Source organism: Thamnophis elegans, chromosome 1, assembly GCF_009769535.1.
Source record: "Thamnophis elegans isolate rThaEle1 chromosome 1, rThaEle1.pri, whole genome shotgun sequence".
Taxonomy (NCBI): Eukaryota; Metazoa; Chordata; class Lepidosauria; order Squamata; family Colubridae; genus Thamnophis; species Thamnophis elegans.
The window spans coordinates 115,140,026-115,284,204 of NC_045541.1; the positions used below are offsets into that span (position 1 = coordinate 115,140,026).

General features: G+C 41.6%; 6 protein-coding genes across 6 annotated transcripts; 5 read left to right on the top strand and 1 right to left on the bottom strand.

Annotated features, from left to right (window-relative positions):
* Positions 1-202: 202 nt before the first annotated feature.
* Positions 203-50,245, bottom strand: HEATR4 (HEAT repeat containing 4). Its single transcript, XM_032228631.1, has 17 exons — positions 50,151-50,245; positions 38,038-38,225; positions 37,106-37,243; positions 34,259-34,459; positions 27,525-27,671; positions 22,713-22,901; positions 20,690-20,850; positions 18,361-18,465; positions 17,834-17,952; positions 16,853-17,033; positions 16,191-16,260; positions 12,808-12,997; positions 11,253-11,331; positions 9,551-9,722; positions 8,893-8,954; positions 3,547-3,749; positions 203-437 (listed from the first exon to the last, which is right to left on the bottom strand). The coding sequence occupies exons 2-16, from the start codon at positions 38,147-38,149 to the stop codon at positions 3,570-3,572; spliced, it is 2,106 nt and encodes a 701-aa protein (XP_032084522.1). The 5' UTR covers positions 38,150-38,225; positions 50,151-50,245; the 3' UTR covers positions 203-437; positions 3,547-3,569.
* On the top strand, positions 6,981-8,912 carry RIOX1 (ribosomal oxygenase 1). Its single transcript, XM_032228643.1, has one exon. The coding sequence runs from the start codon at positions 7,031-7,033 to the stop codon at positions 8,867-8,869; it is 1,839 nt and encodes a 612-aa protein (XP_032084534.1). The 5' UTR covers positions 6,981-7,030; the 3' UTR covers positions 8,870-8,912.
* On the top strand, positions 50,231-54,363 carry LOC116516225 (acyl-coenzyme A thioesterase 1-like). Its single transcript, XM_032228656.1, has 3 exons — positions 50,231-50,716; positions 51,615-51,817; positions 53,709-54,363. The coding sequence occupies exons 1-3, from the start codon at positions 50,254-50,256 to the stop codon at positions 54,300-54,302; spliced, it is 1,260 nt and encodes a 419-aa protein (XP_032084547.1). The 5' UTR covers positions 50,231-50,253; the 3' UTR covers positions 54,303-54,363.
* A 15,247-nt stretch (positions 54,364-69,610) lies between these two features.
* Positions 69,611-73,451, top strand: LOC116513549 (acyl-coenzyme A thioesterase 1-like). The gene is made up of 3 exons (XM_032224693.1): positions 69,611-70,245; positions 71,180-71,382; positions 72,858-73,451. Exons 1-3 carry the CDS (start codon positions 69,681-69,683, stop codon positions 73,449-73,451), a joined length of 1,362 nt encoding a protein of 453 aa, XP_032080584.1. The 5' UTR covers positions 69,611-69,680.
* Positions 73,452-100,843: 27,392 nt separating this feature from the next.
* Positions 100,844-104,688, top strand: LOC116512410 (acyl-coenzyme A thioesterase 1-like). The gene is made up of 3 exons (XM_032222882.1): positions 100,844-101,501; positions 102,409-102,611; positions 104,063-104,688. Exons 1-3 carry the CDS (start codon positions 100,937-100,939, stop codon positions 104,654-104,656), a joined length of 1,362 nt encoding a protein of 453 aa, XP_032078773.1. The 5' UTR covers positions 100,844-100,936; the 3' UTR covers positions 104,657-104,688.
* Positions 104,689-135,602: 30,914 nt separating this feature from the next.
* On the top strand, positions 135,603-142,376 carry LOC116516321 (acyl-coenzyme A thioesterase 1-like). The gene is made up of 3 exons (XM_032228753.1): positions 135,603-136,255; positions 137,152-137,354; positions 141,783-142,376. The coding sequence occupies exons 1-3, from the start codon at positions 135,793-135,795 to the stop codon at positions 142,374-142,376; spliced, it is 1,260 nt and encodes a 419-aa protein (XP_032084644.1). The 5' UTR covers positions 135,603-135,792.
* Positions 142,377-144,179: the final 1,803 nt, after the last annotated feature.

Here is a 144,179-nt window from a genome sequence, read left to right on the forward strand (position 1 = left end):
CTTAACCACTAGACCAAATTGGCATATGAAATATAAGTTATGTAAAAAGTTGATTTAAAAAAGAAATCACTTAACTGAACTACTCTGTACACCTTAGGAAAATGGTCTCATGTTAAATATTTTAATAGAAAGTGAAGGAATTGCATAATTGCACCAAGATACACAAGGATAGAAATGCAAGATTCTTTGTTATGTTTTTAATCTTTTCCTCTTGGTTTTATTGAAATTGTACAGGAAGATAACTTTAGTGAATGAGTACAAATATAAAATTAAGAACAAATCTGCATTTACAAATACAGAACACAACTGCTCTAAACCCATCTAACATTCTCCAGCACTTATAACACTTTTGCAAACTGTAAGAAACTGAGCTTACAGAATTCCATCAGATTGAATTTTTCAGCATAGCGAAGTCCCATCACTGTATTCTGCTGCATCTGCAAGCAAAATAAAAACAGTGACAATTTTATCACACCGTGAACAAAGTTGTAAACATTTTCAGGAGTCCTTTAATACTTGGACCAAAGATGCTTAATGGCACTAAATAATTGCAAACCAATAGCCTCCTAATCAAGGCAGCAGTGACAGCTGTACTTCTTAAGCAATGCCAACAGCAGATCACTCCTGATGCTCTCTTATATTCAGTTTACTATTAGTTAGAAATTGATTTGAAAATGTCAGTATTAGTTCCATGCTAAACGTTTTCAGGCATGTTTATTTCATTGGGCAATCTTTGCAAACCAAACCACAAATAATCAAACAAAAAAGTTTATTGCAAGGAAAGATAGTTCTGCAGATTCTAGCCACATTAGCTTTTCAGATTTCTTTGCCATCTTTCTGAACTATATTCATGGTTCAACAAGTAGTCCTTAACTTACAACAGTTCATTTAGGGACCATTCAAAGTTACAATGGCACTGAAAAAAGTGAGTTATGACTCTTTTTTACACTTAAGATGGTTGCAGCATCCAAATTTGGCAACTGTCTTATATTTATGATGGTTGCCATATCCCAGGGTCACGTGATCTCCTTTTGCAACCTTCCAACAAGCAAAATCAATGGGGAAGCCAGATTCACTTAAAAACCATGTTACTAACTTAACTACTCAGTGATTCACGTAACTGTGACAAGAAAAGTTGTGAAATAGGGCAAAACTCACTTAACATATGTCTCACTTAGCAACATAAATTTTGGGCTCAGTTGTTGTCGTATGCCTATGTTTTAGAAATGAGATGATACAAATGAAACATTATTCGGATTGCAAGTCCAGTCATTCCATTTTTCATAGTTTTTCAAGCTAAAATAATTTATCAGGTGCAGTAGTGATATAAAATCTACTTTAGAAAATATTGTTCTGATGGCTTCACTGAAACATTTTGAAACTGCGAGTCTAGGAAGATTAGTTAGAAGATTGTATTAGTGGGCAGGCATACAGAAAGAAAGAAATATAAACATATTTTATGCATATATAAGCATTCCACTACAAAATGGTGAAATTAAAACTAATAGCATGTATGTAATTATGCAAAGGGAGAAGAAAAAGAAACTAATCATGGTCATGTAGGATTTCTCTGAGTCTAGCAGCAAATCAATACAAACAGAAAATATGCAATAGTTACTGATCATATTTGAAAGAAGAGAAAGAAAACATAGAAAGCCTAATGTAGAATAGTGTCATCTGTGAACCAAGTTGTTATGTCCAGGTCATGCCACAATGAATCACTGTCTATAGAAACAAAATATTCATTTAGCATATTGTGAACCCATGAACTTTCCCATGTCTGGGTGACCATATTTGTTTTAAAACATCAAACTGAAAGGATATTTAATGATGATTAATTGCTATAGGACTTTATACAGAGATAGCATTTTATAAGGCTGAGCACCAAAGAATTGAGGCCTTTGAACTATGGTGCTGGAGAAGACTCCTGCGAGTCCCTAGGACTGCAAGGCGATCAAACTGGTCTGTCCTAGAGCATATCAACCCTGACTGCTCTTTAGAAGGCCAGATCCTGAAGATGAAACTCAAATACTTCGGCCACCTAATGAGAAGGAAGGACTCACTAGAGAAGAGCCTAATGCTGGGAACGATTGAAGACAAAAGAAGAACGGGACGACAGAGAATGATTGAAGCAGTTGGTGTGAGCTTAAATGGTCTCCAGGGGATGGTAGAGAACAGGAAGGCCTGGAGGAACGTTGTCCATGGGGTCACGATGGGTCATACACAACTTCGCAACTAACAACAACAACAAATCTATGTTTATAATGGAAGCCTCAGTGAAATTTTTTTCTTAGCATTTGTAATTAAATCTGTATTCATGTGCTGTATTACTCCATAATGTGGACTGTTTGGTATTTGCTAAATCCATGGTATGTAAACGTATCTATGGCTTAACTGGGGTTTATTGAACAAAAAAAGTAAGGGCTAAATAGAAAGCGATTTGGGAGGAAGCCAATTTGGTAATTTGAAGGTTAGAGGATTTTTGGAGAATTTAAAGGAAAATTAGCAAGGAGAGATAGGGAGACACAGCTAATCGAAGGATCGACTGAGTCTATTTCTGGGGAGGAGCTTCGTGGGTGTGGCTTTAATACTTGTAGACCCAGTCCGATCCTGACGGAGTCATACCCATGCCTGGATGATGTCTCCACCTACTGGAGAATCCATTGTGAAGAAATTATGACTAAGCATGACATATGAATCAAGTCATAGGCTCAATAACTCTGATTCAGCAGGAAGCTTTGCTTGTATGGAACCATGAATTACTTCCAACAAAATGAAATAAAACATTGTTTCTGACCTCTATCCAGTAATATAATATGCGTAAATGTGGCATACTTGCAGAAGTGTCCCTAGCAATTTTGCAATAGTTGTTGTACTGTAATATTCTGCACATAATTTGAAAGATATTGGATATAGTTCTAAATGCAGGTTACCTGAGAAAGTGTCTCACTGTCAAGAGTGGGATTGGCCTACTCTACCCGCACCAGCAGAAGGGGCGTGCTGCAAACCCTGTTTGTCAAGGAATTCAGGCTGGCAGTGTCCAGGAGAAGAGCCTTTTTTGCTGTGACTCCTGTCCTGTGGAACATCGTGCCCCCATCAGGCGTGAATCACACCCACCTTTTGACCTTCCTGAAAGGGCCTAAACATCTGATTCTCACAACTGACCTAGGGCTCCCAAGGGGTGTATGTCATTCTGGAGATGGTTAATGAATTAAGAGAAGATCCTACCTCCTCCTCATGTGCATCTTGCTTCCTTCCTTCCAATCTTTGCCAATTTTAAACCAATTTTAGTCTTATTATTTATTGTTTTAATGTTTCATGTCAAAATTGCCTCTGTGTAAGATGGGCAACATATAGGACAAACAAACATGTTCCCAGGATATATTTTGAAACTCAGTAATTCAAATTCCAATGCAATCTAATGGTGGATTCAAAAATTAGCTACTGTAAGGGCAATGAATAATTGCATTTAGTTAACATTCTTTCTTCAAACTGAGAGGCTATAATCTCTACATAACCACAGAAGCCCAGCCAGAATATTTGTACCTTTTGCAGAAAGGGTCAACCTGTTATGTCTCAAAATGGACAGATGGTTTTCCTTTGCCCTTTTTGATATCCTTGGATTTTTTAGGCTTTTCTGTAGTTGTTTTTAGTTTCTTGAAATGTTTTTCCCTTTCTTTCTTGTGTCTTTTTAGTGCCTCATAAAAGGCTCTTCGTGTCCAGGGATTTGGAGGGATTCCTAACCAAGGCTAAAATACAAGTAGTAAAGCAAAATATCAACAGACAAGAAGTGAAAACACATAGACCCATATACAGTATCCTCCCATATAGATATTTGTTTAACATTAACATTGCAACCTACAAATCATTTAAGCTGGCATGCTGTTTGTGAATATGTCTCTTAACTATTATCTACTATAATCAAACTGCATATTACTTCACAGACATCATCCAGATTCTTCAACTGAAATCATATGGAAAGCCTTCCCTAAAGTAAATTCTTCTGCATGGAGCCTTTTCAGATGACTTGCACTACAATGGCCATCAGTTTCAAAAGGCATATTGGCTAGCTAATAGCTAGGTGTTATAGTCAGAAGATCAAAAATGGAGATCACGGGACTGTGGGGCACTGAACCATTGTGATTGCAAGATGGCTGCCACGTCCCTGAATCATAACATGAAATGGCTGCAACTATAAAGATTAGTCATATGTCTCCTTGTTAAGGACTATTGTGACTTTGAACAGTTGCCAAACAAGCATCATCTGTAGTGATCTTGCTGCAACCTGTCTGATATGCCTTTATAGAAAAACAAATGCCTTGACTTCCAGGTCCTTTTAGAATAGAAGTATGGGTCTTCTACTTTCTCCATGGCAATGTTGGTGCTGCTGCTCCAATGCTACATCAGGCCAATTGCATCAGCCAAATGACCTTGGAGGGAAGTTGCCAATAACTGAAGAGAACAGATTGCACCCAAGATTGTGGTTGCCAAAGACAAAACACATATATGGGAAGACTAGTATCAGGAAAAATTAGAAAATGCTATTTCCATATCAGATCAGGAAAGAATGGAGTTAATTAACTTGGTTATAAGCTAGGAATGTGAGGAGGACTATGTTGTGTGAAAATGAGTTTGGATTTGCTCTATTTGCAAATTCTTGGGTTCAATTGACAGATTGGGAAAATCATATAAAAAGTACCAGTCTGAAATCTGTCAGAATTAACTATGTGAGATATTAGCTTTAATACCTTGAAATGGGAGGAAAGAAGAAAGCATTTGATTATCCACCCCCTTTGCTTTTAATTTTTGTATCAATGAACAAGGTAGAAAAACTCACAAAACCAGAAAATCAAATGACTGATAGGCCTGTGGCATAACTGCATAACTTTTAAATGCAGATGATAAAGCCATTATTTCAGTTTAAACCTTAATAACAAAAGCATTAATATAAGCTGTGTCCTATTGTATGGATGATTATTTGGTTGTTAATTACAAAATGAAATAAAATAGCATAAAATTATGATCTTTTCCGAAGGACCATATACTGTACATATACGTGTATACACACACACACACTGAGTAAAATGGTAGGAATATTATTTATTTATTTATTTATTTAGTCATCCAATTTAGAAGAGGATTCTAGGTGACTTGGAATTTGATGAAACATGAAAAGCAAGTCAATATAAAGATATGATTGGTGCAATAGTGGAACATAAAAAAACAAGACTAACAGAAATAGCAGTTTGTGGAGTAGTATTATATGATGCGCATTGAGTACAGAATGTCCTGGAGTTAGGACCAATTGTTTAGCAACACTTCTGTATATTTTTTTAATCTGTTCTGTCATTTTCTTTTTTCTATTTCCTTTTTTCTTTTTCACATTTACTATTTTTTTTGTATTTCTTGTTATATGTGCAAAATATTTTAATAAAACTACTTTTGAAAAAGAGGCATCCTACAGGTTATAGTCTATATTCGGATTATTAGGAAATTTCTAATTACTAGGAAAAAACTTAACAGCAAGAATAGTTGACAGTGGTGAGGATTACTTAGTGATTTGGTTTCACTTTCACCCCATGGTTTCAAGTGAATGTTAGACAGTCATCTTTAGGCAATCCTTTAATTAGGAGTTTTGCATTAAACGTAATTCACAAGCATTAATATTAAACTTTAAGTTGGCAAGATGACATGCAGTCTTTCCAATTTAATGTTCTAAGATATCATTTGTCTTACACCCCTTTCCCCCCTCCAACAATCTACCATTGAGAGTGTCCTGTGGACACAATCAGAGTCTCCATGGATGTACAGAAAGCAAATGTTTTGCTCATTTTGTTAGAAGTAAACTTCAGGGAATGCAGTATCCATTCTACTCTACTAAATTATTTAGGCTACAAGAGAGCCACAAGAATCATAGAACCATAGGGTTGGAAGGACCCTTGGAGGTCTTCAGCACAACCTTTTGCCCAAGGCAAAAGACTTTATCCAGGTAGTCTTCAACTTACCACCATAAATTGAACCCAAAATTTCTGTTCCTGAGACATTTGCTAAGTGAGTTTTGCCCCATTTTACAACTTTTCTTGCCTCAGTTCTTAGGTGAATCACTGCAGCTGTTAAGTTAATCACATGATTGTTAAGTGAATCCAGTTTCCTTGATGATTTTGTTGGTCAGAAGGTCACAAATGGTATTTGCATGATCCTAGGACACTTCAACAGTCCTAAATATGAGTCAGTTGCCAAGCTTCCGAATTTTGCTCATGGTGACCGTGAGGATGCTGCAACGGTCGTTAAGTGCGAAAAACAGTCCTGAGTCACCAATGCTGTTGTAACTTTGGACCATCACTAAATTAACTGTTGTGGAGGGGATGTTTTGGAGGGGATAAGGATACAATTGGAATATATTGTACATCTTTTACTTGTTATAGAGGAAGAAATATAAGGGGGGGAAAGATCTCGGGTGTGTGCATGTGTGACGGTGCACTGTAATATTTATTTATTTCTCCTTTGTTTCTTTTGTCTTTCTTTTTTTGTATTTACTATGTTTGCATTATTTATATTTTAAAAAATTATTTAAAAAAAACCTAAATTAACTGTTGTAAATTGAGGACTACCCTCCCAGACAAATGATTGTCCAACCTTTTAAATGTCGTAAGATTGCAGACTCGGCACCGCGGCAGGTTTCTATCGTAGTTAGGCGGGAAGGGCAGGAACGGAATTTTATATTATACTAGAGGTCTTCAAACTTGGCAATTTTAAGACTTGTGGACTTCAACTCCCAGAATTCTCCAGCCTGCTGGGAGTTGAAGTCCAACAAGTCTTAAAATTGCCAAGTTTGGGGACGCCTGTAAACTAGGCTTAAGGTCTCCAGGAATAACGAAGAGAAGCTCGCATTGGCGGCACTCCACGCTCGACCCCCTCTCTTTTTATTTGACGTCAGAGTGGAAGGGCGGAGCTAAGGCCTGAACAGGAAGAGCAGAAACCGGAAACCCTTCGTCGCGTTATTCCCCGAGGCGGCCTGTCCTTGTCCGGCATGGCGCTGCTGAGCCCACGTGTATCTGCCCGGGCCGCCTATCATTCTTTCTTCCCGCTCAGCGAACGGGACCAGGCGAAACAAAACCCCGGCCCACCTCGTGGCGTTTCGCTCTCCCTGAAGCGCCGAGGGGTAAAGAAGCGGAAGCAGCTGAAAGGCTCGGCAGGCAGGGATTGCTCTGTCGCATCCGAAGCGGCCGGCGAGGAGCAGCCTAGAGATGCGTTCCGGCTTTCGGGCGTCCAGGAGAAGCGAAAACCGAAACGGAACAATAGGTCGACTTGCAAATACGTGGCTGCCTTGCAGAGCCGGCAGAAAGCGTTGCGGAGGAAGGCGGAGCGCCGACGGGGAGACCAAAAGGCTCCAGAACCACCCGCAGCATCTGCTTCCCTGCCCCAGGGAGAAGGGGGACCCTTTTACTCCCGGGAATTGTCTTCAAGCTGCTCTCTTCTGTCTCTCCTCCAAGACCTGGAAAAGGTACGGGATAGCCGGGAGCGAGCTGCCCAACTGTTCCAGTGGCTCATCGCTCCTGTTTCCTCGCAGGAATTCTTTCATCGGTACTGGGAGAAGTCACCGCTTCTGATCCACAGGCACAATCCAAGTTATTATCAGGATCTCTTCTCCACTGCTGAGTTTGATAACATCCTGCGCAACCACAGTGTCCAGTTTGGTGTCAACTTGGATGTGACCAGTTATGAGGATGGGAAGAGGGAGACCCATAATCCCGTGGGCAGGGCAGTGCCAGCCGTGGTCTGGGATTTCTACAGGAACGGCTGCTCCCTCAGGATGCTGAACCCTCAGGCCTTTTCGGTTACCGTCTGGCACGTCCTGTCTATCCTACAGGAGCAGTTCAGCACTATGGTTGGTGCCAACACTTACCTGACTCCTGCTGGAGCTCAGGGCTTTGCCCCACATTATGACGACATTGAGGCGTTTGTGATCCAGCTGGAAGGAAAGAAACACTGGCGGGTTTACGCCCCCAGGCAGCCAGATGAGATGTTGCCTCGCTTTTCAAGTAGCAATTTTAGCCAGATGGAGATTGGTGAACCGATTCTGGAGACTGTCTTAGAAGCTGGAGACCTGCTCTACTTCCCTCGTGGGTTTATACATCAAGGGGATTGCCTCCCAGAGGCTCATTCTCTCCACATAACAGTTTCCTCCTATCAGCAAAACTCCTGGGGAGACTTGGTGGAAAAACTTCTCCCTGCAGCATTGCAGATGGCCATTGAAGAGGACATTGAATATCGTCAAGGCCTTCCTGCAGACTATCTGGAATACATGGGTGTCATAAACACCGATGCTGAAGATCCACGCCGAACCGTTTTTCTGCAGAAGATCAGGACTTTAGTCACAAAACTAATGGATTATGCACCAGTTGATGCTGCAGTGGATCAGAAAGCCAAGTCTTTTTTTCATGACTGTCTTCCTCCAGTGCTGACTGAGACTGAAAAAGCATTGAGTGTTCTCAGGCATCCAGCAAGGTGGGAGAATGGAAATGTGCAAAATGTTGACATCCAGCTGGAGAAAACTACACAAATACGTCTACTTCGATATGGCATTGTCAGGTTGTGCAATGAAGGAGATGCTACTTTGCTGTATTATACCACAGAAAATTCAAGAGTGTACCACAAGGAGGAGCCTAAGTATTGTGAAATAGAGTCTGAATACATAGATGGAATTGAATTTTTGGTCTCCTCTTACCCAAATTACATCTGTGTGAGTGCCCTTCCTTGTGGTTCTTTGAATGATAAGATTGCCTTGGCAACTTTTTTGTTTGAGAAGGGGTTGCTGATTACTAAAAAACCTCTTTCATCTTGCAACATAAAAATAAATGAATTGTAAGAAGTTATTTTTCTTGTACTTACTAATATATTTAAGATAGTAATCCAAAGTTTTGATAACTCCCTGCTTGGAGTTTCTGTTTGATCTGCAGAAATAAAGAAATACATATATATAGCAAAATAAAGGATGTAATTTGAGATACATTTTAAAATGTTTATAACATAGTATTTATTCTTAACTTTGAAAATCAGTTTTTATTTTTTGAATTGTGGGTAGATTAAACAAAAATTATTCCAGTAAAAGATTGCAATAAACTTAAATGGTAGACTTAAAGCTTTTTCACTAGAAAAAATGTAAGTATTGTTTGTTTAAGTCCACTGGGTTATGTGATTAGAAATAAAAACAAGCACCAGATCTATATGTAATATAGTTCATTAGCCGCAGAGCAGAGAAAGCCAATCCAGCACTATTTCAGGTATGTAGTGGATCTGTTATTACCTTGAGCAACTCTTTACATTGATCCTATAGACTTTACAAACCAAGCAAAACATATTTGGCAGGATTCCTTTATGCTCACAAATAAAAACACTATTTCAGAGGCTCTTTCTATTTCAGAGGTTCTTTGTGCATTATGTGAAAGAGTAATAGCTTTCAAGCTATCTAGAAAGAATGCTAGGGAGAAAAAAATGTGTAAAAAATAACTAGTGCCCCATCAAACCTTTTCACTACATTCTACATTACCAGTGAAAGCAGTTTTGACAACATCAAGGAAGATGTCACGAATATCTCTATATGCAAAGATGTCTCCTTTTTCCCGATAAATGCAGTGGGCTTCATGCCACATCTTCTCTATTACTTCTTGAAGTTTTATTACTTTTTCTATCACTAGGGGTTTGTGGCTTAATCTGGAAATCTGAAACACAAATTGTTCATTTTTTGCACCATTTACCAATGTAATTTTACTCCATTCACAATTCTTGCATCATAATACTAAAGAGTTTTGCTCTTAGAATATGGAAGTAGAATAGGGGAAATATGGTTAAAAAGTGAGCTGCTAAACTAAAACAGTTAATAGCTTTTAATTTATATGAAAAAGTAAGTGTAAGATTGTGCTGCTAGTTTTTTTCAGATACTTGTTAAGCTACTTAAAGCTTTGCCCATTTGTCATGTTAATGTAATTAGGTGAAAAATCAGGGGTTATATGAGTTGAAATAGCATGGACAATTTAAGTTATGATTTTTTTTAACCACTGTAGAGCTTTGCACACAGCAAATGTTAGTTTTTCACTAAGATTCCTGTTTTTTTAGTTCTCCAAGTGTAGTGTGACGTAAAGGATACTGGCAACTAGTAGGTCTTATTCCATAACTACAGATCTGAGTTTTGGATACTGAGTAGTCTATACCTCATACCTTGTGACATATTTTGTCACTTTCCAAATGCATATATATCTTTTTTTAGTAAACTTTTATGAACACAAAATACATCTTGTTTGAAATGATAGTCAATTCCCTGATTATTAGCTTCTTACATCTGGAGGCATATTGACGAGGTGATGAATGCAGCAGGGATTATCCTCATTGTGGTATAGTATCTTTTGGAGAATCTGCACACTTAAACTTCTATATCCGCGATGGCGAACCGGTGGCACGTGGAGCCATTTCTTAGGGCACGCAAGGCATTGCCCTGTCAGCTCCAGCGCGCATGTGCGCCCATGGCCAGCTGGCTTTGGCCTTCATTTTCGGCCATTTTTTGCCCTTCAGAGGCTTCCCTGAAGCTTCTGGAGGGTGAAGAACGGCCTACGGGCAACCTGGAAGTTCAGAAATTGACTTCCGGGTTGTCCATAGGGCCATTTTTCACCCTCCGGAAGGCCTCAGGGGGAGAGGTCATTTCACCCTCCCCATGCTCCTAGAAAGCCTCTGGAGCCTGGGGAGGGCAAAAAACGGGTCCATCGTGTGCAAAAAGGGGAGGGAGGGAGGGAGGCGGTCATGCGCATGCACTGTGGGTGTCACACGCATAGAATTATAGGTGTGGGCACTCCCACACACGACCCCCCTGTGCTCCCCTCACTTTTGGCACGTGATGGCAAAAAGGTTAGCCATCACTGTTCTATATGAATGCAATTAAGATATGCAGAAGTCTCTTGTGGTCTCTTATAGTCTATCTCTGCATATAAGCCAACAGTTGCTTCAAAACTTTGGAATATGGCCATGTGAAATTCATGCTGACTATCTGATTGCTTCTGTATGATTCCAAAGCCCAATATATAGCAATTAGCACACTTTTATGTATTACAATTTCATATTGCTTCAAATTTTCAGAAGTTACCAGTCTTTAGAAATGTGAATGGGGAAAGGAGAAGTTTCTTGAAGTGTGGAAAGAGCTATGTAATGTTGGCTTCTAAAAAAAGTAAAGCACCAGAACTTTTTAGATTGTCATTTTTTACCTCATTCTTGATTTTTTGGATCATTTCTTGCTCTTCCTCTTGTTCAAAATTGAAATTTGTCACAGCACGACTCACTTCTCTGTTCAAAGAAACAGTCATCTACATTTTCATTTTATTTATTTAGAACATATCATGTCATCCCTCCTCTCTTAGGAGCATTTATTTTTATCTTTGCTGAACACAGCATCTGATACACTTTTTCTGTAAATCTGAGGCTAGTGCAATATTACAGAAACGTCTTGCTACATTTGCAATTAAATGTTCAATCCTTCCCCAAATTTAGAAAAAGATTAATCCCAGAGAAAGCTATTCCATTATTAGGCCCACACACCTTTTCAGTGTGTGGAAACACACACACTGAAAACCCTTGGACATCAGAAAAATCCCAATTATTTTTTTTTTAGATATCTCTGTAAACCTAGATGAGATAATTCTTGCTAGTCACATCTTCTAGAGATCTTCTGGAATCGCCACATAGCTTAGCTAAGTGCTACAATCCTGTGCACAAGTTAGTTGGCAATACATTTCATTGGCTCCAATAACAGAGGACATTGACAGGACTGCACAGTGCATATATTGGAAGTATTTTAATTAATAATGCCTATCATGACTTGACTAAAGTCTATGAATGATATTCACTGAAGATCTATTACTGTTGAAAAGGAGCCTGTATGATAGTCCTTGACTTAACAACCTTAATGGAGCCTGGTCCATCATGGTCATAAGTTGTAACAACTGTAAAATGAGTCACCCACACAACCAATATGATGTTATGACTTTTTTTGTGGTGATTGTTAAGTGAATGCTGCATTCATAAAATGACCAGTATGGTGGTTAAGCAAATACCAAGGTTGTTAATCCCACCAGTGTTTTGCTATGATCTAGTTTTGTAGTAACCAGAAGTAAATGCATGATCCTGTGACTACAGGAAGCTGCAAGTGGCCATACATGCGAGCAACCAACATGCACTCCTCGGGGTGAGTGAGCAACTGTGGGAAATTCGGAACTAATTCGGAACTGAGTCCCCTTCGGGGGAAAAGGGCGACATATAAATATAATAAATAATAATAAATAATAATAATAAGTTCCAGGGAGGTCCATCATAACTTCAAACAATCCCTAGGCAACCAATCATAAATAGAAGACTAACTATAATTGACTAAACTGCTCTCAAATAATTAATAAAATGTCACGGGCAGGATTCAAACATTTCATCAAGTCTTGTCTTGCTTTATAAACTATAATTACTGGATTTGTGAGTCACAAACCATGGTTTACAAATCACAGTTAGCAATACAGGGCATTATTGTCCCATCTTCACTTCCCATTACTATAGGAATAAATCAGTGCAGTGGCAAGGAACACTTACATTTGAAGAATAGGGGAATATTTTTTTCAAAGGTGTAATAAAACATGCTGGTCGAGGAACGCTAGAAGTTGAAAATGCCACGTATCTTACAATTGCCAAGATGAAGAAACACAGCCCCTAGAATGTTCTCGGAGAAGGAACTTCTAAACACATGAATCGTCTATTTTTTTAAAACAAGTAACTTACTCTTTTACTTTCTCATTTGGTTCCAGTATCATTCTCATCAGTAAAGTAGCCCGAACAGTTTCATCCTGCATTTTGAGAGTGATGATACTCCGGCAGGCTTCCCTCCGTACTCCAGGATCTTCTTCAAAATTAAGGGCCCAGAGAAGAAGGTCTTTTAGGTAGGGACTTGCCTCACCTATCTGACCCAAAGCTGTCAGAAAAGAAAATGATATAGTTGCTTTGACATTTTATGTCAAGAAGATGAGCTTTTGGTCTCTGATCCAGTATTTGCCAGTTATCTGAATAGACCTATATACAGGTAGTCCTCAACTTATGACCACAATTGAGCCCAAAATTTATGCTGCTAAGTGAGAAATTTGTTGAGTAAATTTTGCCCTGTTTTATGGTTTTTCTTTCCATGGTTAAGTCAGCCACTGCAGTTGTTAAGTTAGTAACATGGTTGTTAAGTAAATCTGGCTTCCCCATTGACTTTGCTTGTCAGAAAGTTGCAAAAGGGGATCACATGACCCCAGGAAACTGCAACCATCATAAATATGAACCAGCTTTCAAGCATCTGAATGTAAAATCACATGATCATGAGAATGCTGCAATGATTAAGTGTGAAAAATGGTCATAAATCACTTTTTGCAGTGCCGTTGTAACTTCAAATAGTCACTAAACGAACTGTTGTAAGTTGAGGATTACATGTATTCTGAAATGAAACACTACTCTTAACAGAAGCCAAAGAATGTTACTGAAGGGAACCTTCACTGGAAATAAAGAAGTGATAATATATTGTGTTGATCAGAGGTGGGTTGCTCCCCTGGCCAGCCTGGATCGCTGCCGGTTCTGTGGCCCAGGCCAAAATACCACTACCAGTTCAGCTGAACTGGGCCGAACCGGGAGCAACCCACCTCTGATTCCACTGAAATCAAATGTTTTGTAAACTACCTTCTAAGCCAGCCATTTCAAATAATATAGTTCATACCTACATGCAGGTGGTCCATTTTAATTACCTCATGAGAATTCAATTTACTGCCCAGTATGGATCACTTGCTGTATCTCTATATCCTTGTGATCACAAGTTGGGAGCTATTAAGGATACAGTTGTTTGATTAGACTTGGTAATTACAACACATTTAAATCCCATTATTCCAAGTGAGCCTAGGCCAAGCATGGTTACCCTGAGTCCATGCCACTCACTCGTGTACATACAGTTGCAAGAAAAAGTATGTGAACCCCTTGGGTTCCACCACAAATGCGCGTACGACAAAAGCGTGTGTGACTAAAGCACGGTGACAAAACTGCACCGTCAAAACCACGGAGACGAATGAGCGCTGAAGCGCGCTGACAACAGCGCGCCGACAGAAGCGCGCTGTAACATAACCCTAAAAATAACCCTAACCCTAACCCTAAACCTAACCCTAAATCTAACCCTAACCCTAAACCTAACCCTAACCCTAAACCTTACCTTAACTTAAATCGTGCTTCTGTCGGCGCGCTGTTGTCGGTGCGCTTTTGACATCGCAGTTTTAGCGCCGCGGTTTTGTTGGCGCACTTTTGACATTCGTGGTTATGTCGTGCCACGAACCCCTTGGGATTACGTGGAGTTTTGCATGAATTGGTCATAAAATGTGCTCTGAACTTCATCTAAGTCACAACAATAGAAAAACACAGTCTGCTGAAAATAATACTACACAAACATTAGATGTTGACATGGTTTAATTGCACATAACATGTAAACATTTACAGTGCAGGGAGGAAAAAGTATGTGAACCCTTGGACTTAATAACTGGTTGACCCTCCTTTGGCAGCAATAACCTCAACCAAACATTTCTTGTAGTTGCAGATCAGACCTGCACAACGATCTAGAGTAATTTTGGACCACTCCTCTTCACAAAACTGTTTCAGTGTAGCAATATTCTTGGGATGTCTGGTGTGAATCGCTCTCTTAAGGTCATGCCACAGCATTTCAATTGGGTTGAGGTCAGGACTCTGACTGGGCCACTCCAGAGGGTGTATTCTGTGCTGTTGAAGCCATTTTTGTGTTGACTTACTTGTATGCTTTGGGTCATTGTCCTGTTGCATCACCCATCCTCTGTGGAGCTTCAGTTGGCGGACAGATGGTCGTACGTTTTCCTGCAAAATGTCTTGATAAACTCTGGAATTCATTTTCCCATCAATGACAACAATCCGTCTAGTCCCTAAGGTAGCAAAGCAGCTCCAAACCATGATGCTCCCTCCGCCATGTTTTACAGTGGGGATGAGGTTTTGATGTTGGTGTGCTGTGTCTTTTTTTCTCCACACATAGTGTTGTGAGTTTTTCCCAAACAACTCAATTTTGGTTTCATCTGTCCACAGTATATTTTGCCAGTAGTGCTGTGGAACATCCAGGTGCTGTTTTGCAAACTTCAAACGTGCTGCAATATTTTTTTGGACAGCAATGGCTTCCTCCGTGGTATCCTCCCATGTACTCCATTCTTGTTTAATGTTTTCCTTATTGTAGATGTGTCAACAAAAATGTTAGCATGTGCCAGAGATTTTTGTAGATCTTTAGCTGACACTCTAGGATTCTTCTTTACCTCATGAAGCATTCTGCGCTGTGCTCTTGAAGACATTTTTACAGGACAACCACACCTAGGGAGAGTAGCAAGAGTGCTAAACTTTCTCCATTTGTAGACAGTCTGTCTCACTGTGGACACATGAACATCAAGGCTTTTGGAGATACTTTTGTAACCCTTTCCAGCTTCATGCAAGTCAACAATTCTTGATCGTAGGTCTTCTGAGAGCTCTTTTCTGTGAGGCATGGTTCACATCAGACAGTGCTTCTTGAAACCAGTAAACCCACAACAAGTGTATGTATTTTAAAGGGCAGAACAGCTGTCAGCAACACATCCAATATCATCACACTGATTGGAGTCAAGCTTGGCTCACTCCTGGCTCCAATTAGCTCTTGGAGACATCATTAGGCTAGGGGCTCACATACTTTTTCCTCCCTGCACTGTAAATGTTTACATGTTATGTGCAATTAAACCATGTCAACATCTAATGTTTGTGTAGTATTATTTTCAGCAGACTGTATTTGTCTATTGTTGTGACTTAGATGAAGTTCAGAGCACATTTTATGACCAATTCATGCAAAACTCCACGTAATCCCAAGGGGTTCACATACTTTTTCTTGCAACTGTACACACACATGCACATTCCATGGATTCAATGCAATACATACTTCCTAAAAGTTAAGTCTTATACAGGATATAAGAAGATCAGCTTCCTGTTCTTTTACTGACAGCCTAGATAAGATTCTGACAAATAAGATAACGTCCAAAATTACAGTTGCAAAAACAATTTACAGATAGGTTCAACCCGTAATAAGAATTCTCAACAGTTTAATAGTACAATACCTCTGATAGCAAGAGCTTTGATTTTCCATAAAGGATCCGTTTGCATGATCTTAAAAAGGCATCTTAGTACCTGTTCAACAACAACAACAAAATCTGTTGACTGATACAGAGTCTTATTCATAGATCTTTTTAAAAAAAAAAAAAAGATAGGGTTATTAATATTAAATAACATACATAATTTATCCCAAATTAAAAGCAGGAGCTAGAGAACCAAGACTACAATATAAATTACAGGCATACACAATAAAAGCCTATGAAGGTAAACACAAATAAACAATTATGTATTATGACTTGCTAGATACTGATAAATCCCTGACTTGCCTCCAGACGTTGTAAATGCTATAATATTGGAAGTTTTTAAAAAGAGATTGGACAAGCATTTGTCTGAAATGGTATAGGGTTTCCTGCCTAGGCAGGGGTTTGGACTAGAAGACCTCCAAGGTTCCTTCCAACTCTGTTATTCTATTCTATAATATGCAGAAGACTGGTTCTGCTCGCATATTTTCTTCACTAAACTAGAATATTTCTTCATTCACAAGCAAGTTTGATTGTTCTATTCTTAGACCAGAGTAATGTAACTCTGAGAATCTTGCATTCAAGAATGGAATGTATTTATACCTTTGCATACAAATCCTTTATCAATCATTTTAGTGAACACTCACTGTCTCTTCTTTAATCTGAAGTGCTCCGGCTGCCCAGCACGCTTCTTTTCGGACAGCTACAAAGTCATCAGAGAAACATTGAAGAAAGCCAGGGAGCAACCTGGCTGTCATGAATTTCAGCCAGCCAATCAAGGAAAGAGCTTCGACTTTCTTCCGGCAGTCTCCCCTTTTCAGATTCTCTCTAAGAGGATAAGGATGCTATTATGATAAGCTTACTTGATTTATGCATCCAGGACAAAATAAAAGAAAATACATTACTTAGCTTTGAAAGCTAAGTAATAATACACAACAACTTCAATGCAAGTTGAATCAGTAAACGTATTTGTCTTCATGCTATTAGTTGCTAAATTTTAGGGATCCTAAAATGTTTTAGAAATCCTTTTAAAGAACATTGGAAGACATATATGCAAGGGGGGCTTCCATATCTGACATATATGACAATTATTTTTTGTTGTCACATTTTCTTTCTGCCATCTATTGTTCTCTTCTAGAGTATTTCTCAATTTTGGGGAAACATTTTCATGAGGTACAAGGCTACAGGAATGCAAGAAAGCTATCTTTCCTTGCAGGTAACAGAAATTCAGGCCTTTGTGCATGAAAAACCTTTGCACAAAACATGAATATCTTTTTATTTTTATTATCACAAAGAATAGGCCGTATCCAGTGGTGGGATTCAAATAATTTAACAACCGGCTCTCTACCCTAATGATTTCTTCCAACAACCAGTTCACCAACTGCTCAGAAAGTTAACAACTGGTTCTCCCAAAGTGGTGCGAACTGGCTGAATCTCACCACTGGCCATATCATGATATCAATGGTAGTTCGCATAAAAATACAGTATATCAATGTAAGATATCATTTCTCGTGTTAGGATATTATGGACTCCATAATATGGAAGCAGTTTGTATCCAATGTGATACCATACCACATTTATTTTGCTAGGTAAAAGTACAGATACCACAGGTGATGTTTGATGCTTACCTCAGCTGGTCATGGACTTGTTTTCCAAGTTTCAAATGTCCCAAAACCTTGGCAGCTGCCTGGCGGACCTCAATTTTCCAATCTGTCCACATCAGTTGGACAATTTTGTTCTTAAGGTCCTATTTAGAAGACTTTATATAAGTCATAAAGTGACTTCATATAACACACATAACAGTTTTTTAAACCCACCTTTTTAAAAAAGAATAATGTGTCATTTCTGATTTTAGTAGCTCTCTGGGAAACACTTTCAGAGATAACCATATATAAAGGCAGAGTGCTTCACTCAAACAGAAAATGTAAGAAGTCTTTTTGTCTTTATATAGGAAATAAGAGAAGGAAATGTTTTTGATAAGCCTCTTGCCAATATCTACCAACAATAATAGTTCAGTTTATAAGGCTTGTGTGAATTATTTTTTTTATGAGAGGTATTTTCCTTTTGTTCAGGTAAAATGGAATCTGCAATAAGCTATCAGAAAAATAGCATCGGCAATATTTTTTGCATTTCTAGTTCAAAAAATGAAACATACCTGGGTGACGCTCCCTGGAATACGAGACAATGTTTTACATGCCAAAACCCGATGTATCCATTGATAGCTGTTCAGTTCTGATGCCAGTAAACAATGAACCAAACCCTGAAAGCATTCAATTAATAAGAAACCTAAAAATACTCCATAATGTGTTTATATGACATTCTATACCAGTGATGGCGAAACGTTTTGGCACCGAGTGCCCAAACCAGAATGTGTGTGCATGCATCGGTGCATGCCAGAGTGCCAGAAACCCCAAAACCGACATTCATGCACCGGCCAGCTGGTCTTCCGGTTTCTGGCACATGCATGCGCGCTGGCCAGCTGGTCTTTGCGCATACCAGAGGACCAGAAACCTGAAGATCAGCTGGCCAGTGCGGCATGCCAGGTTTTTTTGGCCGTTTTCTGGGCCATTTTTGGGCTGTTTTCAGGCCCTTTTTTGGGCTGTTTTCAGGCGATTTTGGGGCCATTTTTCACCCATTTTGGGGAGCAAAAAAATATTTAAAAAACAGCCTGAAAATAGCCCCCAAATGGCTTGGAAAACAGCCTCAAAAGCAGCCTGGAAAACGGCGCCCTGGAAGACCAGCTGGCTGGCATTCATATGCATGCTGGAAACCAGAAGAGAAGCTGGTGACAGTGCGTGATCCGACAAAACCGTGGCGATAAAACCACGACATCGATAGCGTGCCCACAAAGGCGCGCCGACAAAAGAGCGCCGACAGAAGCGCAATTACAGTTAAGGTAAGGGTCGGTGAACCGGTTGAGTTATGGGTAAGGGTAAGGGTAAGGGTTAAGGTTAGGGTTAGGTTCAGGGTTAGGTTTAGGGTTAGGATAAGGGTTAGGTTCAGGGTTAGGTTTAGGGTTAGGTTTAGGGTTAGGTTCAGGGTTAGGTTTAGGGTTAGGTTCAGGGTTAGGTTTAGGTTTAGAGTTAGGGTTAGGGTTAGGGTTAGGGTTAGGTTCAGGGTTAGGGTTAGGGTAAGGGTTAGGTTTAGAGTTACCTTTAGGGTTAGGTTTAGAGCGCCCTTCTGTTGGTGCGCTGCTGTTGGCACACTTCTGTGTTCATTCTTCGGCGCGATTTCGAACTTGTGCTCTTGTCCCCGCGGTTTTGTTGGCACGCTTTTGTCAGCACGCTTTTGTCGAGCACGCATTTGTCGGTGAACCGTGATGGTGCACGTGCCCACAGAGAGGCCTCTGAGTGCCACCTCTGGTACGTGTGCCATAGGTTTGCCATCACGGTTCTATACATAGACAGGAAGAAGGGGGGGATTTATAATTCATTGCTCAAAAGGGTATAAAGGGTATTTTTAAATTAACATATCTTTTAAAAAAGCACTTTTATGATTTTTACAGTATATTGGTATCAAACAGTATATTTATAACATTTATGTACATTTAATGTGCAAGTTTAGTTTTGCTGTTGAAGATTAACTTGCTAATAATGTGCATTAATACCACAGTTATTTATGCTGACTCTTCACATTAGTTGAGCAATGAAAAAAGGAAAAGAAAAATAGCAAAGCATTTAGTGTGTGTGTGTGTGTGTGTGTGTGTGTGTGTGTATTCTTATGTAAACTCAAAATTACTTTTTTTTCTTACACATAAGGAAAATTCACGATTTCCCCAAATGACAGGTTTATTGTAAAATAATAATACAACAACTGTATGATGACATTCCACAATTTTTTGGAGCTTCCTGATTGGTGAGGTCCCAAAGGTAGGCTTTCTAGATGACAACCAGGGGTGGGCTGTTGGGGTTTCGCAGGGGTTCGGGAAAACCTCTAGCTAAGATTCTGTGCAGTTCGGAGAACCCCCAAATCCCACTCCTAGTCCCCACCTGGTCTGTTTTGGAAGCAGGTAAGTGCAGGGCACGCATGGAGGCTTGGGGAGGGCAAAAAACAGGCCTACCGGAAGTTCGGGCTTTTTTACGGCCTCCAAAGGCCCTAAGGAGCCTGGGGCGGCTGTTTTCACCCTCCATGGCCACGCCCACCCAGCAACTGGGCAGAGGACTATTTTTGAAGCCCACCCCTGATGACAACCATTTTTTAACCTTTTGAAGAAATTGGCCATAGTGATCTTTCTGCAACAAGCATGTGCCAAGAGCCTAAACATTGGTAAAATCTTGAAGCTGATATTCCCTGGTGGCCTCCCACACAGGCCAATTCTATTTTGCTTGTGAGCTCAACAAGAAAGATGAGGTATTGCCCCGGCTGAGACACTAGTGCACAATATGTGCATCCAATAATGATGGGCAAATTGATTCAGAAATCCTCAGTGGCCATACCGATCCTGTGCTTCCACCACATTCTTCTTCCTGAGTGTTGATACTAACCGTGTGTTTGCTGAGCCGAGCTAACAAAAGGCATGCCTGTTCTTCTGAAGTATCATCGGTTTGATCAAAAATCTGAGACAGAATCCTTTTCACTACCTCGAAACTGGTAATGCCTTCCAGTGCTAGAGCTTGAGCTGCTGCCCAGCTGTCTGCAGAATTACCTAACAAGGAAATAGATAATAGATAATAGATAGATAGATAGATAGATAGATAGATAGATAGATAGATAGATAGATAGATAGATAGATAGATGATAGACAGACAGACAGGATAAAAATACAGTAGTCACCACCACAATAGAGCACAAAATTTCTGTTGCTAAGCAAGACAGTTGTTAAGTGAATTTTGCCCCCTTTTATGACCTTAACCGTTGTCAATTGAATTTTAAATTAGCAACACTAATTATTAAGTGAATCTGCCTTCCCCATTAACTTTGCTTGTCAGAAAGTCGCAAAAGGTGGTCACATGACCCCGGGACACTGCAACTATCATAAATGAGTGTCAAATTGCCAAGTATCTGAAATTTGATCATGTGACCTTGGGGACACTGCAATGTGAAAAACTGTCATAAGTCACTTTTTTCAGTGCCATTGTACTTTCAAACGGTCACTAAATGTACTGTTGTAAGTCGAGGACTACCTGTACATCATTTGATCTACTTCTAAAGAAAGCAATGTAATTAACCAATCCTGTTGCTTTTGAATGGAGCTTAATGATGTACAGGAAAGGCACAGGGTGTTTTGAGGTGATTCATGCCCCCCATTTCTGCTTTAGCTGGATGAGGGCCCTAGTCTATAGAGCAGTCATGACTAACCTTTTTCCCATCACGTGCCAAAAGCGGGAGGAGTGCATGATCCCCCCACACATGTGTACGTGACCCTCACTCTCCCCTAGCTTTTGGCACATGATGGATGCTTTTTTGGCCCTCCCCAGGCTCCAGAGGCTTTCTAGGAGCCTGGGGAGGGTGAAAATGGCCTCCCTCCCACCCCCGGAGGCCCTCCAGAGGCTAAACGGCCCAACACGCAAACCAGAAGTCCTTTCCTGAACTTCTGTTTTGCACATTGGGTTGTTTTTCGCCCTCCAGAGGCTTCAGGAAAGCCTCTGAAGGGTGAAAAATGGCAGAAAATGAAAACCAAAGTCAGCTGGCCAGCGCGCATATGCACACTGGAGCTAACAGGGCAACGCCTTGCATGCTCTAACAAATGGCTTCGTGTGCCACCTGTGGCACACATGCCATAGGTTCGCCATCATGGCTATAGAGCGTAAAGCAGATGCTTTTATTAGACGGATGCAGGAACCATTAGTTAAGCAAAAGGGACCAAGGTTTTTTTAAAATCCAGAACAGTGAGATAACATTCAGAAGCAGCTTGGGCAGACTCTTCTCCGATTCATTGGTGTATAAGAAGGGGAAGAAAGTACACTCAAAGTCAAAATTGTAAGATTCAGGTATCATAGCTAATCTCAGTAAAAATTGTGTTAGCTTTCCCATGGAATTTATTTCCTGGTCTGGTCTGCCCAGTAGGCCGGACATCAATCTTGCAAATTAGATTGAGCAGTACCTCCTTCTCTTTCTTATAGGTCAATAAGGCATATACATGAGTTGCATCTAACTGTAATCTCTTTGTTTTGGACGTAAGAAATAGGTAATGGTTCCTGCCTATCTCTGTTGGGATCACTTTCTTGATACTCTTCCTAGCTTAGCATACTGCATATCCAAATATTGTTTGCTGGGGAAACAAATTAGCATGGCCAATAAAGGAGAATATTTGTAGTTCAGGCTTGACATGAGGGGTCCTTGGTCTCTCTGAGCTTGGTTATTTTTTTGCAGATGTTTCATTACCCAAACTAGGTAACATCATCAGTTCTAGTCCCGAACTTCATCAGACTAATGATATTATCAAGTTTGGTTAATGAAACATCTGCAAGAAAACAACCAAGTTCAGAGAGCACCAAGGACTCCCCCAATTATCATGGCTTTATGGATTAGTGACATTCATACAGGGGGGAAAAGATGTATACTAACCATGTATCAGAGCTTTCTTCATGATAGACTGCGCCTCTGGATTTGGTTTCCACATGGCATAGAAGCATACTGCAGCTGCCATTCGTACATGTGCATCCGTATCAAACAGAGTTTTTCGCAGTAAGGGCTTTATTTTTTTTGGTATATCCTTAATTTCTATGTCCTTTGTGAAAGCATCTAGTCCTTTTGCTGTGGAAATCAGCACAAATGCATGATGAAACAATGCCGGATTCTAAAAATATATTTATGGTATGTTAAAAATTAATAATTAGCATTATAAATATATTGCTGCAAACGTTTTGTAGCTTTTAAAAGATTTTTGCCTCCTAAAGGTTTCAGAAAGGTTTTGAAATGTGCATTACAAAGGGCATGATTCTCTTCAGAGATAATGGAGAGAATTAAAAAATAAAATGAAGTTAGTCATTGTGCGTTAAAAATCATTAGAGTATTTCTTAGCTAAGTTTTGGAATATGTATCCCAAATTAAAGTAGAGTAGAGTAGAGTAGAGTAGAGTAGAGTAGAGTAGAGTATTGGAGGATTCACAACTTCTGGAGGCTCCTACTTTGGAGAATAGCTTGATCCTCTCTTCTTTGTGCCAACCCCTGAGATATTAAAATACAGCTATCATGTCACCCCGAGTCCTTCTTTTCATTAGATCTACCCATTCCAGCAACTGTTCTTTATATGTTTTAGCCTCCAGTCTCCTAATCATCTTTGTTGCTCTTCTCTGCTCTCTTTCTAGAGTCTCAACATCTTTTTTATATTGTAGAGACCAAAACTCGATGCAGTATTCCAACTGTGGCCTTACCAAGGCATTATTGTGCATTAATTGCAGTGGGGCAAGAGGATAGCATCATTATTTATTTATTTATCAAATGTAAGTAGGGCCCACATCACTATCTAAGAGATACTGAGTAGTCTACAAATAAAACCCATAAAATCCATTCAAAGACAAAGTTAAAAAGACAAGTTAAAAAGGTGGATGGAGCGCCCCCTAGCAACCAACTACTTCAATTGTTGCATACCACTATTGAATCCCCATGCTAATTGACAGAGCCAGGTCATCATTATTATTATTTATTAAATTCTCTGATGCCCATTTTCTCTAGAAGCTGACTCCCGTAGTTCAAGAATAAAATAAATATTTAAAATGTTAGAAATACAAAATCAGTTGCTAGCCTATTTATTTTAAATCCCAAATTTTATATACTGGAACTTCTGGAGCCAGACAATCCATTGATGTGACTTAACGATTGTACTTGCATATAACAATAATTCAAGATTTTTAAACTACAATCAGCAAGGTATAACAGGCTGTTTCACATTCACAAAAACAATTAAGTACATTATAGCTCAATATAAAATTAATTGTTCTTTATATTTTGGAAATATAAGTTCCTATGATATTACATCATTTTGGAAGACTATAAATCTCTCCTAACATTTCATAAAATCTAAAGCAAAAAAATATTTTTATAAGAACTCACATAACATTTTGGCATTCTTACATAACAATTTGTAAAATGTTGTTGTTTTTATTCAAAATCTCATAATATCATTTGGGAGATATTTCTTACAGGAACTTGCTGAAATTTTGCAAAGTTTTGTAGTTTTGCAAGATTTTAAAACAGGTTAATTTTGATTTAATTTACTGATTCATCTCAAGGTTAAGATTAAATATGAACTGGGGCGATAAAAGGCATTTCCTTTCATTGTCCTGATGTAAAAGTACAGTTAGTCCTTGACTTATGGCCACAATTGAGCCCAACATTTCTGCTGTTAAGCAAAACAGTTGTTAAGTGAGTTGTGCCTCATTTTTCAACCTTTCTTGCCACAGCTGTTAAGTGAATCACTGCAATTGTTAGGTTAGCAACATAGCTGTTAAGTGAATCTGACTTCTCCATTGCCAGAAGGTTGCAAAAGGGAATCATGTGAACCCGGGACACTGCAACCGTCGTAAATATGAGTTGCTAAGTGTCTGGATTTTGATCATCTGACTATGGGGATGCTACAATGGTTGTAAGTGTGAAAAAAATTTTACAGTCACTTTTTTGCCATTCAGTGCCATTGTAACTTTCAATCGTCACTAAACAAATTGTTATAAGGTGAGGACTACCTGTAGTATCAAAGCCCCTCTCCCAACTGGCCCTTCCTCCCTCTGAAGGCGAGGGACTCGGCTGCCCTGCTGCCTCTGGCTTCCCTCTGAGAGTCTCTGCTCTCCGGAGCTATAATTGTGCAGGCTGTGCGCGCACCCCTATGTTTTCCATGGGGGGGTCGTGGAAGGACTCCGGAGTCACTCCACGCCTTGAAAAACATAGGCACGTGCACACAGCCTGCACAATTACAGTCCTGGAGAGCGAAGACTCTCAGATGGAAACCAGAGGCAGCGGGGCAGCCGGTCCCTCGCAGAGGAGGCTGGAGCGGAAGGTTAAATAAACAAATTTGGCTTCACTTCCTTGCACGGTAAGAGAGAAAGTTGCCTGAGACACCCTGGGAGAATGTTCCCTTCGGGTTGCCGGAACAGCAAGTTTCAAGGCAAAACGCAGCTGCATCTCAGGCAACTTTCTCTCTTGCCATGCAAAGAAGCTGCATTTTGCCTTGAAACTTGCTGTTCCGGCAACCCGAAGGGGACATTTGAAGCCAAATTTGCTTATTTAACCTTCTGCTCCAGCCTCCCCTGCCCTACTACATTAAGATCACCGTGCTTCCCATTCCCACTGGAAGCAAGCAGGCCATACGAGCAAGCAGGCGCACGAGGCCCCCTGATCATCTGAGGAGAAGGCGCCAAACTGTACCCAGCTGTCCTCATCCCCTCTGGGCTAAGGGTGGGAGCGCCTGAGACACTGCTGGGAGAATATCCCCTTCGGGTTGCCGGGATAGCAAATTTCAAGGCAAAATGCAGCTGCTGGAATCTGTGCACGTGCAACTTAATGCTCTTCGAGAAGCCTGCATTACCAGGAGCAGCAGAAACAGCAGCAGTGGACACCACTGCCACCCTCGGTGTCCAGCATCCTCCTCGGGAGCCTTGAGTGGTGGCCGTTTGCACATCTCTCCCGAGCTTCTCTCAGGAGGCGAAATGGGAGGCACCCCACCAGCAGAGCCTCCGGGTGGAAGGCGAGTGAAGGGCGCAGTGATGGGAGAGGTTCTCGAGGAAAGAGGCAGAGATGAGGCCCGGGGCTCGCTTCCCTACTGGGCTATGGGGGGGCTTTCTCACACACCTTTGGAGAAAGAAAGAAGGCTTGTGAGAAAGTCCCACACAAACACACACTGCCTCTCAGAGGCGGGGCGATTGGTGAGCCAGCCAATTAGTGAGCAGCAGGTGGGGAAATCATGGTGCGGACGAGTGGGGTGAGAGAGCGAGTGAGCAGTGACCGGACGGGTGGGGGGGAGCAAGAGGGGGGGCAGGCAAGAGGTTACTGTTCATCCAATACTGTGCCACCAGATGAACGGTTTCCAAAAGGTATGCTAAATTTCACAAATGTGTTCTAGCGTACCAGTGCAAACCGGCTGAAACCCACCCCTGCAATAGATTCAGTTAACACTTCTCTTATGTATAAATGGATGGAACCAGGGACATGCAGTCACTAGAGGCAAGGGAGGCGGAGCCTCACCAGTTTCCTCAGGAAAAAGAAAGAAATTTAAATATTTTTTTTTAAATAATTAAAGCCAAGATAGTTGTTACCAGATTCCAGGTCACAGTGGCTTGGTGTCTGCTTAGTGTTAACCAAAGCAGGAGGCGAGAGAACTCGGGGCCTCCTTTCCATAAGGAATTTTTCGCCCTCTAAAAGTTAAGAAAGAGTTAAAAGGCAAAAAAGTTCAGATGCAAAAGAGGCACTAATTCTTCCACCTCCTGATCTGGAAGCAGCGAATCATGTCTTCTTGAGCACACTTACGTTGGGCGGGGCGTGCTTCAGAGGAGAGAGGAGTGGAGAGGAGGAGGAGGCTGGCTCTTTGCTGCAGACCTGGGCGCTTGGCGGCTCCCACGATACAAAGTGCCCCACCGTCCCCGATGCTGCCGCCCGCCCGCTGCCCCGGCCTGCTTCTCCAGGCTCCGCCGTGGAAGTCCTGGATCGCCTCTGGGGGAAGGCTGGGTGAGAAGCGGAGCGAAGCTTCTCTGCGGCCTCCTGGCGCTGCCCAGAGGCTCTCGCAGGAGCGCATGTCTGCGGCTGGCGGCCTGGAGCGGCCCCGGGTGCGAGACAAGGGAGCGCTTAAAGCAGCCGCTGCCACCACCACCGCCCCTCCTTCGCCCGGCGGGGCAGTGGCAGCGGCAGTGGCAGTGGCTGCTTTAAGCACTGCTTTGTCTCGCAGCTGAGGCCGCTCTGGGCCACCGGCTGCTGGCACGCGCTCCTGTGAGAGCCTCTGCGTAGTGCCGGGAGGCCGCGGAGAAGCTTCGCTCCATTTCTCACTCAGCCTTCCCCCAGAGGTGATCTGGGACTTCCAGCGGCGGAGCTTGGAGAAGCAGCGGACGCAGGCTGGGGCAGCGGGGGGGTGGCGGGGCACTTTGCATTGCGGGAGCCGCCAAGCGCCTTTGCTGCAGACCCGGACGCTTGGTTGCTCCCGCGATGCAAATTCCCCCCCCCCCCGCCGAGGCCGACCGCTGCCCTGCTGAGCTGCTTCACAAAAGGATGCCCAGCTGAGCCTCACCAGGTATAAACCTCACCGCACGTCACTGGATGGAACTGCAAGCTAACTCACCTAGGAAGACATCAGACTCCTTGAATCAGGTACTGTTTATATCCCAGCAGCTGTAGCATCTACTAATTCTCAAGAAATATAAGTGAAATGATAGAAATTTGAGCCCGGCCCATGTACCTGATGCCTGATTTGCAGTTTGGACTTTATCGGGGCGCTCAAGCACAGCAGAGGCACAGACAAGTAGACCATTGATCCGATTTTGAACATGCACATCAGTAAGGTCTACAAGTATCCCTTCTATTGTTGCTGTCTGCCAATGAGGATCTGAAAGTTGTACAAAAATACCATAAGAAGAACATTGGAGAGAATTATTATATACTTTATTCATTAAACATGAAACCCAGTCAACTGAACATTTAAAAATGTATCACAAATATCACTGACTGGCACTGATGGTTGATATGGGTTGCTGCCAGCTTCCTAAGTATCACACAAGTATCTTGTTAAAATGTATGTTGTTCCGAATAGCACAGTGATGATGCTGATTACCATATTTTTGGGAGTATAAGATGCACCAAAGTATAAGACGCTCCAAGGTTTTGAAGAGGCAAATTTTTTTTTTAAAGTTTTTGCACTCTGCAGACCTCCCCAAAAAGCCTGTTTTTTCTCGAAAACGGGCCTGTTTTTTTAAAAGCATGAATAGCCTTTTGGAGCCTTGTAGAGTGTTCAGGGGGGCAAAAATGAGCAAAAACCAGCCCATTTTTCACTCATTTCTGCCCTCCCCAGCCCCCAGGAGCTCTCTGAAAGCCTCCTACAGGTTTTGCATGGCCATTCTGGTGAAGGGGGCAGGGTTTCAGGAGGCAAAAAATGCTGTATTCAGTGTATAAGATGCACCCAGATTTTCAGCCTCTTTTTTGAGGGAAAAAGGTTCGTCTTATAATCCAAAAAATACGGTATATACTTTATTCATTAAACATGAAACTCAGTTGACTGAATATTTAAAAATGTGTCACAAATGCCATTGACTGGTGTTGATGGTTGATATGGGTTCCTGCAAGCGTCCTAGATATCAACCAATTATCTTCTTAAAATATATGATGTTCCGAGAAGCACAGTTTTTTGTAGTTCTGTTGGTGTTATTGCAGGAAGCTGCAATTTCTTTATGTGTTTTGTAAAATTCTTGGACATGGTGCCAAGTGCCCGATGACAATGGGTATCACTGTTACATGTTTCATCCATAGCCGTGTAATTCCGATGGCCAGGTCGCAATATTTCATGATTTTTTTCTAGTTCTTTTTCTTCGACTCTGCCATCTCCTCCTTGCAATATCAATAAACTGTATGCTTCGGCCCTCTACAACTGTGATATCTGGTGTGTTATGTTCCAAATGATGATCCGTCTGTATTCGAAAGTCCCACAAAATCTTCACCTTCTCATTTTCAGTAACTTTTTCCACTTTGTACTCCCATGATTTTTTGGATACAGGTAAGTCATGCTGTTTACATAATGAGCAGTGGATTAATTTAGCAACTCGGTTCTCTCTAGTTTTTTAATTAGTTTGTGCAATTATGCTGCATTTATATATTAAATGTGAAACACTTTTGACTTTGTTGTTGCAAAGTTAGCAGTTTCGATTGTCAGTGGATTTTTGTATCTTCACTTTCATGGCATGAGTTTGTAGTGCTTCTTCTTGAGCAGCCAGTATTAAACCTTCCGTTTGTTTCTTGATGGTTCTCCAGCCATTTCCATGTCAAGTTGTCTTCACATTTTCCTTCAATGTTTTGCAAGTGTTGTCCATGCAAAGCTTTGGTTTTCCATCTATTTAATCTGTCATCCAGCTGTTTTTCCTTATATTCTGCCTTTGTTTCTGTTTCTGTTTTTTATTATTATTATACAATTGTATCACAGCGGCCAGTTGTTTTGCCGGATTTGGCATTGGTTACTAGTCGGGCCCCACCCAGGGGCCTAGGACGTCGTAACGTATTTTCGTAATATGCGTGCAGATCCAAGCAGTGCGGCTTTTTGCATTTGATTGATGGTGATTTTGTCAATTTTTAACTGTTTTAAATGTAATTCCAGTGTTTTTGGAATAGCACCCACTGGAATTACCACTGCTAGTTTGTGCCATAGTCGTTGGATTTCAATTTTTAAGTCCTGGTATTTTGCAATTTTTTCATGTTCCTTCTCAGCGACCCTGCTATCACCTGGTATTGCGATGTCTATGATTGTGACCTTATTTTTCTCAACCAGTGTGATGTCTGGTGTATTATGCGCCAGTATTTTGTCTGTTTGTATGCGAAAATCCCACAAGATCTTGACCATCGGTAACTTTTTCAGGCTGATGTTCCCACCAGTTTGTTGCTGTTTTAATATTATAGTTTTTGCACAAATTCCAATGGATCATTTGTGCTACTGAATTGTGCCGCAATTTATAATCAGTCTGTGCGATTTTTTTACAGCAGCTGAGTATGTAATCAACAGTTTCATCAGCTTCTTTGCAAAGTCTGCATTTGGCATCATCAGAAGATTTTTCGATTTTGGCCTTAATAGCATTTGTGCGAATACTTGTTCTTGCGCAGCCAGGATTAGTGACTCTGTTTCTTTCTTTAATGTACCTGTTGTTAACCATAACCAAGTTTGTTCACTGTCCACTTTATCTTTTATTTTTTCCAGAAATTGGCCATGCAGTGCTTTGTTCTGCCAACTCTCCATTCTTGATTTTATCACATGTTTTCTGTATTCTTGTTTCGTCTGTTGGGCCTTCAGTAGTTTTTTGTTCTTTACTTCAATTAATAGATGTTTTTGACTTTCTTTTAAATAATCAGCCAGTGCATGTTTTTCTTCTTCAACTGTTTGCTTCACTTGTAATAATCCTCTGCCACCTGATTTTCGGGGCAGGTATAGTCTATCAGTATAACCACGTGGATGTAAACTACTTATTATTATTATTATTATACAATTGTATCACAGCGGCCAGTTGTTTCTCCGGATTTGGCATTGGTTACTAGTTGGGCCCTACCCAGGGGCCTAGGACGTTGTAACGTATTTTCGTAATATGCGTGCAGATCCAAGCAGTGCGGCTTTTTGCATTTGACTGATGGTGATTTTGTCAATTTTTAACTGTTTTAAATGTAATTCCAGTGCTTTTGGAATAGCACCCAGTGTGCCAATTACCACTGGAATTACCACTGCTGGTTTGTGCCATAGTCGTTGAATTTCAATTTTTAAGTCCTGATATTTTGCAATTTTTTCATGTTCCTTCTCAGCGACCCTGCTATCACCTGGTATTGCGATGTCTATGATTGTGACCTTATTTTTCTCAACCAGTGTGATGTCTGGTATATTATGCGCCAGTATTTTGTCTGTTTGTATACGGAAATCCCACAAGATCTTGACCATCTGATTTTCGGTGACTTTTTCAGGCTGATGTTCCCACCAGTTTGTTGCTGTTTTAATATTATAGTTTTTGCACAAATTCCAATGGATCATTTGTGCTACTGAATTGTGCCGCAATTTATAATCAGTCTGCGTGATTTTTTTACAGCAGCTGAGTATGTGATCAACAGTTTCATCAGCTTCTTTGCAAAGTCTGCATTTGGCATCATCAGAAGATTTTTCGATTTTGGCCTTAATGGCATTTGTGCGGATAGCTTGTTCATTATTATTATTATTATTATTATTATTATTATTATTATTATTATTATTATTATTACATCATTAATCTTTGGTGAGATTCACAGCCTTTGGGGCTGTTTGATAGCTCAACAGCTCGAGTCCTAACCAAGGACCTAGGAGCTGTTAAGGTAACGTTGAAGGATATAAGCTGCTCCAAGAAGGGTGGTTTTTTGTAGAATCAGAATGTTCAAGTCTGATAAATTTAAATTTTCCAAATAGCAAGGTAGCCCTTTGGGTATTGCTCCAAGGGCTCCAATTACAATCGGGACAACACACGATTTCTTTTTCCACAGTCATTCAACTTCAATTTGCAAGTCCTGGTACTTTGTGATTTTTTCTTGCTGTTTATCTTCAATTCGTGCATCTCCATTGCCATTGCAGTGTCAATGAACCATACTTTTTTCTTTTCAACTATTGTTATATCAGGTGTGTTTTGGGCCAAGTGCCTGTCAGTCTGGATTCTGAAGTCCCACAAGATATTCACTTTCTCATTCTCTAAAACCTTCTCAACCTGATGGTTCCAGTGGTTTTTGCTGTACTCAAATCCAAACTTTTGGCACAATTTCCAGTGAATGATCTTAGCAATGTGATCATGGCATTGTAGATAGCCAGTTTGTGAAATTTTGCTGCACCCACTGATCAAATGGTCAACTGTCTCGTCTTTCTCATTACAGAGGCGGCATTTGCTGTTGGTGGTAACATGTTGAATTTTTGCCTTCATGTAGTTTGTGGCTAAGGCTTGTTCTTGAGCTGCCAAAATAAAGCCTTCTGTTTCTTTTTTCAGTGCTCCCGATCTTAACCAGTTCCAAGATAGCTTTTGGTCAGCTTTGCCTTCAATACTTTTCAAGTATTGGTTATACATAGCTTTGTTTTTCCAATTTTCAGCTCGCTTCTCAATTACTTCTTTCTTATATTCAGCTTTTGACTTGGTTGTCTTTAAAAGGCCTCCTTTATTTACTTCTTTAATCATTGGTTCTTCACTTTTCTGGATGTATTCATTCAAGCTGTGTTTTTCTTCTTCCACAGTCTGTTTTACTTGTAGGAGTCCTCCACCACCCTCTGCTCTTGGTAGATATAATCGGTCAACATCACTTTTAGGGTGCAAAGTATGATTCATTGTCATAAGCTTCCTTTCTTATAGTTTATCCAAGCCATGAACAGGTTGGTTCATCTTTTCTTTGAATTCTTTAGGATTCGCTTGTCAATCAGCAGTTGGTCTTTTGTTCCTCTTGAATTTTTGCAGCATCCTTTCCGTTCTACAGGAAGCAATTTATTTCTTTCCAAGTATCCATAAATTTGGTTTGTAATGATGCCAGTAAGGAGCTTGTATGTTGTTGGCGAACAGGTGATTGGCCTATAGTTTCCAGGATCCTTTCCTTTTTCTTTATCTTTTTGGATCAAAAATGTCCTTCCAGTTGTCATCCATTCATCATTTTCAGGTGTTTTTAAGATCTGGTTCATTTGGGCTGCCAATCTTTTGTGCCCACTTGTAAGTGCATTTAACGGAAGCCATGTAACTCATCTGGTCCAGTGCACTCCAGTTCTTCACTTTTCTTGACTGTCTGCACCATTTCTTTTGTTGTTTTCACATCTTCCATTTTATGCACTTTAATAGAATCCTCAATCTGTTACATGCATTTTGCATTTCTGTTGTGCTTCTTGTTGTTTTCCCACAAATTCTTCCAGAATTTCAGAGCTTTCTCTTTATCAGGCTTTTCATTTGTTGTTACTCCATCTCCACTTTTTAAACTCTTATAAAACTGGTGCTGATTGGCTCTGAACTGTGAGTTTTCCTTGAATTGAGTTACTTGGTTTTCATATCTTTTAATCTTTTCAGCAACGGCAACAACCCTCTGCTTCAGCTCTTCAATTACTATCGCAATCTCTTTATTCTCCAAATCGTATTTTGCTTCCAGGCTGCTTTTGACCTGCTTGTTCTTTAGCTGACCTTGCCTTAGGTTCTGCTAGTCGCTCAAATCTCCACAAAAATTTTTGATCTTCAATTCCAACTGAATTTTCCATTTAGGCTTCCTCTTCTTGCCTCTTTGGTTCTTTTGTATTTTCAAACCCAATTCTTTGATGGTTATGAAGGCTGCTGCATACATCAGCTCATTTGTTTCAGCTAATGTAGTGGTTTGAATGGTTTGCACAGCCTCATTGACCTTTTTTAGTACCTTTCTCAATTCTTTCCGGTTCACTTGGTTCAGCTTTGGCAAACGTGTTCTTTCAGCATCTTCCATTTGATGCTTTATTTTCTCAGCTAATTGAGAAATATCTGTTGGTGTTTGTTCTTCAGTGCTTCCTTGTTCTTTATCTTCATCCATTTCAGCAGCCTTTTCCTCCCTTTCTTCCTCAGTTTGCTTTGGAGTCTGCAAATCATTCTTGATGTTACTCTTCTTTGTTGGTATACTCAGACCATTAGTTGCTTTCTCTTCAATTCCTATTAATTCTGCTGTAGTGAAAAAATTGTGGCTTAGAATTACACGTCGTTCGTCCATTAGCCTTTATTCACTGATATCACAGTCCAGGTATTTATGGCTTTTATGATGTTTCCTCCACTCAGTTTGGACTTTAATATCTTGTGAATTCATCGAATGTACTTGGCTTGAAAAAAAATGGAACTTTGTTATTATTTATGTTGATGGCAGTGAGAATTGCTCTATGTGCAAAAATTGAAAGATAAATTAATTTCCATATTGGAAGAATGTCTGGATAAACTGGTAGAACTAGCAGAAATGACCAAATCAACTACTTTATTGAAGCAGTTTAATCTTTTGTTAAGAAAAAAAGAATACATCCAATTTATTTTCTACTTGGAAATAGACAGACAAAAATGTAACTTTGACTTTGGGATTTGCTGGTTAGATGAGTTTATTATTATAGAAATGACTAGTATGTATTAAATATGCAAAAGTAAAATGTTGAGGCTGTATTATTATTATTAGTGGTTAATCTTTGGTGAATTTCACAGTCTTTGAGGCTGGTTGCTAGCGCAACAGCTCGAGTCCTAACCAAGGACCTAGGAACTGTTAAGGTGGTTGTTATTGTTGTTGTTGTTGTTGTTGTTGTTGTTATTATTATTATTATTATTATTATTATTTCAAGTGACCTGCCCATAACAGGTGAGAGAGGATTTGACAATTATTAATGGTAGCAGTCAAAACAGAAAAATAGCCTTTAACTTAAATGGGCTATAACAAATTAAAGCCAGAACTAGAAGAAGAGTATGTATTTACCAAATTTCCAGGCAGCTTTCCATTGTTCCAACATTGTCTTACGGATACGAACATTTTCAGATACGCTTTCTTTCTGTTTAGTGCACAGATCTTTTTCTTTTCCAGTTGGGTCAGGTGACTGTATTTCTTCCACTTGGGAAAAATCTTCAATGAGAGTGGGAAGTGATTTCCAGTGGATCATCCCCTTCTGTACTTTTTTACCTGATCCAGAAGAATTTTAATGAAAGCTAGTTAGTAATTCATTCATATTAGTTCTTATTTGCAAAAGTGATGAACAAAAACAAAGGTTAATGTCTAAATAGCAAATTTAACTATCCCTGGCTCGCTTTATATAGTGAATGATTACGGCAAAATTTTAAATTATAACAATGGCTTTTGTATTATTCAGAACAAATAGGTAATATCTGGATAGAAATGTTATTTACACATTGGAATGCTGTGAATATAGGTAGTCAAGTCATATGGAACACAAAGCAATCTGTTTTAGCTTTGAATGCTGGAGCAGACTCATTAAAGAGAGAAGGAAAAATGGAGAGTTACTTTAAAAATGTGTCAGTGTTCAAATGATGAAACTGAATTACATAATAATAAATAATAAAACTAATACATCAAATCAGGCAAACAGATGGAGTAACACAGAAAAATCATTTTGAAAATCCAGGAGAGAGTTTACATAATTAAATTATTATTTAATTTATTATTAATTCAATTATTTACATAATGAAATAGCAGTTTTTCTTCTTTCCCATCCTGACTTATGGAATGGGCAAAAAAAACCCATTCAGTTTTTGTGAGAAACTAGCTTTTCCACATGCAAAACAAATCCCTGTTGGTGACAGGGCAGGCTACGTCGCAATTTGTGGGCTGAAGATTTTTATCCATTAGCATGATCCAGAACGTGAGGCAAGCAGCATTGCACCTAGAGGAAATCCTGTGATCAGAGCCCCACCCTGTCTGTAAGACCACATGGCACCAGTAAAAAAAGGGGTAGGGCTTCAATGGAATAGTTGCGCCATCTTGGCTTTTTTGATCCCGCTTTCTCCTATGGGGAACAGTTAATCTGTATCAGGATATTTTCTTTGATTAAAGGAGAACAGCTATACCTACATCTTTCCCTGGATATAGATAGACTTACGACTGTATCTGAGCCCATGCTTTCAGTCGTAAGTCATGACAGTTGTAAAGAGGGTCATCCCAGGATTACACCTGATTTAATAGAAGATTAGATGGGCTTCTGTTTTAGGACTCCTTTGTGCCAGTCATTAAGAAAACACCATAGTTGTTAAGTGAATGCCACAGTCATTAGAATATAGAAAAACAGGATTGGAAGAGACCTTGGTAGTCTTCTAGTCCAATCACTGCTTGAGCAGGAGACCTTATTGTCAGACCTGGAAGCCATCTTTTACCTTTTGGATTTCAGGCCTGACCCATTTTCTACTGTGGGAAAATGAGACGGGGGATTATACAGAGAATAGGTGATATGTAGCCATAATAACATTCCTTCTCAGAAAGTCAAGGTCTCCTTGCCCCTGCACCTGAACAGATGTGGAGGAATCTTCCTTCATGGCAATGACTGATTGGACCATGTGATTTGGGTTTTCCCAGATGTGCCAATATGACATCTCTAAAAAAATGGAACTTTGAGGAAACTCAACCACAGAGTGTTCGTTGGGGGGTGTTACTTAGAACCCTGACACTTATACAGTTAAAGGAACCCATTATTCAGGACTATTTGTTTGCCCATTTGTTTTTTGGGAGAAAAAACCTCATAGTTTGTAGCTATTTGACCATGGGGTGCTGTAAACAACCATAAATGCAGACCAATTACCAAGTGCCCTGAGAGAAATGAGAATTATTCCTATAAAACTAAGCAAGCAAAACTAAGCAAGGGGACAGCCATATTTTTGAACTCTGTATGAGATATTAGATGGTTTAACCTAAGACAAGATGGTTTAACCTAAGGGAGTTTATGGTAATAACAAAGCTATACATTGATTAACATTCCAGGTCAGGTCAGGCTAACATTGGCAGGGAAGCAGCTGTCATGCTAAAATTGAGTATTGTTATGATAAAGATGGTGCAAATGTCCAGGAAAACAACTGCTATATAAACCATTCTATAAAACTTATATAATGTGACCAATTACCAGTGACCAATGAAAATAAGGGGCGTGGCAGGAGAATTATCTTCTTTGGAATTGTATTTAAATTTGATATTCATAGGTATTCTTTTTTCTCCTCTGTGGCTCAACATGAGCACAGGAGGGAAGCCCTTTTGCAAAAGTTCAGTAAAGTTTTTTTTATTGTTCATTGTCTCCTGATGATTCAACTGAGATGTTTTAAATCTCAAATGCCCCATGGGAGCATAGACATCAGAACTTTGAATCCAGGTCATTAACCGAATATTACTTATTATTTCAAGAAGCTATGTTAAAATATGATTAGGAAATTGTGTGAAAGAGAAATAATAGAACTTAGACTGATGCAACAATCCTAAAAAACCAAATTTAAGTAAAAATGTTTTAAATTTAAGGACACAAGTGATTAAAAACATTACAAACCCACATAGTTCCAGTTAAGGGATCTTTTTCATGTAGGATTTACAGTGAAGTAGGTATTTCTTCACTTTCCTGATTTCTATGAGAAATCATATTAGAAACAAGAGTAGTCCTCCTCACAAAAAATGTGAAAGTATGAAAATCTATCCTCTTAATTTCATTTTTTTGAAGTGATAATAATTTCCATCAAATTATTATATATTAAGATAATTTTGAAAGCAATTTTTCTCCCTCAAATGAGAATGGTGAATAAAATATGGGGGGAAATCAGCATAGTGCTCCACTCTTACTTGTCCCTTTTGGTGATTTGAAGCTCCAGATTTCTGGAGGTCTTGGGTAGCATTGTTCTAGATGTTTGTTATATTCATCATGATTATTCAGAATGATACGATCCTTCTTGGTTTTTTGATGGATAATCTTGGCAGACCCTAAAAGTATACAGAGGAAGAAAACCATTGGAACTTAGCAACATTATTTCTATATGCTGAACGCTTTTTTGTGTCCCATAAGCATGGTACAGTAGCTTGTAGTGTTTGGACAAGATCCTTTCTGCAAATCAAAGCTTAGGCACTAATTTTATTGGTTGAACATCTCTAAGTCTATAACATTTCTGGAGTCCTTTGAGGGAAATGAGAATCTGGCAATCTGACAAATGAATGAGGCCAAAGGTTAATCTGGTCTAGCATTTTATATCATTCAATGGCCAACCAGATGCATTGGAGAAACTCACAAATATGGGTTAGGAAAATAGCAATAGCGCTTAGATTTATATACCACTCCATGGTGCTTTACAGCACTCTCTGTATGGTTTTAAATGTTAGCATCTTGCTCCCAAAAATCTGCTCCTCATTTTACCGACCTCAGAAAGATAGAAGGCTAAATCAACATTGAGCCCTGCTAGGATTGAACTCCTGGCTGTGGGCAGAGTTAGCCTGCAATACTGTATTCTAACCACTGCACCACCAGGGCTCCTCAGTCTTCTGTCACCACTGCTACCTGCAATATTAAAAAGTTCCAGATAGGACAGACTGTTACACAATTCTCAAAATAAAAATATCATTGTTTTAACATCTATTCTTCTAGTAATATTTGTCATGTCTTTCGGTACACAAGATTTGATTTGACAGAATAGAATTTTCTGCAAGCTTATAGTGGAACCAATTTTGGAAGCAGACTTTCATTCCATAAAGTTAAAGCTCTTTAGTCATTCCCTGATTCTTACCAAAATAAAGCTCTTGTTCAAAGGCATTCTGAGTCACGTATGTATGTTTCCCAGTCCTGGGGTGCAGCCGTTCACGACGTTTAACAGGAGTTGCTGGTTTGAGATGTTTCATTGATATTTTTTCTGCTGTTTCATTTTGAAAGAGTTGATCATCCTCACCTATCACTGTTGTATGAAAAGATGGTAACCTGGAAGTTTTCAGTGAACATGATTTTTATGGGAAGAAAGTTAACATGATTTATATGGGAATAAATCAATAAGCATAAACAGTTGGCCAAGCTGGTTAGCTGGATAGAAATTGCCATGTTGGAGAAAATAATGCAATTTGTGTTTTATCCAAACAAATAGAACCCATCAATCCTAAATGGAGTTTATTTACTATAGTAGGGTTTTATGCTCATGGAATACTCTAATTTTATTATGCTTTCAATCCTCTTCATACAGTGCCTTGAATCACTCATGATTAAGCAGATTTATTAATAAAATAAAGTAATAAATCAAAACATTTGAATAGTTCTTATAGTTCAGATTAGAACTGGAACGGAAGCCAGAAAAAACTTCGTCTGTGCAAGAATTTATATTAAAACTTCTACAATAGCTAGACTAGATTAGAATCTCAGTTCATTCAGTGGTTTCTGTCTTCAGATCTACACACCTGCAGAGATGTTCTGACAGATGCTATCATAACAACAGGTGAGGTGGTGGGAAGACCAGCAGTGAAAAGAACTGAACGAGGAAAAACAGCTACTAAGAAAAAAAATTGGAAAACGCAGTGTCAGAAGGAAAGAGAGAGGCAGCAACCGTTTAAACAGTCATTAATTTAGTGGTAGCCAAATTCATACAAAAAAAATCCTACTTAAGAAGAACCATAGATTACAGGTAGAACTGGATATTTTTGGTGGTTTTTCCATGGTTTGTAGGTACATGTAGCTCTGTTTTCCTGTTTGTTTCATTGTGTTAATTGATCTGATAAATTGGTTAAAATTTAATTGTATCATAGAACATGAAGATATAGACCTAGATAAAGATAGTTATTTTTGCTCTGTACATGGGAGATATTTACTTTTGAGAGATTTCCCCCTTGTTTTTCCTTCCCATGTTCTCCTCCACTGTCACCAAGACAACTTTTACCTATAGTCCCTTGCTCCATTGCAAAAGGATTTTTTCCTATCTCTGCAACACAAGCTGGGGCACACAAGTAACAATTATTTCTGGGGTAAGCATAAAGGTAGGGGCCTGTCCTGCGGTGATTCTGTTGGCTATCTAAAACCATTGTTTGTACATTCTCCCCATAAATCCCCAGCTGCTGGTTTTCAAGGCCACTTGTCTATTAGCAGTGGAAGACTCAAGCTTTCCATTGCCAAAAATCTTTCCCACTTTCCTTGCCAACCCATAAGTGGTAAAAGACGCAGGGTGGGAGAAGAGGATGGGGGGAAGTGAGCTTTTACTGTGTCCGTTCTCTAGGCATTTCCCAGAGATAGGAGAAGGAGCCTCCTCCTGTCAATTCTCCAGTCTGATGTGGGTGGAAGGAGTAGTGGGGCAGATAAAAGGATCAGTTCAGTCATGGGGAGGGGTGTGTGATTGGGGAGGTGATATTTGATTGTTTGATAAAGTTTAATAAAAGTTCCCGGACTTGTTCTTTTCAAAATCTTTGGACCTGGTTTATGTTTTGCTACAGATTCACCATCTTACTAGTGTTGTCCCTTCATTTTTCAAATCTAAAGAATGGGCCAGAGAAACAACCCATTTAATCATAAAAGCAGTGTAGGCAATCCTCGATTTACAACAGGTCATTTAGTGACCATTCAACGTTATAACAGCACTGAAAAAAGTGACATTACCATTTTTCACACTTATGACTGTTGTGTTGCAGTGCCCCCATGTTCACGTGATCAAAAAAAGGTTCTGGGTAAGTGGTTCATATTTATGATGTTTTTTTTATTTATGACACTGTTGTCCCAGTGTCCTGGGATTATGTGATCAGCTTTGCGATCCTCTGACTAGCAAAGTGAAGGGAGAATCCAGATTCATTTAACAACCATGTTACTAACATAATGAATGGAATGACTCACTTAACAACTGTGGCAAGAAAATTTGTAAAATGGGGCAAACTCACTTAACAATTTTTTCACTTGGCAACATAAATTTTGGGCTCACCCAAGGATTACCAGTATAGTATATTCCATGCATCCTTAATTGGAAGTAAATTATATAGAACTTGCTGAGATTCACACCTTATTGAAAGATTTATATCGGGAGGAAATGTAATAATATCCATGGAGTCTTTGGTGCCCTCTGAGCTTGGTTGTTTGTTGGCAGATGTTTCATTACCCAACTAGGTAACATCATCAGTGCTAGTGAGTGTCGGATTTGCTCCCCGTTTATATACCACAGCTTGGCCAAACTGAGTTGGTACATGCCGGAGTTGGTGAAGGTATGGTTTATCTCCTTGGAAGTTCCTTGGTTAAGTTTTTCTTTTCTTTTTTATTGTTTGTTTGGTATCATGCTTATCTGGGTATTGATTATCTGGGACTTAACTTTTTATTGTCTCTTTTGAATGGTGTGTCAATGTGGTTTATCTCCATGTGTCTATTGATGACTGATCGAAGAACCGCCAAGGAGAAAACCACACCCCACCAAGACAGGCAAGGCAAACAACTGCATATTAACAGGGAGCAAACTCCACATTCACTAACACTGATGATGGTATATAGTTGGTTAATGAAGCATTTGTAAGCAAACAACCAAACTTAGAGAGCACCAAGCACTCCAAAACTCAATCCCAAGTTACATATTTTCTTCTATTGTAATAATAACTATTGTGTCCTACCTATAGTAAGCAGAGAGAGGGGTCTCTGGCTTCTTTTGTTCATCTCTGTGAATAGGACCTCCTTCCCCTGTTTCCTCAGTTAGAATTCCATCCAGTAATTCCACATCATTTTCACAAGGGAGTACATATCTGATGCTGTTCCAGTCGTACTTTTGTTTCTTGAAATGCTTTAGCTTACCCTGAACCCAACCTCCCCAAGAGGTTTGATTGTTCACAATCCATTGAGCTGTTGTTTTGCTTATCTTGGTTAACAGCCTTTCTTCCCACCCCAGATTTTCTTGTTCGGGTTCATCCTCGATTGTGAATTTGGGCTGTCTTTTCTTACTTGAGTCTTCTACCTTCTCAAGGGGTTTGGTTAGGAATGACTGGATATTTGGAAGGTCAGAAGGAGGAGGAGAAGGAGGAGGAGGAATGGGTACCAGCAAGGTGGTCTCCGCTTGAGTACTCTCTACTTTGGCTTCCCAGATAAAATCTTCTAAGAACAGAGGGAGATTACCAGTGGTTTCTTTGACATGAGCCATTTCTGCTTCCTTCAAATGAGGTAATCTTCTCAAGTAATTCATTTTTCTTGGTTTCCTTAGCTTTTTAGGCATAACATTTTCATCTCTACATTGACCAATAATAGTGGAAAAATCATATAGCCCTTTAGGGTCATAATCTTTATAAGCTAAAGCTGATGGCTTAATGGTTTCTTTGGAAAAATGAATGCTCTTGGATACATTCTTAAGACATTGTTTCTGATATTGCGCATAATGCCCCTCATCATGGCTAAAATGTTGCTGATACATAAAAGGCATTTTGGCCTTCATCGCAGACAACATAGCTTGGTATGACGGCAAGTTCTTACTGTCAACTTTGACTTTTAAAGTGGACTCAGAAGGAAAGACATTTTGGCTGTTGAAAAGATTAGATGCCTCCATTTTATCAAGACTGGTAAGATTTTTGACTAGTGTCAAGGTAGTTTTTTTAAAGCAAACATTTCAAAAAAAAAAAAAAAAATTGCCCCATTCCACTCTTCTGCTGAGACAGTTCAGATTTCCCTGTGCCACAAAAGGAAGATAAATATGCCTTAATGTTAACAATAACACATTTCAGATAACACATTTCACATTTCAGAGCCGAGGTGGCGCAGTGGTTAGGGTGCAGTATTGCAGGCCACTTCAGCTGACTGTTATCTGCAGTTCAGCGGTCGGTTCCAATCTCACCCGCTCAAGGTTGATTCAGCCTTCCATCCTTCCGAGGTGGGTGAAATGAGGACCCAGACTGTGGGGGCGATATGCTGACTCTGTAAACCGCTTCGAGAGGGCTGAAAGCCCTATGAAGCGGTATATAAGTCTAACTGCTATTGCTATAACAAACAAGGTAAGCAAAACCCAGATAAATTTGAGGTCAGTCCAACTTCCTGTTGCCATCACAAAATATTTATGTTATCTGGTAATAAAAACCTGTTTCAGGTGGAATGGAGAGTTGGAATCCACATGGTGATCTATTCATCTATAGCCAATCTATATGGAATAGGACATGGCCAAATAAAATGTCAGCATTTACAGTGGGACATAAAAGTATTTAGTCAGCCACCAATTGTGCAAGTTCTCCCACTTAAAAAGATCAGAGAGGCCTGTAATTAACATCATAGGTGGACCTCAACTATGAGAGACAAAATGAGAAAACAAATCCAGACAATCACATTGTCTGATTTGGAAAGAATTTTTTTGCAAATTATGGTGCAAAATAAGTATTTGGTCACCTACAAACAAGCAAGATTTCTGGCTCTCACAGACCTGTAATTTCTTCTTTAAGACGCTCCTCTGTCCTCCACTCATTACCTGTATTAATGGCACCTGTTTGAACTTGTTAGCAGTATAAAAGACACCTGTCCACAACCTCAAACAGTCACACTCCAAACTCCACTGTGGTGAAGACAAAAGAGCTGTCGAAGGACACCAGAAACAAAATTGTATACCTGCACCAGGCTGGGAAGACTGAATCTGCAATAGGCAAGCAGCTTGGTGTGAAGAAATCAACTGTGGGAGCAATAATGAGAAAATGGAAGACATACAAGACCACTGATAATCTCCCTCGATTTGGGGCTCCACGCAAGATCTCACCCCATGGGGTCAAAATAATCACAAGAACGGTGAGCAAAAATCCCAGAACCACACGGGGGGACCTAGTGAATGACCTGCAGAGAGCTGGGACCAACGTAACAAAGGCTACCATCAGTAACACACTACACCGCCAGGGACTCAGATCCTGAAGTGCCAGACGTGTCCCCCTGCTTAAGCCAGTACATGTCCGGGCCCGTCTGACATTTGCTAGAGAGCATTTGGATGACCCAGAAGAGGATTGGGAGAATGTCATATGGTCAGATGAAACCAAAGTAGAACTGTTTGGTAGAAACACAACTCGTTGTGTTTGGAGGAGAGAGAATGCTGAGTTGCATCCAAAGAACACCATACCTACTGTGAAGCACGGGGGGTGGCAACATCATGCTTTGGGGCTGTTTCTCTGCAAAGGGACCAGGACGACTGATCCGTGCACAGGAAAGAATGAATGGGGCCATGTATCGTGAGATTTTGAGTGCAAACCTCCTTCCATCACTCCTTGGAAGGGCGGCATATAAATCGAATAAACCTCAACCTCAAACCATCAGCAAGGGCTTTGAAGATGAAAAGTAGCTGCGTCTTTCAGCATGACAATGATCCCAAACACATTGCCTGGGCAATGAAGGAGTGGCTTCGTAAGAAGCATTTCAAGGTCCTGGAGTGGCCTAGCCAGTCTCCAGATCTCAACCCCATAGAAAACTTTTGGAGGGAGTTGAAAGTCCGTGTTGTCCAGCGACAGCCCCAAAACATCACTGCTCTAGAGGAGATCTGCAGGGAGGAATGGACCAACATACCAACAACAGTGTGTGCCAACCTTGGGAAAACGTTTGACCTCTGTCATCGCCAACAACGCATATATAACAAAGTATTGAGATGAACTTTTGATATTGACCAAACACTTATTTTCCACCATAACTTGCAAAAAAATTCTTTCCAAATCAAACAATGTGATTGTCTGGATTTGTTTTCTCATTTTGTCTCTCATAGTTGAGGTCTACCTATGATGTCAATTAAAGATTCTCATCTTTTTAAGTGGGAGAACTTGCACAACTGGTGGCTGACTAAATACTTTCTGGGTGGTGCTTAACTATTGTATTTTGCCGTGGCACGACAAAACTGCGCTCGTCAAAATAGAGGTGATAAAATCACATCGCTAAAGCCGCGACGTCATCACCGCGCGTCATCACCGCCGCGACAACAGCGCAGCAACAGAAGGGCGCTTTAAAATGGCGCCGCGGCAGAAAGCCGATTTCAATTAAGGTAAGGGTTAGGATTAGGTTTAGGGTTAGGTTTAGGGTTAGGTTTAGGGTTAGGTTTAGGGTTAGGTTTAGGGTACTGAGTGCTTGGGAATGCGCTGATTTGCCCTCCGCGATTATGTCATTGCGGTAGGGTTGCGTTTTTCCTTAGCGCTTCAAACGCCGCGAATTAGTCTTCGTGCTTATGTCTCCGCGGATAAGGGCTTCGCGGATTTGTGGTGGAACCGTATTTTGCCTCTGGATATTCATCACAAAAAAAAACAGCACTGAGAAACCATAATTGATGAGAGCGTCCAGTTTCTTTGCCATTGCTTTGTTACACAATGTTTCTCTGTTGTAAAAGTTACTTAGCCTGAGTTAGGAACATTAATCTTCTGAATTTGCAATTCTACCACATGCTTAGAAGGTTGAGGGTGGAAGAAAGATGGTTGTAATCAGGGGTGGGCTTCAAAAATTTCAGCAGTGGGTTCTCTGCCCCGTTGCTGGATGGGTGTGGCCATGGTAGGCGTGGCCTAGTCAGCCTCTTGCACCAAGGCCGGGGGGCATTTTCACCTTCTGCAGGCTCTGGAGGCTTTCCTCGAGACTCCAGGAGGATGAAAACTGCCTCCCCCAGGTTCCAGAGGCCCTCTGGAGGCTGGAAATGAGCCCATCTCTAGGCTTCCGGAACTTATGGAAGGCCTGTTTTTCCCCCTTCTTGAGCCTCCATTTGGGCCCTGCAGTTACCTCGCATCCAAAATGGGGCACATGGAGACTCCTGGGAGGGGAGGGGTGGTGGAGGGTGGAGGAGCCAGCTAGGGGTGGGATTTGGAGGTTCTCCGAACCAGCCATAATATTAGCTACGGGTTCTCCTGAACCCGGGCTAACCCATAGCAGCCCACCCCTGGTTGTAATCCTTATAATTAACTCCTCCTAAAAGCCTTTTTTATTCTATCTGCATTTTAGTTTACTATTTATTTTCAGATCCTTTTCCCCCTTAGCCCCATCTTGTACTCTAAGTGTCTTTTTATTATTGCAATTATTAGGTCAATTGTTTTTGTAGAAAGAACAAAATGTGGAGAAAGAAGAAGAAACAGCAGGTAGCAATAGCACTTACTGCTTCGCAGTGCTTTATAGCCCTCTCTAAGCGGTTTACAGCCTATTGCCCCCAACAATTCATCCTCATTTTACCAAACTTGGAAGGATGGAAGGCTGAGTCAACCTTGAGCCCGTGAGATTCAAACTGCCAAATTACTGGCAACTGGAAGTCAGCAGAAGTAGCCTGCAATCCTGCATTTTAACCACTGCCCCATCACAGCTCAGATAAACAGACTTCATCAATACCTCTGAAACAACAAAAAGTTATAGGTACCACAGAAGCAAACAAGCCTCTTCTCTAAGTAACATTATCTCACTTCATTTATCCAATAAGTATGAACCTCTTGAGATGGACTTATGGGCTGAAACCAATAAATAGATTAAATTTTATAGTTAGGCATAGTCTACTGAAGCACAAACCATTCTTTCAATCCTTGACTTGGAAACCACAATTAAAAACAAAGCAAATTCTCTAAAAGAATATTTTGCAAAATTTACTGAGAGTTAATCAAACAAAACTGTTCAGCTTCCCAAAGAAACTGATCTGCATCTCTATATTGTTCCACACAAATAGCTGGCAGCTGGAAGAAGTCCCCGGACCCAGCGGTGTAACGCAGCTCCATCAGCAGCAATGCTTGGGATTGGGCCTGCTGCGGAGCCCTCGGATGAAATACCCACCACCCCGTCCCTACCAGCGTGTGTGCTGGCTAGCTTTTGCGCAGCAGCACGAAGAGCGCTGGACCTTGATGGGCCAAGTTCCCATTGACAAATGTCATATAGTCTTATATTTTCACATTTTACTTAAATTTTAGGTACCACCACACTTTTGTAATTTTAGAGGTTATCACATTTTATATAATGTTATAGACTGTGTTATAACCTAGCTATAGGTTGCCCCTTTTGATTCTCACTCACAAATTCTATTCCAGTTATTTCAAAAATCCATTTTAACTTTCTCTTAAATTTTATTAGGATTCCCTCAGTTGCACTTAATATGATCTTTGTGGTATCAACAACACAGTATATTCTTCATTTACACTATTTTTTCCTTCTCGTTTCCTGTTTAGAATGTACACAATGATATTTTAAATAGGATACTCTTTTCATTACCACAATGGATATTTGCTAGTCCCTATATTAAATTAATACAGGTCACTCTGCTTATGTTTCTGATGAGAATCAGAAAAGAAACTGTTTCTAGGTGCTACACCCAAATTCAATAAATTCAGAATATCCACTCTATTAAAATAGTCATTTAGATAATTCCACCTAATTACTGTATAGGTAGCAAAGCTTTGTATTTACCTTCAAATTAATTATTTCAAAACTCCAATTTGCAGAGCCATCACAAGTTTTCAAAAGACTTTGGATCTGACTGTTTACAGTGGTTGCCTAGCTACAAAGATGCATTTGCATACTGACCATTTTGATTTGTTGATTTTAAATATAGCTCTCTCCAGTTCTGGCCATTTGGTATCAAATATTTCATTAGACAATTTCTCTTAAAAGTTAAAAATACTCAGCAAAACCCTGACTGGCTTTCTTGGCTAGCAAGGAAAGACACTGGAGAATATATTTCCAGGGATACAAAATTTCAGCTAAGGAGTTTTATTATGATCATTAGAAAAGAATTCCAGTCACTGCTGTGTATCAAAGGTAAACTGCACTTAAAATAAATAGTTTTCATATGTCTTGAGTCTCTTTCTTTCATACACTTACAGAAAGATTTTGCTCTCCTGGGGATTAAAGTTCCTTTGCAATATTTTGTAAAAGTCTTGGTATAATACCAGGTTGTTTAAAGGTAAAGGTTCCCCTCACACATATGTGGTCGTTCCTGACTCTAGGGGGCAGTGCTCATCTCCGTTTCAAAGTCAGCTTAGGACAGAAAACTTTATTGTACAACAAACGTTTGATATAATTTGCAGTTGTTTATTAATGTTATATTCAGCTTTGCATGAGAAAAATCTAAATAATATTAATTATTATTAGCATTTCAAACAATAGCTAACAATGACATAATGCCTCTAACCATTACAGTGTTAAGCACCTCTAGTCAATACTGCAGAAATACAACCCTATAGCACTGAGGTGGCGCAGTGGTTAGGGTGCAGTACTACAGGCCACTTCAGCTGACTTTTATCTGCAGTTCAGTGGTTCTAATCTCACCGACTCAAGGTTGACTCAGCCTTCCATCCTTCCGAGGTGGGTGAAATGAGGACCCGGATTGTTGTTGGGGGCAATATGCTGACTCTGTAAACCGCTTAGAGAGGGCTGAAAGCCCTATGAAGCAGTATATAAGTCTAACTGCTATTGCTATTGCTATATAAGCTATGACTTATAATAATAAAACCCTTTTGTTAGATCGGGTGAACAGATGAGACAGATTCAGGCTTCAGTGACAAACAACAGCTTTTATCAGACAACTGTTTACAAATCCAGCACCCGAATGTCTGACAGCTAGCCCTTCTAGAGGGAGCTGTCATATGTCTCGACCAATCGGCTTTGAGTATTTTCCCGCGGGATTGAAGGACCTTGGTGGAGCCTGTCAGTATGTAATACCTTTTTGGGGGGAAAAAACAGACCTTAAATATGTATCAGGTACAGTATGTGAATGTATATTAATATAGAATAAAAATCTTGGTCATCATTCATTGTTAATTTCTGGGAAATTTCTACCATTCAGAACCTGCTTCGAACATTATAATTTTCTGTCCAAAGGGCCACTTATCTTTGGAGCTCCTGAGGAATGAAAAGGAACAAGAAAGGAAACCTCCCAAAGAAACACCAGATCTGGAAGAAGTCCACAATGGAATATTGCCTTTCACCTGTATTATTCTGGTTTTCAGTTTGCACCAATGAAGGCATTAAGAAATTGGGAGAATGCTTTATGTCAGTGTTTCTCAATCTAAACAACTTAAAGATGTGTGGTCTTCAATTCTCAGAATTTCCCAGCCAGTCAAACTGGCTGAGGATTTGTAGGAGTTGAAATCCACACATTTATAAATTGCCTAGGTTGAGAAACACTGCTTTAAGCTTTCTCTTTTAGGCGGTAGCCCCAATTTTAATCAATCATCTACATTCTTATGTGGCAGTAACAACAGGAGTCAACAGGAAAGGAGTCAAAAACAAGTCAAGCTAGCAGCCACAATCATGCAGCCAAATAGTCCTTTTTAACAAGTGATGAAAGAAATGTCCTTCTGGGTTGAGCTCCAAGTGGGGAAAAAGACACTGGAGACATGGAGGCTGCTTGGAAAGATGGTTTATTGTTGGACAGGGCCACATGGCTTGAGCCCTGAACAGAAAAGGTGATCACATGCTTCAATGTTGGTGGAGAAGAAGAGAAGGGCTGAAGGAGGGGCTTGCTAGGCTTTTTATACCCTGTTTAGTCCCACCCCCTTGTTTCCTGTTCGTGTGTAAGAAATGTATTCTGATTGGTTATCAGACTCCCATGGGGCCATGCAGGGGCTACTTTCTAGGCTGTTTTGAATCCAGGTATAGATGAGTTCTCAGATGCCATGTGATCAGTTGAGTAAAGTTCCAACATTCCTTCCCCCTGCAGCTGCAGTGGAGAAGTCTTTATTATGTAAAAGGGACTAGCTGGCCTTCTCAATGGCCCAGTGGGGATGGGCAGAAAGCTACAGGCAACTATTCTGTCTTTTAAAACTGTTTCTTTTCACATCCAGGGAAATATTCTGCCTTTTCAATATTTCCTAGGATATTTCATTTTTCCAGGAGAGGATGATATCTTGGGGGGGGGGGGGAATGAAACTTCAATCATGCAGCTGGGGCTGCCATCTTGACCTTTCCCTCTTTAGAAATTTCTACTGTCTGCGAATTATAAAACATATTTTGGTTTGAGAATTCAGGACAGTCTGAATCTTTGTCTTTCCAGCCTTACAGAGCCCTTAAGCTTGGTTACATAAGTACCGTACTTTTCGGAGTATAAGATGCACCTTTTTACCCCCCAAAAGAGGCTGAAAATCTGGGTGTGTCATATACTCTGAATGTAACTCCACCCATCCGCTCCGCGCATCCCATTTTCGGGGGGTTCCATGCGGCGGGGATCCTCACCTTCACATGGCGCCTGATTCCTGAAGCTGCCTGGGGAACTGCGATGAAAGCCTTTTCAATGGAAGCATTCTGGGGCTGCAGGCTCCCTTCCCCGATTCCAAAAAGGGCGCGTGCAGAGGCCAAACAAGTGCATCGTGTTTCAGGTGGCAGGCAGTTCCAGCACGCGTTGCCACCTGAAAATGCTTTCCTTCCCAGTTCCCCAGTGCACATCGCAAAGCCACGCGCCCTCCTCTTGCACAGGGGCAAATGACACACGCGCCCTTCCACGGGTCAAACAGACGCTCAATAATAGCCCAGTTGACAAGTTAAAAAATATGAAGGGTGGCACAGGGTCAAATGGAAATGACTAAAATCAAGTAGAGATGGCAGCAGTGGCATCGAGCAACCAAGAAGTCCAGGTGACCGGCAGATCCAGAAACAGCTATGGGTTGTCATGGGAAGCAGAAATGGGTTAGAGCAGATGTTCAGTACTGCGAACAGAACTGAGTATCTGAGAACAATACTATTGCATGTCTATATAGCAGCGAAGTCCAGGAAGTTCAGTGGAATTTAGCTGCAAATAAATTTAAATAACGCGACACCCATTTGTTCATTCTCTCTAAATTATCAACCCGAAAAACATAATAGGAGGAGTCACTCCCACGCGGAACAACGAAGACCAGGCTCGTCGCAAAAAGAGGATTGCGAAAACTAAATCGGCAGTTGCACCAATGCGACCTGCCTTGCGAATTAATTTAGCGTGGGAGTCGCGGTGCCGACAGGCGTGGCGTCGCTTACGAGCAAAATGTTACGGGTCTGCTTGAGTCACTGCTGACGTAGACTTGTGAGCTTCGGTAGTTGGCGGAACCGGCGGGCGCGCTTTTCCGCCTCTGCTCGTGTCATGGAGCCTCGCCTCAGCTTTTCTCCCGCCGACCACAGCCTCTTCGATCAGCCGCTGGCCATCTCGGTGGAAGGGCTCCGGCCCGAGCAGGAGATCGGGCTCCGTGCGTCGCTGGAAGATGAGAAAGGGGAGCGCTTCGAGTCGCACGCCTTCTACCGAGCAGACGGCGAAGGGCGGCTGGATCTGCAGCGCTCGCCGGCGCTTGAAGGCGGGACCTTCTCGGGTTTGGAGCCGATGGGGCTGCTGTGGTCGCTGCAGCCGCTAAAACCCCTCAGGCGCCTGGTGAAGCGCGACGTCGAGCGCCCCTTTCTCCTGGAGCTGGAGGTGTTAGAAAGGCTGGGAGCGACTTTGCCTGGTCGCGTCCTGGCCAAGGGCTCCCACGAGCGGAGATTCCTGGCCGACGGGGTGAAGAGACTCCCGGTGCGGGAAGGGAGCATCCGGGCCACTCTTTTCCAGCCTCCCGGTAAACAGCGGGGGACCTTCCTACAGAAATTACTCTATTAATAATACACTCACGTCCCGGAGGATCAGCCGCTAAGAGCGATTTATTTAATCCACTTTTTGGATTCTCACGGTCACGCTGAATTGAGCTACGGTACTATAACTAACCAGACAGGTTGAGGCTGTTTGGATTCAGTGCGTTGTTAGAACTCAGTTTGGTTAGTTAACGTTTACATATTTTTACGCAACGTTTACCCAGCATTACAGGTTGAATGAACCTGTAATGTGACCATATTTTAGCCTAGTATGTTATATGAACTCAGGGAATAAGATTGAATAAGGCGTAATTCCTTTTTCGTGTGCTTTCAAACCAGTCTTGGCTCCAAGTGACTGCCTGGACTAATCCCTTCAGCTTTTTGGACACAGTTTCTGGAAATTTGGCTTCCTGGGTTTAAGAGAGAGTGACTGGCCCAAAGTCACCCAGTTGGCTGTGTACCCAAGAGAGGCTTAGAAAATAAGAGTCCCTCAGTACTCTGGTGCCTTCAGCTTCCTACACCAGATTGGCTTTATAATTTCTGATATTAAAATCAATGGAATACAATACACCTTTACACTAGCTCTGGGATCTGCAATTTAGAATAGCCAACGCATTGTGCATTGTATTAATGGGTAGTTTAATAGAGTAGTGGTTTTTGTAACAGGCTAAATCATAAATTCTGATTTTCAAACCACAGTGGCTACTTTTATGTGACAGAACAAGCTAAACAATGAAACCATGCTATCGCTTGGCCAGTTGTTTGAATCAAGCCATGTGCCCTTTTGTGCTTTATATTTGATGCAGGACTTTGTTGAAAGTATGCTAAGTTCTTAAGAAATCTGTGGTAACTAAAAACAATTGCTCTACTTTATATTTCTTGCAGGTAAAGGCCCTTTTCCAGGTATCATTTGGATACCTGGAACTGGAGTAGGGATTCCAGAAAGTTCAGCATGTCTGTTGGCCAATCATGGCTTTGCCGTATTGGCTTTGCCCTATTATGGATATGAAGATCTTCCTAAGGACATAAGGGAATTGCATCTGGAGTACTTTGAAGAAGCTGTCAATTATATGCTAAAACATCCAGTGGTAGGTTGCTCTATTCCTGACCTTTTTAAGAGGTTTAGCTGAGATCTCGGGTTTTTTAGCCACAGAAATGTATTCAGTTAGTTGGGGTCAGACTCAGCTCAGTTTTCCAGACAAGATGATTGTCAAAGGGGAAATTGGGTAATGTGTATACTACTATGTTATCCTAGATCAGGGGTGGGCAATTAATTTTCTCAAGGGGCCACAATGAGAAATTGGGAGTGTTGTGGAAGACCACCACACGCACATCCCCACCCTCCCTCCACCTGCCATCCTGCCTCTCCCTCCACTATCGCCAATTAGGACAGTAAAAGGATGGCCCCTGGGCTGTAAAAAGACCAGTAATTCAACCAGTAAATAAAGGCATTTATAAGAAGTCCTTGTTTAGAGACTGATACCTTTAGCAACCATTTGCAATTACTATAATGGAAAAGTAATTAATTCCTGGCATTTATGACCTTTGCAGTTCTATAAAGCAAAGGAAAACTGAAGTAAGATTATAAGACTACTGTGGTTTCATTTAGCAATCATTTTGCATCAAAACTATCCGTAATCAGTTGAAACGAAAAATCATGATTAGCAGCAAAATCTATCCCTACATTAGCTCAGCATGCTGCTTAACATGTAAGTTGCTTCAACTAGTGTTATCAGTTAAAGGTTTCCTATATTTTGTAAACCTAGAACTATAGTTATTCTGGGAAATTAACTAAATTCAAATGTTGCTGTATTGTTTGAGCTTGCTGAACATTTTGTGCTTTTTCAGGAACATTTGTTTCAGGAACATTTTATTCCTGAAATAGATCATGGAAAATTTAAGGATCTTAACAACTCATTTCTTTCCATTTGGGGCAGCCAAAGGTATGCAAGAGTAACTGAAGCATGAAAGCTTTAGGCCAGGGTTGTCAAACTCGATTTCATTGAGATTCGCATAAGGGTTGTGTTTTACCTCAGGAGGCTGAGGTGGGTGTGGCCAGTTTGACATCACTTGTGTCAGAATGCGTGTGTGGTGGCCCAATCACTCTGCCAGTGAAAATGGACTCCTGACCTCCATTTTCAGCTGGGACGGCTTTCTGCAACCCTCTGCCAGCTGGCAGAGGCACTGCAAGCTGGTCCTTCAGTGTTTCCAGGGCAGTCCCGTGGGCCAGATCTAAGCACCCTGTGGCCAGATTCGGTCCGCAGGTCTTGAGTTTGACACCCCTGCTTTAGGCAATTACTGTAATAGAAAGTGAAATAGCATGGATAATTTTCTTCCGGTTCCACCACAAAATCACAGAGGACAAAATCGCGCTCGACGAAAGCGCGCATTTGACGTCATCACAGCGCGACGAAAACATCGCGCTGTGATCGAAAAATGTAAAAATAAAGCTAAAACCTTACCCTAACCCCCCCAAACCTAACCCTAAACCTAACCCTTAACCTAACCCTAAATCTAACCCTAAACCTAACCGTTAACGTAACGCTAAACCTAACGCTAACCCTTAACCTAACGCTAAACCTAACGCTAACGCTCTAAACCTAACCCTAACCCTTAACCTAACCCTAACCCTAACCCTTACCTTTATGTGAATCGGCTTGCTTTAATTTTAATTTTATTTCAATTTTTAATTTTTTCGTCGCGCTGTGATGACGTCACATGCGCGCTTTCGTCGAGCGCGATTTTGTCCTCCGCGCTTTTGACGGGTCACGCTCCTTACAGGCTGTGTCTGCATAACACATCCTCTGGTTTGCTTAAGGGATGGCTGACCAATTAAACCATAATATGCAGTGTTTAACAAGATTCATCTGGTTATTCATTTAGGGTTGCTGTATGAACATAGCCGTAGGATCCCATGCAGTAGAAACATTGTTAGCAGTATGAATCTGATTTTCCTTTTCTTTCTTTCCGTCTGTTTAGGTTAAAGGTCCAGGAATTGGCGTGTTGGGACACTCCAAAGGGGGTGACATCTGTATCTCCATGGCCTCATTTTTAAAAGGCATCACAGCAATAGTCACCGTTAATGGTTGTATAGCCAATACAGGTGTAGCAGTACACTACAAGGATATCACCATTCCACCTGTCGGCCTTAATATAAATCGAGCCAAAATTGTTCAGAATGGGATCTATGACATGATTGATGTCCTGAACAACCCATTTGAGGGCGCTGACCGCCAAAGTTTAATTCCATTGGAGAAAGCTGAGGGACGCTTTCTTTTTATTGTGGGCATGGATGATCATAATTGGAAGAGTGAATTTTTTGCCAATGAAGCTGCCAAACATTTACAAGCTCATGGAAAAGACAAACCTGGAATAATTTGCTATCCTGAAGCAGGTCATTACATTGAACCTCCTTATACACCACTGTGCCCTGCTTCAATCCACCTTTTTGTGGGCAAAACAGTGGTCTGGGGTGGGCAACCCAGAGCACATGCAGCAGCGCAGGTGGATGCTTGGAAGCAGATTCAAAACTTCTTTCATCAAATCCTCAATGGCAGCAAAAACAAATTGTGAATGAATTAGTTATGAGCTGGGTTTCAGCATGTATGTTTGCTAAGCTAAATACTGGAGATGTGAGAATAATGCTGGGAATGGATATGAAATGGCAAGAAGGAAACACATATGTGATAAATCCCATTTGAATACTCTTTATCTAGTTTTCAAATATTTCTGATTCTATATTAAAATCCTGAAGACTAAGATCTGCATCCAGGCGAGAGCACCAGATGGTGGCCCTACAGTGTGATCTTATTTATTGGTTTATTTAAATCTATAGGTTCAAAGTCCCAGCCTTAATTTTCCATAAAGGATCACTTTGCATGATCTTAAAAAGGCATCTTAGTACCTGTTCAGCAACAACAACAACAACAAAATCTGTTGACTGATACAGAGTCTTATTCATAGATCTTTTTTAAAAAAATAATAGGGTTATTAATATTAAATAACATACATAATTTATACCAAATTAAAAGCAGGAACTAGAGAACCAAGACTACAATATCAACTACAGGCATACACAATAAAAGCTTATGAAGGTAAACACAAATAAATAATTATGCATTATGACTTGCTAGATACTGATAAATCCCTGACTCATCCTTCTTGCTAAAAGAAAATTGTTTTTATACAAAGAGAATGGATTCACTTAATGACCATCACATGCATTTAATGACCCCTGCAAAAAAAGATAATCAAATTAGCTTCAGTCATATGACCACCTTAACGACTGGCATGACTTATGATTGTAATTCCAGGATCAATTAGGGTCATAAATTGAGTACTATCTTTTTTTTTTACAAATTGTTTTTTTAAACATAAAAATAAAATAAAAAAAGAAAAAACTATTAAAAAATGATCTCATCCATTACATACAGCATGTCGTTTGGTTACAAGTGTTTTTGCATCCATATTCTCAATTACATTTACAATCACAGATTTTTCATCTAACATAACTAAATATCTCACTTTCATTGTACAATGTATATTCAATTACAATTAATATTATTATTTTTTTCCAATAAACCTAATTCCCTTACATTCTTAATTGTCTGTTTAATAACAATATACCTTTATATTATCACAGATCCCAATGTGAAAAAGATTTACCAACCATTTATATTTGTATATCACTGTTTTCAATTATGTATAATTCCACCAATCAACCATCGAGTATACTTATGTTCATTATTATCCTTGTATACCATACATTCAAACAAAGATGTTATTCCTTCATTTTTCAACAAGGTATTCTAAATAGTCACTTCATATATATACCAATTTTTAATTACTTCCTTATTAAAATTATTTATCAATAACAAAATATCTTTATAATATATTCTTAGTGTTATACATTATATCACCAATCCTCTATCAAGTATACATAAATTCATTGTTATCCTTATCCATTTTAAAACAAAAAGTTCTAAAGTATTCAATTCATATATGTATCAGTCTTTCATTGTATCATTATTAATCTATTTCACAGCATAATTGTATTATCACTTAGCTCCTTCAGTTAAAACATAAGTAAGACATTTTTCATTTCCAGGTTTTTTCCCCCAGCCACTGATAAAACAAATCCCTTCTCTTATAAAATTGCTCGTCTTCTTGTTCTCTGATTTCAAATGTCAATTTACTCATTTCAACACACTCCATTATTTTTCAAATAACTTCTTCCTGTTTTGGTATTGTTTCATTTTTCCAGTTTTTAGCAAATACGATTCTGGCTGCAGTTAGCACGTTTACAATCAAATATTTTAAGTCTTTGTTATAGATTTCATTTTCACATTCATTTTCTCCAACCACATGTGAATTTTAGTCCAGTATCTTTTAGCGTCAATGTAAGTCCACCACATGTGGTAACATGAGCCCGGTATCTGATGGCATTTCCAACACTTTTCTGATTTATTCTTGGACATTCTTGAAATTCTCGTTGGGGATAGATGCCACCTGTAAAACATCTTATACAAATTTTCTCTATATGCAGTAGACATTATCATTTTATAATTTTGAGACCACAATTTCTGCCATTTGTCTAAATCAATCCCATGCCTAAAGTTTCCCCCCCAAGCTATCATAGTTTCTTTAACTTGTTCCTCTTGTAATTAAACCTCCAATAAATATCTATATAGTTTTTAAATTATTTTTTCATCAGTACCTGTTAGGATTTTATCTAACTCAGTCATTTTATTGTAAAAATCTTTTGATTTTCTATCTTCATTATATCTAGATTGTATCTGTACATATGAGTACCAATTCATTTCTATCCCTTCTTGTTTCTTTTTTTTTTTTTTACGGGAAAACCATGACATTTTATTTGTAAGCATCTTTCGTTTTTTTGCTTCCCTGAAAATTTTGGGTGGAGAGTTGAAGGTTATCCATGGATAAAGTTGGGGGTGGGAAGTCTTTTTTTTTCATTTTTTTTTAATTAAAAAGTTTTATTTCATTTTCATTTTATACAATCACATATATACTGTGTATGATTAAGGCCATATAACATTAAGCAATAAACACAACTCTTCTTATATTCCGAAATACAAAACCAACATAGCGCTTCAACCCTCCATACACCCTTTCTTTCTCCCCCCTCCAACTTTCTTTTCTCCCCTTCAACATTCCCCTCTTCTACTTCCCCTCCCCCTCTAACGTTCCTTTCTCCCCCTCCCTTCCATCTCACCCTCTTTCCATTCCCCTCTCATTCCCTCTCTACCCCTCTCTCTTCTTTCCCTCTACTCCTCACTTCGGTGTATTTCTACTATCCATCGATGTATTCGGCTTCTTATTTTATACTAAAATTAGAAAAAGGAAAAGAAAAAGGCAACAGTATACAAGTGCATTCTTGTTGTTCTAAAGATTAACATACACTATATTACCCCCCTCCCCCCTATAATCCCCCCTCCCTTTCCCCCTTCCGACTTCCCAGATCCCGTACCCGGTATAGCTTTTTATCAAACACAGTCTCAAGTATATTAAAACCAAGTAAGTTAAAAGTGAAAAGAAAAAGGAAAAGAATAGAAGAAAAAAGTACTAAAAAAAAGAAAGAAAATCAATAAACTCTCTACATTGAGCTCAGCTTCTTATCATTAAAAAAAAAAAACTTAAGCGGTTTACATCATTCCTAATCTTAATTAATTAATTTCCTGCAGGATTTCAGCATATATTAAAACCAAGTAAGTTAACCAAGTAGAATTCTTCTCTAGCTAGGGGCCTTATCCCTTTATCTAAATATCTATTTCCAAACCCTTAATTTGTCCCTTTTATGCTTCCTTCCTCTCTGACACAATTTAAACACATCTCAAGTTCTTCTCTCGGTTTCCTCGTCCAGCTCTTCTCATCCCTGCCTCTATCTGTATCCATATACATCCATATACACATATATATATATACACGCCCATATACATACACATACATATATTTTATATTCATCCGTACTCCTCTCATATATGCTCCGCCTTCCTGCAAACTCCCTGGATGTATCCTTCCAAGCAGTATATTCAGATAGCAATTTTTACAGTTCCATCTCAAAGTAAGCTCTCATTCAACCTCCACTACCCTCCCGTCTACACCACACCTCCCAACTCCATCCAAATTGGGCCGCGATCCAAGAGAACCACCACGATCTCCGCCCTCCACCCTGGAAAATAAGTCATCAGTAATTTATATAAAAAAAAATAATTCAAAATTATCCATTAAGTCTTTTTAGATCCCATACAATATATCTTCCAAAAAAGAAATCAACATCAGTTCGTTCAACCTTAATGTCTCTTCCTCGGTATACAACTATATCATTTTATGCAAAACAAAAGTCACAGAATGTTAACCAAGTTCAAAATTAAGCCAATATTTTGGATCAGTTTGGATAATTTTCTTACAGAGGAATTATATCTTTTTTAAGCTGTTTGATATAGTAAAATATTTACTTTCTCTTTTGTAATGAGTTCATACATGTCTCCTTAATCAATAGTTGATGATCATAGATGTTGCTGCAATCCACCTTATTTTCCCATTCGTCTGGGGGCACGACTGGGTCCTTGTTCTCTGGTCTCCTGCTCTTCCGGAAGGGGAAAACGATACTTCCTGTTTTGTAATTGTGTATTACGTTGTTTCTCTTGTCCTTCTCTTTGTCTTTCTCCAAGTCCAGGTGATTCAGGATGTTCCGCCTTTAAGATCTTATGGTAAAAATCTCGGGTTTCCCATACAGAGTTAAGACGATATTTTTGCTCACCGAATGTAATTATAATACCAAATGGCACATCCCATCTATACTGTATCTGACGATTTCTGAGTTCTTTAACTAGAAAAGCATAGTCTCTCCTGGCTCTTAACATTTGAGGTGGTATTTCCTTGAAAACAATCAAGTCCTGTCCATCAATTTGCAGCCTGGTATTATAAAACTCTTGTAGCATCGCGTTTCTGGATTCTCTTGTAGCAAAATATATAATTACATCTCTCGGAAGCTGTCTCTGTTTTGCCACCCACGAATTATGACGGTAAATTTTCTGGATCTGCCAATCAAATTTGAATCCCGGACTTCCCACCAAACGACTGAAAGCCTCTGAAAAAATCTGTTTCAAGTTCTCCTGGTCGTTTTCACGCAATCCCCTAACTCTTAATGCAAGCTCTGTCTTTTTATAATTTGTCATAACAAGTTGTTTTTCTGCGTTTTCAACTTTCTGTTGCAGCACTTCAATTTTGGATGTCAGGTTGGCGTTGGCTTCCTCCAGAAGCTCCAGCTGATCTTCCATTCCACCAACATAGTCTGTCAATACTGTTACAAATCCAATCATATCATCCTTTGTTTGAGCAATCCTGGCATCAAGCTTATCACATAAATCTGAAATAAGTTGTTTCATCTCCTCTCTGAATTCTTTAAGAGTCTCAAAAAGAAATTCTTTCATTAACAAATCTCCAGTAGAAGGTAAGGACTGCGGCTTTGTAACACATGCTTGAGATATATTGCTAAAAGAACGTCTCCCCGACTTTGATTTCGGTGCCATTATAGAAAGAAAGCAAACAAAGTTTTCAAGTCTGGTCTCTGCTCGCGTTGATTTCAGATAAAATAATTTCAGTAAACTTTTAGAAGTTGATAAGAAAAGATCTTTGAGGGAGTGAAGCTAATTAATTTATATGAGGTTATTCCTTTGATTCTGTGCCAGGAAGTTGGAGATATAATTCTGTGCCAAGAAGTTGGAGATATATCATTATAACAAATGCGGAAGCTATAAAATCGCCATTTTGAAGACCATTAAACAAAGGAGTTTTTTATAACATTGTAGCTGGTATTTTTGATAAGGAAAACAAATAAAGTTCTCAGGTTAGGTCTCTGCTCGTGTTAATTTTCAATAGCCTAGTTTCAAAAGATTGTCCTGAGGGGGGGGGTCACTTGCCTTGAGCTGTGAAATGCAGCTGAGAAGTTCGGGTCGGAGTTAAATGACTCAGTCTTGGCTGATCCTCCCCCTCCATTCACAGCCCAAAAAAAAAAAAAAGCTGCAAACTTCAAAGAAGGTTCTTGCCGACTGAGACCCTCTCTGCTTTTTTCTAGCCTGAAAAAAGAGATATCTATAGTTATTAAATAGATAACGAACCAGAACTCTGGAAGCAGCTCAGTTAAGCTGCCGGCGACGACAACCCCTCCCCGGAAGCCTATCCCTTCTTGTTTCAACTCTTGAATAGATTTGAGTTCACCCTCTGCATACATTTGCACTACTCTCATGTGGAAAAAGAAGAAGAAACAGCAGGTAGCAATAGCACTTACTGCTTCACAGTGCTTTACAGCCCTCTCTAAGCGGTTTACAGAGTCAGCCTATTGCCCCCAACAATTCATCCTCATTTTACCAAACTTGGAAGGATGGAAGGCTGAGTCAACCTTGAGCCCGTGAGATTCAAACTGCCAAATTACTGGCAACTGGCAGTCAGCAGAGGTAGCCTGCAATACTGCATTTTAACCACTGCCCCATCACAGCTCAGATAAACAGACTTCATCAATACCTCTGAAACAACAAAAAGTTATAGGTACCACAGAAGCAAACAAGCCTCTCCTCTAAGTAACATTATCTCACTTCATTTATCCAATAAGTACGAACCTCTTGAGATGAACTTATGGGCTGAAACCAGTAAATAGATTAAATTTTATAGCTAGGCATAGTCTACTGAAGCACAAACCATTCTTTCAATCCTTGACTTGGCAACCACAATTAAAAACAAAGCAAATTCTGTAAAAGAATATTTTGCAAAATTTACTGAGAGTCAATCAAACAAAACTGTCCAGCTTGCCAAAGAAACTGATCTGCATCTCTATATTGTTCCACACAAATAGCTGGCAGCTGGAAGAAGTCCCCGGACCCAGCGGTGCAACGCAGTTCCATCAGCAGCAGTGCTTGGGATTGGGCCTGCTGCGGGAGCTGACTCCGTTACGTGCCGCTAAGGATTCGAACTGCCAAACTGCTGACCTTTTGATCGACAAGCTCAGCGTCTTAGCCACCGAGCCACCGCATCCCTACCAGATTGTTTACTTCTGTACAAATGAGAACTAGCTCTCACATCACTTTACTACAGATAATCAAGCCTCCAAAATTCAAATTAAATGATATTTCCCTGAAATTTAAACCTGAGTACATCAAGCATATGTATTAGATGTTATGTATTAAATATGCACACATCATGGCAAATATGGTATAAACATTTACAGTTTGGGCTTCCGAGGGGGCCTAAACCTTTATAAACATCATAAATTAGCAGAAGCATAGAAAGACGTTAGAAACCAAACATTTTTCTTTTCCTTTTTTCTCTTTTGTTGTTGCCTATTTTCCTTTATCTGTTGTCTCTTTTTATCAACAAACACAAATAATAATAAGTAACAATAGAGTGGAGGCACTATTAAATGTTCAGCTTGGGACAGAAAACTTTATTGTACAACAAATGTTTGATATAATTTGCAGTTGTTTATTAATGTTATATTCAGTTTTGCATGAGAAAAATCTAAATAATATTTATTAATTTCAGCATTTCAAACAATAGCTAACAATGACACAATGCCTCTAACCATTACAGTGTTAAGAACCTCTAGTCAATACTGCAGAAATACAACCCTATAGCAATAATAGAAGCTATGACTTATAATAACAAAACCCTTTTGTTAGATCAGGTGAATGGATGAGACAGACTCAGGCTTCAGTGACAAACAACAGCTTTTATCAGACAACTAGAGCGGCTTCAGACCAGCTGTAGAGCGGCTCTCTGAGTGGAATTGGGAGGACGGAGGGATGGAGCCCCTGGAAATTCAGAGGAAGAAGTTCCCCCCTTGGAGGTGACTGAGCTGGCTGTCCAGGGGTGTGTGTTTTTTTACTGGAGGGGTGTGTGTAAATGCTCCCCAGGCACCGAATCTTTCCATCTTATGCTGGCTTATAACAAAGACGGCGTTGAAGATCAGCGATAGACCAGCTTTAGACCAGCTGCAGGGCGGCTTTTTGCACTCGGCAACGGCGGCAGACTCCTGACTGTTAATCTTCGGAGGGAAGAGTGAGGGATTGGGGGAGCGCTGTAAGGGGGACTGCTTCAGCGGCCCCTGGACATTTTGAACGCTCCAGAGATCTCCCCACCCCTCAGGCCAGCTATGAAAATGGCGGTGGCGCTTTGAATGTGGCGCGTTTCTAAACTAATCTCTGGTGGCAGCGACGACGTTGGGACAGTGAGATTCCAGCTTCTGGCTTTGAGGGGGAGGAACCCCCCCCTGTGACTAGCTGCGGCTGTCGCGCTTTGGTCTCAGCGGACCGAAAGTCTGTCCTGGGGGGGGCCTGATCCGGCTATTACTGCCCTGACTGCTACAACTGTTACCGTGCTGTTGCTGGAGGGGGCTAGGGTCAGGGTGAGGGTGAGGGTTAAGGCTAGAGTTAGGGTTAGGTTAGGCTTAGGCTTAGGGTTAGGATCTGGGTTAGGGTTAGTGGTAGAGCTAGGGTTAGGGCTAGGGTTAGGACTTGGCTAGGGTTAGGGATAGGGTTAGGGATAGGGGTAGGGTTGGGGTTGCTAGCCTGATGGACTGCTGGCTCGCTGATGCCACCTTGTGAACACTGCGGCTTGGCTGCCTGGAGGGGTGTCCTTCCCCCTCTTCTTCCCCCCTTCCATCAGGGGCACAGCCTTTTTCAGCTGGATCCAGATTGCTGGGGGAGCTGTGCTTTGGCTGCTACAACCCCTGGCCCTTCAATCATGACCAGCCTTTCGGTTTTCGCTGCTGTACCTAAGACTAACCATGGCCTTTCTGCCTCCCGGTCATCCCCGCCCTCACTTTTGTTCTCTGGACCATCACCTTGGAGCAAGCTGGGTCTTTTGAATCCATCCCCGACCTCACTGAGACTCCCACTTGAGCAGTGGATGAAGAGAACGTGGGCAGGGAGCTTGCTCCGCACCATCCCCAAACTGACATTAGCTTCCCTATCGCTCCAGATTTTTTGGACTCTGCCCTCTCTATGGGACTTTGCAGAGGAGAAGCCCAGGAATACTAGGACTCCCTCTTCCATTTAGCATAAGCCTATATGAACTCCTTGCCCCGCTGTGCAATTTTTTAACTTATATGGGGAGTGCATGTGATATGGGTGTTATTGTATGATTGCATGAATGAGCCCACTTTTTATTAATCCATTATTGTTGTATTTTTGTGTTTTTAACTGCTACGTGGGGATTGCTTGGCTGTATGGATGTGTTGTATGTCTGAATAGGCTGGGACCACAACCGGGTACCCTCTGCACTGAGTGCACTGCAGAAATGTCAGAGGGGCCAAGGATCAATCCCAGCCTAGGATGTTTGATTCGAAGGGCCTGCCGAAGAATGCGGTTGCCAGATGGAACGACGGGGGGACCATGGACCCGGGAGTGGGCCGGAACATTACAGTCATAACAGGGAGAGGCAGATATGGCGGGAACTTTAGGGCTAGCCATTACCGGGGAAGGAGGGTTCGCTACGTCTCAGAGATCCCTCCTTCCGGCCCTACTAGTTCCACTCCAAGGCCAGATGGCATGGGTAATCAGGGCCCTGGTCTCAGGCTGCTGTTGCTAAATGCCGTGTCTGTGGTTCACAAGGCTCCCCTCGTCCGGGACCTAATTTTAGACGAGGGGGCAGACCTGGCATGTATTACTGAAACCTGGCTGGGCCCGGAGGGAGGTGTCCCCCTCACTGAGATGTGCCCAGAGGGTTTTCAGGTGCTTCATCAGCCGCGACCCCAAAGAAGGGGTGGGGGAGTGGCCATTGTTATGCAAAGGTCTCTAGTTCCTCGCAGGATCCCTGCTCCGGAGCTTGTCGGGTGTGAGTCCTTACTGGTGAAGTTGGACCTTGAGGGTCAAGTGGGCTTGTTGTTAACGTACCTGCCTCCCAACAGCATTGTAGCAGCCCTCCCCTCGCTCCGCGAGTCAGTAGCCGAGCTGGCAGTTGTGTTCCCCAGGCTTATGGTGCTGGGGGACTTCAATTTGCCTTCGCTCGGCGAACACTCTGATGGAGCGCAGGAGTTCATGGCTTCCATGACAGCCATGGGCTTGACCCAAGTAATTCGGGGCTCGACTCACTCAGCGGGTCACACGCTCGACCTCGTATTTCTCTCGGAGCAGTGGAGTTGGGATCTTGGTTTGAGGGGTATTGAGATCTTGCCCCTGTCATGGTCAGACCACTTCCTGCTGAGGCTTGACTTTTGGAGACCAATCCCCCACTGTAGGGAGGAGGAACCATTTAGGTGGTTCCACCCCAGGCGCCTTATGGACCCTCTGGGTTTTCAGACGGCGCTTGGTGTTATACCTGATACTCTCGTCCACAGTCAAGGCCTTGGTCGCTGCTTGGAACTCAGCGGCGTCAGAGGCTATCAACCGGATTGCGCCTTTACGGCCTCTCCGAGGTAGCGGATCCAGGAGGGCTCCTTGGTTTACTGAGGAACTCTGGGAGATGAAACGCCAAAAGAGACACCTAGAGCGCCGCTGGAGGGCCAGTAAGTCCGAGTCAGACCGAGCACTGTTAAAAGTCTGCATCAGAGCCTACCTTCTGGCAATTCGGACAACAAAAAATACATACTTTGCCGCTCTGATTGCTTCCGCTGAGTCGCGCCCAGCCGCCTTGTTCAAAATAACCCACTCCCTCTTGAAAGGGAGGGATGCGGGCAACCTTTACACGGTAGAGCTGAGGAATTTGTTCAATTTCTCGTGGATAAAGTTGCTCAGCTTTGGGCAGACCTGGACTCCAATTGCTCAGAGCCAGCCAAGGTACCGGGGGAGGGTCTTGAGCGGAATTTATGGATTGACTTTCAACTTGTCACACCTGAGGAAGTGGACAAGGCCATGGGAGCTGTGAGCGCCTCCATTTGCGTGCTAGACCCGTGCCCCTCTTGGCTGGTTGCTAACAGCAGAGAGGTGACACGGGGCTGCATCCAGATGATAGTCACCGCCTCTCTTCAGGAGGTGACCCTCCCGTCGCTCTTAAAGGCGGCGGTGGTGAGACCCCTCTTTGGATCCAGCCATTCTAAGTAACTACCATCCAGTCTCCAACCTCCCCTTTGTTGGGAAGATTGTTGAGAAAGTGATGGCCTCTCAGCTCCGCCGATCCTTGGATGAAACCGATTATCTAGACCCCTTTCAGTCTGGATTCAGGCCTGGCTACAGCACGGAAACTGCTTTGGTCGCACTGATCAATGATATTTGGAGAGCCAGGGACAGTGGTTATGCCTCTGTCCTAGTGCTCCTTGACCTCTCAGCAGCCTTCAATACCATCAACCATGGTATCCTTCTGCGGCGGTTGCAGGAGGTGGGAGTGGGAGGCACCGTCCTTTGGTGGTTCTCCTCCTACCTCTCGGACAGGTCGCAGTCGGTGTTGATTGGAGGGCAGAGATCAACCCCTAGACCCCTTAAGTATGGGGTGCCGCAGGGTTCGGTCCTGTCCCCCCTCCTGTTTAACATCTACATGAAGCCACTGGGTGAGATCATTCGGCGGCACGGGATAAAATACCACCAAAATGCGGACGATACATAGTTGTATCTGTCTGCCCCGTGCCAACTCAGTGAAGTGGTTGACGTGATGTGTCAGTGCCTGGAGGCTGTTAGAGTCTGGATGGGTGTGAACAAGCTTGCACTCAATCCCGACAAGACCGAGTGGCTGCTGTTTTTCCCTCCCAATAATTGGCCTTGTATTCCAACTCTCAGGCTGGGGGGTGAAATTATACACCCCTCAGACAGGGTTCGCAATTTGGGAATCCTCCTGGACCCACAGCTGACTCTAGAGCATCATTTGTCAGCTGTGACCAGGGGGACATTTGCCCAGGTTCGCCTGTTGCACCAATTGCAACCCTACCTGAACTGGGAGGCACTCAGAACAGTCACTCATGCCCTTGTGACCTCAAGATTGGACTATTGTAATGCGCTCTATATGGGGCAGCCCTTGAAGAGCATTCGGAGACTGCAGCTTGTCCAGAATGCAGCCACGCGAGCGATTATGGGTGCACCTCGGTACACCCACGTCACACCTATCCTCCGCGAGCTGTACTGGCTGCCTATTGGACTCCAGATGCGCTTCAAGGTGCTAGTCATTACTTTTAAAGCTCTACATGGTATCGGACCTGGGTACTTGAGAGACCGCCTTCTGCCAATTACCTCCTCACGACCGATTAGATCCCACAGATTAGGCCTCCTCTGGATTCCATCAACTAGCCAGTGTGTCGACCCCCTGGGGGAGGGCCTTCTCTGTAGCTGCTCCGGCCCTCTGGAACGATCTCCCCGTGGAGATCCGTACTCTCGCCACCCTTCAGGCTTTCCGCAAAGCCGTTAAAACCTGGCTGTTCCAGCAGGCCTGGGGCTGATGAGTTCCCAGCCCCACTCGAATGGTTGCGGCTGTTGATGAGTTTTTAATCTGTTTGTATTTGTCTGTCTTTTCATTTTTTGTATTTCCCCTTTCCCCTATTTAGTTTGTTAGCCGCCCTGAGTCCCCTTGGGGAATTGGGCGGCATACAAGTTCAATAAAACTACAACTAAAACAACTAAAACTGTTTACAAATCCAGCACCCGAATGTCTGACAGCTAGCCCTTTTATAGGGAGCTGTCAGATGGCTCGACCAATCGGCTTGGAGTATTTTCCCGTGGGATTGAAGGACCTTGGTGGAGCCTACCATTTGGCTGTCAGTATGTAACACCTTTTTGGGGGAAAAAAAACAGACCTTAAATATGTATCCGGTACAGTATGTGAATGTATATTAATATAGTATAAAAATCTTTGTCATCATTCATTTTTAATTTCTGGGAAATTTCTAGCCATTCAGAATCTGCTTCGAACATTATAATTTTCTGTCCAAAGGGCCACTTATCTTTGGAGCTCCTGAGGAATGAAAACGAACAAGAAAGGAAACCTCCCAAAAAAACACCAGATCTGGAAGAAGTCCACGATGGAATATTGCCTTTCACCTGTATCATTCCAGTTTCCAGTTTGCACCAATGAAGGCATTAAGAAATTGGGAGAATGCTTTATGCCAGTGTTTCTCAATCTAAACAACTTAAAGATGTGTGGTCTTCAATTCTCAGAATTTCCCAGCCAGTCAAACTGGCTGAGGATTTGTAGGAGTTGAAATCCACACATCTATAAATTGCCCAGGTTGAGAAACACTGCTTTAAGCTTTCTCTTTTAGGCGGTAGCCCCAATTTTAATCAATCATCTACATTCTTATGTGGCAGTAACAACAGGAGTCAGCAGGAAAGGAGTCAAAAACAAGTCAAGCTAGCAGCCGCAATCATGCAGCCAAATAGTCCTTTTTAACAAGTGATGAAAGAAATGTCCTTCTGGGTTGAGCTCCAAGTGGGGAAAAAGACACTGGAGACATGGAGGCTGCTTGGAAAGATGGTTTATTGTTGGACAGGGCCACATGGCTTGAGCCCTGAACAGAAAAGGTGATCACATGCTTCAATATTGGTGGAGAAGAAGAGAAGGGCTGAAGGAGGGGCTTGCTGGGCTTTTTATACCCTGTTTAGTTCCACCTCTCTGTTTCCTGTTCCTGTGTAAGAAATGTATTCTGATTGGTTGTCAGACTCCCATGGGGCCATGCAGGGGCTACTCTCTAGGCTGTTTTGAATCCAGGTATAGATGAGTTTTCAGATGCCGTGTGATCAGTTGAGTAAAGTTCCAACATTCCTTCCCCCTGCAGCTGCAGTGGAGAAGTCTTTATTATGTAAAAGGGACTAGCAGGCCTTCTCAATGGCCCAGTGGGGATGGGCAGGAAGCTACAGGCAACTATTCTGTCTTTTAAAACTGTTTCTTTCTTTTCACATCCAGGGAAATATTCTGCCTTTTCAATATTTCCTAGAATATTTCATTTTTCTGGGAAAAGATGATATCTGCGGGGGGGGGGGGGGAGAATGAAGCTTCAATCATGCAGCTGGGGCTGCCATCTTGACCTTTTCCTCTTTAGAAATCTCTGCTGTCTGCGAATTATAAAACATATTTTGGCTTGAGAATTCAGGAGAGTCTGAATCTTTGTCTTTCCAGCCTTGCAGAGCCCTTAAGCTTTGTTACATAAGTACCGTATTTTTCGGACTATAAGATGCACCTTTTTACCCCCCAAAAGAGGGTGAAAATCTGGGTGTGTCTTATACTCTGAATGTAACTCCACCCATCCACTCCGCGCATCGCCTTTTCGGGGGGTTCCATGCGGCGGGGATCCTCACTTTCACATGGCGCCTGATTCCTGAAGCTGCCTGGGGAACTGCGATGAAAGCCTTTTCAATGGAAGCATTTTGGGGCTGCAGGCTCCCTTCCCCGATTCCAAAAAGGGCGCGTGCAGAGGCCAAACAAGTGCATCGTGTTTCAGGTGGCAGGCAGTTCCAGCATGCGCTGCCACCTGCAAATGCTTTCCTTCCCAGTTCCCCAGTGCACATCGCAAAGCCACGCGCCCTCCTCTTCCTCTACAGACTCACCGCCTGTTTTCTCCTGGCCAGCACTCTCAGCTGGGGGAGGCAGGGAGAAAAGCGAGAGGGCAGCACAGTGAGGCAGAGGGGCAGGAGCCGGGCGTGGACACAGGGCAGGAAGATTAGAGGCAGCCGGCCGATGGTGGCTTGGTTGCTTGATTGCTTGGCTGCTGGCCGCCTGGGTTTCGCAGGCAGCAAAGAAAACCCACGTCGTGGATCTATTACAGTGTTTTTCAACCTTTTTTGTGCAAAGGCACACTTTTTTCATGAAAAAAATCACAAGGCACACCACCATTAGAAAATGTTAAAAAAAATTAACTCTGTGCCTATATTCAATATAGATGGGTGTTTTTCCCACGGCACATCTTACACTATGTCACGGCACACTAGTGTGCCGCGGCACAGTGGTTGAAAAACACTGATCTATTAAGAGGCACATTTCCAGTGGAGTACAATTTAGGGTGGCAGGTGGGGCAGAGAATGGGGTGCCCTGGCAGCCACTTCTTAGAACCCACGACGTTAAGTGTCGCTGCCAGCGACCATGGTTTCACACCCAATCTCCCGGATAACAATCGACAGGAGAGGAGAGGCAGCGTGCCGGGCAGTTTCACCGCCACCCGCCCCAACGAGCAAGGGGAGGGAAGAGTCCAGCAGCGCCCAGGGCACTTCTTCGCCACTGGCAGGGATGCTGGGCACCCCATTCGTGGTGGGGCACAATTTTGGGGTGGCAGGTGGGGCAGGGGATGCGGCGCCCGGTCTTATCAGAAGTCCTTGGATTTTTGTGCGCCTATTTAATTATTTCCAGGCCAACTCAGATTTAACAAATAAGGATTATTTATTTCTTTATTATTTAAGGATTATTATTTCTTTGTATTTTTAGCCTGCTAGGTTTGCTTAAGGGGTGGCTGACTGATTAAACCATAATATGCCGTGCTTAACAAGATTCATCTGGTTATCCATTTAGGGTTGCTGTATTTTAGAACAACGGTCAAGTGCTCTTTCAAAAAGGAGTCGAACAGACGCTCAATAATAGCCCAGTTGACAAGTTAAAAATATGGAGGGTGGCACAGGGTCAAATGGGAGCAGACCCAGAAACAGCTATGGGTTGTCATTGGAAGCGGCAATGGCTTAGAGCAGATGTTCAGTACTGCGAACAGTACTGAGTATCTGAGAACAATACTATTGCATGTCTATATAGCAGCGAAGTCCAGGAAGTTCAGTGGAATTAGCTGCAAATAAATTTAAATAACGAGACACCCATTTGTTCATTCTGACTAAATTATCAACCCGAAAAACATAATAGGAGGAGTCACTCCCACGCGGAACAACGAAGACCAGGCTCGTCGCAAAAAGAGGATTGCGAACACTAAATCGGCAGTTCCACCAGTGCGACCTGCCTTGCTCCAAGAAGTGCCAAGACGCGAATTAATTTAGCGTGGGAGTCGCGGTCCCAAGAGGCGTGGCGTTGTTTACGAACAAAATGTTACGGGGCTGCTTGAGTCACTGCTGGCGAAGGACTTCCATTGTGAGCTTCGGTGGTTTGCGGAACCGGCGGGCGCGCTTTTCCGTCTCTCCTCGTATCATGGAGCCTCGCCTCAACTTTTCTCCCGCCGACCACAGCCTCTTCGATCAGCCGCTGGCCATCTCGGTGGAAGGGCTCCGGCCCGAGCAGGAGATCGGGCTCCGTGCGTCGCTGGAAGATGAGAAAGGGGAGCGCTTCGAGTCGCACGCCTTCTACCGAGCAGACGGCGAAGGGCGGCTGGATCTGCAGCGCTCGCCGGCGCTTGAAGGCGGGACCTTCTCGGGTTTGGAGCCGATGGGGCTGCTGTGGTCGCTGCAGCCGCTAAAACCCCTCAGGCGCCTGGTGAAGCGCGACGTCGAGCGCCCCTTTCTCCTGGAGCTGGAGGTGTTAGAAAGGCTGGGAGCGACTTTGCCTGGTCGCGTCCTGGCCAAGGGCTCCCACGAGCGGAGATTCCTGGCCGACGGGGTGAAGAGACTCCCGGTGCGGGAAGGGAGCATCCGGGCCACTCTTTTCCAGCCTCCGGGTAAACAGCGGGGGACCTTCCTACAGAAATTACTCTATTAATAATACACTCACGTCCCGGAGGATCAGCCGCTAAGAGCGATTTAATTAATCCACTTTTTGGATTCTCACGGTCACGCTGAATTGAGCTACGGTACTATAACTAATCAGACAGGTTGAGGCTGTTTCGATTCAGTGCGTTGTTAGAACTCAGTTTGGTTAGTTGACGTTTAGATATTTTTACCCAACGTTTACCCAGCATTACAGGTTGAATCAACCTGTAATGCGACCATATATTAGCCTAGTATGTTATATGAACTCGGGAATAAGATTGAATAAGGCGTAATTCCTTTTATTTATTTTTTTGTGCTTTCAAACCAGTCTTGGCTCCAAGTGACTGCCTGGACTAATCCCTTCAGCTTTTTGGACACAGTTTCTGGAAATTTGGCTTCCTGGGGTTAAGAGAGAGTGACTGGCCCAAAGTCACCCAGTTGGCTGTGTACCCAAGAGAGGCTTAGAAAATAAGAGTCCCCCAATACTCTGGTGCCTTCAGCCCCTACACCAAATTGGCTTTATAATTTCTGATATTAAAATCAATGGAATACAATACACCTTTACACTAGCTCTGGGATCTGCAATTTAGAATAGCCAACACATTGTGCATAGCCACATATTGTTCAATATGTTCACATATTGTATTAATGGGTGGTTTAATAGAGTAGTGGTTTTTGTAATACTCTAAACCATAAATTCTGATTTTCAAACCACAGTGGCTACCTTTATGTGACAGAACAAGCTAAACAATGAAACCATGCTATCGCTTGGCCAGTTGTTTGAATCAAGCCATGTACCCTTTTGTCCTTTATCTTTGATGCAGGACTTTGTTGAAAGTATGCTAAGTTCTTAAGAAATCTGTGGTAACTAAAAACAATTGCTCTACTTCATATTTCTTGCAGGTAAAGGCCCTTTTCCAGGTATCATTCGGATACCTGGAACTGGAGTAGGGATTCCAGAAAGTTCAGCATGTCTGTTGGCCAATCATGGCTTTGCCGTATTGGCTTTGCCCTATTATGGATATGAAGATCTTCCTAAGGACATGACGGAATTGCATCTGGAGTACTTTGAAGAAGCTGTCAATTATATGCTAAAACATCCAGTGGTAGGTTGCTCTATTCCTGGCCTTTTTAAGAGGTTTAACTGAGATCTTGGGTTTTTTAGCCACAAAAATGTATTCAGTCAGTTGGGGTCAGACTCAGCTCAGTTTTCCAGACAAGATGATTGTCAAAGGGGAAATTGGAGGGGGCAGTAATGTGTATACTACTATGTTATCCTAGTTCAGGGGTGGGCAATTAATTTTCTCAAGGGGCCACAATGAGAAATTGGGAGTGTTGTGGAAGACCACCACACGCACATCCCCCCTCCCCCCCACCTACCATCCTGCCCCTCCCCCCACCATCGCCAATTAGGATAGTGAAAGGATGGCCCCTGGGCTGTAAAAAGACCAGTAATTCAACCAGTAAATAAAGGCATTTACAAGACGTCCTTGTTTAGAGAATGATACATTTAGCGACCATTTGCAATTACTATAATGGAAAAGTAATTAATTCCTGGCATTTATGACCTTTGCAGTTCTATAAAGCAAAGGAAAACTGAAGTAAGATCATAAGACAACTGTGGTTTCACTTAGCAATCATTTTGCATCAAAACTATCCGTAATCAGTTGAAAAGAAAAATCATGATTAGCAGCAAAATCTATCCCTACATTACCTCAGCATGCTGCTTAACATGTAAGTTGCTTCAACTAGTGTTATCAAAGGTTTCCTATATTTTGTAAACCTAGAACTATAGTTATTCTGGGAAATTAATTAAATTCAAATGTTGCTGTATTGTTTGAGCTTGCTGAACATTTTGTGCTTTTTCAGGAACATTTGTTTCAGGAACATTTTATTCCTGAAATAGATCATGGAAAATTTAAGGATCTTAACAACTCATTCCTTTCCATTTGGGGCAGCCAAAGGTATGCAAGAGTAACTGAAGCGTGAAAGCTTTAGGCCAGGGTTGTCAAGCTCGATTTCATTGAGATTCGCATAAGGGTTGTGTTTTACCTCAGGAGGCTGAGGTGGGTGTGGCTAGCTTGACATCACTTGTGTGAGGGTCCCTATATGGTGTCCCAATCACTCTGCCAGTGAAAATGGACTCCTGTTCTCCATTATCAAATGGGACAGCCTTCTGCAACCCTCTGCCAGGGGGGAAAAAACCTCTGTTTTCGCTGGCAGAGGCACTGCAGGCTGGTCCTTCAGTGTTTCCAGGGCAGTCCCGTGGGCCAGATCTAAGCACCCTGCGGCCAGATTCGGCCCGCAGGCCTTGAGTTTGACACCCCTGCTTTAGGCAATTACTGTAACAGAAAGTGAAATAGCATGGATAATTTTCTTACAAGCTGTGTGTGCATAACACATCCTCTGGTTTGCTTAAGGGGTGGCTGACCGATTAAACCATAATATGCCGTGCTTAACAAGATTCATCTGGTTATTCATTTAGGGTTGCTGTATGAACATAGCCGTAGGATCCCATGCAGTAGAAACATTGTTAGCAGTGTGAATCTGATTTTCCTTTTCTTTCTTTCCGTCTGTTTAGGTTAAAGGTCCAGGAATTGGCGTGTTGGGACACTCCAAAGGGGGTGACATCTGTCTCTCCATGGCCTCATTTTTAAAAGGCATCACGGCAATAGTCACCGTTAATGGTTGTATAGCCAATACAGGTGTAGCAGTACACTACAAGGATATCACCATTCCACCTGTCGGCTTTAATATAAATCGAGCCAAAATTGTTCAGAATGGGATCTATGACATGATTGATGTTCTGAACAACCCATTAGAGCGTGTTGACCGCCAAAGCTTAATTCCATTGGAGAAAGCTGAGGGACGCTTTCTTTTTATTGTGGGCATGGATGATCATAATTGGAAGAGTGAATTTTTTGCCAATGAAGCTGCCAAACATTTACAAGCTCATGGAAAAGACAAACCTGGAATAATTTGCTATCCTGAAGCAGGTCATTACATTGAACCTCCTTATACACCACTGTGCCCTGCTTCAGTCCACCTTTTTGTGGGCAAAAGAGTGGTCTGGGGAGGGCAACCCAGAGCACATGCAGCAGCGCAGGTGGATGCTTGGAAGCAGATTCAAAACTTCTTTCATCAAATCCTCAATGGCAACAAAAACAAATTGTGAATGAATTAGTTATGAGCTGGGTTTCAGCATGTATGTTTGCTAAGCTAAATACTGGGGATGTGAGAATAATGCTGGGAATGGATATGAAATGGCAAGAAGGAAACTCATATGTGATGAATCCCATTTGAACACTCTTTATCTAGTTTTCAAATATTTCTGCATTCCATATTAAAATCCTGAAGACTAAGATCTGCATCCAGGCGGTGGCCCTACAGTGTGATCTTATTTATTAGTTTATTTAAATCTATAGGTTCAAAGTCCCAGCCACCTTCTTATTCCAAATGACAACTAAGTTCTTAAGCAAATTGCACCAGATCTTCAGGAATAACCGGGAATAAACTCCCTTTGGAGTCCAACTGGGCTTGAATGAGGAATAGCATCAAGGACTGAGCCCTCATTCTCTGAGAGTGACCTGCCCTTGGACTCCGTGCCTGCCTGCACTTGTCAATGCATTACAGGTAGTCCTCAACCTATGACCACAATTGAGACCAAAATTCCTGTTGCAAGACCGTTGTTAAGTGAGTAAGCCCCATGTTATAACTTTACATGCCACAATTAAGTAAATTACTGCAGTGAATAACATGCTTGATAAGTAAATCTGGCTTCTCCATTGACTTTGCTTGTCAGAAAGTTGCAAAAGGGGATCACATGACCCCAGGAAACTGCAACCATCATAAATATGAACCAGTTTTCAAGCATCTGAATGTAAATCACATGATCATGAGAATGCTGCAACGATGAAGTGTGAAAAATGGTCATAAATCACTTTTGCAGTGCCATTGTAACTTCAAATAGTCACTAAACGAACTGTTGTAAGTTGAGGATTACATGTATTCTGAAATGAAACACTACTCTTAACAGAAGCCAAAGAATGTTACTGAAGGGAACCTTCACTGGAAATAAAGAAGTGATAATATATTGTGTTGATCAGAGGTGGGTTGCTCCCCTGGCCAGCTGGATCCCTGCCGGTTCTGTGGCCCAGGCCAAAATATCACTACCAGTTCAGCTGAACTGGACCGAACCGGGAGCAACCCACCTCTGACTCCACTGAAATCAAATGTTTTGTAAACTACCTTCCAAGTCAGCCATTTGAAATAATATAGTTCATACCTACATACAGGTGGTCCATTTTAATTACCTCATGATAATTCAATTTACTGCCCAGTATGGATCACTTGTTGTATCTATAGATCACAAGTTGGGAGCTATAAGGATACAGTTGTTTGATTAGACTTGGTAATCACAACACATTTAATATCCCATTATTCCAAGTGGGCCTAGGCCAAGCATGGTTATCCTGAGTCCATGCCACTCACTCGTGTACACACACACACACATTCCATGGATTCAATGCAATACATACTTCCTAAAAGTTAAGTCTTATACAGGATATAAGAAGATCAGCTTCCTGTTCTGTTACTGAAAGACTAGATAAGATTTTGACAAATAAGATAACGTCCAAAATTACAGTTGCAAAAACAATTTACAGATAGATTCAATCCGTAATAAGAATTCTCAACAGTTTAATAGTACAATACCTCTGATAGCAAGAGCTTTGATTTTCCATAAAGGATCCGTTTGCATGATCTTAAAAAGGCATCTTAGTACCTGTTCAGCAACAACAACAACAACAACAACAAAATATGTTAACGGATACAGAGTCTTATTCATAGATCTTTTTTTTAAAAAATAGGGTTATTAATATTAAACAACATACATAATTTATACCAAATTAAAAGCAGGAACTAGAGAACCAAGACTACAATATCAACTACAGGCATACACAATAAAAGCTTATGAAGGTAAACACAAATAAATAATTATGCATTATGACTTGCTAGATACTGATAAATCCCTGACTCATCCTTCTTGCTAAAAGAAAATTGCTTTTATACAAAGAGAATGGATTCACTTAATGACCATCACATGCATTTAATGACCCCTGCAAAAAAAGATAATCAAATTAGCTTCAGTCATATGACCACCTTAACGACTGGCATGACTTATGATTGTAATTCCAGGATCAATTATGATCATAAATTGAGTACTATCTTTTTTTTTTACAAATTGTTTTTTTAAACATAAAAATAAAATAAAAAAATGTATTAAAAAATGATCTCATCCATTACATACAGCATGTCGTTTGGTTACAAGTGTTTTTGCATCCATATTCTCAATTACATTTACAATCACAGATTTTTCATCTAACATAACTAAATATCTCACTTTCATTGTACAATGTATATTCAATTACAATTAATATTATTATTATTTTTTCCAATAAACCTAATTCCCTTACATTCTTAATTTTCTGTTTAATAACAATATACCTTTATATTATCACAGATCCCAATGTGAAAGAGATTTACCAACCATTTATATTTGTATATCACTGTTTTCAATTATGTATAATTCCACCAATCAGCCATCGAGTATACTTATGTTCATTATTATCCTTGTATACCATACATTCAAACAAAGATATTATTCCTTCATTTTTCAACAAGGTATTCTAAATAGTCACTTCATATATATACCAATTTTTAATTACGTCCTTATTAAAATTATTTATCAATAACAAGATATCTTTATAATATATTCTTAGGGTTATACATTATATCACCAATCCTCTATCAAGTATACATAAATTCATTGTTATCCTTATCTATTTTAAAACAAAAAGTTCTAAAGTATTCAATTCATATATGTATCAGTCTTTCATTGTATCATTATTAATCTATTTCACAGCATAATTGTATTATCACTTAGCTCCTTCAGTTAAAACATAAGTAAGACATTTTTCATTTCCAGGTTTTTTCCCCCAGCCACTGATAAAACAAATCCCTTCTCTTATAAAATTGCTCGCCTTCTTGTTCTCTGATTTCAAATGTCAATGTACTCATTTCAACACACTCCATTATTTTTCAAATAACTTCTTTCTGTTTTGGTATTGTTTCATTTTTCCAGTTTTTAGCAAATACGATTCTGGCTGCAGTTAGCACGTTTACAATCAAATATTTTAAGTCTTTGTTATAGATTTCTGGTATAATTCCCAATAAAAAGACCTCTGGTTTAAGATCTATATGTTTGTGTATCATTTTCTCCAACCACATGTGAATTTTAGTCCAGTATCTTTTAGCTTCAATGCAAGTCCACCACATGTGGTAATATGAGCCCGGTATCTGATGGCATTTCATACACTTTTCTGATTTATTCTTGGACATTCTTGCAATTCTCGTTGGGGATAGATGCCACCTGTAAAACATCTTATACAAATTTTCTCTATATGCAGTAGACATTATCATTTTATAATTTTGAGACCACAATTTCTGCCATTTCTCTAAATCAATCCCATGCCTAAAGTTTTCACCCCAAGCTATCATAGTTTCTTTAACTTGTTCCTCTTGTAATTTAACCTCCAATAAATATCCATATAGTTTTTAAATTACTTTTTCATCAGTACCTGTTAGGATTTTATCTAACTCAGTCATTTTATTGTAAAAACCTTTTGATTTTCTATCTTCATTATATCTAGATTGTATCTGTACATATGAGTACCAATTCATTTCTATCCCTTCTTGTTTCAACTCTTGAATAGATTTGAGTTCACCCTCTGCATTCAATATTTCAACATATCTGTTTGTTCCTTTTTATATATTATTGGATATGAAAATGCTTCAATCGTTGATATCCAGACTGGAATTTTTAAGTAGTGTAATCTTTTAACCTTTTCCCAGTTTAATAACAAGGCCTCCCTTATATAATGTCTTCTAAAATAGCCACGTGCTTTAGTTCTTTTATACCATAAAAAAGCATGCCATCCCAACAGTAAATCATGACCTTCTACATTCAATAGTCTAGAGTTTTTTAGTGTTATCCATTCCTTAATCCACATCAAATTTGTTGCTTGGTAATATAACTCCCAATCAGGTAAGCCCAGTCCTCCTCTAGTTCTAGCATCTTGTAGCAATTTGAGTTTAATTCTTGCTTTTTTCCCTTGCCAGATAAACTTCAAAACTATTTTATTTAGATCTTGAAAAAAATCCTTACCCAGTCTGATTGGGATTGTCTGGAACGGGTATAAAATTCTAGGTAAGATATTCATTTTGATTGTAGAAATTCTTCCCATCATTGATAGTTGTAGATTTTCCCATTTCATCAAGTCAGTTGCAATTTGTTGTTTTAGTCTAGTATAGTTGTCCTCCTTAAGAGTACTAATTTTAGGTGATAAATATATCCCCAAATATTTAACCTTGCTTGTGATTTGAATCTGCAAAGCTTCTGACAACTCTTCCTTTTGTCTTGCTGGTATGTTCTTTGTCATAATCTTTGTTTTGTCTTTGTTTATTTTCAAACCTGCTACTTTTCCATATTCCTCTATTCTTTCTAACAATTTAGGTGCTGTTTCTAGTGGATCTTCAAGAATAAAAACCAAATCATCTGCAAACGCTTGTAGCTTATATTTCGGAAGCAGTTTTCTATTTAGCTTTGTTGTTTTGTGTGTTTTGAAATCCATGTTCTGGTTCACAATGCCATTGAAATCTCCCATCATACAAATATCAACATAGTCCAACTCCAAGATTCTTTTATGCAATTTTTTATAAAATTGATCTTGTTTTTCACTAGGAGCATAGATTCCAATTAAAAGTGTTTTTTGATATCCATAATTTCCACCATCAAAATTCTTCCCTCTTCATCTGCATAGATTAATTTTGCTGGAATATTATCTTTAATATAGAAGATCACTCCTCTTTTCTTACAATTTGCCAGTGTTGTAAACATTTTCCCAAGCTTTGATTGTGTTAGTAGCTGTTCATGTCTCTTTTGAATATGTACTTCTTTTTTTATATATATATATAAAAATTTTATTAACCATTTCCATAACATATAATCACATATAAATTATTACATAGACAATATCATGTTATAAGAGAGGACAATATACATGTGCAATCATATTGCTTTAAAATCAAGCCTAATATACTTCCCCCCACCCTCCCCCCGAGCCCCCACAACCTACCCCCCCGACTTCCCAGAACCCGTACACGGCATAGATATTTAACAAACACAGTCTAAGATATATTGATAAAAAATAAAAGTAAGAAGTTAATAACATCTTTGCGTTGAACTTAGCTCCTCCTTGCTAAACTAACTTTAGACAATTTAACTCATTCCTAATCTTAAGCATAGGCTATCTGGAATTTCTTAGTCCCATATTTATTTTGAATATAATCGATCCATTTTTTCCAGTCTCGTTTATATCTCTCATTTGAATGGTGTTTAACATATGCAGATATTTTAGCCATCTCAGCTAAATTTGTGACTTTCAATGTCCATTCTTGGGTTGTAGGCAAATCTTCCTTCTTCCACTATTGCGCCACCAACAGTCTTGCTGCCGTTATTAAATGCAAAATCAGGTTAACCTCTACCGCTGTACAGACAGTAATTATACCTAACAAGAATAACTGAGGAGTAAGCTTTATCCTTTTTTAAAGAATATTTTGTATAATCCACCATATTTTTATCCAAAATGCCTTAACCTTTTGGCAAGTCCGCCATATATGGAAGTATGTAGCATCAAGAGAACCACATCTCCAACATTTGGGTTGTAAATTCGAATACATAGAAGCCAATTTTTTAGGATCTAAATGCCATCTATAGAACATCTTGTAAAATTTTTCTCTCAGGTTTGGGCTTGTGTAAATTTCACATTTCTTACCCAAATTCTTTCCCACGTATCCAGCATTATTGGTTCTTCAATATTTTGAGCCCACTTTATCATGCAATCTTTAACTAGTTCTGTTTCGGAATCCATCTGTACTAATACATTGTATATCCTCTTTATATGCATTAAGCTTTCGTCTCTTATTTGTTTAAATAGATTATCCTCAACTTGGATAAAACCAATTTTTTGATCTATTTTCCACCTGGCCTGTAATTGCCCATACTGGAACCATGTTTGAATTACCTTCTCCTCTTTTAGTACCTCTAAGGATTTTAGTTGTAATACCCCCCTTTCCAGGGTAAGAAGCTGTCTGTAAGTAATTCTATCCTGTTTTTGTGCTATATTCATATTTTCTATTGCATGTCTAGGAATTGCCCACATGGGTATCTTGTCATTTAATTTGTGTTGATATTTTTTCCAAACCCACAATAAAGCATTCCTTAAAATATGACTTTTAAAATTTTTGTCCACTTTTTTTGTTAAATAACAGGTAAGCATGCCAGCCATATACCAAGTCATGTCCCTCAATATTCAGTATCCTATCATTGGTTAAATTGATTCAATCACTGATTAAGGATAATACTACTGCGTCATAATTTTAGATTGGGTAATTTTACAGCTTACACCCTCCACCACACCTTCTTCTTTCTCAATTCCACCTACAACTCCTGCTTTTTCAATCTCGGTTGTAGGTTCCTCCAGTAGTTGTGCCACTAAATCATCTTTTCCAGTTTTCTCAGCCGTTTCTCTGAAATATTCTGCATAGAAAGCTTCTGCCTTATCAATTGTATCTATTCTGTATCTTTGTCCTTGCCATGTAAATAGTAGACCTTCCAGTATGAGCCATCTGTAATTAACACCTTTTTAAATCAGAATTTTAGTCAAGAATTGATATTCTCTTCTCCTCTCTCTCACCTCTCTCGGAATTTGTTTGAGAACTACAATCTCCTTGCCTTTATATTCTAATTTTCTATCTCTCATTTTCTGTAGAATTTGTAGTTTAATTGTTTTCTTGGTAAATCTTACATGGACTTCCCTTGGAAGAGCATTTCTCATTGCATATCTTGTATGTACTCGGAACGCTTCATCTATGCCATCCATCATCTTCTCTAGGAATATGTCTAATACGTTTGTCAATATCTCAGCTATTATCTGTGCTAAGATAAAATTCTTTGCAAGGTCATTCTTAGCTTCCCATAGTGCTTTTATTTAGTCTAAAGTAGGTTTCCAGATACTGAAAGACTCCAGCTGAGTAAACAAGCCTGCTCTTTCAGTCTTTTTTTTTTTAAAAAATAGTTTTTATTAAACATTATTACCTTTAAAAACAGAAAGAAAAATACAACAACATAAGAAAAGACAAAACATACATAACAATATAAAGTAAACATACAGCCTTTTGTATCGGCATTCATTAGTTATACACTTTTTAAGCGTAAAACATACAGATACAAATACAATTTTAAATATACAACGCCCCTCCCCTCCCCCCCCCCGCGGTGACAGTCATTCACAGCCCAACTTTTTTCTTTCCTTCCTCATTGTTAGGTCTCTAAGCCACATCTTCTCATTACAAAGTTCAGGGATCTATTACAATACCCATGTTCACTTTTAACTTTCCCCAATTTTAAGTCCCTGCTGTTCTCCTTGTCGCCCACATATACCATAAGTTCCAGCTAAGATAATGTTCTGTTTCTCCTTTGTCCCTCAGCCAACCCGTCATTCTGTCCATTTCTGCACATTCATAGATCTTTTTAATTATAGCATCTTCCAACGGTATGGTAGTGGATTTCCAAAATTGTGCATAAGTTATTCTTGCGGCTACGATTATATGTAGGCTCAAATGCCATATTGAACTGCTTATGTTTTTTGGTTTAATGCTTAGTAGAAGGTTCTCAGGTCTCCATTCCATGTTTACCCCGGTAACCTCTTTTAGCCATTTTTTAATCCTTTTCCAATATTTCGTGGCCTCAGTACAGGACCACCAAATATGGTAGAATGTGCCATCCTTTCTTCCACATTTCCAACACAATGGAGATAACCCAGGGAACATCTTGGCTAACCTCATTGGGGGGAAGTGCCACCTATAAACCATCTTGTATATGTTTTCTTTGAATGCTGTAGATATTGTAAGTTTAATGGTCTTACTCCATAGATCCCACCATTTGCCCATTTCAATTTCATATCCAAAGTTTCTCTCCCATGCTATTAGAAGGCTTTTGTCTATCTCTTCATTAGCATCTTGGCAGGTCAAAAATTGGTAAATCTTCGATAACATTTTCTTGTCTCCACCAAACAAAATCTTATCTAGCCCCTGAGGGTTTGGGTAGATCCCAAAACGTACCTTATCACTTTTAAACCTGTTTCTAACCTGTAAATATTCCCACCATTCCAGATTCCTGCCCTGCTGCTCTAATTCCATCTTTGTTTTCATGTTGCCATCTTCTGTCATGATGTCTTTATATGTTATGTTTCTTGTTCAATTAAATACACTGGGATGCGTTAAGGCCTCTAATGGTGCCAACCAGCACGGAACCCTAAGATAGTATTTTTTCCTCATCTTTTCCCAGACCCCCATCAAAATCTTCCGAATATAATGTCCCATGAAGTACCTATGGGGGGTGTCTCTTTCTTGCCAGAGGGAGGCATGCCGTCCCTGAGGGAGGTCATGTCCCTCTATAGCCAATAGGCGCCTTCTACTCAACATCACCCAATCTTTCACCCATGTCATAATTGCTGCATTATAGTATGCTTCCCAGTTGGGTACTCTGAAGCCTCCCAGTTCTCTACGTTTTTACAATATTTGGGCTTTAATTCGTGCTTTCTTGCCTTGCCATATAAATCGAGTCACTATTGTCTCCAAAGATTTTAAAAAAAATTTGTCCAATTTAGTTGGTGCCGTTTGAAACAGAAACAAAAATTTTGGTAATACATATGTCTTGACTGTCGCAATCCTGCCCATCAGAGACAGTTGTTTGCCACTCCAATTAGTCATATCTTTAGATACCTGCTGTAGCAATTTCATATAGTTATCTACCTTGATAGAGGAACATCTCTCCGTGAGCCAAATTCCCAAGTATTGTATTTTGTGGGCCATGTTAATCCCTAACAGGCTTTGTACTTCCCTTTTTTGGTTCAGAGTCATATTCTTAATTAACAGTTTTGTCTTCTCTTTGTTTATACGTAGCCACGCTATCCTACCGTACTCCTCTATTTTACGTAAAAGTTGTATCCCAGAAGCCATAGGATCCTCCAGGATAAAAGCAAGGTCATCGGTGAAAGCCTGGACCTTAAATTCCTGAGCTTTAGCTCGTAACCCTTTAATTTGTGTGTCACTTCTCACTATTCTAAGAAGGGGTTCTAATGTGAGGATAAACAATAGGGGGGATAACGGGCATCCTTGTCTTGTGCCTTTACCAATCTCAATATCACCCGCCTCTTCTCCGTTTACCAATAATGTCGCGCTTTGTCGTACATAAATTGCCCGAATTGCATTTAAGAAGTTTTCTCCAAACTTCATATTTTCTAGTTGTGACAACATAAAGTTCCAATTTACCCGATCAAAAGCCTTTTGTGCGTCAAGAAACATAAAGGCCACTTGTTTATCCGGCCGAGCTTCATAATATTCTAAGGCATCCAAAATAATTCTAACATTATCTTTCAAATGCCTTGACGGCAGGAAGCCGTTCTGATCAGGGTGTATAAATTTGTTAAGGAAGAATTTAAGTCTATCTGCCAGTGTAACTGCAAAGATTTTATAATCCACATTCAAAAGTGAAATGGGCCTATAGTTTTTAATTTGGGTGCGGTCAGCTCCAGCTTTAGGCAAAAGGGTTATATAAGCCTCAGCCCATGATTTTGGTGCGATAGAATCCATCAAGACAGCATTAAATATTACTATCATCTCTTGTCCTAAGATTTCCAAAAAAGATTTATAGATTTCAACTGGCAAACCATCCATGCCAGGAGTTTTGTTGTTTTCCATTTTTTTGACTGCCTTTTCTAATTCATCTATTGTTATCTTTTGGTTCAGTACCCCTTTTGCTTCATTTGAGATCTTGGGTAGATTTGCATTGTCTAAAATTTCCTTAATTTGGTCCTCAGAAACTTCTTCCCTACTATGTAGTTGCTGAAAAAAACCTTGGATAATTTCCTGTTTCTCCCCCTTGGTTTCTACTAATTCCCCTTTACTATTCTGCAGTTGAGCTATACGTCTGCTCTCTCTTTCTTTTCGAAGTCTATAAGAGAGCCAACGACCTGGTTTGTTAGCATGCTCAAAAAAGTTTTGCTTAATCCCCCTAAGTTTCCGAGTGACATCCTCCTGGTCTAGAAGAGAGATCCCGTGCTTAATTCTAGCCATTTCTTCTTTTTTCCTATCATCTAGTGGGTTCTGTTGCAAGGCTTTTTCTACCACCTCCAGTTTAGCTACCCATTTTGCCCTCTCTTCTAATTTTTTCCTGTGTGTGCCTGCTGTATGTTTAATAGCTAGGCCTCTCATATAAGCCTTGGCCGTATCCCAAAGTATTTGTGGGGTTACTCCTTTCCTATTTTCTTCAAAAAAAAAAAACCTCATTTCCCTTTTAAACATTTGCTGAAATTCTTGTTCTTTCACTATCTCTGTATTCATCATCCACCTTCTCTTCCTCCCCTGCCTTACTCCTTTCCACACCAATAAGAGTGGATTATGATCGGCCCAGGTATTAACCTCAATTGCTGCTTCCTTAATCAAGTCCCCAATTTCTGGTGTCAACCAGGCCATGTCGATCCTAGAACAGGATTGATGTCTATGTGAAAAGAAAGTAAATTGTTGTTTCTGTGGGTGGAGTTCACGCCATACATCCTTTAATTCATATTCCTCCCTCATGTCTTCAAAGGTTTTGGGGAGAACTCTCCTCCTTTTTGTACTATGCTTTGATTTTGTTGTTCTATTGTCTCCATTCTTTTTTCTATACTCTCAGACTTCTTTACAATGGTGTCTACTCAGTATTTCCCCAGCAAGATAATATAAGAGTAGTATAAAAACTGCCACCAAGCTAGAACAAATAAATGCAATTTTTTTCCCCTAAGATAAAAGTCTTTCCAAGGTCATTCTTAGCTTCCCATAGTGCTTTTATTTAGTCTAAAGTAGGTTTCCAGATACTGAAAGACTCCAGCTGGATAAACAAGCCTGCTCTTTCAGTCTTAACCAAATAAAGGGAAGCTTCTGGTAACAATGTTTGGCAGTGTTAGCTTGTATCAACTCTCGATACTTAAATCTTCCGTTTAAACTTTTTCTTAGAAAATAGCAAAAATTACATAACTGAAGTTACCGAAGAGAGGGCTAACAAAAAAGAATAAATCTTCAAAGCATTTCAGGTTTAAATTCAATGTCCCCACAAGATCCAAAAGGTCCAAAATTAAGAGTATCAGAAAGAGAAAAAAAACACAGAAAGCCAAGCCACATTACAATAAAAGTCTATCCCGGCTTCCAGAAATAAAAAGGGAAAGGGAAAAAAGCTTCAATTGGCAAACTTATATCCGCCGCTTTTCTCTCTAGTCAGCCTTATTTTAAATTAGATTTCCAAATTTAGAGTGTTCTCTTTCCAATAGAATAAAGGTTTAAAAACTCTCACCAACACGACATGCTTCTCTCCAGTGCTTGTATTCAGGGGCTGTCAGCAGCTTCAGCAGCCTTTGGCTGATTCGGGATTGCTGGCAAAGGGGGTTTTCCTGGGTCACCAGAGACTTTGCAGATGTCTCTGGAACCACTGGATCTCCCCCTACCTTTCACTGTCTCTTCGGGACAGCTTAGGTCCAAAAAGAACCGTCCAGATAATCCAGATTAGATGGACATTCAGGAACAGCCTGAAAGTCCATCTTCAAGCTGCAATGTCCCCCTGCAGTACTATCTTTAATGCATTTAGGCCATCAGCAAATAAATGATATGGTTTAAAAGATAAGGTGCCCCCACTTAGTAATTTGCCCTTTCTTGTATGTGTAAATAAAGTCGCATCTACTAGATAATACCAGCTTTATTCAGACATTGGCAGAGCACAATGTACATAATTAGTGCTGACTAGATGGTGATACATCAAAAGGCACATTCATTCTAAATAAATATCCAGTGTAGATATAGAATTGCATATCCTGTTATATAATCCGACAAGTAATATATCAGGGACTATCCACAAAGAAGAGGTAGTTAAGCTATTCTCCAAAGCACCTGAGTGCAGGGCAAGAAGCTAATGGATAGAAACTAATCAAGGAGAGAGGCAATCTAGATCTAAGGATAAATTTCCTGACAGAACAATTAATCAGTGGAATAACTTGCCTCCAGAAGTTGCAAATGCTACAATATTGGAAGTTTTTAAGAAGAGATTGGACAAGCATTTGTCTGAAATGGTATAGGGTTTCCTGCCTAGGCAGGCGTTTGGACTAGAAGACCTCCAAGGTACCTTCCAACTCTGTTATTCTATTCTATTATATGCAGAAGACTGGTTCTGCTCGCATATTTCTTTACTAAACTAGAATATTTCTTCATTCACAAGCAAGTTTGATTATTCTATTCTTAGACCAGAGTAATGTAACTCTGAGAATCTTGCATTCAAGAATGGAATGTATTTATACCTTTGCATACAAATCCTTTATCAATCATTTTAGTGAACACTCACTGTCTCTTTTTTAATCTGAAGTGCTCCGGCTGCCCAGCACGCTTCTTTTCGGACAGCTACAAAGTCATCAGAGAAACATTGAAGAAAGCCAGGGAGCAGCCTGGCTGTCATGAATTTCAGCCAGCCAATCAACGAAAGAGCTTTCACTTTCTTCCGGCAGTCTCCCCTTTTTAGATTCTCTCTCAGAGGATAAGGATGCTATTATAATAAGTTCACTTGATTTATGCATCCAGGACAAAATAAAAGAAAATATATTACTTAGCTTTGAAAGCTAAGTAATAATACAAAACAACTTCAATGCAAGTTGAATCAGTAAACGTATTTGTCCTCATGCTATTAGTTGCTAAATTTTAGGGATCCTAAAATGTTTTAGGAATCATTTTAAAGAACATTGGAAGACATATATACAAGCAAAGGGTAGGGGCCTTCCATATCTGACATATATGACAATTATTTTTTGTGGTCACATTTTCTTTCTGCCATCTATAGTTCTCTTCTATGTATTTCTCAATTTTGGAGAAACATTTTCATGAGGTACAAAGCTATAGGAATGCAAAAAAGCTATCTTTCCTTGCAGGTAACAGAAATTCAGGCCTTTGTGCATGAAAAACCTTTGCACAAAACATGAATATCTTTTTCTTCAAATAATTTAACAACCGGTTCTCTTCCCTAACGATTTCTTCCAACAACCAGTTCACCAACTGCTTAGAAAGTTAACAACCGGTTCTCCCGAAGTGGTGCGAACTGGCTGAATCTCACCACTGGCCATATCATGATATTGATGGCAGTTTGCATAAAAATACAGTACATCAATGTAAGATATCATTTCTCGTGTTAGGATATTATGGACTCCATAATATGGAAGCGGTTTGTATCCAATGTGATACCATACCACATCTATTTTGCTAGGTAAAAGTACAGATACCACAGGTGATGTTTGATGCTTACCTCAGGTGGTCGTGGACTTGTTTTCCAAGTTTCAAATGTCCCAAAACCTTGGCAGCTGCCTGGTGGACCTCAATTTTCCAATCTGTCCACATCAGTTGGACAATTTTGTTCTTAAGGTCCTATTTAGAAGACTTTATATAAGTCATAAAATGATTTCATATAACACACATAACAGTTTTTTAAACTCACCTTGTTTTAGAAGAATAATGTATCATTTCTGATTTTAGTAGCTCTGTAGGAAACACTTTCAGAGATAACCATATATAAAGGCGGAGTGCTTCCCTCAAACAGAAAATGTAAGAAGTCTTTTTGTCTTTATATAGGAAATAAGAGAAGGAAATGTTTTTGATAAGCCTCTTGCCAATATCTACCAACAATAATAGTTCAGTTTATAAGCCTTGTGTGAATTATTTTTTTTATGAGAGGTATTTTCCTTTTGTTCAGGTAAAATGGAATCTGCAATAAGCTATCAGAAAAATAGCATCGGCAATATTTTTTACATTTCGAGTTCACGGAATGAAACATACCTGGGTGACGCTCCCTGGAATACGAGACAATGTTTTATATGCCAAAGCCACAGAGTCTTTGTCCATTGGGGGGTGTTACTTGGAACCTTGACACTTATACAATTATAGGAACGCATTATTCAGGACCATTTTTTTGCCCAAATCAGAAGTAAACACTGGTTTCTGGGACAAAAAAACCCTCATATTTTGTAGCCATTTGACCACGGGGTGCTGTAAAGAACCATAAATGCAGACTAATTACCAAGTGCCTTGAGAGAAATGAGAATCATTCCTGTAAAACTAAGCAGGCAAAGCTAAGCAAGAGGACAGCCATATTTTTGAACTCTGTATGAGATATTAGATTGTTTAACCTAAGACACCATCTGTAAGACATTAGTTGTGTAAGAAGGGAGTTTATGGGAATAACAAAGCTATACATTGATTAACATTCCAGGTCAGATCAGGCTAACATTGGCAGGGAAGCAGCTGTCATGCTAAAATTGAGTATTGTTATGATAAAGATGTTGCAAATGTCCGGGAAAACAACTGCTACATAAACCATTGTATAAAACTTATATAGTGTGACCAATTACCAGTGACCAATGAAAATAAGGGGCGTGGCAGGAGAATTGTCTTCTTTGGAATTGTATTTAAATGTGATATTCATATGTATTGTTTTTTCTCCTCTGTGGCTCAACATGAGCACAGGAGGGAAGCCCTTTTGCAAAAGTTCATTAAAGTTTTTTTATTGTTCATTGTGTCCTGATGGTTCAACTGAGATGTTTTAAATCTCACATGCCCAAAATAGTTTATATGACCATGGGGGCATAGACATCAGAACTTTGAATTCAGGTCATTAACCGAAGATTACTTATTATTTCAAGAAGTTATGTTAGATTATGATTAGGAAATTGTATGAAAGAGAAATAATAGAACTTAGATTGATACAACAATCCTAAAAAACCAAATTTAAATAAAAATGTTTTAAATAGCTCTGTTATCCCGTTTGTTTCATTGGGTTAATTGATCTGATATATTGGTTAAAATTTAATTGTATCATAGAACATGAAGATATAGACCTAGATAAAGATAGTTATTTTTGCTCTGTACATGGGAGATATTTATTTTTGAGAGATTTCCCCCTTGTTTTTCCTTCCCATGTTCTCCTCCACTGTCACCAAGACAACCTTTACCTATAGTCCCTTGCTCCATTGCAAAAGGGTCTTTTTCCTATCTCTGCAACACAAGCTGGGGCACACAAGTAACCATTATTTCTGGGGTAAGCATAAAGGTAGGGGCCTGTCCTGCTCTGCTTCTGTTGGCTATCTAAAACCATTGTTTGGACATTCTCCCCACAAATCCCCAGCTGCTGGTTTTCAAGGCCACTTGTCTATTAGCAGTGGAAGACTCAAGCTTTCCATTGCCAAAAATCTTTCCCACTTTTCTTGCCAACCCATAAGTGGTAAAAGACGCAGGGTGGGAGAAGAGGATGGGGGGAAGTGAGCTTTTACTGTGTCCGTTCTCTAGGCATTTCCCAGAGATAGGAGAAGGAGCCTCCTCCTGTCAATTCTCCAGTCTGATGTGGGTGGAAGGAGTAGTGGGGCAGATAAAAGGATCAGTTCAGTCATGGGGAGGGGTGTGTGTGTGGGGGGAGGTGATATTTTGATGGTTTGATAAAGTTTAATAAAAGTTCCCGGACTTGTTCTTTTCAAAATCTTTTGCCCGGTTTTTGTTTTGCTACAGATTCACCATTTTACTAGTGTTGGCTTTGCCTTTTTACTACCCCGATTATTTTTCATAAAACTGCCTTAATGTTGTCTCTTCATTTTTCAAATCTAAAGAATGGGCCAGAGAAACAACCCATTTAATCATAAAAGCAGTGTAGGCAATCCTCGATTTACAACAGGTCATTTAGTGACCATTCAAAGTTATAACAGCACTGAAAAAAGTGACATTACCATTTTTCACACTTACGACCGTTGCGTTGCAGTGCCCCCATGTTCACATGATCCAAAAAGGTGCTTGGTAAGTGGTTCATATTTATAATGGTTGCAGTGTCCTGGGATTATGTGATCAGCTTTGCGATCCTCTGACTAGCAAAGTCAAGGGAGAATCCAGATTCATTTAACAACCATGTTACTAACATAATGAATGCAATGACTCACTTAACAACTGTGGCAAGAAAATTCGTAAAATGGGGAAATTTTTTTTTGCAAATTATGGTGGAAAATAAGTATTTGGTCACCTACAAACAAGCAAGATTTCTGGCTCTCACAGACCTGTAATTTCTTCTTTAAGACGCTCCTCTGTCCTCCACTCATTACCTGTATTAATGGCACCTGTTTGAACTTGTTAGCAGTATAAAAGACACCTGTCCACAACCTCAAACAGTCACACTCCAAACTCCACTGTCGTGAAGACCAACGAGCTGTAGAAGGACACCAGAAACAAAATTGTATACCTGCAACAGGCTGGGAAGACTGAATCTGCAATAGGCAAGCAGCTTGATGTGAAGAAATCAACTGTGGGAGCAATAATGAGAAAATGGAAGACAAGACCACTGATAAACTCCCTCGATCTGGGGCTCCATGCAAGATCTCACCCTGTGGGGTCAAAATGATCAAAAGAACGGTCAGCAAAAATCCCAGAACCACACGGGGGGACCTAGTGAATGACCTGCAGAGAGCTGGGACCAACGTAACAAAGGCTACCATCAGTAACACACTACACCGCCAGGGACTCAGATCCTGAAGTGCCAGACGTGTCCCCCTGCTTAAGCCAGTACATGTCCGGGCCCGTCTGACATTTGCTAGAGAGCATTCGGATGACCCAGAAGAGGATTGGGAGAATGTCATCTGGTCAGATGAAACCAAAGTACAACTGTTTGGTAGAAACACAACTTCTTGTGTTTGAAGGAGAGAGAACGCTGAGTTGCATCCAAAGAACACCACACCTACTGTGAAGCACGGGGGGTGGCAACATCATGCTTTGGGGCTGTTTCTCTGCAAAGGGACCAGGACGACTGATCCGTGTACAGGAAAGAATGAATGGGGCCATGTATCGTGAGATTTTGAGTGCAAACCTCCTTCCATCAGTCCTTGGGAGAAGGGCGGCATATAAATCGAATAAACCTCAACCTCAAACCATCAGCAAGGGCATTGAAGATGAAACATGGCTGGGTTTTTCAGCATGACAATGATCCCAAACACACTGCCTGGGCAACGAAGGAGTGGCTTCGTCAGAAGCATTTCAAGGTCCTGGAGTGGCCTAGCCAGTCTCCAGATCTCAACCCCATAGAAAACCTTTGGAGGGAGTTGAAAGTCCGTGTTGTCCAGCGACAGCCCCAAAACATCACTGCTCTAGAGGAGATCTGCATGGAGGAATGGACCAACATACCAGCAACAGTCTGTGCCAACCTTGTGAAGACTTACAGAAAATGTTTGATCTCTGTCATTGCCAACAAAGGATATATAACAAAGTATTGAGATGAACTTTTGATATTGACCAAATGCTTATTTTCCACCATAACTTCAGATCTTTTTCCCCCTTAGTCCCATCTTGTACTCTAAGTGTCTTTATTATTGCAATTATTAGGTCAATTGTTTTTGTAGAAAGAACATTTGCACTACTCTCATGTGGAAAAAGAAGAAGAAACAGCAGGTAGCAATAGCACTTACTGCTTCACAGTGCTTTACAGCCCTCTCTAAGCGGTTTACAGAGTCAGCCTATTGCCCCCAACAATTCATCCTCATTTTACCAAACTTGGAAGGATGGAAGGCTGAGTCAACCTTGAGCCCGTGAGATTCAAACTGCCAAATTGCTGGCAACTGGCAGTCAGCAGAGGTAGCCTGCAATCCTGCATTTTAACCACTGCCCCATCACAGCTCAGATAAACAGACTTCATCAATACCTCTGAAACAACAAAAAGTTATAGGTACCACAGAAGCAAACAAGCCTCTCCTCTAAGTAACATTATCTCACTTCATTTATCCAATAAGTACGAACCTCTTGAGATGAACTTATGGGCTGAAACCAGTAAATAGATTAAATTTTATAGCTAGGCATAGTCTACTGAAGCACAAACCATTCTTTCAATCCTTGACTTGGCAACCACAATTAAAAACAAAGCAAATTCTGTAAAAGAATATTTTGCAAAATTTACTGAGAGTCAATCAAACAAAACTGTCCAGCTTGCCAAAGAAACTGATCTGCATCTCTATATTGTTCCACACAAATAGCTGGCAGCTGGAAGAAGTCCCCGGACCCAGCGGTGCAACGCAGTTCCATCAGCAGCAGTGCTTGGGATTGGGCCTGCTGCGGGAGCTGACTCCGTTACGTGCCGCTAAGGATTCGAACTGCCAAACTGCTGACCTTTTGATCGACAAGCTCAGCGTCTTAGCCACCGAGCCACCGCGTCCGTACCAGATTTTTTACTTCTGTACAAATGAGAACTAGCTCTCACATCACTTTACTACAGATAATCAAGCCTCCAAAATTCAACTTAAATGATATTTCCCTGAAATTTAAACCTGAGTACATCAAGCATATGTATTAGATGTTATGTATTAAATATGCACACATCATGGCAAATATGGTATAAACATTTACAGTTTGGGCTTCCGAGGGGGCCTAAACGTTTATAAACATCATAAATTAGCAGAAGCATAGAAAGACGTTAGAAACCAAACATTTTTCTTTTCCTTTTTTCTCTTTTGTTGTTGCCTATTTTCCTTTATCTGTTGTCTCTTTTTATCAACAAACACAAATAATAATAAGTAACAATAGAGTGGAGACACTATTAAATGTTCAGCTTAGGACAGAAAACTTTATTGTACAACAAACGTTTGATATAATTTGCAGTTGTTTATTAATGTTATATTCAGCTTTGCATGAGAAAAATCTAAATAATATTTATTAATTTCAGCATTTCAAACAATAGCTAACAATGACACAATGCCTCTAACCATTACAGTGTTAAGAACCTCTAGTCAATACTGCAGAAATACAACCCTATAGCAATAATAGAAGCTATGACTTATAATAACAAAACCCTTTTGTTAGATCAGGTGAATGGATGAGACAGACTCAGGCTTCAGTGACAAACAACAGCTTTTATCAGACAACTAGAGCGGCTTCAGACCAGCTGTAGAGCGGCTCTCTGAGTGGAATTGGGAGGACGGAGGGATGGAGCCCCTGGAAATTCAGAGGAAGAAGTTCCCCCCTTGGAGGTGACTGAGCTGGCTGTCCAGGGGTGTGGTTTTTTTTGACTGGAGGGGTGTGTGTAAATGCTCCCCAGGCACCGAATCTTTCCATCTTATGCTGGCTTATAACAAAGACGGCGTTGAAGGTCAGCGATAGACCGGCTTTAGACCAGCTGCAGGGCGGCTTTTTGCACTCGGCAACGGCGGCAGACTCCTGACTGTTAATCTTCGGAGGGAAGAGTGAGGGATTGGGGGAGCGCTGTAAGGGGGACTGCTTCAGCGGCCCCTGGACATTTTGAACGCTCCAGAGATCTCCCCACCCCTCAGGCCAGCTACGAAAATGGCGGTGGCGCTTTGAATGTGGCGCGTTTCTAAACTAATCTCTGGTGGCAGCGACGACGTTGGGACAGTGAGATTCCAGCTTCTGGCTTTGAGGGGGAGGAACCCCCCCCCTGTGACTAGCTGCGGCTGTCGCGCTTTGGTCTCAGCGGACCGAAAGTCTGTCCTGGGGGGGGCTTGATCTGGCTATTACTGCCCTGACTGCTACAATTGTTACCGTGCTGTTGCTGGAGGGGGCTAGGGTCAGGGTGAGGGTGAGGGTTAAGGCTAGAGTTAGGGTTAGGTTAGGGTTAGGCTTAGGGTTAGGATGTGGGTTAGGGTCAGTGGTAGGGCTAGGGTTAGGGCTAGGGTTAGGGTTAGGGTTAGGGTTAGGGTTAGGCCGCCACAACCTCGGCACGGAACACTAGCGGCAGGAGGCGCAGCCGGCTGCTGTTGAGGCTTGCGTTTAGGCTGTGCCCTCAGTTGCCCCACGATCTCTTCCTCCGGGTCTTCCATGGGTGGCAGGTCATCAACCATGTTCGTTTGGGCAGGCGGGCCATCCGTTGTCTGGGCAGGTGACGCCAACTGTAACCGTTCTATGTCGGCCGTGGACTGCTCCGAGAGCTCGGCTGCTCTGGCAGTCTCCACGGCCTGGAGCAAGGTGATATCTTGATGGCGGAACATGCGGCTCCGCAGGTTGACATCGCGGACCCCGCAGACGAACTGCTCCACCAGATTTTCTTCCAAATTGGAGAAGCCACACTGAGCGGCAGTCATTCGCAACGATTCCAGGAACTGGCTTATTGATTCATGTGGCTTTTGGACCCGACGGCGGAACGCGAAGCGGCGCGCGATCTTTGACGGGGTGTGGGCGTAATGGTTCTTTAATCTTGACATCAGGTTGTCCCACCCCAACTTGTAGGCTGGCCTCGGGGCAGCCAGGGCTCTAGCAGAGGCGAACATTGAGGGTTCGCAACAGGAGAGGAAGAAACTGCACTTTTCTTCCTCGGTCTTTGCCTGGTTCTTGGACGCTATTAAATAACATTCAAAGCGTTCCATAAATCCCTCCCAGAATTCTCCGGCTGATCCATAGGGAGCGAAAGGAGGCAACGCTGAAGTCATCTTGCGTCAGATTTGAGGCAGAAGAGAGAGACAGGGGAAAGAAAAAAATGTTCTTTTCTCCTAGATAGCGTTCGTTGCCGGCGGAGCGGGCAGCTGGCTAAGTTCTCCTCTCTCTTGTTTCCCTAGGCTTCGCGGGAATCGCTTAATCCCACCCTCGTCGCCAGTTTTGTAGCCTGAACGAAGTAGGACGCGACAGCCAGGGTTCCAAACAGCAACGTCTTTATTATAACAGTAGAACTAGATGACAGCGATTCGAAGGGACAAACTGCGCGCCAAGATATTTATATGAACAAGGTAACCAATCGGTGGCCGAGGACTGGGCAGCAACCGCTGACGTCAGTCCCTTGGCCAATCGGTAAGTAACTGAGGCCGGCAACAGCCTCTCGCGTCCTGATTGGCTGGGACGCGCCGAGAGGCTGTTGCTGGCTAGAGACTCATGCATATGTAATTTAACTACTGAATATGCAACAGGGGCTAGGGTCAGGGTGAGGGCGAGGGTTAAGGCTAGAGTTAGGGTTAGGTTAGGGTTAGGCTTAGGGTTAGGATCTGGGTTAGGGTTAGTGGTAGGGCTAGGGTTAGGGCTAGGGTTAGGACTTGGCTAGGGTTAGGGCTAGGGTTAGGGATAGGGGTAGGGTTGGGATTGCTAGCCTGATGGACTGCTGGCTCGCTGATGCCACCTTGTGAACACTACGGCTTGGCTGCTGGGAGGGGTGTCCTTCCCCCTCTTCTTCCCCCCTTCCATCAGGGGCACAGCCTTTTTCAGCTGGATCCAGATTGCTGGGGGAGCTGTGCTTTGGCTGCTACAACCCCTGGCCCTTCAATCATGACCAGCCTTTCGGTTTTCGCTGCTGTACCTAAGACTAACCATGGCCTTTCTGCCTCCCGGTCATCCCCGCCCTCACTTTTGTTCTCCGGACCATCACCTTGGAGCAAGCTGGGTCTTTTGAATCCATCCCCGACCTCACTGAGACTCCCACTTGAGCAGTGGATGAAGAGAATGTGGGCAGGGAGCTTGCTCCGCACCATCCCCAAACTGACATTAGCTTCCCTATCGCTCCAGACTTTTTGGACTCTGCCCTCTCTATGGGACTTTGCAGAGGAGAAGCCCAGGAATACTAGGACTCCCTCTTCCATTTAGCATAAGCCTATACGAACTCCTTGCCCCGCTGTGCAATTTTTTAACTTGTATGGGGAGTGCATGTGATATGGGTGTTATTGTATGATTGCATGAATGAGCCCACTTTTTATTAATCCATTATTGTTGTATTTTTGTGTTTTTAACTGCTACGTGGGGATTGCTTGGGTGTATGGATGTGTTGTATGTCTGAATAGGCTGGGACCACAACCGGGTACCCTCTGCACTGAGTGCACTGCAGAAATGTCAGAGGGGCCTAGGATCAATCCCAGCCTAGGATGTTTGATTCGAAGGGCCTGCCGAAGAATGCGGTTGCCAGACGGAACGACGGGGGGACCATGGACCCGGGAGTGGGCCGGAACATTACGGTCATAACAGGGAGAGGCAGATATGGCGGGAACTTTAGGGCTAGCCATTACCGGGGAAGGAGGGTTCGCTACGTCTCAGAGATCCCTCCTTCCGGCCCTACTAGTTCCACTCCAAGGCCAGATGGCATGGGTAATCAGGGCCCTGGTCTCAGGCTGCTGTTGCTAAATGCCAGGTCTGTGGTTCACAAGGCTCCCCTCGTCCGGGACCTAATTTTAGACGAGGGGGCAGACCTGGCATGTATTACTGAAACCTGGCTGGGCCCGGAGGGAGGTGTCCCCCTCACTGAGATGTGCCCAGAGGGTTTTCAGGTGCTTCATCAGCCGCGACCACAAAGAAGGGGTGGGGGTGTGGCCATTGTTATGCAAGGGTCTCTAGTTCCTCGCAGGATCCCTGCTCCGGAGCTTGTCGGGTGTGAGTCCTTACTGGTGAAGTTGGACCTTGAGGGTCAAGTGGGCTTGTTGTTAACGTACCTGCCTCCCAACAGCATTGCAACAGCCCTCCCCTCGCTCCTCGAGTCAGTAGCCGAGCTGGCAGTTGAGTTCCCCAGGCTTATGGTGCTGGGGGACTTCAATTTGCCTTCGCTCGGTGAACACTCTGATGGAGCGCAGGAGTTTATGGCATGACAGCCATGGGCTTGACCCAAGTAATTCGGGGCTCGACTCACTCAGCGGGTGACACGCTCGACGTATTTCTCTCGGAGCAGTGGAGTTGTGATCTTGGTTTGAGGGGTATTGAGATCTTGCCCCTGTCATGGTCAGACCACTTCCTGCTGAGGCTTGACTTTCGGAGACCAATCCCCCACTGTAGGGAGGAGGAACTGTTTAGGTGGTTCCACCCCAGGTGCCTTATAGACCCTCCGGGCTTTCAGACGGCGCTTGGTGTTATACCTGATACTCTCGTCCACAGTCCGGTCAAGGCCTTGGTCGCTGCTTGGAACTCAGCGGCGTCAGAGGCTCTCAACCGGATTGCGCCTTTACGGCCTCTCCGAGGTAGCGGATCCAGGAGGGCTCCTTGGTTTACTGAGGAACTCCGGGAGATGAAACGCCAAAAGAGACGCCTAGAGCGCCGCTGGAGGGCCAGTAAGTCTGAGTCAGACCGAGCACTGTTAAAAATCTGCATCAGAGCCTACCTTCTGGCAATTCGGACAACAAAAAATACATATTTGCCACTCTGATTGCTTCCGCTCAGCCGCCTTGTTCAGAATAACCCGCTCCCTCTTGAAAGGGAGGGATGCGGGCAACCCTTTACAAGGTAGAGCTGAGGAATTTGTCCAATTTCTCGCGGATAAAGTTGCTCCTGTCCCCCCTCCTGTTTAACATCTACATGAAGCCACTGGGTGAAATCATTTGGCGGCACGGGATAAAATACCACCAATATGCGGATGATACACAGTTGTATCTGTCTGCCCCGTGCCAACTCAGTGAAGCGGTTGACGTGATGTGTCAGTGCCTGGAGGCTGTTAGGGTCTGGATGGGTGTGAACAAGCTTGCACTCAATCCCGACAAGACCGAGTGGCTGCTGTTATTCCCTCCCAATAATTGGCCTTATATTCCAACTCTCAGGCTGGGGGTGAAATTATACGCCCCTCAGACAGGGTTCGCAATTTGGGAATCCTCCTGGACCCACAGCTGACTTTAGAGCATCATTTGTCAGCTGTGACCAGGGGGACATTTGCCCAGGTTCACCTGGTGCATCAATTGCGTCCCTACCTGAACCGGGAGGCACTCAGAACATTTACTCATGCCCTTGTGACCTCAAGATTGGACTACTGTAATGCGCTCTACATGGGGCAGCCCTTGAAGAGCATTCGGAGACTGCAGCTTGTCCAGAATGCAGCCGCGTGAGTGATTGTGGGTGCACCTCAGTACACCCACGTCACACCTATCCTCCGCGAGCTGCACTGGCTGCCTATTGGACTCTGGATGCGCTTCAAGGTGCTAGTCATTACTTTTAAAGCCCTACATGGTATCGGACCTGGGTACTTGAGAGACCGCCTCCTGCCAATTACCTCCTCACGACCGATTAGATCCCACAGATTAGACCTCCTCCGGATTCCATCAACTAGCCAGTGTCGTTTGTCGACCCCCTGGGGGAGGGCCTTCTCTGTAGCTGCTCCGGCCCTCTGGAATGATCTCCCCGTGGAGATCCGTACCCTCGCCACCCTTCAGGCTTTCCGCAAAGCCGTTAAAACCTGGCTGTTCCAGCAGGCCTGGGGCTGATGAGTTCTCAGCCCCACTTGAATGGTTGCGGCTGTTGATGAGTTTTTAATCTGTTTGTATTTGTCTGTCTTTTCGTTTTTTGTATTTCCCCTTTCCCCTATTTAGTTTGTTAGCTGCCCTGAGTCCCCTTGGGGAATAGGGTGGCATACAAGTTCAATAAAACTACAACTAAAACAACTAAAACTGTTTACAAATCCAGCACCCGAATGTCTGACAGGTAGCCCTTTTATAGGGAGCTGTCAGATGGCTCGACCAATCGGCTTGGAGTATTTTCCCGCGGGATTGAAGGACCTTGGTGGAGCCTGTCAGTATGTAACACCTTTTTGGGGAAAAAAACAGACCTTAAATATGTATCAGGTACAGTATGTGAATGTATATTAATATAGTATAAAAATCTTGATCATCATTCATTGTTAATTTCTGGCAAATTTCTAGCCATTCAGAACCTCCTTCGAACATTATAATTTTCTGTCCAAAGGGCCACTTATCTTTGGAGGAATGAAAAGGAACAAGAAAGGAAACCTCCCAAAGAAACACCAGATCTGGAAGAAGTCCACGATGGAATATTGCCTTTCACCTGTATCATTCTGGTTTCCGGTTTGCACCAATGAAGGCATTAAAAATTGGGAAAATGCTTTATGCCAGTGTTTCTCAATCTAAACAACTTAAAGATGTGTGGTCTTCAATTCTCAGGAGTTGAAATCCACACATTTATAAATTGCCTAGGTTGAGAAACACTGCTTTAAGCTTTCTCTTTTAGGCGGTAGCCCCAATTTTAATCAATAATCAATAATCTACATTCTTATGTGGCAGTAACAACAGGAGTCAGCAGGAAAGGAGGCAAAAACAAGTCAAGCTAGCAGCCGCAATCATGCAGCCAAATAGTCCTTTTTAACAAGTGATGAAAGAAATGTCCTTCTGGGTTGAGCTCCAAGTGGGGAAAAAGACACTGGAGACATGGAGGCTGCTTGGAAAGATGGTTTATTGTTGGACAGGGCCACATGGCTTGAGCCCTGAACAGAAAAGGTGATCACATGCTTCAATGTTGGTGGAGAAGAAGAGAAGGGCTGAAGGAGGGGCTTGCTAGACTTTTTATAACCTGTTTAGTCCCACCCCTCTGTTTCCTGTTCCTGTGTAAGAAATGTATTCTGATTGGTTGTCAGACTCCCATGGGGCCGTGCAGGGGCTACTCTCTAGGCTGTTTTGAATCCAGGTATAGATGAGTTCTCAGATGCCGTGTGATCAGTTGAGTAAAGTTCCAACATTCCTTCCCCCTGCAGCTGCAGTGGAGAAGTCTTTATTATGTAAAGGGGACTAGCCCGCCTTCTCAATGGCCCAGTGGGGATGGGCAGGAAGCTACAGGCAACTATTCTGTCTTTTAAAACTGTTTCTTTCTTTTCACATCCAGGGAAATATTCTGCCTTTTCAATATTTCCTAGGATATTTCATTTTTCTGGGAAAAGATGATATCTGGGGGGGGGGGGGGAGAATGAAGCTTCAATCATGCAGCTGGGGCTGCCATCTTGACCTTTTCCTCTTTAGAAATCTCTGCTGTCTGCGAATTATAAAACATATTTTGGCTTGAGAATTCAGGAGAGTCTGAATCTTTGTCTTTCCAGCCTTGCAGAGCCCTTAAGCTTTGTTACATAAGTACCGTATTTTTCGGACTATAAGATGCACTTTTTACCCCAAAAAAGAGGGCGAAAATCTGGGTGTGTCTTATACTCTGAATGTAACTCCACCCATCCGCTCCGCGCATCGCCTTTTCGGGGGGTTCCATGCGGCGGGGATCCTCACTTTCACATGGCGCCTGATTCCTGAAGCTGCCTGGGGAACTGCGATGAAAGCCTTTTCAATGGAAGCATTTTGGGGCTGCAGGCTCCCCTCCCCGATTCCAAAAAGGGCGCGTGCAGAGGCCAAACAAGTGCATCGTGTTTCAGGTGGCAGGCAGTTCCAGCATGCGCTGCCACCTGCAAATGCTTTCCTTCCCAGTTCCCCAGTGCACATCGCAAAGCCACGCGCCCTCCTCTTCCTCCACAGACTCACCGCCTGTTTTCTCCTGGCCAGCACTCTCAGCTGGGGGAGGCAGGGAGAAAAGCGAGAGGGCAGCACAGTGAGGCAGAGGGGCAGGAGCCGGGCGTGGACACAGGGCAGGAAGATTAGAGGCAGCCGGCCGATGGTGGCTTGGTTGCTTGGCTGCTGGCCGCCTGGGTTTCGCAGGCAGCAAAGAAAACCCACGTCGTGGCTCTATTAAGAGGCACATTTCACAGTGGAGTACAATTTGGGGTGGCAGGTGGGGCAGAGAATGGGGTGCCCTGGCAGCCACTTCTTAGAGCCCAAGTCCTTAAGTGTCGCTGCCAGCGACCATGGTTTCACCCCCCCTCTCCCGGATAACAATCGACAGGAGAGGAGAGGAAGCGCGTCGGGCAGTTTCACCGCCACACGCCCCAACGAGCAAGGGGAGGGGAGAGTCCAGCAGCGCCCAGGGCACTTCTTCGCCACTGGCAGGGATGCTGGGCACCCCATTCGTGGTGGGGCACAATTTTGGGGTGGCAGGTGGGGCAGGGGATGCGGTGCCCGGACTTATCAGAAGTCCTTGGATTTTTCTGCGCCTATTTAATTATTTCCAGGCCAACTCAGATTTAACAAATAAGGAGCTTTTCCAGTGCTCCTACTCAATACAATTATTTCTTTGTATTTTTAGCCTGCTAGGTTTGCTTAAGGGTGGCTGACTGATTAAACCATAATATGCCGTGCTTAACAAGAGTCATCTGGTTATCCATTTAGGGTTGCTGTATTTTAGAACAACGGTCAAGTGCTCTTTCAAAAAAGGGTCAAACAGACGCTCAATTGACAAGTTGACGCCCAGTTGACAAGTTAAAAAATATGGAGGGTGACACAGGGTCAAATGGGAGCAGACCCAGAAACAGCTATGGGTTGAAACAGCTATGGGTTGTCATGGGAAGCAGCAATGGGTTAGAGCAGATGTTCAGTACTGCGGAAAGTACTGAGTATCTGAGAACAATACTATTGCATGTCTATATAGCAGCGAAGTCCAGGAAGTTCAGTGGAATTTAGCTGCAAATAAATTGAAATAACGCGACACCCATTTGTTCATTCTGACTAAATTATCAACCCGAAAAACATAATAGGAGGAGTCACAAAAAGAGGATTGCGAACACTAAATCGGCAGTTCCACCAGTGCGACCTGCCTTGCTCCAAGAAGTGCCAAGACGCGAATTAATTTAGCGTGGAAGTCGCGGTGCCAACAGGCGTGACGTCGTTTACGAGCAAAATGTTACGGGGCTGCTTGAGTCACTGCTGGCGAAGGACTTCCATTGTGACCTTCGGTGGTTGGCGGAACCGGCGGGCGCGCTTTTCCACCTCTGCTCGTGTCATGGAGCCTCGCCTCAGCTTTTCTCCCGCCGACCACAGCCTCTTCGATCAGCCGCTGGCCATCTCGGTGGAAGGGCTCCGGCCCGAGCAGGAGATCGGGCTCCGTGCGTCGCTGGAAGATGAGAAAGGGGAGCGCTTCGAGTCGCACGCCTTCTACCGAGCAGACGGCGAAGGGCGGCTGGATCTGCAGCGCTCGCCGGCGCTTGAAGGCGGGACCTTCTCGGGTTTGGAGCCGATGGGGCTGCTGTGGTCGCTGCAGCCGCTAAAACCCCTCAGGCGCCTGGTGAAGCGCGACGTCGAGCGCCCCTTTCTCCTGGAGCTGGAGGTGTTAGAAAGGCTGGGAGCGACTTTGCCTGGTCGCGTCCTGGCCAAGGGCTCCCACGAGCGGAGATTCCTGGCCGACGGGGTGAAGAGACTCCCGGTGCGGGAAGGGAGCATCCGGGCCACTCTTTTCCAGCCTCCCGGTAAACAGCGGGGGACCTTCCTACAGAAATTACTCTATTAATAATACACTCACGTCCCGGAGGATCAGCCGCTAAGAGCGATTTATTTAATCCACTTTTTGGATTCTCACGGTCACGCTGAATTGAGCTACGGTACTATAACTAACCAGACAGGTTGAGGCTGTTTGGATTCAGTGCGTTGTTAGAACTCAGTTTGGTTAGTTGACGTTTACATATTTTTACCCAACGTTTACGCAGCACTACAGGTTGAATCAACCTGTAATGCGACCATATTTTAGCCTAGTTTGTTATATGAACTCAGGGAATAAGATTGAATAAGGCGTAATTCCTGTTATTTATATATTTTTGTGCTTTCAAACCAGTCTTGGCTCCAAGTGACTGCCTGGACTAATCCCTTCAGCTTTTTGGACACAGTTTCTGGAAATTTGGCTTCCTGGGTTTAAGAGAGAGTGACTGGCCCAAAGTCACCCAGTTGGCTGTGTACCCAAGAGAGGCTTAGAAAATAAGAGTCGCCCAATACTCTGGTGCCTTCAGCCTCTACACCAAATTGGCTTTATAATTTCTGATATTAAAATCAATGGAATACAATACACCTTTACACTAGCTCTGGGATCTGCAATTTAGAATAGCCAACGCATTGTGCATTGTATTAATGGGTAGTTTAATAGAGTAGTGGTTTTTGTAACAGGCTAAATCATAAATTCTGATTTTCAAACCACAGTGGCTACCTTTATGTGACAGAACAAGCTAAACAATGAAAACATGCTATCGCTTGGCCAGTTGTTTGAATCAAGCCATGTGCCCTTTTGTCCTTTATCTTTGATGCAGGACTTTGTTTAAAGTATGCTAAGTTCTTAAGAAATCTGTGATAACTAAAAACAATTGCTCTACTTTATATTTCTTGCAGGTAAAGGCCCTTTTCCAGGTATCATTCGGATACCTGGAACTGGAGTAGGGATTCCAGAAAGTTCAGCATGTCTGTTGGCCAATCATGGCTTTGCCGTGTTAGCTTTGCCCTATTATGGATATGAAGATCTTCCTAAGGACATAAGGGAATTGCATCTGGAGTACTTTGAAGAAGCTGTCAATTATATGCTAAAACATCCAGTGGTAGGTTGCTCTATTTGTGGCCTTTTTAAGAGGTTTAGCTGAGATCTCGGGTTTTTTAGCCACAGAAATGTATTCAGTCAGTTGAGGTCAGACTCAGCTCAGTTTTCCAGACAAGATGATTGTCAAAGGGGAAATTGGGTAATGTGTATACTACTATGTTATCCTAGATCAGGGGTGGGCAATTAATTTTCTCAAGGTGCCACAATGAGAAATTGGGAGTGTTGTGGAAGACCACCACACGCACATCCCCACCCTCCCCCCCACCTGCCATCCTGCCCCTCCCCCCACCATCGCCAATTAGGACAGTAAAAGGATGGTCCCTGGGCTGTAAAAAGACCAGTAATTCAACCAGTAAATAAAGGCATTTACAAGACGTCCTTGTTTAGAGACTGATACATTTAGCGACCATTTGCAATTACTATAATGGAAAAGTAATTAATTCCTGGCATTTATGACCTTTGCAGTTCTATGAAGCAAAGGAAAACTGAAGTAAGATTATAAGACTACTGTGGTTTCACTTAGCAATCATTTTGCATCAAAACTATCCGTAATCAGTTGAAAAGAAAAATCATGATTAGCAGCAACATCTATCCCTACATTAGCTCAGCATGTTGCTTAACATGTAAGTTGCTTCAACTAGTGTTATCAGTTAAAGGTTTCCTATATTTTGTAAACCTAGAACTATAGTTATTCTGGGAAATTAACTAAATTCAACTGTTGCTGTATTGTTTGAGCGTGCTGAACATTTTGTGCTTTTTCAGGAACATTTGTTTCAGGAACATTTTATTCCTGAAATAGATCATGGAAAGTTTAAGGATCTTAACAACTCATTTTTTTTTCCATTTGGGGCAGCCAAAGGTATGCAAGAGTAACTGAAGCGTGAAAGCTTTAGGCCAGGGTTGCCAAACTCGATTTCATTGAGATTCGCATAAGGGTTGTGTTTCACCTCAGGAGGCTGAGGTGGGTGTGGCCAGCTTGACATCACTTGTGTCAGGGGGCGTGTGTGGTGGCCCAATCACTCTGCCAGTGAAAATGGACTCCTGTTCTCCATTTTCAGCTGGGACAGCCTTCCCAGCTCTGTTTTCGCGGGCAGAGGCACTACAGGCTGGTCCTTCAATGTTTCCAGGGCAGTCCCGCGGGCCAGATCTAAGCACCCTGCGGCCAGATTCGGCCTGTAGGCCTTGAGTTTGACACCCCTGCTTTAGGCAATTACTGTAACAGAAAGTGAAATAGCATGGATAATTTTCTTACAGGCTCTGTCTGCATAACACATCCTCTGGTTTGCTTAAGGGGTGGCTGACCGATTAAACCATAATATGCCGTGCTTAACAAGATTCATCTGGTTATTCATTTAGGGTTGCTGTATGAACATAGCCGTAGGATCCCATGCAGTAGAAACATTGTTAGCAGTGTGAATCTGATTTTCCTTTTCTTTCTTTCCGTCTGTTTAGGTTAAAGGTCCAGAAATTGGCGTGTTGGGACACTCCAAAGGGGGTGACATCTGTCTCTCCATGGCCTCATTTTTAAAAGGCATCACGGCAATAGTCACCGTTAATGGTTGTATAGCCAATGCAGGTGTAGCAGTACGATACAAGGATATCACCATTCCACCTGTCGGCTTTAATATAAATCGAATCAAAATTGATCAGAATGGGTTCTATGACATTATTGATGTTCTGAACAACCCACTTAAGGGCGCTGACCGCCAAAGCTTAATTCCATTGGAGAAAGCTGAGGGACGCTTTCTATTTATTGTGGGCATGGATGATCATATTTGGAAGAGTGAATTTTTTGCCAATGAAGCTGCCAAACATTTACAAGCTCGTGGAAAAGACAAACCTGGAATAATTTGCTATCCTGAAGCAGGTCATTACATTGAACCTCCTTATACACCACTGTGCCCTGCTTCAGTCCACCTTTTTGTGGGCAAAAGAGTGGTCTGGGGAGGGCAACCCAGAGCACATGCAGCAGCGCAGGTGGATGCTTGGAAGCAGATTCAAAACTTCTTTCATCAAATCCTCAATGGCAGCAAAAACAAATTGTGAATGAATTAGTTATGAGCTGGGTTTCAGCATGTATGTTTCCTAAGCTAAATACTGGAGATGTGAGAATAATGCTGGGAATGGATATAAAATGGCAAGAAGGAAACTCATATGTGATGAATCCCATTTGAACACACTTTATCTAGTTTTCAAATATTTCTGCATTCCATATTAAAATCCTGAAGACTAAGATCTGCATCCAGGCGGTGGCCCTACAGTGTGATCTTATTTATTGGTTTATTTAAATCTATAGGTTCAAAGTCCCAGCCACCTTCTCATTCCAAATGACAACTAAGTTCTTAAACAAATTGCACCAGATCTTCAGGAATAACCGGGAATAAACTTCCTTTGGAGTCCAACTGGGCTTGAATGAGGAATAGCATCAAGCACTGAGCCCTCATTCTCTGAGAGTGACCTGCCCTTGGACTCCGTGCCTGCCTGCACTTGTCAATGCGTTACAGGTAGTCCTCAATTGATGACCACAATTGAGATCAAAATTCCTGTTGCAAGACCGTTGTTAAGTGAGTAAGCCCCATTTTATAACTTTACATGCCATAATTAAGTGAATTACTGCAGTGAATAACATGCTTGATAAGTAAATCTGGCTTCTCCTTTGACTTTGCTTGTCAGAAAGTTGCAAAAGGGGATCACATGACCCCAGGAAACTGCAACCATCATAAATATGAACTAGTTTTCAAGCATCTGAATGTAAATCACATGATCATGAGAATGCTGCAATGATGAAGTGTGAAAAATGGTCACAAATCACTTTTGCAGTGCCGTTGTAACTTCAAACAGTCACTAAACGAACTGTTGTAAATTGAGGATTACATGTATTCTGAAATGAAACCCTACTCTTAACAGAAGCCAAAGAATGTTACTGAAGGGAACCTTCACTGGAAATAAAGAAGTGATAATATATTGTGTTGATCAGAGGTGGGTTGCTCCCCTGGCCAGCTGGATCCCTGCCGGTTCTGTGGCCCAGGCCAAAATATCACTACCAGTTCAGCTGACATGGGCTGAACTGGGAGAAACCCACCTCTGATTCCACTGAAATCAAATGTTTTGTAAACTAACTTCTAAGCCAGCCATTTCAAATAATATAGTTCATACCTACATGCAGGTGGTCCATTTTAATTACCTCATGAGAATTCAATTTACTGCCCAGTATGGATCACTTGCTGTATCTCTATAGATCACAAGTTGGGAGCTATAAGGATACAGTTGTTTGATTAGACTTGGTAATCACAACACATTTAATATCCCATTATTCCAAGTGGGCCTAGGCCATGCATGGTTATCCTGAGTCCATGCCACTCACTCGTGTACACACACACACACATTCCATGGATTCAATGCAATACATACTTCCTAAAAGTTAAGTCTTATACAGGATATAAGAAGATCAGCTTCCTGTTCTTTTACTGACAGACTAGATAAGATTCTGACAAATAAGGTAACGTCCAAAATTACAGTTGCAAAAACAATTTACAGATAGGTTCAATCCGTAATAAGAATTCTCAACAGTTTAATAGTACAATACCTCTGATAGCAAGAGCTTTGATTTTCCATAAAGGATCCGTTTGCATGATCTTAAAAAGGCATCTTAGTACCTGTTCAGCAACAACAACAACAACAACAAAATATGTTGACTGATACAGAGTCTTATTCATAGATCTTTTTAAAAAAAAATAGGGTTATTAATATTAAACAACATACATAATTTATACCAAATTTAAAGCAGGAACTAGAGAACCAAGACTACAATATCAACTACAGGCATACACAATAAAAGCTTATGAAGGTAAACACAAATAAATAATTATGTATTATGACTTGCTAGATACTGATAAATCCCTGACTCATCTTTCTTGCTAAAAGAAAATTGCTTTTATACAAAGATAATGGATTCACTTAATGACCATCACATGCATTTAATGACCCCTGCAAAAAAAGATAATCAAATTAGCTTCAGTCATATGACCACCTTAACGACTGGCATGAGTTATGATTGTAATTCCAGGATCAATTATGGTCATAAATTGAGTACTATCTTTTTTTTTTTTACAAATTGTTTTTTTAAACATAAAAATAAAAGAAAAAAAGAAAAAACAATATTAAAAAATGATCTCATCCATTACATACAGCATGTCGTTTGGTTACAAGTGTTTTTGCATCCATATTCTCAATTACATTTACAATCACAGATTTTTCATCTAACATAACTAAATATCTCACTTTCATTGTACAATGTATATTCAATTACAATTAATATTATTATTATTTTTTCCAATAAACCTAATTCCCTTACATTCTTAATTTTCTGTTTAATAACAATATACCTTTATATTATCACAGATCCTAACCCTAACCCTAACCCTAACCCTAACCCTAACTCTAACCCTAACGCTAACCCTTAACCTAACCCTAAACCTAACCCTAACGCTTAACGTAACCCTAGCCCTAACCCTAACCCTTAACCTAACCCTAACCGTAACCCTAAACCTAACCCTTACCTTTACGTGAATCGGCTTGCTTTAAAAGCGCTTTTTAAAGCGCCCTTTTTTCTCCGCGGTCGTCGTTGTCACGCTGCTGATGACGTCAGCAACGCGCTTTAATCGGGCGCGCTTTAGTGGACCGTAGTTTTGTCGTGCCACGACAAAATTCTAGGTAAGATATTCATTTTGATTGTAGAAATTCTTCCCATCATTGATAGTTGTAGATTTTCCCATTTCTTCAAGTCAGTTGCAATTTGTTGTTTTAGTCTAGTATAGTTGTCCTCCTTAAGGGTACTACATCTAGGTGATAAATATATCCCCAAATATTTAACCTTGCTTGTGGTTTGAATCTGCAAAACGTCTGACAACTCTTCCTTTTGTCTTGCTGGTATGTTCTTTGTCATAATCTTTGTTTTGTCTTTGTTTATTTTCAAACCTGCTACTTTTCCATATTCCTCTATTCTTTCTAACAATTTGGGTGCTGTTTCTAGTAGATCTTCAAGAATAAAAACCAAATCATCTGCAAACGCTTGTAGCTTATATTTCGGAAGCAGTTTTCTATTTAGCTTTGTTGTTTTGTGTGTTTTGTAATCCATGTTCTGGTTCACAATGCCATTGAAATCTCCCATCATACAAATATCAACATAGTCCAACTCCAAGATTCTTTTATGCAATTTTTTATAAAATTCATCTTGTTTTTCACTAGGAGCATAGATTCCAATTAAAAGTGTTTTTTGATATCCATAATTTCCACCATCAAAATTCTTCCCTCTTCATCTGCATAGATTAATTTTGCTGGAATATTATCTTTAATATAGAAGATCATTCCTCTTTTCTTGCAATTCGCCAGTGTTGTAAATATTTTCCCAAGCTTTGATTGTGTTAGTAGCTGTTCATGTCTCTTTTGAATATGTACTTCTTGTACACAGATTATGTCAAGTTTTAACTTTTCTAATTTGTGAAATGTTTCTTTCTTTTAATTGCTGAGTTAAGTCCATTAATATTGATTGTAATCATTTTACTTTCCTCCATATTTATACTTTATATACAGAGTTTATAGCTCTAGTAGATCTGGGTTCTCATTGTTCTCTGTAGCTTACACCCCCCACCACTTCTTCTTCTTTCTCAATTCCACCTACAACTCCTTCTACCTTTTCAATCTTGGTTGTAGGTGCCTCCAGTAGTTGTGCCACTAAATCATCTTTTCCAGTTTTCTCAGCCGTTTCTCTGAAATATTCTGCATAGAAAGCTTCTGCCTTATCAATTGTATCTATCCTGTATCTTTGTCCTTGCCATGTAAATAGTAGACCTTCCAGTATGAGCCATCTGTAATTAACACCTTTTTAAATCAGAATTTTAGTCAAGAATTGATATTCTCTTCTCCTCTCTCTCACCTCTCTCGGAATTTGTTTGAGAACTACAATCTCCTTGCCTTTATATTCTAATTTTCTATCTCTCATTTTCTGTAGAATTTGTAGTTTAATTGTTTTCTTGGTAAATCTTACATGGACTTCCCTTGGAAGAGCATTTCTCATTGCATATCTTGTATGTACTCGGAAGGCTTCATCTATGCCATCCATCATCTGTGGGAATCTACCCCATAATTGGCTGGGTGAAATTAGCTGGGATCAATAGGATAGGATAGAATATCTATCTGGATCAAGGAATCCCAGTGAACATTTGCCAAGAGCCATATGGAAAAAACAGTCCTGGGAAAGCTTTTAGATAAAGAAGCCGAATTCATTTCGAGTGTCTATGTGAATAGCAATACACAGATACACACAGAGATGAGAGGCCTCTATTATCCGAGATATAAACACACAGAATTAGCCTTGCAAAGTTTAAACATCCTTTTGCCTGATAATTAAAAGCCGCCTCATGTAACAAGACTCCATATGCCTAGGCTGAAATGTAGCACTCTATGTGATTTACAATTCCATACCTCCTAACTTCTCCTTATCAAAGCAACAGTACCTTTTGTCCCTCCTCCCTGCCCTCTCTGCCAGGATGTGTAATGATAGAATACTGTGAGAACCTTTTATCAAGAAGTGATTTGTAACATACTGTGAGATCCTTTGTTTGTACTAACTGCCGAAGATTTCGCTTCTTTGAACTTTCCTAATAAAGGGGCGCTCTAAAAGAATAGAGATTTGCCATTTCACCCAGTCTGCAGTGTGTGTGTGTCTCATTACCAAAGCAGCCTAGGAATCAGAATTCGTGATTTGGACCATCGGATTGTGAGAATGCTTGTATCCTCAATGCAAGCTCATTCTCACAAGTGGTGACCTCCGACTGTGATCCATTTCACAACGCCAGGAATCAGTCGAGGTGCGACGCAGGGAGGCCCGGACAGGTCGAACGGACTCACAGCGTGCCCAATACCCCCATCTCTTACCCAGCGCGCTTTCCATAAGTATGGGGGCAGATTTGTCTAAGGGGCAGAAGGCCCACCTTAAGGGAACAGGACCCCTGTCCAGAGAGCAAAAGGCTCACCTTAAGGAAATTGGACAGATTATTGGAGCTCATAAAATTATATTAAAAGATAATACTGAAATTCCCACAAAAAAAGGCACTAAAGAATTAATGAGATACATTTGGCAATACTGTCCGTGTTATCCAACATTTGGATCTCTTAATATAGACACATGGATGAAAATAGGCTCCTATTTACACGAGGAGCCCAGAGCACCGACACCCATATTAATCAGCTGGAAGGCTGTTTTAACCGCTCTCTGTCTTCATCACGGAGACACATTCACGCTTTCCAAAAAGCAGGCAGATGAATTAGCATCTTTAAACCCCACCGCCCCTCCCAAGTATGAGGAAATAACAACAAAGGCTATAGGGGGAGAGAAAAGGGAAAGCAAAGAGGAGATTTTAAAGCAAACTCCTCAAGAAGAAAAATCCAACACCCCAGAAAAATCTGATATCCCTCCTAAATATGAAGAAATCACATCAGAGATTGTAGAAAAGATAAAAGAAGAGATCAAACAACAGGCTCCTCAGGAAGAAAAATCTAATATTTATCCAGTTTTAAAAAGTACTGAGTACTCACTCGGTCCCCTCACTGCAGGAATGCAAAAAAAGAGAAGTGGGGACGATGTGAAGTTGGACGACTTGAAAATGTTAGCCACCTTTCCTGTTGATTTTGCAGGACAAAATCCTGTGTTCACCCCCTTGTCACATAATATTTTAAAAGATTTAAAATCAGCCATAGTAACTTATGGCTTATTGTCTCCATATGTGCAAGGTTTATTGCAGAGCTTGTCTGAAAATTATGTTTTATTGCCAAATGAATGGTACTCAGCAGCAAAAATACCTTTCACTTGGCAGATCGTCACGGAATGTTTAAAAACTCATGAACAAGCCGTGATGGGGGGAACAGACACCCCCCCCGCTATATTTGAAAACCTCTTTGCTAAATTCACACTCTCACTCTGAATCCAAGGCTTTCTTTTCCCTTGTATGCATGCCTTTGAAGCTTCTCAACGTTACGCTTCTGCCTGTTTCACGGTCGGGAGATTAATTTTGGGGCATTCGGCTAGCCCCACACAAAAGGCTGCCTTTTATTTTCCTTCTCATTTCAATCTCTTGGCAAGTGAATCTGCCTGTCTTTTCCTATTTTCTTCCGGTGATTCCGGCTACCTCTATTATTTCATGTCTCAAGGAGTTCTCGCTACTCCCTCTCTTACTGATTCTTCTGATTTCTCTTCTGATTGCTTTGAGCACATTTTTCTGCCTGAGCACCTGAAACTTTTTCACAGATGTTTCATTTCTCAGAAACCTGCACCTTTTGCAGCTCTAATTACAAAAGCCCGTGTCAGATCTGAATTGGAATGGAGAAAAATGTTTTTGTGCGTGCATGAATGTGTGCCTAAGTTTTTGTGCACCCTCAAGGTAATTGTAGATAAGATGTCTTCAATCCAAAAGACAGGGATTTTAAAGTGTTCAATTTTATAACAAATTTGCTGACTTTCTGGCCACCATCAGATGAAAATTGTTGCAGCTGTAATAGTTGTTTTTTTAAAAGAAAAGTAGAGCTCGAGCCCCACCCAGATGCAAATGATGTGTTAATAAAATTTCTATATATCTTGCTCTTTAAAACTATGCCAGCGTTCAGCTGGGAGAGCTAAGAGTTTGGACATAACCCTGGCTAATGCAAACAATGTGGACAAACATCTCTATACATTGTCTCTATAAATCTTGACCTTTAAAAATATGCCAGCGCTGCTGGGAGATCAAGATAGAAACGGAACATCCCAGGTTCTATAATTAAGGCACGTATTCGACCGGTTGTTTTAAAATTGCATGTTAATTTGTGGGGGAGAGATTTGTTGTCTCAGTTTGGGGCAACCTTAACTTTGGAATAAGGTAAAGAAAGAGTGAAAAAAGAGTGAGAGAGAGGTAGAGAGAAAAAAGAAAGTGAATAGAGGTAAAGAGAAAGAGGAGAATTGACTAAAATTGATGTTTGAAGTTTGTAAATGGGCTTTGGCTTGCAGCCGTGAGGGTGAGAAGAGTAGTTAGGATTTAAACTGCTCTCTGAAATTCCCCGCTGTTTGAAGAATGCATGACAAAGGATTTTGCATGTGAAGTTAATTTACACAAGCAGTTTGATTGCAGTGTTAATATATGTTAAATGGTAAAAGTTGGTACGCACGTACTTTGATTTCCTTTATATAAAGAAACAGTAAGTTGCAAAGTTGTTTAATGGTATGTGTGTATGCTTGCGTGTTATCATTTCCAAGCTTGTTGAGAGAAGGCAGAGTGAGAACAAAGGAGAGATTGTGAAAGGTTAGCACCCAGCCATTTCCCCCCCCTCCTTTCCCCCTAGAAGCGGGGAGAGAGAGATGTGGGTGTGTGTAACTGCTTTCAGACCTAGAGGGAGAGAGACATTGAGAAAATAGAGCTCATTGGCTTACGTATAGCTTTTTGAACTGATGGTAATGAATGTTTTGTATTAAGAATAAATGAAATGGACCCTTTAATGAAGCTTACATTAAAAAACAATAATCCAATTTGGATTGATCAGTGGCCCCTCCCTATTGTTAAATTAGAAGCCTTAAAAGAAATTGTGCAACAGTTGTTATTAGATAAAAAAATAGAATTGTCAAATAGCCCTTATAATACTCCTGTATTTTTAATTAAGAAAAAATCAGGAAAGTGGAGAATGCTTCAAGATTTAAAAAAGATAAATGAAGTGATTCGTCCCATGGGACCCTTGCAATGCGGTCTACCAAATCCTAACATAATTCCTCAGAATTATGAATTAACAGTCATTGATTTAAAAGATGCCTTCTTCTCAATACCTTTACATAAAAAGGACAGAAGATTATTTGCATTTACAATTCCTGTACTAAATTATAGTGAGCCAACAGTAAGGTATCAGTGGAAAGTTTTACCCCAGGGAATGCTAAATAGCCCAACGCTTTGTCAATATTACATTAATAATATTTTAAAACATTTTAGAGCCAAGTATAGAGGTATCCTATTTTACCACTACATGGATGATATCTTGCTAGCAATAGAAAAGAATGCACAGGATGCACATTCACAAGTTATAAAAGAGATCATACAAGGATTTAATGATAAAGGATTTAAAATTGCTTCAGAAAAAATTCAAACCATGCCACCATATTTATATTTGGGGCATAAAATCATGACATCTCATGCCTCACCAGTAATTCCAAAACTACCTGAAATGGATAAATGTAGTTTGGTGCAGTTACAACAATATTTGGGTTCAATTAACTGGGCACGTCCCTACATGGGATTAACTACAAGTCAATTACAACCCTTATTTGCATTACTGGCAGGAGGAAAGGAGCCTGCTGCTATACTAACCATAGGGGACAAAGAGAAACTGTGTATTCAGGTCATTGAAGCGGCCCTAGCAAAGACCTGGGTAGACAGGATGATTTCACACGTTCCTATTTCAGCTGCTATTTTCAATACCAAAAACTTGCCCACAGGGTGTTTGTTGCAAACACAACAGAACAAAGTGTTAGTGATTGAATGGATACACTTAGCAAACAGCCCGGGGAGAACAGTTTCAACAAAACCTCTATTGTTATCCCAGATAATTATAAAGTTAAGAGAGAGAGCTCGAACTGTACTGGGAACGGATCCAGAAACTATTTACGTTCCATATTCACTACCTTGGTGGGAAAAATATTTTCAAATATCAGATGCACTTCAATTGGCCTTAAGTGACTATTTGGGGACAATTAAATACCACTATCCCACAGATTATAGGTTTTTGTTACTGAATCTACAACATTTACAATTGACTTCCTTGCAAAGTAAATCGCCAATTAAAAATGCAGTTACAGTTTTCGCTGACGGAACTAAGAACAGGGGTGCATGTGTGTATCAAATCTCAGGACAGTGGGTGACTTACCACACACACCCTCAGAGTTCAGCTCAGCGTTCTGAGTTGGCTGCCTTCATATTAGCATTTGAGAAATTAAAAGACCAAACATTTAATTTAATTGTGGATTCATTGTATGTTTACCAAGTGATTAATAATTTGTTTGATGCCTATCTTTCACCAGCCCTAGATAAGCAATTGTTAGATATGTTTTTACAGTTACAACAATTAATTATGGATAGAAAATTTCAATATTTTGTGGCTCATATTAGAAGTCACCAGTCACTTCCTGGTATGCTAACAGAGGGAAATGATTATGCAGACAAAGCCGCTAGAGAAAGTTTTATTGGATTTGCAACTCCATGGGAAAGCCATGAGTATTTTCATCAAAATGCAAAAGCCTTAATGAAGATGTTTGGAATTTCAAAAACTGAGGCTGTAGCGATTATCCAGCAGTGCTCAACCTGTAGCAGGCAAGGTAACGCAATTCCTATGGGAGTTAACCCTCGAGGAATTAAGCGTTGTGAGATATGGCAAATGGATGTCACTCAATATTCTTCTTTTGCACCCTGGAAATATATTCATGTCACAGTGGATACCTTTTCAGGTTTTATTTTTGCAAGCCCACAGCGGGGGGAGACAACCAAACAAGTGATCAACCATTGTATGCGCTCTTTTTCAGTTTTAGGAAGCCCCCTGGAGATTAAAACAGATAATGGACCCGCATACAGTAGCGCTCCATTCGCTACCTTTTGTGATCAATGGAAAATTGTCCATAAATTTGGCATCCCATACAATTCCCAAGGACAAGGAATTGTAGAAAGAGCAAATTTAACACTAAAAATGATGCTTGATAAACAGCAAGGCCCCTTTAAGATAGGGCTGCCTGAAATCCAAAACCGTTTGAGTAAAGCCTTATACACACAGAATTTTTTAAATCTTACAGGCTCACCCATAGCTTCCACAGCTGGGGAAAGACATTTTCAGCATAGCGTAGTTTCTCCCCGCCCTCTTGTTTATTACAGACAATTACCAGACCCTCAGTGGAAGGGCCCAGTGGAGCTCGTTACCTGGGGACGTGGATACGCTGCCGTGCAACTCCCGGACAGAGTGTTGTGGGTTCCTGGAAGATGCATACGACCGTTTCATGAGAAATCAGTGAAGACGGGTAATACAAAGGATCCCGAAGCAAGCCTATCCCTTTTGTTTCAAGCCACAGACGACTAACATTGCCCCTGCGAAGCCTGTTGCTGTTCCCATTGTCATTACTGTGTGCTTTGCACTCACTGCAAAATCCCGTGTGACATTGTGATAATTGAACAGTATCTTGAGGAATATTTTTCCTATACCAATCCTTCTCACACTGAACTCCGTATCACACCAACAGTACAACAAGCTATTGACAATCCTTTTTATAACCATTATCACCAAGGATCTATTGACCCCTCTTTTGATATCTAGCACTAAGAATGAAAATCCGTCCGGAACAGGTCATTGGCCGTCCTTATGTCCCAAGAGCACGACAACCATGGTGCCCATTTTTCAGAGGACCGTCGCCTGGACAGGAAATGGGATTTTGGGATTTTTGGGCTCTTCCGATGTCCTGCAAACATTTTCTGCTGCATCTTCTGGTAATGATGTTGGGAATGGGAATTGTGCTTTTAATTACATGGGGGGCATGTGAATATGAACGCAAAAATAAGAAGGGAATAGTGGAGGATATTCAAGAAATTCCTTTCACACACAACCGCTCAAAAAGAGCGATCATTCCATACTCCAATGGGGAAAATTGCAATTCTCAAGGGATATGCATCTACCCTCACAATACATACGGAGAAGCCAATACACAAGTTACCTTAACTTGTTATTTGAAAAATCCAGCTGCAGCGTGTTTAATTACATGGCAATTTTTGCCTGCAAAATTCAAAAAGGCAATCCAAAATGTGAGAGGTATTTCACACCCGAAAGAGAACGGCTGTTTATCACACATTAAAGTAAAAATTACAGAGAATTCTATAGGTTGGTATCAATGCACACAATACCAAAAAGGGTTGCCTAATAAAATGATAAAAACAGAAGTAACTTCAAGAGCAAGTATAAAATTTCCCCCGGTTAGTGAGTGGTTCTTAACATTATTGAGTTATCAACAAGAGATGGGAGGAGACAGCTTTCACCACCTTACAAAAAGAGAGATAAAAAAGGACATTTGCACAGCCTGTTTACAAAAAACCAAGCAAGGCACAAGAATCTCTATGACCTTAATATATTATACTATGAAACCTGAATGCAATGGAACTTTAATACCACCATGCACACATAATAATACACAATACAATCAGTGCTATACACCAAATGGGATACAATGTTATGAACCAAAAGCGGTAGGACCTATAACAAGTAGCATCTATGTTTATGGCTATAAAGGAGGATCTAGTTTAAAACATCAATTTCTTACAGCACAAAGATTATCAGGGTACATAGCCCATAATGTCTCAAAGGGAATGGCACCTGTCACTGTTTGTTTTGATACATGTTTAGCAATTGATATAGGGCAAGGAACAGGATCCGCGGGGGTAACCTGTGGAGGACAGTCATGGGAACAATCATATATCCAAAACCATAGATATTTATTCACTCGCTCGACACTTTCAGCACATGGAGGCTATACCCAACCGAGTGTATATTGGTATACAAGTGGCTATGGACCTAATAATTTTGATCTTTCTATTACTCCAGTCACTACTGATTGTCAATCCCATCACTGCACACCACTCTGCCTTTCTGCGCAGGTAGCAGGTACTTTAGGCACCCGATACTATCATTATGGTATTGGTATAGATAAAGCAGGAAAGGATCCTTATGGATACATCATTGTAAAGACTGAAGCAACAAAATTGACAAATCAACCTGTAAAGTTTTTTTGGAGTTATGAGCAGGAGATTGCTAAACTTAACAATCTACCTACACCTCCAAAAGCAAAAAATATGTTTATTAATTTGGCTCAAGAAGTTGCTACAGAACTTATGTTAAAAAATTGTTTTGTATGTGGAGGAACCACTATGGGAGATCGCTGGCCATGGCATGTACAAGAAGCAAACTATACTGAAATAGCACAATGGAAAGGGAACTTCACCTTTAATAACAACTTCAATGAAACCTGGCAAGTTACCTCCCATATAATAGGTCATATATGTTATACCAGAAATAAAAATAATCAAAAACACAGAAATAAACCTATGGGATTTTTAAAATGTTCTAATGAGTGGGAAAATAACACTTGGGTTTCACAAACTAATATGACCCAACCTGAAAACTCATTGCTGAAAGTAACTAAGTTAAAAGGACTTTCAGACCCTGAGAATGATACTATTGTGTGGAATTCACCTGATGGGTTATATTGGATATGTGGTAATTTTGCCTATAATATGTTACCCGCAGGTTGGTATGGGTCATGCATTTTGGGGGCAATTCAACCTTCATTCTTCCTAATGCCTATAGAAAAAAAAACAGAAATTGGGAGTCCCTGTATATGATACTCTTGAAAGACGAAAACGTACAATAGATCTTTCTAAAGGGATAAAAATAGGTAACTGGAAGGATGATGAGTGGCCCCCTGAGAGAATTATTGCATATTATGATCCTGCGACGTGGGCACAAGACGGGTCGTGGGGATATAGAACGCCGATATACATGATAAATCGCATTATTAGATTACAAGCTGTATTAGAAATAATTACAAATGAAACTGCATTGGCATTAACTAAGCTTGCAAAAGAAAGTGTATTGTCAAGAACTTATATTATGCAAAATCGTTTAGCCTTAGACTATTTGCTTGCTGCTGAGGGCGGAGTGTGTGGTAAATTTAATCTTAGTAATTGTTGTATACAAATTGATGATTCTGGAATTGTGATAGAAAAAATAACTCGAACTATGATACAAACTGCACATGTTCCTGTACAAACTTGGAAAGGCATATTGGACATTGATGGTTGGCTTGGAGGTATTTTTAACAATTGGAAGCAAGGTTTATTTTTTATCGGAATGATATTTTTGGGATTAACTATGTTGCCATGCATAATACCATTATTGAGATCCACTATGCAAAGTACAGGGCGGGGCATAACCTTTTCCTAGGGGGTCACAGCAACACTTGTAATAACAACACAAATAATTCATACACCATTCGAAAGCCCATCAAAAACTGAGTTTATTGACACGATTTAATAGTCAGTATGACCACCATTAGCCCTTCGAACAGCATTCAAACGAGGTGGATAAGAACACAACAAATCTTCAAACAGTTCCGTTCGATTTTCCAGATTTTTCAACACAGTTTCCAAATTCATTCTCAAAGTTTCAACCGAATATCGATTTTGACCTTGCTCCTGAATCATCAGAGCTTCCACTTCATCCTTAATTATGGCCCCAATGTTCTCTGCCGGATTGAGATCTGGCGAATTTCCCGGCCAGACGTCATTGCCCCAAAATTCGACATTGTTGTCCTTTAACAATTGCTGAGTCGCATTTGCACGCATGCAAGGAGCTTTGTCATGAAGAAAGACAGCCTCACCAACCACCAAGACATTGTCTGGATCACTGAGAAATGGAATGACATTCTCCAATAAAATTTTCTCACGGAAATAACTGCCATCCCAGGATTCCCCTTTATCCTTCAAAACCCAATGCAGTTTCTTGGCTGTGAAAATGACGAAAATCCTGATGCAAGTCGGATTGCGAACGATTTGTCGATATCGTTCATGTTTGGCGATGTCGTCGACGTCTTTAGCCCAAATTCGATCGTTCTGGAAATTCGGTTTTCGAATGGCATAAACGAAGAATTCGTCAGATGGCGCCAAATGAAGAAAATCTTCCTCGGTCCATTCAGACAACCAATCGCACAACCAAAGCCGATCTTGAACGTGTGTTTGAGTTTTCAATGGTTTGCAAATGACATGGAATGGCTTCAAACCTTCTCGTTCTCGATATCGGCCGATTGTCCTTTGATCAACTCGTTTTCCACGAATTTGAAGGATTTCTTGGGCCACTTTTCGGTTTCCTTTTCGTTGTTTGCGACTGCCAGTTGCAATGATGGCTTTGCTTTCTTGGGACAGTTGCAGAGGACGCCCTTCTCCAAATTTTGTGAAACATTCTTGGGCTGTTTTGTTCCAATTATCAGTAACCCAATCCGGATGACGTTTCAATTTGTTTGCAATCCATTTTCGATTGATAAACGTCGCTCCAGCATCGCGAGCCTCTCGAAAGGCAATGCATTTTATTCTGTCAATGATCCTTTGTTCTTCCGAATCGAATTTTCCAGCCATTCTTAAAGCAAATTTAATATTTAATAGCTCATTCAATTCAGTTTTTTATGGGCTTTAAAATGAGGTGTCGCGGAAGTTGTAAACTGCTGTCGATCTTGCTGTGACCCCCTAGGAAAAGGTTATGCCCCGCCCTGTATTGCGGACGCTGCTATCCAGAAGCATCACGCATTATTAATAAGTGTCAACACATCAGAATTAATAATCCCTGGATATCCAATGGAAGGGGGATTTGTGAAAAAGAAACAACCCATGGCAATTGCCTCCATTTAAATAATAAAAAAGGAGGAGATGTGGGAATCTACCCCATAATTGGCTGGGTGAAATTAGCTGGGATCAATAGGATAGGATAGAATATCTATCTGGATCAAGGAATCCCAGTGAACATTTGCCAAGAGCCATATGGAAAAAACAGTCCTGGGAAAGCTTTTAGATAAAGAAGCCGAATTCATTTCGAGTGTCTATGTGAATAGCAATACACAGATACACACAGAGATGAGAGGCCTCTATTATCCGAGATATAAACACACAGAATTAGCCTTGCAAAGTTTAAACATCCTTTTGCCTGATAATTAAAAGCCGCCTCATGTAACAAGACTCCATATGCCTAGGCTGAAATGTAGCACTCTATGTGATTTACAATTCCATACCTCCTAACTTCTCCTTATCAAAGCAACAGTACCTTTTGTCCCTCCTCCCTGCCCTCTCTGCCAGGATGTGTAATGATAGAATACTGTGAGAACCTTTTATCAAGAAGTGATTTGTAACATACTGTGAGATCCTTTGTTTGTACTAACTGCCGAAGATTTCGCTTCTTTGAACTTTCCTAATAAAGGGGCGCTCTAAAAGAATAGAGATTTGCCATTTCACCCAGTCTGCAGTGTGTGTGTGTCTCATTACCAAAGCAGCCTAGGAATCAGAATTCGTGATTTGGACCATCGGATTGTGAGAATGCTTGTATCCTCAATGCAAGCTCATTCTCACAATCATCTTCTCTAGGGATATGTCTAATACGTTTGTCAATATCTCAGCTATTATCTGTGCTAGGTTCTCTTTCTTCTATATTTTGGAATCTTAAGAAAAATTCAGACCTATCCATCTCCCATCTTAATATTCCACTGCTCTCCCTTTCCACGTCGCTCAGTCTACTGTCTAACTTCTCAGCTTTATTCTCTCCTTCTTGAATTTTTTCTTCAATTTTTTGAATGCTGTCTTCATATTTCATCATCCAATTGTGCATATTTTCCATTTTTCCTTCCATTTTGCCAACTTTTTGTACTGTGCCTTGATTTTGTTGTTCTATTGTCTCCATTCTTTTTTCTATACTCTCAGACTTCTTTACAATGGTGTCTACTCAGTATTTCCCCAGCAAGATAATATAAGAGTAGTATAAAAACTGCCACCAAGCTAGAACAAATAAATGCAGTCTTTTTTCCCCTAAGATAAAAGTCTTTCCAAGGTCATTCTTAGCTTCCCATAGTGCTTTTATAAGCCACATTACAATAAAAGTCTATCCCGGCTTCCGGAAATAAAAAGGGAAAGGGAAAAAAAGCTTCAATTGGCAAACTTATATCCGCTGCTTTTCTCTCTAGTCAGCCTTATTTTAAATTAGGTTTCCAAATTTAGAGTGTTCTCTTTCCAATAGAATAAAGGTTTAAAAACTCTCACCAACACGACATGCTTCTCTCCAGTGCTTGTATTCAGGGGTTGTCAGCAGCTTCAGCAGCCTTTGGCTGATTCGGGATTGCTGGCAAAGGGGGTTTTCCCAGGTCACCAGAGACTTTGCAGATGTCTCTGGAACCACTGGATCTCCCCCTATCTTTCACTGTCTCTTCGGGACAGCTTAGGTCCAAAAAGAACCGTCCAGATGATCCAGTTTAGATGGACATTCAGGAACAGCCTGAAAGTCCATCTTCACGCTGCGATGTCCCCCTGCAGTACTATCTTTAATGCATTTAGGCCGTCAGCAAATAAATGATATGGTTTAAAAGATAAGGTGCCCCCACTTAGTAATTTGCCCTTTCTTGTATGTGTAAATAAAGTCGCATCTACTAGATAATACCAGCTTTATTCAGACATTGGCACAAATCCAGAGCACAATGTACATAATTAGTGCTGACTAGATGGTGATACATCAAAAGGCACATTCATTCTAAATAAATATCCAGTGTAGAAATAGAATTGTATATCCTGTTATATAATCCGACAAGTGATATATCAGGGGCTATCCACAAAGAAGAGTTAGTTAAGCTATTATCCAAAGCACCTGAGTGCAGGGCAAGAAGCTAATGGATAGAAACTAATCAAGGAGAGAAGCAGTCTAGATCTAAGGATAAATTTCCTGACAGAACAATTAATCAGTGAAATAACTTGCCTCCAGAAGTTGCAAATGCTACATTATTGGAAGTTTTAAAGAAGAGATTGGACAAGCATTTGTCTGAAATGGTATAGGGTTTCCTGCCTAGGCAGGCGTTTGGACTAGAAGACCTCCAAGGTTCCTTTCAACTGTGTTATTCTATTCTATTATATGCAGAAGACTGCATCCAGGACAAAATAAAAGAAAATATATTACTTAGCTTTGAAAGCTAAGTAATAATACACAACTTCAAGGCAAGTTGAATCAGTAAACGTATTTGTCCTCATGCTATTAGTTGCTAAATTATAGGGATCCTAAAATGTTTTAGGAATCATTTTAAAGAACATTGGAAGACATATATACAAGCAAAGGGTAGGGGCCTTCCATATCTGACATATATGACAATTATTTTTTGTTGTCACATTTTCTTTCTGCCATCTATTGTTCTCTTCTATGTATTTCTCAATTTTGGAGAAACATTTTCACGAGGTACAAAGCTACAGGAATGCAAGAAAGCTATCTTTCCTTGCAGGTAACAGAAATTCAGGCCTTTGTGCATGAAAAACCTTTGTACAAAACATGAATATCTTTTTCTTCAAATAATTTAACAACCGGCTCTCTTCCCTAATGATTTCTTCCAACAACCAGTTCACCAACTGCGGCTTTTTCACGTTCCTGATGGGCCATTCATGCTTGTAGCCGAATGAGAAGAAAGACACTGGACAAATCCTTCTTGGGATGAAGCTTGGCCCCGAGCGATGCCCGGGGGGCTTCTTTTATTAGTTCCAAACAAAGAGAAGGTGTATACAAATTACATCAAAAGGCACATGACTAAATAATCCAATAATAATAGTGCAGCGTGGCAAAAGGCTTCGTCTCTGGGCAAAAGAGGAGAGGTGGATGAAAAGGGGGGCTGCTTCGTCCCTGGGCAGGAGAAGAGAGATAGATGAGAGGGGAGGGAGGTGGAGGAATAGGAAGGGGGGAGTGGAGGAAGGCGAGCAGCTCGCATTCCTGCATTTCTTTGAAGTGCTAACTGCTAGATAGAGGCTGGTACAGAGGAGCACACTAATTAATAGGAAAACTTTTACATATTGCTAATAAGAATGTTTTTGTTCATCTCATGGTAGCACCCATCTCTGGGCCTGTGTTTTTCAGGCAGCCATAACTGCCCTATACACAGAACTGGTAATGGATCTCAACATCTCCTCATTTTTGTTTTAAAATGAGAAGGAGGAAAACAAACATATCAAAATGCAGATTCTTCATCATCACTGGTTATAGCAAACACCTTTACAGACAGATTGTTGTCCAGCTCATGCTCGTCCTCAGCGTCCAGAAGGGATTTAGTTTCATTGATAAGAGCATCCTTCCTAGCTGAGGAAAAAAAGCCTTTACATAGCTGAAAAAGGGAGGGCAGGCATTGAATGCAGCAGCACAGCATTATTAGCAAAGCAACAAGGGTTATAATAATCTTGGCAACATTTCCCAACCAGCTAAAATTGGGTAACCAAGAGGTCAGCCAATCCCACCAGGAATCCGAGGCCTTATATGTTTGTCTAACTGTTTGAACACTATCATGTAATTTTTCCACACTGGTTTCAATGTCTCTGGACTGGTTCAAATAATGACAACAGGTAGCATTCAACCAAACACATAGGCCTCCTTCCTTGCTTAACAAGTAATCCAAAGCTAATCTATGTTGAGTTAATATTCCAGCTAAAGAGTCCACTTCAGCCTGCAGGGCTTGTAGCCCAAATATTGTGGTGTTAGCTAGAGTTTCCAGTTGAGCAGATAGAATACGCAATTGTTTAATGTTCCATGCGACACCCAAAAGTGGTAGGGCTATAGCAATGAATCTTTCACCTTCTGTGAGATAGGTATTGTCAGGATCATAACCTAAAGCTGGATCAATTGCTTTCTTTTGTCTGGCCCACCCAAATTGTTTCTCCCAGGCACTATCGGGTTGAGACATGGGATGTGCTGAGATTCCGGCAGGTGCCAGAGTTCCAATAGTGCAAGTACCATTCCATACAGGGGGCAACACCTTTCCAGCCCAATGACCACAAAGCCAGTACAGACCAGGTGGTAACCCATACAAATAATACCCATGATGGCCCCAGATTTGTTCCTGTATTCTGTTAAAGGCAACCATCCCTCTCCTGTTAGAGAATAAATGTATGATTATACTATCTTCTTTTCTACACTTAAAATGCTCAGGTAACGATAAGTGTGAACAATCGTAACCAGTTTCTGTAATTTTGAAAGTAGCATTGCAGTGGGGATAATCCCCGACAGAAAAGCGGGTCAGAGGAATTTGCTTGGTGATACCACCAATGGTTACTGCTTCATAACCTTCATGTGAAACATTCTACCATGTAATGCAAATGGGAACAAGAGGGGGTAAAACCCGATGTGTCAAGATGTACTGGGCAGAATCGTAGATAGTATGTGCATGATCACTTGTTGTAGCATATAGCACAGTAACATTCCAGCCTGTGAGGTTTAAAGTTCCAGAGACTAGAATGGGCCAACCCTGCATGTTAGAGGAAGGGCCGTGTGTACAAACCCATTAATCAGACAGGTTATTAATACGGGTAAGGTTATGTATAAGAAGATGAAACTCATTTACATGCCAATCCACTGTGCGTTTGGACCGATGATGTGGGGTGGAGGCATCCTTTGCCCCAGCAGGAACTGCCCCACATTTCCCAGCCCAGATAAGCAAAAACAAAATGACCACCAATGAAGCAAAGATAACGCTCTGCAGTCCACGGGCTTAGAAACTTCTCCCACCATGTTCGAAAGTAGGAAGACCTGCGGTGAAACACGTGGCAGCCAGTCGGGGGAGGGGAGGGTGAAGGGTGCTCTGCCCTGTTTTCCAGGTCAGAGACAGAGACAGCCTCAAGCTGTGGTTCCTGCTGGTTGATCATGGTCAGGCTGCTTCTGTGTTTGTGTAGGTGGTTATGTAGGTGGTTTTGGCAAATATGGTCTTACGTGCCGTCCTGGGATCCAAAGAACCTTGTCTTTTAGTTGGATTGCAGCGTAGCCCCTTCCCCAGGTAATCAGATCAGCAGGTCCTCACCACGTCAGGTCAGGCAAACAGCGATAGTAGACAGGTGGACGGGGGGTGTCTGCAGTAGGTGGAGCTGCAAAATGGCGAGTCGCTGCTGAGGATGGTGGGTTGCTGGTAAGATTTAAGAAATTCATGGTATAAAGGCAAAGGTTAAGCGTGTCTTGCACTGCTGGGAGGCCAGGGGGCATTTTTCCCCTATTGCCAATATATCTGTCCAGGGCATGTTTTAATGTCTGGTTGGCGCGCTCAGCCAACGCCTGACCCTGGCTGTTATAAGGAATGCCAAATTTATGCACAATGCCCCATTGGTTACAAAAGGCAGCAAAGGCTGCACTTGTGTAAGCGGGGCCATTGTCTGTTTTTAATTCTTTTGGGCGTCCCAGCGATGCAAAGGTCCGAATACAATGATTAATAACATGTTTGGTGGCTTCGCCCCTTTGGGGGGGTGCCATAATGTAGCCTGAATACGTATCAATGGAAACATGTAAATATTTCCAAGGGGAAAATGGAGGATATTGGGTAACATCCATTTGCCAAATCTGGCAACACTCTGTCCCCCTGGGGTTTACCCCCATAGGGAGAGAGTTTGCTTGCTGGCTACAGGAAGGGCACTGCTGAACAATAGCAGAAGCCTCATTTGCAGTAATGCCAAATTGTTTCATGAGCGCTTTCTTGTTTTGATGAAAATAGGAATGACTCTCCCATGGCATGGGAGCTGTCAAAGTTAAAAGAAAAGAAGAGTTGGCAGCAGCCGCTGCTGCAGTGTCGGCCACATCATTGCCTTCCTGGAGAGGCCCAGGGAAGGGCTGATGGCTTCGAATGTGGGAAACATGAAAAAAGTGGGTGCGGGCAGAAATTAACTTCTGCAAAGATAAAAAGAGCGAGAGTAATTGTGGTTCCAATGAGGGAGAAAGATAGGCCTCATAAATTGATTTCACAATCTGAGTTACATAGAGGCTATCCAAAATCAAGTTAAAGGGTGCATTTGGAAAAGTGGAAAAAGCCAAAATAGCGGCAGCAAGCTCCGCACGCTGAGCGGAAGTCTGCGGGGGGGGTAATTTTTGTACACCACCGACCATTCTCCTGCCAGGTACAAGCATCATAGGTTTTGCTTCCGTCAGCAAAAATAGTTATGGCCTGAGAAAGCGGGAGAGGGGAATATGGAGTGTGCCATTGCAGGGGAACAGTTTTCAAAAGAGCCAATCTAGGGTCGGGAGGTGCATGGCAAGAAATCTCACCTGGCCAGTCAGCAAGTGTGAATTGAAGGTTTTCCGAGTTAGCAAATAAGGTCTCCCAAGTTGATAAAGAACAAGGGACAAAAATCGTGGAAGGTTCAATTCCGGCCAACAACTTTGTTCTGACACAGGCTTTTGTAATTAGAGCTGCAAAAAGTGCAGGTTTCTGAGAAATAGTGGACTTTGGGGTGTGAGACAAGTATAAAAGACACCTGTCCACAACCTCAAACAGTCACACTCCAAACTCCACTGTGGTGAAGACCAAAGAGCTGTCGAAGGACACCAGAAACAAAATTGTAGACCTGCACCAGGCTGGGAAGACTGAATCTGCAATAGGCAAGCAGCTTGATGTGAAGAAATCAACTGTGGGAGCAATAATGAGAAAATGGAAGACATACAAGACCACTGATAATCTCCCTCGATTTGGGGCTCCACGCAAGATCTCACCCCGTGGGGTCAAAATGATCACAAGAACAGTGAGCAAAAATCCCAGAACCACACGGGGGGACCTAGTGAATGAAGTGCAGAGAGCTGGGACCAACGTAACAAAGGCTACCATCAGTAACACACTACGCTGCCAGGGACTCAGATCCTGAAGTGCCAGACGTGTCCCCCTGCTTAAGCCAGTACATGTCCGGGCCCATCTGACATTTGCTAGAGAGCATTTGGATGACCCAGAAGAGGATTGGGAGAATGTCATATGGTCAGATGAAACCAAAGTAGAACTGTTTGGTAGAAACACAACTCGTTGTGTTTGGAGGAGAGAGAATGCTGAGTTGCATCCAAAGAACACCGTACCTACTGTGAAGCACGGGGGGTGGCAACATCATGCTTTGGGGCTGTTTCTCTGCAAAGGGACCAGGACGACTGATCCGTGTACAGGAAAGAATGAATGGGGCCATGTATCGTGAGATTTTGAGTGCAAACCTCCTTCCATCAGTCCTTGGAAGAAGGGCGGCATATAAATCGAATAAACCTCAACCTCAAACCATTAGCAAGGGCATTGAAGATGAAACGTGGCTGCGTCTTTCAGCATGACAATGATCCCAAACACATTGCCCAGGCAACGAAGGAGTGGCTTCGTAAGAAGCATTTCAAGGTCCTGGAGTGGCCTAGCCAGTCTCCAGATCTCAACCCCATAGAAAACCTTTGGAGGGAGTTGAAAGTCCGTGTTGTCCAGCAACAGCCTCAAAACATCACTGCTCTAGAGGAGATCTGCATGGAGGAATCGGCCAACATACCAGCAACAGTGTGTGCCAACCTTGGGAAGACTTACAGAAAATGTTTGATCTCTGTCATTGCCAACAAAGGATATATAACAAAGTATTGAGATGAACTTTTGATATTGACCAAATGCTTATTTTCCACCATAACTTCAGATCCTTTTCCCCCTTAGCCCCATCTTGTACTCTAAGTGTCTTTTTATTATTGCAATTATTAGGTCAATTGTTTTTGTAGAAAGAACATTTGCACTACTGTCATGTGGAAAAAGAAGAAGAAACAGCAGGTAGCAATAGCACTTACTGCTTCACAGTGCTTTACAGCCCTCTCTAAGCGGTTTACAGAGTCAGCCTATTGTCCCCAACAATTCATCCTCATTTTACCAACCTTGGAAGGATGGAAGGCTGAGTCAACCTTGAGCCCGTGAGATTCAAACTGCCAAATTGCTGGCAACTGGCAGTCAGCAGAAGTAGCCTGCAATACTGCATTTTAACCACTGCCCCATCACAGCTCAGATAAACAGACTTCATCAATACCTCTGAAACAACAAAAAGTTATAGGTACCACAGAAGCAAACAAGCCTCTCCTGTAAGTAACATTATCTCACTTCATTTATCCAATAAGTATGAACCTTTTGAGATGGACTTATGGGCTGAAACCAGTAAATAGATTAAATTTTATAGCTAGGCATAGTCTACTGAAGCACAAACCATTCTTTCAATCCTTGACTTGGCAACCACAATTAAAAACAAAGCAAATTCTCTAAAAGAATATTTTGCAAAATTTACTGAGAGTCAATCAAACAAAACTGTCTAGCTTGCCAAAGAAACTGATCTGCATCTCTATATTGTTCCACACAAATAGCTGGCAGCTGGAAGAAGTCCCTGAACCCAGCGGTGCAACGCAGCTCCATCAGCAGCAGTGCTTGGGATTGGGCCTGCTGCGGAGCCCTCGGATGAAATACCCACTGCCCCGTCCCCACCGGATTGAGTGGCTGGCTAGCTTTTGCACAGCAGCACGAAGAGCTGCTGGACCTTGATGGGCCAAGTTCCCATTGACAAATGTCATATAGTCTTATATTTTCACATTTTACTTAAATTTTAGATACTACCACACTTTTGTAATTTTAGAGGTTATCACATTTTATATAATGTTATAGATTGTGTTATAACCTAGCTATAGGTTGCCCCTTTTGATTCTCACTCACAAATTCTATTCCAGTTATTTCAAAAATCCATTTTAACTTTCTCTTAAATTTTGTTAGGATTCCCTCAGTCGCACTTAATATGATCTTTGTGGTATCAACAACACAGTATATTCTTCATTTACACTATTTTTTCCTTCTCGTTTCCTGTTTAGAATGTACACAATGATATTTTAAATAGGATACTCTTTTCATTACCACAATGGATATTTGCTAGTCCCTATATTAAATTAATACAGGTCACTCTGTTTATGTTTTGATGAGAATCAGAAAAGAAACTGTTTCTAGGTGCTACACCCAAATTCAACAAATTCAGAATATCCACTCTATTAAAATAGTCATTTAGATAATTCCACCTAATTACTGTATAGGTAGCAAAGCTTTGTATTTACCTTCAGATTAATTATTTCAAAACTCCAATTTGCAGAGCCATCACAAGTTTTCAAAAGACTTTGGATCTGACTGTTTACAGTGGTTGCCTAGCTACAAAGATGCATTTGCATACTGACCACTTTGATTTGTTGATTGTAAATATAGCTCTCTCCAGTTCTGGCCATTTGGTATCAAATATTTCATTAGACAATTTCTCTTAAAAGTTAAAAATACTCAGCAAAACACTGACTGGCTTTCTTGGCTAGCAAGGAAAGACACTGGAGAATATATTTCCAGGGATACAAAATTTCAGCTAAGGAGTTTTATTATGATCATTAGAAAAGAATTCCAGTCACTGCTGTGTATCAAAGGTAAACTGCACTTAAAATAAATAGTTTTCAAATGTTTTGAGTCTCTTTCTTTCATACACTTACAGAAAGATTTTGCTCTCCTGGGGATTAAAGTTCCTTTGCAATATTTTGTAAAAGGCTTGGTATAATAACAGGTTGTTTAAAGGTAAAGGTTCCCCTCACACATATGTGGTGGTTCCTGACTCTAGGGGGCAGTGCTCATCTCCGTTTCAAAGTCAAAGAGCCAGCACTGTGTGAACACATCTCCATGGTTATGTGGCCGGCATGACTAAATGCCAAAGGTGCACGGAACGCTGTTAGCTTCCCACCAAAGGTGGTCCCTATTTTTCTACATTTTTACATGCTTTTGAACTGCTAGATGGGCAGAAGCTGGGACAAGTAACGGGAGCTGACTCTGTTACGTGCCGCTAAGGATTCGAACTGCCAAACTGCTGACCTTTTGATCAACAAGCTCAGCGTCTTAGCCACCGCGCCACCGCGTCCCTACCAGATTGTTTACTTCTGTACAAATGAGAACTAGCTCTCACATCATTTTACTACAGATAATCAAGCCTCCAAAATTCCGTGACCCGTCAAAACCGCGTTCCACAAAAGCGCGGTCGACGAAATCGCGTATGTGACGTCATCACAACGCGACGAAAAAGATCGAAAAATTGAAATAAAAATTAAATTACAGCAAGCCGATTCACATAAAGGTAAGGGTTAGGTTAAGGGTTAGGGTTAGGGTTAGGTTAAGGGTTAGGGTTAGGTTTAGAGCGTTAGCGTTACATTTAGCGTTAGGTTAAGGGTTAGCGTTAGGTTTTTCGTTAGGTTAAGGGTTAGGTTTAGGGTTAGGTTTAGGGTTAGGTTTAGGGTTAGGTTTGGGGGGGTTAGGGTAAGGTTTTCGCTTTATTTTTACATTTTTCGATCTTTTTCGTCGCGCTGTGATGACGTCACATACGCGCTTTCGTCGACCGCGATTTTGTCCTCCGCGGTTTTGTGGTGGAACCCAAAATTCAACTTAAATGATATTTCCCTGAAATTTAAACCTGAGTACATCAAGCATATGTATTAGATGTTATGTATTAAATATGCACACATCATGGCAAATATGGTATAAACATTTACAGTTTGGGCTTCCGAGGGGGCCTAAATCTTTATAAACATCATAAATTAGCAGAAGCATAGAAAAACGTTAGAAACCAAACATTTTTCTTTTCCTTTTTTCTCTTTTGTTGTTGCCTATTTTCCTTTATCTGTTGTCTTTTTTTAATCAACAAAAACAAATAATAATAAGTAACAATAGAGTGGAGACACTATTAAATGTTCAGCTTAGGACAGAAAACTTTATTGTACAACAAATGTTTGATATAATTTGCAGTTGTTTATTAATGTTATATTCAGCTTTGCATGAGAAAAATCTAAATAATATTTATTAATTTCAGCATTTCAAACAATAGCTAACAATGACATAATGCCTCTAACCATTACAGTGTTAAGAACCTCTATTCAATACTGTGGAAATACAACCCTATAGCAATAATATAAGCTATGACTTATAATAACAAAACCCTTTTGTTAGATCGGGTGAATGGATGAGACAGACTCAGGCTTCAGTGACAAACAACAGCTTTTATCAGACAACTGTTTACAAATCCAGCACCCGAATGTCTGACAGCTAGCCCTTTTATAGGGAGCTGTCAGATGGCTCGACCAATCGGCTTGGAGTATTTTCCCGCGGGATTGAAGGACCTTGGTGGAGCCTGTCCGTATGTAATACCTTTTTGGGGAAAAAAACAGACCTTAAATATGTATCAGGTACAGTATGTGAATGTATATTAATATAGAATAAAAATCTTGGTCATCATTCATTGTTAATTTCTGGGAAATTTCTACCATTCAGAACCTGCTTCGAACATTATAATTTTCTGTCCAAAGGGCCACTTATCTTTGGAGCTCCTGAGGAATGAAAAGGAACAAGAAAGGAAACCTCCCAAAGAAACACCAGATCTGGAAGAAGTCCACGATGGAATATTGCCTTTCACCTGTATTATTCTGGTTTCCAGTTTGCACCAATGAAGGCATTAAGAAATTGGGAGAATGCTTTATGCCAGTGTTTCTCAATCTAAACCAGTGTTTTTCAACCACTGTGCCGCGGCACACTAGTGTGCCGTGACATAGTGTAAGGTGTGCCGTGACATAGTGTAAGGTGTGCCGTGGGAAAAACACTTTATATATAGTCAATATAGGCACAGAGTTAATTTTTTTTAACATTTTCTAATGGTGGTGTGCCTCGTGATTTTTTTCATGAAAAAAGTGTGCCTTTGCACAAAAAAGGTTGAAAAACACTGATCTAAACAACTTAAAGATGTGTGGTCTTCAATTCTCAGAATTTCCCAGCCAGTCAAACTGGCTGAGGATTTGTAGGAGTTGAAATCCACACATCTATAAATTGCCTAGGTTGAGAAACACTGCTTTAAGCTTTCTCTTTTAGGCGGTAGCCCCAATATTAATCAATCATCTACATTCTTATGTGTCAGTAACAACAGGAGTCAACAGGAAAGGAGGCAAAAACAAGTCAAGCTAGCAGTCACAATCATGCAGCCAAATAGTCCTTTTTAACAAGTGATGAAATAAATGTCCTTCTGGGTTCAGCTCCAAGTGGGGAAAAAGACACTGGAGACATGGAGGCTGCTTGGAAAGATGGTTTATTGTTGGACAGGGCCACATGGCTTGAGCCCTGAACAGAAAAGGTGATCACATGCTTCAATGTTGGTGGAGAAGAAGAGAAGGGCTGATGGAGGGGCTTGCTAGGCTTTTTATACCCTATTTAGTCCCACCCCTCTGTTTCCTGTTCCTGTATAAGAAATGTATTCTGATTGGTTGTCAGACTCCCATGGGGCCATGCAGGAGCTACTCTCTAGGCTGTTTTGAATCCAGGTATAGATGAGTTCTCAGATGCCATGTCATCAGTTGAGTAAAGTTCCAACATTCCTTCCCCCTGCAGCTGCAGTGGAGAAGTCTTTATTATGTAAAATGGGACTAGCCGGCCTTCTCAATGGCCCAGTGGGGATGGGCAGGAAGCTACAGGCAACTATTCTGTCTTTTAAAACTGTTTCTTTTCACATCCAGGGAAATATTCTGCCTTTTCAATATTTCCTAGGATATTTTATTTTTCTGGGAGAGGATGATATCTGGGAGGGAAAAGAATGAAGCTTCAATCATGCAGCTGGGGCTGCCATCTTGACCTTTCCCTCTTTAGAAATCTCTGCTGTCTGCGAATTATAAAACATATTTTGGTTTGAGAATTCAGGACAGTCTGAATCTTTGTCTTTCCAGCCTTACAGAGCCCTTAAGCTTGGTTACATAAGTATAAGATGCACCTTTTTAGCCCCAAAAAGAGGGTGAAAATCACTGTTCCCTCTAAGGTGCGCGCCTGCGCGGCCGCGCACCTCACAAGAAAAGCCCGCGCAGCAGATTCTATCTGCTATGCAGAGTTTTCTGTAAAGCAAACGTGGGGAAGTTCTTTGCAGGCGCCTAGAACTGGCCGCCTGCGAAGGACCTCCCCAGACTTGTTTTGATGAGCCTCCAGTCCTCTTGCTTCTTCTCCTTCACCAGCAAAGCTTCCACAGTGGTGCCTCTCCCTCCACGCGGAGCACCTGAGCTGGCCCCCGCGTTATCCCTCCCCCTTCCTCCTCTGCCGTGCTTTTGAGGCCGCGGGAGCTAGTAGGAAAGCGGCGGAGGTGGAGGTGGCGGCAGGGATAACCCAGAGCCCAGCTGAGCTGAGGTGCTCCAAGCGGAGTCAGCTGGGCTCTGGGTTATCCCTGCCGCCGCCTCCACCTCCGCCGCTTTCCTACTAGCTCCCGCGGCCTCAAAAGCACGGCAGAGGAGGAAGGGGGAGGGATAACGCGGGGGCCAGCTCAGGTGCTCCGCGTGGAGGGAGAGGCGCCGCTGCCATGGGCGGGGACGCCAGCGGGAGCTTTGCTGGTGAAGGAGAAGAAGCAAGAGGACTGGCGGCTTTGAAATGCAACCCCCTGGTCCCGCCGGCCGCGGATTTGATTCGGCGTAAGTGGGGGCCGAACACATGCTGAGCCGACTTTGCGCAGTGAGGCGGAGTAATTCAAACCCCCCCCAAAGAACGTTTGTGTGTGTGTGTGTGTGTGTGTGTGTGAGAGAGAGAGAGAGAGAGAGAGAGAGGGAGGGAGAGAGGGAGAGAGAGAGAGAGAATTGGATCAAAATTGGTGGCCAAAGGAGTGGAGGGAGGGAGGGAAGGGAGGAAGGAAGCCCTGCCCCCTGTGAAAAAAACTGAAGATGGAGCAGTGAATGAATAAACCATAAAAGCAACAAACAGTTAATGCGTAAGTAAGCTGAGGAGCAAGTTCTCAACTAAGGAAGAAATATAAGAAAGAAATATAAAAAGCTCAATATGCCAAAACACTTATTTTAGTCTTCATTTAATTACTTGTATTGTAGTCTGATGTAACATCTTTTTAAAGTTAACGTTAGTTAGAAAAGATAGGGTACAAAACTTAAATAATAAAAAAATTGTACATTCATTTTGAAAAATAAATGCAAGACTTGATTAATTTCATATCTTTATTTAAAATAGTTTTGGCATGGCATATGATTTTATTGACTCAGTTGGAAATGATGTGGATGTTGTATCTGATTCTGAGGTATATATATTCTTAAGTAACATAACATATAGCATATTGTCCAAACTTGCTAGACTATTTAATTGATCTTACTACTTTAAAGGGGGAGAGTTTCATGATAAATTATTTTATTACATTTATGTTGCATTTATATATTATATTTATTACATTTATATTCCACATTATATATTTGTATTGTTATTTTAGTGTATATTGTCAATTTCGATAGATATTATATTGATATATCAATACTGATTTTAATCATACTAAATAACAATTACTGCTATTATTTATCAGCATTACATATTTACAGTTTTTAATATTGAGTTAGTCATATTTTAGAATAATAGCGTTATTTTTTAATAGGATAATTGGCAAAATCTAATTCACATGTGATGGGTTGCATTCCAAAGGAATGTGAGAGGACAGGTTGCCTGCAAAATGCCAGGACCCAGGACCTGTTGGTGCCATGTCTCTCTCTAGCCAGTCTAACAATCTAAAAGCTGAGCAGAGAGCCTTTTTTTTTTCAGGGTGAGGGGAAAAGTATAGTGTTTGAGTGGCACTTTTCATGTCTGGCATTCATCGGGCTGAAACCTCGCTCACAATTGGCGCTTGACGCTTGGAAGGTTGCGCAAATGTCCAGCAGACGCGACAGCAGTTCAAACTGTGGCTCTCTTAGGTGCTCAGGCATGAAACTGTGCAGCTCACACACTATACTTTTCCGCTCACACTGAAAAAAAATTAGAGGGAACATTGGTGAAAATCTGGGTGTGTCTTATACTCTGAATGTAACTTCACCCATCCGCTCCGCGCATCGCATTTTCGGGGGGTTCCATGCGGCGGGGATCCTCACTTTCACATGGCGCCTGATTCCTGAAGCTGTCTGGGGAGCTGCGATGAAAGCCTTTTCAATGAAAGCATTTTGGGGCTGCAGGCTCCCCTCCCCGATTCCAAAAAGGGCGCGTGCAGAGGCCAAACAAGTGCATCGTGTTTCAGGTGGCAGGCAGTTCCAGCACGCGCTGCCACCTGCAAATGCTTTCCTTCCCAGTTCCCCAGTGCACATCGCAAAGCCACGCGCCCACCTCTTCCTCTACAGACTCACCGCCTGTCTTCTCCTGGCCAGCACTCTCAGCTGGGGGAGGCAGGGAGAAAAGCGAAAGGGCAGCACAGTGAGGCAGAGGGGCAGGAGCCGGGCGTGGACACAGGGCAGGAAGATTAGAGGCAGCCGGCCGATGGTGGCTTGGTGGCTTGGCTGGTGGCCGCCTGGGTTTCGCAGGCAGCAAAGAAAACCAACGTCGTGGCTCTATTAAGAGGCACATTTCACAGTGGAGAACAATTTGGGGTGGCGGGTGGGGCAGAGAATGGGGTGCCCTGGCAGCCACTTCTTAGAGCCCAAGTCCTTAAGTGTCGCTGCCAGCGACCATGGTTTCACCCCCCCTCTCCCGGATAACAATCGACAGGAGAGGAGAGGAAGCGCGCCGGGCAGTTTCACCGCCACCCCCCCCCCCAACGAGCAAGGGGAGGGGAGAGTCCAGCAGCGCCCAGGGCACTTCTTCGCCACTGGCAGGGATGCTGGGCACCCCATTCGTGGTGGGGCACAATTTTGTGGTGGCAGGTGGGGCAGGGGATGCGGTGCCCGGACTTATCAGAAGTCCTTGGATTTTTCTGCGCCTATTTAATTATTTCCAGGCCAACTCAGATTTAACAAATAAGGAGCTTTTCCAGTGCTCCTACTCAATACAATTATTTCTTTGTATTTTTAGCCTGCTAGGTTTGCTTAAGGGTGGCTGACTGATTAAACCATAATATGCCGTGCTTAACAAGAGTCATCTGGTTATCCATTTAGGGTTGCTGTATTTTAGAACAACGGTCACGTGCTCTTTCAAAAAAGGGTCAAACAGACGCTCAATAATAGCCCAGTTGACAAGTTAAAAAATATGGAGGGTGACACAGGGTCAAATGGGAGTGACTAAAATCAAGTAGAGATGGCAGCAGTGGCATCGAGCAACCAAGAAGTCCAGGTGACTGGCAGACCCAGAAACAGCTATGGGTTGTCATGGGAAGCAGCAATGGGTTAGAGCAGATGTTCAGTACTGCGGAAAGTACTGAGTATCTGAGAACAATACTATTGCATGTCTATATAGCAGCGAAGTCCAGGAAGTTCAGTGGAATTTAGCTGCAAATAAATTGAAATAACGCGACACCCATTTGTTCATTCTGACTAAATTATCAACCCGAAAAACATAATAGGAGGAGTCACAAAAAGAGGATTGCGAACACTAAATCGGCAGTTCCACCAGTGCGACCTGCCTTGCTCCAAGAAGTGCCAAGACGCGAATTAATTTAGCGTGGGAGTCGCGGTCCCAACAGGCGTGACGTCGTTTACGAGCAAAATGTTACGGGGCTGCTTGAGTCACTGCTGGCGGAAGACTTGTGAGCTTCGGTGGTTGGCGGAACCGGCGGGCGCGCTTTTCCACCTCTGCTCGTGTCATGGAGCCTCGCCTCAGCTTTTCTCCCGCCGACCACAGCCTCTTCGATCAGCCGCTGGCCATCTCGGTGGAAGGGCTCCGGCCCGAGCAGGAGATCGGGCTCCGTGCGTCGCTGGAAGATGAGAAAGGGGAGCGCTTCGAGTCGCACGCCTTCTACCGAGCAGACGGCGAAGGGCGGCTGGATCTGCAGCGCTCGCCGGCGCTTGAAGGCGGGACCTTCTCGGGTTTGGAGCCGATGGGGCTGCTGTGGTCGCTGCAGCCGCTAAAACCCCTCAGGCGCCTGGTGAAGCGCGACGTCGAGCGCCCCTTTCTCCTGGAGCTGGAGGTGTTAGAAAGGCTGGGAGCGACTTTGCCTGGTCGCGTCCTGGCCAAGGGCTCCCACGAGCGGAGATTCCTGGCCGACGGGGTGAAGAGACTCCCGGTGCGGGAAGGGAGCATCCGGGCCACTCTTTTCCAGCCTCCGGGTAAACAGCGGGGGACCTTCCTACAGAAATTACTCTATTAATAATACACTCATGTCCCGGAGGATCAGCCGCTAAGAGCGATTTAATTAATCCACTTTTTGGATTCTCACGGTCACACTGAATTGAGCTACGGTACTATAACTAACCAGACAGGTTGAGGCTGTTTGGATTCAGTGCGTTGTTAGAACTCAGTTTGGTTAGTTGACGTTTACATATTTTTACCCAACGTTTACGCAGCACTACAGGTTGAATCAACCTGTAATGCGACCATATTTTAGCCTAGTATGTTATATGAACTCAGGGAATAAGATTGAATAAGGCGTAATTCCTTTTTCGTGTGCTTTCAAACCAGTCTTGGCTCCAAGTGACTGCCTGGACTAATCCCTTCAGCTTTTTGGACACAGTTTCTGGAAATTTGGCTTCCTGGGTTTAAGAGAGAGTGACTGGCCCAAAGTCACCCAGTTGGCTGTGTACCCAAGAGAGGCTTAGAAAATAAGAGTCCCCCAATACTCTGGTGCCTTCAGCCTCTACACCAGATTGGCTTTATAATTTCTGATATTAAAATCAATGGAATACAATACACCTTTACACTAGTTTTGGGATCTGCAATTTAGAATAGCCAACACATTGTGCATTGTATTAATGGGTGGTTTAATAGAGTAGTGGTTTTTGTAACACGCTAAACCATAAATTCTGATTTTCAAACCACAGTGGCTACCTTTATGTGACAGAACAAGCTAAACAATGAAACCATGCTATCGCTTGGCCAGTTGTTTGAATCAAGCCATGTGCCCTTTTGTGCTTTATCTTTGATGCAGGACTTTGTTTAAATATGCTAAGTTCTTAAGAAATCTGTGGTAACTAAAAACAATTGCTCTACTTTATATTTCTTGCAGGTAAAGGCCCTTTTCCAGGTATCATTCAGATACCTGGAACTGGAGTAGGGATCCCAGAAAGTTCAGCATGTCTGTTGGCCAATCATGGCTTTGCCGTATTGGCTTTGCCCTATTATGGATATGAAGATCTTCCTAAGGACATAAGGGAATTGCATCTGGAGTACTTTGAAGAAGCTGTCAATTATATGCTAAAACATCCAGTGGTAGGTTGCTCTATTCGTGGCCTTTGTAAAGAGGTTTAGCTGAGATCTCGGGTTTTTTAGCCACAGAAATGTATTCAGTCAGTTGGGGTCAGACTCAGCTCAGTTTTCCAGACAAGATGATTGTCAAAGGGGAAATTGGGTAATGTGTATACTACTATGTTATCCTAGATCAGGGGTGGGCAATTAATTTTCTCAAGGGGCCACAATGAGAAATTGGGAGTGTTGTGGAAGACCACCACACGCACATCCCCACCCTCCCCCCCACCTACCATCCTGCCCCTCCCCCCACCATCGCCAATTAGGATAGTGAAAGGATGGCCCCTGGGCTGTAAAAAGACCAGTAATTCAACCAGTAAATAAAGGCATTTACAAGACGTCCTTGTTTAGAGAATGATACATTTAGCGACCATTTGCAATTACTATAATGGAAAAGTAATTAATTCCTGGCATTTATGACCTTTGCAGTTCTATGAAGCAAAGGAAAAATGAAGTAAGATCATAAGACAACTGTGGTTTCACTTAGCGATCATTTTGCATCAAAACTATCCGTAATCAGTTGAAAAGAAAAATCATGATTAGCAGCAAAATCTATCCATATATTAGCTCAGCATGTTGCTTAACATGTAAGTTGCTTCAACTAGTGTTATCAGTTAAAGGTTTCCTATATTTTGTAAACCTAGAACTATAGTTATTCTGGGAAATTAACTAAATTCAACTGTTGCTGTATTGTTTGAGCTTGCTGAACCTTTTGTGCTTTTTCAGGAACATTTGTTTCAGGAACATTTTATTCCTGAAATAGATCATGGAAAATTTAGGGATCTTTTTTTTATTTTTTATTGAAAACTGTTTTATTTCATTTTCACTTTCATTTTCATTTTATACAATCACTTATATACTGTGCATTTAAAAAAAAGCAATAAACACAACTCATCTTCCACCATGGAAAACCAACATAGCACTTCAATCCTCCATACACCCTTTCTTCTCCCCCTCCAACTTTCATTTCTCCCCTCCAGCATTCCCCTCTTCTACTTCCCTTCCCCCTCAGACATTCCTTTCTCCCCTTCCCTCCATCTCACCCTCCTTACATTCCCCTCTCACTCCCTCTTTACTTCTCCCTCTTCTTTCCCTCTACTCCTCACTTTGGTGTATTTCTACCATTCATTAATCTATTCAATTTATATTTTACGCTAAAATTTAAAAAAATGAAAAAAAAAGGAAAATAAAAGGAAAAGAGAAAAAAAAGAAAAAAGAGCAACAGTATACGAGTGTGTTCTTATTGTTCTGAAAATTGAAACTATATTTCCACCCTCCCCCCCTCCCCCCGTAAACCCCCCTCCCTAATCCCCTTCCGACTTCCCAGGTCCCATACCCGGCATAACTCTTTATCAAGCACAGTCTGGAGTATATTAAAACCAAATAGATTAGAAATTAAAAGATAAAAGATAAAGGAAAAAAAAGAATAAAAAGAAAAACACACAAAAAAAGAAAAACGGGAAAAATCAATAAACTCTCTACATTGAGCTCAGCTTCCCATCATTATTAAAACTTAAACAATGTACATCATTCCTAATTTCAGTTAATTTATTACTTGCAGGATTTCAAACTATGTTGAAACCAAGTAAGTTAATCAAATGGAATTCTCTAGCTAGGGGCCTTGTGTCTTTATCTAAATATCTAAACCTTTAATTTGTCCCTTTTACCTCCTTCTCTATAAAGCAATTTAAACATTCAAATGCTTCTCTCGGTTTCCTTTTCCAACTCCTCTCATCCTGCCTCTACCCGTGTCCATATATATATTTTATTTTCATCCGTACTCCTCTCATATTTGCTCTGCCTTCCTGCGGACTCTCTGGGTATATCCTTCCAGACATTATATTCAAATAACAGTTTATACAAAAATCAGCTTACTTTCTGGCTCAAAATAAGCTCTAATTGAACCTTCACTACCCTCACATCTACCCCACACTTCCCAACTCCATTCATCCTAAACCACAATCCAGGAACATCATGATCTCCGCCCTCCTCACCCTAGAGAATAAATCATAAACAATTTAAATAAAAATTCAAAGTTATCCATCAAGTCTTTTTTAAGTCCCATACAATATATTTTCCGAGGAAATCAGCATCACTTCTTTCAGCCTTAATGTCTCTTCATCGGTATGCAACTATACCATTTTATACAAGACAGAAATCACAAAGTATTATTCAAGTTAAAAATTAAGCAAATGTTTTGGAAGCATAACTAAATCCTTGTTCTCTGCTCTTCTGCCCTTCCGGAGGGGGAAAGCGATACCTCCGCCTTGTAGTTGTATGTTTTGTTGTTTCTCTTCTACTTCTCCTTGTCTTTCTCCAAGTCCGGGTGATTCAGGAAGTCCCGCCTTCAGGATCTTGTAATAAAAATCTCGGGCTTCCCAAACAGAGTTGAGGCGATGTTTTTGGTCATCAAATGTAACTGTAATACCAGATGGCACTTCCCATCTATACTGTATCTGAGAATTTCTGAGTTCTTTGGTTAGAAAAGCATAGTCTCTCCTGGCTTTTAACATTTGAGGTGGTATTTCTTTGAAAACAATCAGGTCCTGTCCATCAATTCGCAGCCTGTTATTATAAAACTCTTGTATTATCGCATTTCTGGATTCTCTTGTAGCAAAATATATAATTATATCTCTCGGAAGCTGTCTCTGTTTTGCTACGCACGAATTATGGCGGTAAATTTTTTGGATCTGCCAATCAAAGTTGAGTCCCGGACTTCCCACCGAACGACTAAAAGCCTCAAAAAAGGTCTGTTTCAAATTCTCCTGTTCGTTTTCACGCAATCCCCTAACTCTTATTGCAAACGCAGTCTTCTTATAATTTGTCATAACAAGTTGTTTTTGTGCGTTTTCAACTTCCTGTTGTAACATTTCAATTTTAGATGTCAGGTTAGAATTAGCTTCTTCCAAAATCTCAAGTTTATCCTCTATTCCAGCAATATAATCTGTCATTACAGTTATAACCCCGATCATATCCTCCTTTGTTTGAGCAATCTTGGCATCAAGTTTGTCACATAAGTCCAAAATAAGTTGCTTCATTTCCTCCCTAAATTCTTTAAGGGTTTCAAAAAGAAATTCTTTCATTAACAAATCTCCAGTAGAGGGCGTAGAAGGCAAGAGCTGCGGCTTTATAGCAATTGCTTGGGATGTATTGTTAAAAAAACGTTTAGATTGCTTTGACTTCGGAGCCATTATAAAAAGAAAACAAACAAAGTCTCTGCTCACCTTGATTTAGGATAAGATACTTTCAGTAAACTTTTGGCAGTTCGTAAAAAGAAGTCTTCAAGAAAACAAGGCTGTTTAAATATATCATATATCAAATGCGGAAGCTTAAAATCGCCATTTTGAAAAGCAGTTAGACAAAGGAGTTTTTTATAAAATTGAAGCTGGTATTTTGAATAATAATAATAAAAAGGGTTCTCAGGAATGGTCGCTGCTCGGATTGATTTTAAATAGCTTAGTTTTGTCCTGAGGGGGGAGGGGCGACCTGCCTTGAGCTGGAGAAAAAACAGCTGAGAAGATCTGGCTGGAGTAAAAAAAAAACTCAGCTTTTGTTGAACCTCTTCTCCGTTCACAGCGAAAAACAAAAGGCTGTGAACTACAAAGAGGATTCTAACGACTGAGTTCCTCCCTGCTCCTTTCTTGCCTGAAAGGAGAGATATCTATAGATCTTTTAGATATACAGACCAGAACTCTGAGGGCAGCTCCGTTGAGCCACCGGCGACGGCAGGCCCCTCCCCCGGAAGCCCAAATTTAAGGATCTTAACAACTCATTTCTTTCCATTTGGGGCACCCAAAGGTATGTAAGAGTAACTGAAGCATGAAAGCTTTAGGCCAGGGTTGTCAAACTCGATTTCATTGAGATTCGCATAAGGGTTGTGTTTGACCTCAGGAGGCTGAGGTGGATGTCGCCAGCTTGACATCACTTGTGTCAGGGGGCATGTGTGGTGGCCCAATCACTCTGCCAGTGAAAATGGACTCCTGTTCTCCATTTTCAGCTGGGACGGCTTTCTGCAACCCTCTGCCAGCTGGCAGAGGCACTGCAAGCTGGTCCTTCAGTGTTTCCAGGGCAGTCCCGTGGGCCAGATCTAAGCACCCTGCGGCCAGATTCGGCCCGCAGGCCTTGTGTTTGACACCCCTGCTTTAGGCAATTACTGTAACAGAAAGTGAAATAGCATGGATAATTTTCTTACAGGCTGTGTCTGCATAACACATCCTCTGGTTTGCTTAAGGGGTGGCTGACCGATTAAACCATAATATGCCGTGCTTAACAAGATTCAACTGGTTATTCATTTAGGGTTGCTGTATGAACATAGCCGTAGGATCCCATGCAGTAGAAACATTGTTAGCAGTGTGAATCTGATTTTCCTTTTCTTTCTTTCCGTCTGTTTAGGTTAAAGGTCCAGAAATTGGCGTGTTGGGACACTCCAAAGGGGGTGACATCTGTATCTCCATGGCCTCATTTTTAAAAGGCATCACGGCAATAGTCACCATTAATGGTTGTATAGCCAATACAGGTGTAGCAGTACACTACAAGGATATCACCATTCCACCTTTCGGCTTTAATATAAATCGAATCAAAATTGATCAGAATGGGTTCTATGACATTATTGATGTTCTGAACAACCCACTTGAGGGCGCTGACCGCCAAAGTTTAATTCCATTGGAGAAAGCTGAGGGACGCTTTCTGTTTATTGTGGGCATGGATGATCATATTTGGAAGAGTGAATTTTTTGCCAATGAAGCTGCCAAACATTTACAAGCTCATGGAAAAGACAAACCTGGAATAATTTGCTATCCTGAAGCAGGTCATTACATTGAACCTCCTTATACACCACTGTGCCCTGCTTCAGTCCACCTTTTTGTGGGCAAAACAGTGGTCTGGGGAGGGCAACCCAGAGCACATGCAGCAGCGCAAGTGGATGCTTGGAAGCAGATTCAAAACTTCTTTCATCAAATCCTCAATGGCAGCAAAAACAAATTGTGAATGAATTAGTTATGAGCTGGGTTTCAGCACGTATGTTTCATTTCATTTCATTTTTCATTTCCTTTATTTGTATGCCGCCCTTTTCCCTGGGGGGACTCAGGGCGGCTCACAATTCAAAAAGGGAGGGGGGGAAAGACAGACAGTATTCCAATATGGAAACAATACAACATATTAAAAGAGAGCACAACAGTCACACAATTCGGGTGGAGTTGGAATCTTAACCCCAGGCCAGCGGGGACAGCCAGATCTTCAAAGCGGCGCAGAAGGATTGGAGGGTGGTGAGGGTCCGAATCTCCACGGGGAGTTCGTTCCAGAGGGTCGGAGCAGCCACCGAGAAGGCTCTCCTCCGGGTAGTTGCCAGTTTGCACTGGCTAGTAGATGGAATTCGGAGGAGGCCTAATCGATGCGATCGTATCGGTCTAGTGGAGGTAATTGGCAGTAGGCGGTCTCTCAAATACCCAGGCCCACTACCATGAAGGGCTTTATAGGTGATAAGTAGCACCTTGAAGCGCACCCGGAGATCGACAGGCAGCCAGTGCAGCTCGTGGAGGATAGGTGTAACGTGGGTGAAGCGAGGTGCACCCACAATCGCTCGCGCGGCCGCATTCGGGACTAGCTGAAGTCGCCGAATGAGTTTCAAGCTGTTACCCCTGAGGATGTGGACAAAGCGATGAGAGCTGTAGGAGCCTCCTAAAGCCTTTAGTTTTCCTAAACTAAATACTGGAGATGTGAGAATAATGCTGGGAATGGATATGAAATGGCAAGAAGGAAACTCATATGTGATGAATCCCATTTGAACACTATTTATCTAGTTTTCGAATATTTCTGCATTCCATATTAAAATCCTGAAGACTAGGATCTGCATCCAGGCGAGAGCACCAGATGGTGGCCCTACAGTGTGATCTTAATTTATTAGTTTATTTAAATCTATAGGTTCAAAGTCCCAGCCACCTTCTCATTCCAAATGACAACTAAGTTCTTAAGCAAATTGCACCAGATCTTCAGGAATAACCGGGAATAAACTTCCTTTGGAGTCCAACTGGGCTTGAATGAGGAACAGCATCAAGCACTGAGCACTCATTCTCTGAGAGTGACCTGCCCTTGGACTCCGTGCCTGCCTGCACTTGTCAATGCGTTACAGGTAGTCCTCAACCTATGACCACAATTGAGACCAAAATTCCTGTTGAAAGCAATAGCAATAGCAATAGCAGTAGACTTATATACCGCTTCATAGGCCTTTCAGGCCTCTCTAAGCGGTTTACAGAGAGTCAGCATATTGCCCCCAACAATCTGGGTCCTCATTTTACCCACCTCGGAAGGATGGAAGGCTGAGTCAACCCTGAGCCGGTGAGATTTGAACCGCTGACCTGCTGATCTAGCAGTAGCCTGCAGTGCTGCATTTAACCACTGCGCCACCTTGGCTCTTAGGTATTTTATTAATCACAACAACGTTGCATTTACCAAAACAATTCTCTAAAGCAATTCTCTAAAGACCGTTGTTAAGTGAGTTTGCCCCATTTTATAACTTTACATGCCATAATTAAGTGAATTACTGCAGTGAATAACATGCTTGATAAGTAAATCTGGCTTCTCCATTGACTTTGCTTGTCAGAAAGTTGCAAAAGGGGATCACATGACCCCAGGAAACTGCAACCATCATAAATATGAACTAGTTTTCAAGCATCTGAATGTAAATGACATGATCATGAGAATGCTGCAACGATGAAGTGTGAAAAATGGTCATAAATCACTTTTGCAGTGCCGTTGTAACTTCAAATAGTCACTAAATGAACTGTTGTAAGT

What these genes read in the sequence shown, in the direction of transcription:
- LOC116513549 (XM_032224693.1), top strand. Translation starts at nt 69,681, where the DNA reads ATGTTACGGGGCTGCTTGAGTCACTGCTGGCGAAGGACTTCCATTGTG. An exon ending in CACTCTTTTCCAGCCTCCGG is followed by an intron (nt 70,246 to 71,179) that starts GTAAACAGCGGG and finishes TATTTCTTGCAG; the next exon opens with GTAAAGGCCCTTTTCCAGGT. An exon ending in ATATGCTAAAACATCCAGTG is followed by an intron (nt 71,383 to 72,857) that starts GTAGGTTGCTCT and finishes CCGTCTGTTTAG; the next exon opens with GTTAAAGGTCCAGGAATTGG.
- LOC116516321 (XM_032228753.1), top strand. Translation starts at nt 135,793, where the DNA reads ATGGAGCCTCGCCTCAGCTTTTCTCCCGCCGACCACAGCCTCTTCGAT. An exon ending in CACTCTTTTCCAGCCTCCGG is followed by an intron (nt 136,256 to 137,151) that starts GTAAACAGCGGG and finishes TATTTCTTGCAG; the next exon opens with GTAAAGGCCCTTTTCCAGGT. An exon ending in ATATGCTAAAACATCCAGTG is followed by an intron (nt 137,355 to 141,782) that starts GTAGGTTGCTCT and finishes CCGTCTGTTTAG; the next exon opens with GTTAAAGGTCCAGAAATTGG.
- LOC116516225 (XM_032228656.1), top strand. Translation starts at nt 50,254, where the DNA reads ATGGAGCCTCGCCTCAGCTTTTCTCCCGCCGACCACAGCCTCTTCGAT. An exon ending in CACTCTTTTCCAGCCTCCCG is followed by an intron (nt 50,717 to 51,614) that starts GTAAACAGCGGG and finishes TATTTCTTGCAG; the next exon opens with GTAAAGGCCCTTTTCCAGGT. An exon ending in ATATGCTAAAACATCCAGTG is followed by an intron (nt 51,818 to 53,708) that starts GTAGGTTGCTCT and finishes CCGTCTGTTTAG; the next exon opens with GTTAAAGGTCCAGGAATTGG.
- RIOX1 (XM_032228643.1), top strand. Translation starts at nt 7,031, where the DNA reads ATGGCGCTGCTGAGCCCACGTGTATCTGCCCGGGCCGCCTATCATTCT.
- HEATR4 (XM_032228631.1), bottom strand. Translation starts at nt 38,149, where the DNA reads ATGAAACATCTCAAACCAGCAACTCCTGTTAAACGTCGTGAACGGCTG. An exon ending in CAAATCACCAAAAGGGACAA is followed by an intron (nt 34,460 to 37,105) that starts GTAAGAGTGGAG and finishes CTTCTGGATCAG; the next exon opens with GTAAAAAAGTACAGAAGGGG. An exon ending in TTCAGATTAAAGAAGAGACA is followed by an intron (nt 16,261 to 16,852) that starts GTGAGTGTTCAC and finishes GTTGTTGAACAG; the next exon opens with GTACTAAGATGCCTTTTTAA.
- LOC116512410 (XM_032222882.1), top strand. Translation starts at nt 100,937, where the DNA reads ATGTTACGGGGCTGCTTGAGTCACTGCTGGCGAAGGACTTCCATTGTG. An exon ending in CACTCTTTTCCAGCCTCCCG is followed by an intron (nt 101,502 to 102,408) that starts GTAAACAGCGGG and finishes TATTTCTTGCAG; the next exon opens with GTAAAGGCCCTTTTCCAGGT. An exon ending in ATATGCTAAAACATCCAGTG is followed by an intron (nt 102,612 to 104,062) that starts GTAGGTTGCTCT and finishes CCGTCTGTTTAG; the next exon opens with GTTAAAGGTCCAGAAATTGG.